Source organism: Hyla sarda, chromosome 9, assembly GCF_029499605.1.
Source record: "Hyla sarda isolate aHylSar1 chromosome 9, aHylSar1.hap1, whole genome shotgun sequence".
In the NCBI taxonomy this organism is placed as follows: domain Eukaryota; kingdom Metazoa; phylum Chordata; class Amphibia; order Anura; family Hylidae; genus Hyla; species Hyla sarda.
This window is the reverse complement of record NC_079197.1, coordinates 72,558,782-72,702,960: the sequence shown is the minus strand read 5'-3', so window position 1 is coordinate 72,702,960 and position 144,179 is coordinate 72,558,782. Positions and strand designations below refer to the sequence as shown.

General features: G+C 45.5%; 1 protein-coding gene across 1 annotated transcript; it reads right to left on the bottom strand.

Moving 5' to 3' along the window:
- Window positions 1–40,497: 40,497 nt before the first annotated feature.
- On the bottom strand, window positions 40,498–141,040 carry LOC130291274 (uncharacterized). The gene is made up of 12 exons (XM_056539855.1): window positions 140,997–141,040; window positions 136,627–137,083; window positions 121,985–122,046; window positions 111,385–111,487; window positions 111,210–111,295; window positions 87,514–87,614; window positions 68,215–68,285; window positions 66,729–66,836; window positions 62,624–62,694; window positions 48,092–48,215; window positions 44,808–44,972; window positions 40,498–44,043 (listed from the first exon to the last, which is right to left on the bottom strand). Exons 2-12 carry the CDS (start codon window positions 137,023–137,025, stop codon window positions 41,653–41,655), a joined length of 3,681 nt encoding a protein of 1,226 aa, XP_056395830.1. The 5' UTR covers window positions 137,026–137,083; window positions 140,997–141,040; the 3' UTR covers window positions 40,498–41,652.
- Window positions 141,041–144,179: the final 3,139 nt, after the last annotated feature.

Sequence of the window (144,179 nt, the reverse complement as noted above, 5' to 3'; positions counted from 1 at the left end):
TGAAAATAACATACAAAAATTTATATTGGCTCTAGTTTCAATGATATAAGCAACCAACTAATGAAGTAAGGTTTATAAAATGCATGATGTAACTTACAGAATAGATTTCATAGTCAGTATTGGTGACCAATAGAAAACTGCCAAGCGTACCAAGATGATGCAATATTAGCTAATATTACGTCACCAAATTCTACAAAAGTCATAGTATCTGTTGCTTGGCGAGTTTAGGGTGGGTTCACACTGCGTTTACTAACTACGGGAACTGGCCCTCTTTTCATTCATTTGAATGAGCCGACCAGAGTCACACAGTGACCCAGGTCGGCTCATTTCTGCCCTGTATCCAGTTTTTGAACCGGACTGAAAACAGCAGCATAACACGGTTTTCAGTCAGGTCAGAAAACTGGATACAGGGCAAAAATGAGCCGACCAGAATCACTGTGTGACTCCAGTCGGCTCATTCAAATGAATGAGAAGGGGGCTGGGTCCAGCTGGGATACGGGAGCGCCCTTGGTTTTCACATCCCCCCAGCCGGATCCGGTTCCCGTAGTTAGTAAACGCAGTGTGAACCCACCCTAAACTCGCCAATCAACAGATTCTGTGACTTTTATAGAATTTGGCGACATAATATTAGCTAATATTGCATCATCTTGGTATGCTTGGCGGTTTTCTATTGGTCACCAATACCGACTATGTAATCTATGGTGTCAGTTGCATCATGCATTTTATAAACCTTACTTCATTAGTTGGTTGCTTATATAATGGAAACTAGAGCCAATATACATTTTCTAATGTTATTTTCGTTTTTAGCACCACAAAATCAAGAACAGCTGTTTTCACACTCGCAACTTTTTACCTGTAGAATAGTGTAATTTGCCTATTACCTGTAGTTTAAAAATGGAGAATGTCTGTTGCATTAAAACTAGAGCCAACTAACACATTTCATTATTATATTTGAATTCAGCATTTGAAATTCATTAAGAAATGGCACATTTAATTTCTGAAACTAATTTTTTTTTTTAAATTGGTAGAACAGTGTTATTAGAAGTATTGGCCTTTGTTGTCATGACCAACTGGGGGGACAGGGAGCATTGAGCCCTAAGCAGTCCCTATACAACACTCTCCCTGCCTTCTTGCCCATCTGCCCTAAACGGCAGATCGACAACAACGGTACTGGTCCCTTCCTGAGCTAAAGTAGAGTGGGCGAAAAAACTAATAATAATATACATAGTCAGTCACAGGCCAGAAACATAATGGGAAAACCACCAAACAAGCAGATATACCAGACAGAATATTAATATACAAACAAGGCAGAATATAGTGTACTAACAAACAGTTCAGAAACTGGAATCCAGATAAACGGCAAATATGAATAAATGAATTAGACAAGGTATGGGATGAGTAAACAGCAGAAACCAGGAAATGCAGGGGATAAACAGACGAACTGAATGTTAAACCCTAATCTGATCAGAAACATAAAGCACACACTGTTCACACTGGACTAAGATAAGTAACATAAACAGATTAAGTTCAGAGGACACAGATCAATGAGTAAGCACAGAGGACACTATAGACCAATGGTAAAGCACAGAGGAAACACTAGATCAGTGATCATGTACTCTATGATCAGTGCATGTACTAAAAACTCTAAAGATCAGCAATCATGAACTCTATAAAAACGGATACAAGAAAACCAAACTCCACAACGTGAAGTAACATAGGTCAGGATGCTATACAGGATATTTTTCAAGATACAAGACAGGATATAATAAGATTCGAGGCTAAAGGATATTATAAGATACGAAGCTAAAGCAGAACGCTCATACAATAATCCTAAAAACCGACAAATGTACAACACACTAAAATCTATAATAAACAGGACCATTAACCATGGTTAAAACTCAGGACCATGGTTAAAACTCAGAAATATTACAAGATAAATACAAAGTGCATGATAAAGCAGGCATGGTCAGAATAGCACTAATCACCAGCAACCAGAGTGCAGCAGAACTAGGGGTTTAAAGCCACATCCGAGCTGCAATAGGATGAAAGGCTTAACTCTTCCAAGCCTAGGAAGAAATTACATAAAAACCAATGTCTGATAATGTGTTAGGAAGAGATAAGTGTCAGTTAAACGAAAAAGAAAAAGAAAGGGTAAGAGAAAAGAGCAGGAAAAAAATCACAAGGGGAGCAACACGGAGGGCTAGAAGAGAAGGAGAAAGAAACATTGGGACACGGGTATTCACTCGAATCACTACTCAAGGGTGCAGCCACCACCCCGACACTCCGTCCCCAGTCCTCGAGAGGGCCATCTCACCCTGCTCAGGCACTGTCATCCGCTGTGTGGCGAGTAAACAAAAGTGAGCCAGGGAAGCAAAATCGTAGTGTATTTCTCCTGTCTACCTGAGGAGTCTGCCATCAGCTCCTCCATACGGCACAGGAAGAGTACCTCCTTGTACCATTCAGAAATGGGGGATAGTAGTTTAAAGTTAGTCTACTGCGCCCTACATGATACTGACAGTCGGTGACACATCGTAAAAGCAGTCGTCCAGTCCGAGGGTGCAAAGGTCGTGTGCAGCTCCGACTCCCACGCCCCCACATACCTGGGAGACGATTGCTCAGCCTTATCCATAAGTAAGCGATAAATTTGTGAAACAGGCCTGAAGGGCGCGGAGTCAGAGGTGCACATCTGCTCCAAAGGCGAGAGCGGTCTCGCCAGGAACAGGGCCTGTCCCATTGTGCGAATAAAATGATCTAGTTGTAGGTATTGCATCTGAACTAGCGGTGTGCAGGAGCATTTTGGGACCAGTGCCTCATTGGGTTTCAGTCTCGTTTCGTCCAAGAAGGTGTTAATCAGGAGGAACCCTCGTCCTGTCATCCCTAAAAAGTCAGTACGGTGCAAACCAGGAGTAAAAAGGGGGTTGCCGGTGACCGGGGTCAGAGGTCCACCAGGCACAATCAGCTCCATTCTTGCTATATAGCGCCTATAGGTCGTGACCAGTTCCCTCAACACCCAGGGCAGAGCACGGATGTATTCCAAGGACAGGGCATCTGGGGGCAACCAGGGAAAGGCAGCTAGCTGTTTGCTAGTCCCCAACTCGGATCCCACCCACCTCTTGGACACGCGACCATGAAAGAGGTCCAGGAATCTCACCAGAGTAGCCGCAATATAGTAGGCCTGACTGTCCGGGACCGCCAGGCCCCCCGCTAGCTTACATCTCGTCAAGACTTGCCTGGTTATCCTCGACGGTCTGCCTGCCCAGATAAAGTCCCTAAACAGCTTGTCTATCTTTTTAAAGAATGCGGGAGGGAGAGTTACAGGCACAGTCTGGAATTGGTAGAGGAGTCTCGGGAGAACATTAATTTTAAGAATGTTCACTCTACCCAACCATGAGAAGGTACCCCTCGTCTCTATCTCCGCAAGTCCCCCTCAATCGTAGACAGCAAAGGCTGAAAGTTAAGGGCATAACAGTCCGATAAATTTGCGGGCACCTGGACACCCAGATAATTGATGGATGCGGAGGTCCATCGGAAAAGGTGGGCACTCTCAAGTCATGTCACCAACTCCTCAGGAAGGGATACATTGAGGGCAACACTTTTGGTCAGATTGATTTTATGGTTACTAAAGTTAGAGTATGTCTCTATGGTCTGTAATATAGCTGGCAGGGAGGTCTGAGGGTTTGTGATGTAAAGGAGCAAGTCATACGCGAACGCCGAGCAGGTGTGACTCTCCACCCCCTGTCGAAACCCAGTGATAGCAGGGTTCGATCTTAGGGCAATCAGCAGGTGTTCCATGCACAGAACATAAAGCAAGGGGGAGAGAGGGCACCCCTGCCTCGTACCGTTCCGGAAATGAAAGGGAGCTGTTAATTCGCACCCTCGCCTGGGGGTTAGCATATAGGGCCGAGACTCGTCCCAGCATTGCAGGGCCCAGTCCTATCTGTACGAGGACAGCATTCATGAACCCACAGTCCACCCTGTCAAATGCCTTTTCGGCGTCAAGTGACAACAACATTAATGACTGGCTAGATGTCTTGGTTTGGTGTATGATGGAGTATGCTCTGGCAGTATTGTCCCTGGTTTCTCTCGATTTAACAAAGCCAGACTGGTCAGGGTGGACTAGGGGACCAAGAACAGTGGCTAGGCCATAAGGAGATGGGACGGTAACTGGCACATAAATTGGGATCCTTGCCTTCCTTAGGTATCACTGTGATATGGGCATTCAGGGCGTCTCGTGAAAAAGTAGACTCGAGGGAGATAGTATTGTGCAGGAGGGGGAGCAGGTCATCCCTCAGGGACTTGTAAAATTTGGCAATGAATCCATCTGGACCGGGGCTTTTCCCCGACGGTTGGTTCTTAATTACCGTGGCCAGCTCCTCCTCCGCAAACGGGGCCTCCAAGAACCCAATGTCCTCCTCAGACAGTCTGGGGAGGGCCGTATCGGTAATATAGTCAGTCAGGCAGAGGGGGGGGGGTGAGGTCGATGTCAGGGGGTCGGCGGGCGATGGGAGATTATAGAGATTGGTATAATAAGACTCAAAGGCGGCAAGGATATGCGTCGTAAGGAAGGACCTCTCAGCTTGGGGCGTGACTGATGGGATATAGAGTGCCGCTCTCTTGTCTCTCAGTGCCCTAGCCAGGTATCTCCCAGGTTTGTTTCCCCTCTCATAGAAAGCCCTCGAGCAGTGTTTCCAGTAGCACTTGTAACTATCATTAAGGAGGGTACAGATGTCGTGGCGGGTTTTGATGAGGGCACGTAGAGAGGATTCCTGTAGAGACTGCTTGTGTTGTGCCTCTAGGGAAGACAATGTTTCGAGAAGACGACGCAGTCTATCCGATCTCTCCTTTTTGAGGCGTGAGCCATCTCTGATCAGCACTCCCCGTAACACACATTTAAGTGCTTCCCATTGGGTTGCGAGTGGCGTATCGTCAGAAACGTGATCAGCTCTGAAATGTGCTATGGTAGTTTTGAGATCGGACAGACAGAGCGTTTCAAGAAGTAGAGATTCGTTCAATCTCCAGTTAAATTGCGGTCTGCTAAGGGTGGGGAAGAAGATTGTGCAGTGGACCGGTGCGTGGTCAGACAAGAATAAGTTCTCAATTTGAGACAATGTCAACCTGGGTAAGTAAAAGTGAGGGAGGAATATGTAGTCCAGTCGGCTGTAATTATTGTGGGGGCTAGAGTAGGATGTATAGACTCGATTAGTGGCGTGCTGGAGCCTCCACACATCGCACAGCCGCAGGGAGTGCAAAAGTTTCCTGAGTGTACTAAGTTGTCTGTATGAGACAGCAGAACGCTGCGCGGAGGCGTCCTGCTGGGGTTGTAAAGTTAAATTCAAGTCGCCCCCCAATATAAACATGCCCTGTGTGAGGGGGGGGGGCGGGGGGGTGGATTGGGAGGGGGAAAGGAGGGAGGGTGGTGGAGAGGGCGGGGGGAAGGAAGAGGTGGTGGAGAGGGCGGGGGGGGGAAGGAAGTGGTGGTGGAGAGGGCGGGGGGGGGAAGGAAGTGGTGGTGGAGAGGGCGGGGGGGGGAAGGAAGTGGTGGTGGAGAGGGCGGGGGGGGGGAAGGAAGTGGTGGTGGAGAGGGCGGGGGGGAAGGAAGAGGTGGCGGAGAGGGCGGGGGGGAAGGAAGAGTGGGTGTTAACTAGAATACTACAGGTGTGTAGTCACTGACGGGGCCGGCAGCAGATCAGGCAGCACATTGGAGGGCGTACAAGCAGTCGACAGCAGGCTTGGGTACTGGAAACAGGATTAATCGTTGATGCGAAAGTCAATCACAGTTCCATTCCCCCCGACTCCGATCTGGTAGGCTGGCGTCTCTGTCTCTGAGGGAGCGGTTCCCCATTAGCCAGGCGCCGGCTCTGGTGGCGCTGTGAGGGTCTCAAGGTCGGGGGGCATAAGGGTCCCTCAGGTAGGCGATCCAATCAGGTAGTGCCAAAGGTGGGAGTCCCAGTGCAGTCAGGAAGGAAGAGAGGTCTCCCGGGTGACGTAGGGAGGCAGTCTGGTTGCCAGAGGTGGCATGCAAGGCAAACGGGAATCCCCATCTATACGGAATGTTGCGTTCCTGCAGTTGCCGCAACAGCGGGCGTAGCAGGGCCCTCTGTCTCAGTGTGCGGCGGGACAGGTCGGGATAAATTTGTAGAATAGCTCCATCAAAGTCCACGTCCCCTTGCAGTCGCACTTTCTGCATGAGTTGCTCTTTTACTGGGAGCCCTAAGTGCCCGATGGACTCTGTCAATTTCAATATGGGTAGTCGGTGGGCGTCCCAGGACCAGGTTGAAAATCCCAGTAACCGTAGCGTGCAGGTCAGACGTTCTGGTAGCCTCAGGAGGGCCCCGTATACGGACATTATTTCTGCGGTTTCGGTTCTCAGTGTCGTCCAAGTGATCCGCAAAAGCTTGGTGCGTGGAAGTTTGAGCATTCAGAGCAGATTGCATGTCCTTTAGTGAGACAGTAACAGAATCTTTAAAGTCCTCCAGGGCTCTAATCCTACCCTGTAGGTCAGCCACATCACGTTTAACGGGTTGTAAATCCTTGCGCCACGCAAATTTGAGATCTGAAGCCAACGCAGACATATCTGCTTTCGTGGGTAGCAGCGCCAGCAGCGCTTGTAATTCGGGGTGCCCCTTTAGGAGAGCCACCGCTTGGGCAGGTGGTGGGAGGGTGGAAGCAATGTTCATGTACTCCGGGGAGTCAGCAGGCCCCTGGCGAGACCCTTGGCCCTGCACACAGTGTCCCTTCTGTGGAGGCCCTCCAGAGGCCAGATCCCCAGTCATGGCAGTAAGGTTGTGGGCCAGGGAGGGTGACAACCAGGGTGGGGAGGCAGTGGGAGATCCCTGGACAACATGGGGGTCATCTTGGGCAAGCAGACCATGTGCCCCTTCCCCTCCTGGTGGGTAGAGAGGGGAGGTTGTTGAAGGGGGCCCCTCCTGGCTCCTGAATATGGAGGGGATGCTAGGGGATGGGGAGGGAGCCCTGCATCCCTCCATGGCAGCAGAGAGCATAGGAGCCAGGGTCTGGGGAGGTTGCGTGTTCAGGACCACCTCAGCACTCACCTCCGTCCAAGACATCTGGGGCTCAGCTCCAGCGTGGGTCCCCCGCTGCCTACAGGCATCCTCCATGAGGCAGTCTGTGGGGCGCGCGTGTGAGATGTCCTCTCGCGCGTCTTCCGGTGGCTGCCGTGCCGTCCGGGGCCCGGTCTCCACACTCCCCAGTGGCAGCGGAGGTTGCGCGGGTCCTCGGTGAGCTCTGGCGGGTAAGTCCAGTAGCGCTGTGAGCGGGGTCCCTTGCGATGCCGCTCCGGTCCCCGCTGTGCATTGCCGTGTGGTTGGAGGGGAGTGGGCGGGAGCAGCAGAGCCTCGCTGGTCCCGCGCCATCTTGGATTGGGCCGGCATCTTCTGCGGCGGCTCCTGCAGGTCTCTCAGTGGGCCAAAGAAATTCTGGATCGGGGTCCCTGCGTTCTTGGGTGTCTTGGCAGAGTGTCCCCTCTTTCCTGACCTCCTGCCGACCATTTATAGCAGCGATATCCCCCTAGTATGATGGCCTGGGTGACGGAGCTCTGCACCTCAGCGTCTTGCTCACACGCCCCCCCCATGAATAGATGATTTTATTGGATGCTGCAACCTACTGCCTTTCAAACCTTTAAATGGGTACTCCACCCCTAGAGATCTTATCCCCTATCCAATGGAACAAACTCCGGGTGCAGCAGGGAGATCACGGTGGTCCACAGCGGCGCGACCCCCGCGATCTCCCTGCTGCGCCCGGCGTTTGTTTAGAACGTCAGGTGCAGCGCTGGAGGCTCGTGACATCACGGCCACGCTCCACTTGTGACTTCAAGGCCACACCCCCTCAATGCAAGTCTCCGGGAGGGGGCGTGATGGCCGTCACACCCCATGCCGAAGACTTGCATTGAGGGGGCGTGGCCATGACATCACGAGCCTTTGGATAGGGAATAAGATGTCTAGGGGCGGAGTACCCCTTTAACTTATTTTTTGGGTTCATATGGTCTCTTCATTTGAGTATTGTACTTTTAATACAAGTTGTTCTCTGGTACCTAATGCACATGGCACTTTACTATGCTAGTAGCTGCTTCATGCACTTTACTATTTGATGATTGCTTTATAGGTTTGTATTGTCAATTGTGCTGCCATATGTTACATATAGTTATATAGTTCATAAGGTTAAAAAAAAGACCAGAGTCCATCTGTTCAACCTATAACCCTAATAAGTCCCAACTGAGTTGATCTATAAGAAGGCAAAAAAAAAAAAAAAACTCATACTAGAGGTAAAAATTCCTTCCCGACTCCAAATATGGCAGTCAGAATAAATCCCTGGATCAACATTCTGTCCCTAGAAATGTAGTATACATAACCAGCGATGTTATTACTCTCCAAAAATGCATCCAGACCCTTTTGAACTGTTTTTTTTATAGAGTTCACCATGACCTCAGGCAGAGAATTCCACAGTCTCACTGCTCTTACAGTGAAGAACCCCCATCTGTGCTGGTGTAGAAACATTCTTTCCTCAAGACATAGAGGATGCCCCTTGTTATAAATACAGTCCTGGGTATAAATAGATCATGGGAGAGATGTTTCTGTATATACATCAAATTAAATATCTTTATGTACTCTTGTGACTTTACTATGTATGTACCCTGATATTTTAATTTGACTATGATTATATGCAGGTTCCAATTATGTCACCTCAATGTTTAATAAAAGAATACCTCCTTTTTTTTTTTGCAATTTTATATTTTTCATCTTATGTGTAAATGTATATAAGTGATTTTTGTTTTTGTTTTCTGGTATATATCCTTTGTTAAGATGTATGTATTACATGTGTATATAAAATTTTGGGCCCATAGGGCTGTAGTTACTTCATTGACTTTATCATAGTGATATGCCATCAATGTGCTAAACAGGTTCTCCCACAAGTACAAGTTAGTCCTTATATGAGATACGGGACAATTGATAATCTGATCACAGTGGACCGCTGGGACCCTCCATGATCTCTGTCAAAATGGAGCAACAGGGCGCGTGTATGTGTCGCTGCTCCATTCATTCTCTATGGGAGCTGTTTGGCTATCTGTGGTAACTCCCATAGAGAATGAATGGAGCAGTGACATTCCACTCCATTCTGACAGGAGACTTGGGTTCCTGCTCTCAAGATCACAGGAGGTCTCAGCACCTGTTCTAGATTCATGGGGGTCCCAGCAATCTGACCCCCCCACCCCCATCACATATTCTCCCCTTGTGTGCTGCAACAGTACTATTGTCAAGACTCCACAATGTGATCTGAACACACTGAATTGTTTTAAGCATCTGTACATATATATGTAGCTCCAAAAAATAACAGGTGCTTTTCATATAATGACTGCACTCTGATAGTGTTTCACTGACCAGAGCTGGAGTAAAACAGTCCTTATCAATATAACCTTTTCTATGTCAGCAATGAGGTTGACTTTTTGGTTAGCTGCAAAACCTTTTTGAAAAGAATACAAATGCTTTTTGTTTTACTGCAGGTTTAAAGTGGCTTTAAAACAAATATTGGACATAACATAAGGATACTTATCTATAGGTAACACAAACACATTCCTTCCAGATGGAATTTTGGTGTTTCCAGTTGACATTCCCAAACCTCTCCTTCCAGCGTGAAAGCTATTTGTAGTCATATAAAGGATTAAGCTCTAGGTAGTGGAACAGGTTGGATGGATTTCTTGGATGGCAAAGAGGGAGATAAAGGAGTAATTGAGCCAGTAATGGAGAATTTGTAGGCATGAGGTTACTACAGATTGTTCTGTAGTCTCTTTGTGTGCACCTGGGCTATTTCACTTGTTTATTTCCCAACAAGAAGTATGTGCCCCGATGCAAAAGGAAACAATTGACCCTGGAACTTTGTTTAAATGGACAAAAAGACTTGGCAAATAATATAGAGGTGGATCTGTAATTTCCTACAAAAATTCCTAAACCCAAGTCAACAAACAAGGTGGGGTTTAAAGCGTCACTTTATACACAAGTTGTTAAAGCTTCTGAAATTGTAGAATAGAAACCTATCACCAAGACAAACTACACAGACTGATAACACTGAGATGTTTACATAAGCGGGAGATGTCACAGCAGTTTGTACAGTCATCTTTTCGTATAAAGGTGTAGGATTTTCCCCTACATTTCTTTATTTCTAGAATGTCTTTGTGTGAAACAGACACAAACAACCACACTTGGCTGCATACACACAATATCAACTATCACACCTTCATTTACAACCTCACCAGCATAAAGAGACACATTTGTCAGCGCTCAAATCTGCCACCGATAATGATGTTTCTTAGGAAATAAGAAATATAATATGCAGATCATAGGTATTCACAGACCTTTATTTCCTGCAATGAGCATTGTACAACACAAACACTACAGACTAAATGATCTGTGCACAACAACAAAAATGGGTGCAAAGAGGGCTAAATCATGCTTGTTATTCTTCTATATTTCTAGCTGAAAAACTGAGAAGAAACAAAACAGAAATGACTTTTATCCAGCTAATTCATTACTCATTTAATTTCATTCTAAAAATGGCACTTTTATTTGCTAAAGGTTTTTAGACATTGGGGAGATTTATTAAAACCTGTGCAGAAAAAACATTGACCAGTTGCCCATAGCAACCAATCAGATCGCTTCTTTAACTTTTAAAAAGGCCTAGTTAAAAATGAAAGACATAATCTGACTGGCTGCTATGGGCAACTGGTCAACTATTACTCAGCACAAGTCTTGATAAATCTCCTGGTATGATTGTAAGTTATCAAGCATGACCCTGGATTTCCTCTAGCAGTGCCATATCATGTACCTGGAGAGTTGAAACTAGTTCTATGATTTATCCTTTTTTTTTTTAACCAGCTTCATCAGGTCTGGACACTGTTGCTTTAAAAATGTTTTAGAGCCTATTTGGTCTAGAAAAAAGGCTCCTGGTAGTGCAAAAATTTGCAACTTTTCAGCAGCTCTGTATCTGAAGTGATTTGAAAAAGTGCCTTGTTTGAACACTTTTGTCTTTTTACTTTTCAGTGGCTGCTAATCTATGAAGTGCAACTTTTCTGGAAAAAAAAATTGTAGTTTTGTGTCCAGCTGATTAAAAAGTCATAGATTTTTGTGCATTGGGGAAACCATACAAAGTGGTGTACTCAAGTATAATTTCAATAAAAGTGTACTAGCACCATATTTATCAAATGCCATGCAATCATTTAATACCTTTGACACACGTACACTTGCAACTAAAAAAGGCTAAAAAAAAGGGCCCATCCATCAACATTGATAAATTCCCCAGAGAGCAGGGAGAAAAGTGCTTGTTCTACAGATTTTTTTTATAGCAAACTCTCTACACCATTCCAAAAGATTTTTTAATTGACAGGTACACTTTAAGGGCTCAAGCACTCAACCTTAATATAGATCTGTGTAGTACAGATCCTTAATATATTGCTTATAGTGTGTTCTGGGCCTCTATTGTAATGCTCACTGATTTACATTGTCACATTATGCACTCCGGCTGCACATGCTGGCTGTGAGCGCATGGTCCTGTTACCTGCTGCTGCCGGCGGGGCTGGGATTCGCATCGCGGGACGCGCCCGCATACGAGTCCCAGTCCATCACTCACCAGGTGCTTCTCCTGCCCCCACCTCTGCCTCTCTGCTCCAGCACGTGTGTCCCTGTCCCCTAAGGCGCACGCGTGACGGAGCTTTAAGATTTAAAGGGCCAGTGCGCCCATTAGTGTAGTACACCTGTGGCTCATTGATAAATTCCTCCTCCTCCCACACTTCCCTGATGGATCATTGTTGCCTTGTGCCTGAGAGAAAACATTCCTGAGAGTTGCCTTGCCGTGTATCTGATCCTTTGCTCTGTGACCTGACCTTGGTCTTCTGCCTCCTGCCTTTTGACCTCCTGACTACGCTACTGTGCCACCTGCCCTGACCTGTTGCTATCCTGACTATGAGCTGCCTTATCCCTCCTGTGCCTCGCATCTCCTCAGCCACCTGTGTGGTTGAGCCGTGCCAGGGGTAGCGACCTGGGTGCCGCCTGCCGCAGCAAGTCCATCCTGCTTTGCGGCGGGCTCTGGTGAAAACCAGCGGCACCTTAGACTCCGCTCCCTGGTACGGTCCGAGTCATCTGCCACACAGGTCCAGCGGATCCACATCCACGATGTTCCTGTCTTCTAAAACGTGAGTGTTACATACATGGAAGCTTTCTCTCATAAAAACTGTGTAGTGCGTCAACGGGTTTTGTAAATGAGGACTGGACCGATGTTGTACAAGACCATTAGTAGGAAACTACAGTTGTCTCTACATGCAACTCAGAGGACTTACTCATTTGTATCTTTTTCATAGGGTGTACAAAACGCCTACTGTGCTCATATATGCAGAAGCTGCATAGTATTTTCCTTTCATCTGCTCTGTCAGGGAAGAGAAGAACAAAAGAACGAAGCAGGCAGATGCATCATGAACACCAATGGAGCTTAATTGACATCTTGACTTTAACGAGGTGCACTGGGTTTTCATCATGGTTTGACTGGATTTAAACAGGCAACATAGTGCTTGCTATATTTTTTTGCCTCGTCTTTTAAATGGATTCTGTAACAAAGGCCCCCAAATGGAGCCGTTAATGCAGATGTGAGCATATTTGATATTGGGTTATGTGTCAATTCACTGTGCCCTTGATGTACGGGGGATCTTTTATTAGAAAAATAAAGACCTATTGGAAAATGATAACTAGAAATGAGCGAAGTTTAGAAAAATTGGATTCGTCCGATTCGCCAAAGTTTCTTCCAAAATTTGTGGTGAATCTCTATTAAAAACGGCTATTTCTGGCCTACAGAAAGCCTCAATAGGGGTATCGTAACACGCATAGGGAGTGTGCTGTGTTAGTGAAATAATACTGTTATTCAGTATGACATGCGTATTACAGGCATCACTATTAGAATCACTGGATGTGGCAGCAGGGTCGGGAGACCATATGGCGTCACAATTGAAGAGATTAAAGAGATTTTTATGTATTTTTTATTTAATTTAATTTGAATTTATTTTAATTTTTCAAAATCCTTTTTTGAGGACCCATTCTGGTGAGCATCAAGCTGGCGGTGGCCCAGCTAGGCGAGCTACCACCTGTTCCAGCCCCTGCCTCTCAGCGTTTCATTGGGTTCTTGTTGTAATTCCAGAGGTAATATATGATGATGACTAGAAAGGAATGAATTTTTAAAAAATTTGATTAGTCCGATTTGATTTGCTCATCTCTATTGAGGACCCATTGGAGGGCAAGTCTGGAGCCAGCAGCCACGGTAATTCCAGCTCCAATAGTGTAAAATTGCTGCAGTGTACACTATGGAAAAGCACCTAGTTGTATCTTAAAATCGAGATGGTGGTCCGCCGCGAGGCCAGCTACTACCTGTCCCAGCCCCTGCGTCTCAGCGCACCCCTATGCTCTGAGTGTCCACTTGAAAAGGGTGGGACTGCAGTACCAGCATCTTGGAGCGGAGCACATTCAGCTTCTGTGCCATTGGATAAGTGGGCACATAAAGCTAGAAGTGGCTGCAGTGAAAAATCTGCTACCACCTGTTCCAGCCCCTGCCTCTGAGCGCCTCCCGACAGTTATGGTTCATTGTTATCAATCCAACCTGTTTGATCGGATTATTGTGGTAATTCCACAGGTAATATATGATGTCGACGACCATAGGGCCTCAGTCTTGAAAAGATTACATTGATTTTTTTTTTATTTAAGATTTTGATTAGATAAACAAGTTTAACCTCGTCCCTCTTTGGCAATTTTTCATTTTTGCACTTTTGTTTTTTCCTTCTCACCTTCTAAACATCATAACACTTTAAATTTTCCACCTAAAAATCCATATGAGGGCTTGTTCTTTGCGCCAACCATTTTACTTTGTAATACCATTAATAATAATTTCACTACAAAATCTATGCCGAAATCAGGAAAAAATTATTTGTGGAGCAAAATTAAGGACCACGTCTAAGTACCCTGGTAGTTAAGGACCAAGGACGTACGCGTACGTCCGTGGCAATTTCGGTCCCGGCCGTGCGCCGGGCGGGGACCGAACCGGGGTGACTGCTGATATCGATCAGCAGTCACCCCGTGCAAATGCCAAGGGAGGGGGGGGGGGTCATCAGACCTCCCCATGTCGGCGATCGACACACTTGCGATTTACGGCTATTCCGGGTCATACGGGTCTATAGTGACCCGGAAAATAAGGGGGATCGGGGTTGTCCAAGACACCCACGATTCCCCTGAAGGGATAGGAGTGAGGTTGCAGGGGTGCCACCCCTCCTATCCCTGCTATTGGTCGTATAGACTCGACGACCAATAGCAGATCGGGGGCGGAGGGGTTAACTTTCGTTTTCCCCTTTCTGCCCACCCTCAATAGGCGGGGCAGAACGGGGAAACCGAGGCGGACCGGCGCCGAAGTCCACTTACCCTGTGGGCGAGGCTGCGGGCGACGATCGGTGACGATGTCGTGCAGCTGGCTCCCTGGATCCTACAGAAGCCGGTGAGTTGCCTAGCAACATCTGGAGGGCTACAGTTTCTCTATACTGTAGCACTCCAGATGTTGCAAAACTACAACTCCCAGCATGCCCAGACAGCTGTTTGGGCATGCTGGGATTTGTAGTTTTGCAACAGCTGGAGGGCTACAGTTTGAGACCACTATACAGTAGTCTCTAAACTATAGCCCTCCAAATCTTGCAAAACTACAACTCATAGCATGCCCACACAACTGTTTGCTGTCTGGGCATGCTGGGATTTGTAGTTTTGCAACATCTGGAGGGCCACAGTTTGGAGATCACTGTGCAGTGGTCTCTATACTGGAGCTCCCCAGATGTTGCAAAACTGCAAATCCCAGCATGCCCAAACAGCAAACAGCTGTCTCGGCATGCTGGGAGTTGTAGTTGCGTACCTCCAGCTGTTGCATAACTAAATCTCCCAGCATGCCCTTCAGCGATCAGTAAATGCTGGGAGTTGTAGTTTTGCAACAGCTGGAGGCACACTGGTTGGAAAATGCTGAGTCAGGTAACAGAACCTAACTGAAGGTTTTCCAACCAGTGTGCCTCCAGCTGTTGCAAAAGTACAACTCCCAGCATGCACGGTCTGTCAGTACATGCTGGGAGTTGTAATTTTGAAACAGCTGGAGGTTTGCCCCCCCATGTGAATGTACAGGGTACATTCACACGGGCAGGTTTACAGTAAGTTCCCGGCAGTATGGGCTGTGGCAAATTTTTTCGCCGCAGCGCAAACTCCTAGAGGGGAACTCACTGTAAACCTCCGCCAGTGCGAATGTACCCTAAAAACACTACACTACAAATAATAAAGGGTAAAACACTACACATACACCCCCTTACACTGTCCCCCCCAATAAAAATTAAAAACGTATTGTACGGCAGTGTTTCCAAAACGGAGCCGCCAGCTGTTGCAAAACAACAATTCCCAGCATTTCTGGACAGCCACTGACTGTCCAGGCATGCTGGGAGTTTAGTAACAGCTGGCACTCTGTTTGGGAATCACTGGCGTAGAATACCCCTATGTCCACCCCTATGCAATCCCTAATATAGTCCTCAAATGCGCATGGCGCTCTCTCACTTCAGAGCCCTGTCGTATTTCAAGGAAACAGTTTAGGGCCACATATGGGGTATTTCCGTACTTGGGAGAAATTACACTACAAATTTTGGGGGGCTTTTTCTCCTTTTACCCCTTATGAAAAGGAAAAGTTGGGGTCTACACCAGCGTGTTAGTGTAAAAAAAATTATTTTTACACTAGCATGCTGATGTTGCCCTTTACTTTTTATTTTCACAAGAGGTAAAAGGAAAAAAAAGCCCCCCAAAATTTGTAACGCAATTTCTCCTGAGTACGGAAATACCCCATGTGTGGGCATAAAATGCTCTGCGGGCGCACAACAAGGCTCATGAGTGAGAGCGCACTATGTACATTTGAGGCCTAAATTGGTGATTTGCACAGGGGTGGCTGATTTTACAGTGGTTCTGACATTAACGCAAAAAAAAAAATACTGACATGTCACCCCATCTTGGAAACTACACCCCTCACAGAATGTAACAAGGGGTATAGTGAGCCTTAACACCCCACAGGTGTTTGACAAATTTTCGTTAAAGTTGGACGGGAAAATGAAAAAAATAATTTTGTTTCACTAAAATGCTGGTGTTACCCTAAATTTTTCATTTTCACAAGGGAAAATAGGAAAAAAAGCCCCCCAAAATTTGTAACCCTGTTTCTTCTGAGTAAGAGCATACCCCATATGTGGATGTAAAGTGCTCTGCGGGTGAATTACAATGCTCAGAAGAGAAGGAATGCCATTGGGATTTTAAAGAGAAAATGTGTCCGGTATTGAAGGCCACTTGTGTTTACAAAGCCCCCATAGTGCCAGAACAATGGACCCCCCACATGTGATCCCATTTTGGAAACTACACCCCTCATGTAATGTAATAAGGGGTACAGTGAGCATTTACACCCCACAGGTGTCTGACAGATTTTTGGAACAGTGGTCCGTGAAAACGAAAATGTAATTTTTCATTTGATCAGCCCACTGTTACAAAGATCTGTCAAATGCCAGTGGGGTGTAAATACTCACTGCACCCCTTATTAAATTTTGAGAGGGGTGTAGTTTCCAAAATGGGGTCACATGTGGGGGGGGGGAGGTCCACCTGTGACCCCATTTTGGAAACTACACCCCTCTCAAAATTTGAAAGGTAAAAGCATCCCAGAGTTATTAATGCTTAAAGTGAAAGTGGTCAGATGTGCAAAAAAACGCTCTGGTCCTACAGTGAAAAATGGCCTGGTCCTTAAGGGGTTAAATTGAAGATTTCAAATAGATTAACATAACATTTTTAATTAATGTGCCATCAGCATGAGGAGACCCCATGGCCACGGTTTGTCTGGGTCCTCTGTTTAGTCTTCCTCATCACCCTGTAGCTCCACAGCCTGCTCCTGCTCCTCTCCTGTCAGATGACTATAAAAATCACCCATTTCGCAAAACCTTGCCTGTGCTCCACTGTCCCCCTCCCCCTCCTCCTCTTCAGCCTGCAAAGGGCTCATGTGGCCTCGAGATGTAGGCGCTACGTCTCCAGTGCCCTGCCCAGCCATTGTTGTAGGATATCAAGCAGTGGAATGCTGTCGTTCTTCCCGTGATGCTGCCGACTGACTAATAATGTGGCTTCCTCAAAGGGCCTGAGTAAATGCCAGGTGTCATGTATGAGCTGCCGCTGGTTGACATTGAAGTTATACATCGTGACAGAATGGCACAGCCTGGAGGTGGCAGCAGCCTGACGAGACCAAAGGGCCTCACAATTGAAAAATGTAAGATATTTTTTTAAATTGCATGTGGCCATGTTAACATCCTCCGGATACTTGATGAAAAACTGCCACATCGCAGAGTAGCTGATTTTCCCCCCAACAGTCCTCACTGACTGACTGCTACTGCTGCCGACTCCAGTGACCGCTGTTCCACTAGCTCCAGGACAGGTAGAGTGCCCGAAGCAGGTGGTCTACCCTGGGCACGTTTGGCTCCAGACTTCCCATTGCTGCCACCATGCTGACTCCCAACCATGCTACCACCTTGCTGGCTCAACTAATGCTTCATGGGAAACCTGCCATCCTCTTCTCCTGATGATGATGAAGCCCCTTCTGCGCCCGGCTCCCAAGTGTGATCGGCTTCATCATCATCATCGAGTTGTGTCTGCGCGTCACAGATGTACTCCTCAGGTTCCTCAACAGTGTGTGCTTCAGGAACCTGAACGCTCCCAACACCACCTACCATGCCACTCTACTCATCACTACTTGCCCACCTAGCGAAGGAAGCGGGGAATGTCTCCTCCACTTCTTGGCTGGGCAGTAGCTGCTGACTGTCTTCTAGTAGATCGTCCTGACTAAAAAGTGGAGCTGAACCCACAGCATAGGATACTTCTGTGGGGAGGGAACAGCATAGGACAGAGGCAATTGGAGGACAGGGACTGCTCCCGGCCATGCCAACTGATGGTTGTGTCTGAGGAACCCACTGACTGTTGACTGGGGGTGTCATATGTCACTTGTGATGAACTGAATGGCCGAGTTAACCAGTCAATGACAGCAGATGGGTTGCTGGTCGAGACACGACCGCTAGCTGATACCAGCTGTGACCTCTGCCTGCACCTGATGAATTTAGGCCTCTGCCACTCCTCTGTGCAGGTCCTAGCACTTCTCTGCCTGACATACTTAGTGTGTATGTGAGGAGAAGATTATTATACGCTCCACTACGCTTAAAACATTATTTGTCTACAATGCCAGCAGATGTGTACTTTTGGCTGGCCTTTTGCAGTAACTATGCCCTTTGGACTGTAACAGGAACAAAATGGTAGACCGTATAGATCTACGTACGTGGTGTGCACTTATTAGAGGAGTACAATGAGCTCCACTATGCTTAAAACAGTATTTGTCTAGAACAACAGCAGGTGTGTACTTTTGGCTGGCCTTTCACAGTAACTAGGCCCTTAAGACTTAAACAGGAACAAAATAGTACACCACTTAGATGTACGTACGTGGTATGCACTTATTATGGGAGTACAGATTCGATTCGCTCATCCATAATTATAACATTTGGGCACTGTGGATAGACAGTTTTAGGTTGGCTTTATTACTGAGATAACCAGAATGTGACGTGTACAAGCAAAATATGTTTGATGTTAATTTTACCTTCACAGGTAAAAGATGGAAGACTATTTTTGTCTATATAAATTTATGGGAGATTTGTTAAAATATGCTGGTGCAATTGCCCATAGCAATCAGATTGCTTTATATGCCATTTTTTTTACAATAACATTAGTATCTGATTCCTTGCTATGAGCATGTAAGACTCACGGCAGTAAGCTGTAACACACATGGTAGTAGTGGATCCGCTGGACCAGTGTGGTACTTGAGGTGGGCCGTGCCAGGGAGTGGAGTTTAAGGTGCCGCTGGTTTAAACCAGAGCTTGTCGCAAAGCGGGATGGTCTTGCTGCGGCAGACGGCACCCAGGTTGCTATCTCTGGCATGACTCGACCACACAGGCGGCTGAGGAGGTACGATGCACAGGAGGGCTACAGCAAGTCGTGGTCAGGATAGCAGTAGGTCAGGGCTGGTGGTACAGGTGCAAGGTTAGGGACATGGCATGAGGTCAAAATGCAGGTGGCACAGGAGCAAGGTCACGGAACAAAGGGGTCTGGAACACTGCAAGGCAAGGACAAAATGCTTTCTCTAAGGCACAAATGGCAAACAAAGATACGGCAGGGATTAGTGGGAGGTGCTGATACGGGCATGCCCTAGGAGGTGGGAGCACGCACACCGGTGCTGCGAGAGGATAGCAGACAAGGGAGGTGAGTGATGGCTGAGGTTCGCATGCGGGAGTGTCCCGCAATGTGAATCCCAGCCTCGCTGGCAGAGATGGAAAGAGGAGGGGAGCATTCACGCAGGGCCAGCGTTAGGGCGGGGCAAACCAGGCAATTGCATAGGGCCCCCATTCCCCAGGGGGCCCCCTGCCGGCTGCTCAGTAGGGGGGGGCAACTGTTTTAAAGTGGCCGCAGCGCCGGCTGCTTGTTAGAGATTAGCAGCCCGGCCGCGGCCACTTTAGAACAGTGACCAGCTGCGGGCCCGGACACATATTTCCTTACCTGGCCGCGCTCGGCAGGCTCAGGTAATGCGGCGGGTCTTGTGGGCTGTGTGGATAATATGACGAGTGACATCTCCTGTGGCATCAGGGACGTCACTCATTATTTCCTGCAGCTGCTGCTGCTTAAGTTTAGCAGTCCGGCCGCGGCTGCAGGAAATGATGAGTGACGTCCCTGACGCCGTGCAGAGGAGCCGCAGGAGATGTCACTCGTCATATTATCCAAACAGTCCACAAGACCCGCCGCATTACCTGAGCCTGCCGAGCAAGGGAACTATACTGCCAACCTAATTTGGGGGAACATACTACCAACCTAATCTGGGGGAACTATACTGCCAACCTAATGTGGGGAACTATACTGCCAACCTAATGTGGGGGGAACACACTGCCAACCTTTTGCCTTCCTCTGGATCAACTCAACTCAATAGGGACTTATTAGGGTTATAGGTTGAACTTGATGGACTGTGGTCTTTTTTCAACCTTATGAACTATGTTACTATGTAATGTGGGAACTATACTGCCAACCAAATGTGGGGTAACATACTGCCAACCTAATGTGGGGGAACTATACTGCCAACCTAATGTGGGGGACCATACTGCCAACCTAATGTGGGGGAACTACAACCTAATGTGGGGATCTAAACTGCCAACCTAATGTGGGGGATCTATACTGCCAACCTAATGTGGGGGAGGCTATACTGCCAACCTAATGTGGGGGGAGCTATACTGCCAACCCAATGTGGGGGAAACTATACTGCCAACCTAATGTGGGGAAGCTATACTGCCAACCTAATGTGGGGGAACTATACTGTCTACCTAATGTGGGGGAACATACTGCCAACTTAATGTGGTGGAACTATACTGTCTACCTAATGTGGGGGAATTACAACCTAATGTGAGGGAACTATACTGACAACCTAATGTGGGGGAAGCTATACTGCCAACCTAATGTGGGGGGAACTATGCTGCCAACCTAATGTGGGGAGGCTATACTGCCAACCTAATGTGGGGGTACTATACTGCCAACCTAATGTGGGGGAACATACTGCCAACCTAATGTGGGGAGAACTATACTGCCAACCTAATGTGGGGAAGCTATACTGTCAACCTAATGTGGGGAAGCTATACTGCCAACCTAATGTGGGGGTACTATACTGTCTACCTAATGTGGGGGAACATACTGCCAACTTAATGTGGGGGAACTATACTGTACTGCCTACCTAATGTGGGGGGAACTATCATGTCTACCTAATGTGGGGGAAACTATACTACCAACCTAATGTGGGGGAACTATACTGCCAACCTAATGTGGGGGAACATACTGCCAACCTAATGTGGGGGTGGGGGAACTATACTGCCAACCTAATGTGGGGAAGCTATACTGCCAACCTAATGTGGGAAAACTATACTGTCTACCTAATGTGGGGGAACATACTGCCAACTTAATGTGGGGGAACTATACTGTCTACCTAATGTGGGGGAACTACAAGCTAATGTGGGGGATCAATACTGCCAACCTAAAGTGGGGGAACTATACTGCCAACCTAATGTGGGGGAACATCCTGCCAACTTAATGTGGGGGAACTATACTGTCTAACTAATGTGGGGGAACTATACTGTCTTCCTAAGTGGGGGAACTATACTGTCTACCTAATGTGGGGGGAACTATACTATCTACCTAATGTGGGGGAACATACTGCCAACTTAATGTGGGGGAACTATACTGCCAACCTAATGTAGGGGAACTATACAGCCTACCTAATGTGGGGGTGAACTATACTGTCTACCTAATGTGGGGGAACTACAACCTTATGTCGGGGAACACACTGCCAACCTAGTGTGGGGGAACTATACTGCCAACCTAATGTCGGGGAGCATACTGCCAACCTAATGTGGGGGTAACTATACTATCTACCTAATGTGGAGGGAACTATACTGCCAATTTAATGTGGATAACATACTGCCAACTTAATGTGGGGGAACTATACTGCCAGCCTATTGTGGGGGAACTATACTGCCTAGCTAATGTGGGAGGAAGTATACTGTCTACCTAATGTGGGGGAACTACAACCTAATGTGGGGGAACATACTGCCAACCTAATGGGGGGGAACTATAAAAGATACAAAAAATGCAAAAATATAAAATTGTACTATTCTGATCCCTATAATTCTTTTATTCTGTATATGGGGATGTAAGAGGGTCATATTTTGCGCTGTGATTTGTGGTTTTAATCTGCACCATTTTTGTTTTGATGGGACTTTTCAATTGCTTTTTAGATATTTTTTATGGTATTTGAAGTGACCAAAAATTTGCAAATCTGGTTAGTGCACTATTACGACTTTTGGGGCTCCACTTTTGATTTTGCCTAGGGTCACGCTTAGCCTAAAACCGGCCCTGCGTTCATGGGCAGCATGTCTGGCCGGAGCGCTTGATGTAACAGGGAAACTGCACCACTTTTCCTCCACACAGGTTTTGATAGATTTTCGCCATTGACTTTTGTAAAGGAGTGTTTCAATTTTTACATGGGAATAATAAAAACATTGTATGGAGGTGTTGGTGATATATCTTTTGTACCATTTAAACAAACCCTAAAAAACATGCAAAAAAAAACCAAAACAGTGGGACTGGAGTCACTATGGCAGCACCAAGGGATTGTTTGTGCTTACCGTAATTTAAATAGTTATATGATGTTGTGGATTTTCATGCAAATCTACTGGTAATCAAAATTTTAAACACTTGGATGTGTTTGCAGATTTTGACGCCTCAATATAAGTCAGTTGTAAAATTCCTATCAAATCTTTGCTATTTCTACAACAAAAATTGGCATACCTTAGATTAAAGGGGTACTCATTTGGAAAACATTTATTTTTAAACCAAATGGTGCCAGAAAGTTAAACAGATTTGTAAATTACTTCTATTTAAAAATCTTAATCCTTCCAGTACTTATCAACTGTATGTTCCACGGGAAGTTCTTTTCTTTTTTGAGTTTCCTTTCTGTCTGACCACAATGCTCTCTGCTGACACCTCTGTCCATTTTAGGAACTGTCCGGAGCAGGAGAGGTTTTCTATAGGGATTTGCGCCTACTCTGGACAGTTCCTGACATGGACAGAGGTGTCAGCAGAGAGCACTGTGGTCAGACAGAAAGGAAATAAAAAAATAAATAAAAAAAACTTCCTCTGGAACATACAGCAACTGATAAGTACTGGAAGGGTTAAGAGTTTTAAATATAAGTCATTTACAAATCTGTTTAAACTTTCTGGCACCAGTTGATTTAAAAAAAAAAAAATTCCCAGGGGAGTACCCCTTTTTATAATCCACATTACTGGTCAATTGCTGCTCACAAAATTTTTACTGTATATAAAAGAGATTGAATAAAATCTCATCCACAAATGTTGTACTGTTATCCCTTGCATATTTGTTGGGCACCAATTTGCATAGAAAAGCTGCAGCATTTCTAGTTAGTGTGAACATATCATAAAGGTGATGATACATTATCTTACAATATCTCTCTACAGTTTGTGCCCTTTTGCACTAATAAGGCTATATTCATACTTGCATTGGGGCTTTTTGTTGGCACTTTATTCACTTTTGATGACAAAAATAAACCAGCCTGTAGCAAAATGATACAAACCTACATTGAGCTCTCATTAACCCTTATCATAAGTCACTGTGTCACATATGGGCAGGGAAGGAGTGCAGTACTGATCTCACCCACTCCCTTTATCCCTGCCTACTTGTCTATCCAACCTAAATAGCAGATCGACAACCACGGTTGACAGTCCCTCCCTAAATATGTGATGGAAGTCACTGTCAACAAAATAAACTTACAATACAGACTCTGGTCAGGATGCAGTAAGGGAGCACACAGACTAACAGAAATAACATCTAACACACAGATTATCATAGGATTTAGACTGGATTTTCCTGTCTAAATTTGTCGCACAGAAAGTCGCAATCTAAATATATGTGACTTTTTCGCGACTTTTGCTTTAGAGGATTTTTAGAACATGATGCATTCTAGTCTATTTTAGATGGGAAAAATGCATTGGTGCTGAATTTATCAATAGCGACTTTTCGGCGAATAGTCGCATTGGCCGAAAGTACGCTGAAATGTCAGACCAAGCTGAAGGAGGTTTAGATACAGTCTAAATCATAGATCCCAAAGTCTGTGCACAGAATTTTTCAAGAGCCTTGCGACTTTTGATAAATGAAGCGCACAATAGACCAGCCTAACCCTCTTTAGGTTGGTCTATATTGATGTGGGAAATAGACAATTTTGTGAAATCTCCCCCAATGAGCCAATGTCTACTAGCCAGGTCAATTCCAGGAGTTGTCAAAGGTGTCAAGTTGCAAATACATAGAAGAGTCAGAAAGCCAAGCCAGAAAGTCCTAAATACAGAAAGATCAGGTATACAGATAATAAACGCTAGTTACTTGAGCAAGCTCTTTCACAGGCAAGGCCTAAAAGCAGGTTTTTATAGGCAACACACTGGTGAACTAACAAGGTCAGCTGACCAGTAAAGAGCTAGGCGTAGCCACAGCAACCAGATAAACAAACACTCTCAGGGATGTTTAACCCTTCAGGTTCTTACACACTGTAGGAACTGTTACGCCGAGCGCTCCGGGTCCCTGCTCCTCCCCGGAGGGCTCACGGCGTCTCTCTCCCTGCAGCGCCCCGGTCAGTCCCGCTGACCGGGAGCGCTGCACTGACATGGCCGTCGGGGATGCGATTCGCACAGCAGGACGCGCCCGCTCGCGAATCGCATCCCAAGTCACTTACCCGTCCCGGTCCCCTGCTGTCATGTGCTGGCGCGCGCGGCTCCGCTCTCTAGGGCGCGCGCGCGCCAGCTCTCTGAGACTTAAAGGGCCAGTGCACCAATGATTGGTGCCTGGCCCAATTAGCTTAATTGGCTTCCACCTGCTCCCTGGCTATATCACATCACTTCCCCTGCACTCCCTTGCCGGATCTTGTTGCCTTGTGCCAGTGAAAGCGTTTAGTGTTGTCCAAAGCCTGTGTTACCTGAACTCCTGCTATTCATCTTGACTACGAACCTTGCCGCCTGCCCCGACCTTCTGCTACGTCTGACCTTGCCTCTGCCTAGTCCTTCTGTCCCACGCCTTCTCAGCAGTCAGCGAGGTTGAGCCGTTGCTAGTGGATACGACCTGGTTGCTACTGCCGCAGCAAGACCATCCCGCTTTGCGGCGGGCTCTGGTGAACACCAGTAGCCTCTTAGAACCGGTCCACTAGCACGGTCCACGCCAATCCCTCGCTGACACAGAGGATCCACTACCTGGAAGCCGAATCGTGACAGTAGATCCGGCCATGGATCCCGCTGAGGTGCCGCTGCCAAGTCTCGCTGACCTTCCCACGGTGGTCGCTCAGCAATCGCAGCAGATTGCCCAACAAGGACAGCAGCTGTCGCAGTTGACTGCCATGATACAGCAACTTCTGCCTCTGCTACAGCAGCAACCATCTCCTCCGCCAGCTCCTGCACCTCCTCCGCAGCGAGTGGCCGCTCCTAGCCTCCGCTTGTCCCTGCCGGACAAATTTGATGGGGACTCTAGACTCTGCCGTGGATTTCTGTCTCAGTGTTCCCTGCATATGGAGATGTTGTCGGACTTGTTTCCTACAGAACGGTCTAAGGTGGCGTTCGTAGTGAGCCTTCTTTCAGGAAAGGCCTTGTCTTGGGCCACACCGCTCTGGGACCACAATGATCCTGCCACAGTCCAGTCCTTCTTCGCTGAAGTCCGGAGTGTCTTCGAGGAACCAGCCCGAGCTTCTTCTGCCGAGACTGCCCTGCTGAACCTGGTCCAGGGTAATTCTTCAGTGGGCGAGTACGCCATCCAATTTCGTACTCTTGCTTCCGAATTATCATGGAATAACGAGGCTCTCTGCGCGACCTTTAAAAAAGGCCTATCCAGTAGCATCAAGGATGTGCTGGCCGCACGAGAGATTCCTGCCAACCTGCAAGAACTTATCCATTTGGCCACACGCATTGACATGCGTTTTTCTGAGAGACCTCAGGAGCTCCGCCAGGAAAAAGACTTAGATCTCTGGGCACCTCTCCCACAGTATCCTTTGCAATCTACGCCTGGGCCTCCAGCCGAGGAGGCCATGCAAGTGGATCGGTCTCGCCTGACCCAGGAAGAGAGGAATCGCCGTAGGGAAGAAAATCTTTGTCTGTACTGTGCCAGTACCGAGCATTTCTTGGTGGATTGCCCTATTCGTCCTCCACGTCTAGAAAACGCACGCACGCACCCAGCTCACGTGGGTGTGGCGTCTCTTGGTACGAAGTCTGCTTCTCCACGTCTCACGGTGCCCGTGCGGATCTCTCCTTCTGCTAACTCCTCCCTCTCAGCCGTGGCCTGCTTGGACTCTGGTGCCTCTGGGAATTTTATTTTGGAGTCTTTGGTGAATAAATTCTACATCCCGGTGACCCGTCTCGTCAAGCCGCTCTACATTTCCGCGGTCAACTGAGTCAGATTGGATTGCACCGTGCGTTACCGCACAAAACCCCTCTTAATGTGTATTGGACCCCATCACGAAATGATTGAATTCTTCGTCCTTCCCAACTGCACCTCTGAGGTCCTCCTCGGTCTGCCATGGCTCCGGCTTCATTCTCCCACCCTTGACTGGACCACCGGGGAGATCAAGAACTGGGACTCTGCTTGCCATAAGAAATGCCTCTCCCCCCCTCCCAGTCCCGTCAGGCAAGCCTCAGTGCCTCCTCATGGCCCCCGTCCTGGTGACACACTGCCCCGTGCCAAGCTTCACCCTCTGCCCTCCCTCCCCATTCCCACTCCTGCTGTACTGCCTGCCTTTGAGGAAACCCTCCATTCACTCCCGGTGTCCTCGTCCCAGGTAAAGCAGTTGTCGGACAAAAAAAGGGGGAGACCTAAGGGGGGGGGGTACTGTTACGCCGAGCGCTCCGGGTCCCTGCTCCTCCCCGGAGGGCTCACGGCGTCTCTCTCCCTGCAGCGCCCCGGTCAGTCCCGCTGACCGGGAGCGCTGCACTGACATGGCCGTCGGGGATGCGATTCGCACAGCGGGACGCGCCCGCTCGCGAATCGCATCCCAAGTCACTTACCCGTCCCGGTCCCCTGCTGTCATGTGCTGGTGCGCGCGGCTCCGCTCTCTAGGGCGCGCGCGTGCCAGCTCTCTGAGACTTAAAGGGCCAGTGCACCAATGATTGGTGCCTGGCCCAATTAGCTTAATTGGCTTCCACCTGCTCCCTGGCTATATCACATCACTTCCCCTGCACTCCCTTGCCGGATCTTGTTGCCTTGTGCCAGTGAAAGCGTTTAGTGTTGTCCAAAGCCTGTGTTACCTGAACTCCTGCTATCCATCTTGACTACGAACCTTGCCGCCTGCCCCGACCTTCTGCTACGTCTGACCTTGCCTCTGCCTAGTCCTTCTGTCCCACGCCTTCTCAGCAGTCAGCGAGGTTGAGCCGTTGCTAGTGGATACGACCTGGTTGCTACTGCCGCAGCAAGACCATCCCGCTTTGCGGCGGGCTCTGGTGAACACCAGTAGCCTCTTAGAACCGGTCCACTAGCACGGTCCACGCCAATCCCTCGCTGACACAGAGGATCCACTACCTGGAAGCCGAATCGTGACAGGAACATTGAGCAACATAGCTTCCATTTTGTAGAAATTAGTAAAAACATTCTCATAAATAGGGGCTTTTTGTGCTATAGCTGTACTTTAAATTAAAAAGTACAGCTCATCCTGAAAAAAATAAGCCCTTACTCAATGGCGTCAGACGAATAAGTTACGGCTGTTTGAAAATGCATGGCATAAAAATAATTTTGCTCAGAAAAAGAACATAGAAAGCTACCGTATTTATCAGGGTATACCACGCACCGGCCTATAACACGCACCCTCATTTTACCAAGGATATTTGGGTAAAAAAAGTTTTTTACCCAAATATCCATGGTAAAATGAGGATGCGTGTGTGTGCGTGTATACCCCGATGCACCCCCAGGAAAGGCAGGGGGAAAGAGGCCGTCGCTGCCCGCTTCTCTCCCCCTGCCTTTCCTGGGGTCTAGAGCCCTGCTGCCGCCGCTTCTCTCCCGCTGGCTATCTGCGCCGCTGCCCGTTCTCTCCCCCTGACTATCGGTGTCGGTTGCATAATAACCTGTTGCCGGGGTCGGGTCCGCGCTGCTTCAGGCCTCCGGTGTGCGTCCCCTGCGTCGTTGCTATGCACTGCACTGCACGGCGCGGCGCACTGCAGCGCATAGCAACGACGCAGGGGACGCACACCGGAGGCCTGAAGCAGCGTGGACCCGACCCCGGCAACAGGTAATTATGCAACCGGGGATGGGGGGAGGCAACGGGGCAGCGGCGCCGGCAATGGGTGCCGCTGCCCCTTATCTCCCCCTGTCTGTCGCCGCCGCTTCTCTCCCCCTGGCTATCGGCGCCAGCAATGGGGCGCCGGCACTGATAGTCAGGGGGAGAGAACGGGCAGCGGCGCCGATAGCCAGGGGGAGAGAAGGGCCGGCAGCAGGGCTCTAGACCCCAGGGCAGGCAGGGGCAGAGAAGCCAGCAGCGCTGGCTGTCTCTGCACCTGCAAAGCCGCTGCAGTTCATTGATTTAAAGCGCCCGCTTTAAATCATTGAACTGCAGCGGCTTATCGGCGTATAACACGCACATAGACTTTAGGTATATAAAATGAGTATTACCATAATCGTACTGACCCACAGAATAAATATAACATTGCTTTTACCGCACAGTGTACACCATAAAAAAAAAATTTACGCCAGAAATTTTCCAGTTTTTCACAAAATTTGGGAGTTTTTCACAAAAAATGCTGTCAACAAAAATGCACAACTTATATAAAGTACAATATGTTAAGAAAAAAACTATCTCAGAATCGCTCTGGTCAGAAAAAGTGTTCTGAAGTTATTACGATTTAAAGAGATACATGTGAAATAAAATAAAAAAAGAGCCTGGTCATTAAGATAAAAAAAATGGGTCCGTCCTTAAGGGATTATGCTTGTAAAGGGATTATGCTTGGATTAGGGGCTTTAAAGTTAGTGTAGTTCATAATATAGTGTCTGTACCTGTGTGTGACGGTTTTCTCACAATTCTTATGTGATTTTCACCCCAATATGTATTTTTAACAGCATACAAAATGACTGTTGTCTCAGATTTTTCCCAGGTTGCAATGTGGCCGAGACCTGACTCACTAGTCAGCTGATGAAAGGGAGCCTGTTTGCTTCAATGGGTGCAGGGATCGCTTGGTGGGAGAGAGATCAATCTGCAACTAATACAACAGCTGTAGGCATCCTTATTGAAAATCACAGGTCTTTTGAATGGATGCAGCTCATTTATGTTTCAATGGGTGGGGTGGCTGATGTGTGGGAGGGAGGAAAATGCAATTATGGGATTTGTAGGCAAAGATGAAAACTAAAACAGGAAATACCATTTCACAAAAAGCTAGCCATAGTATTATGGTAATCTCACAACATAGCCATTTAGCCCCAAGACAAGCGCAGATCCTTCCTAAGCGCAGATCCTTCCTAAGCATGTCCATTACTGTCTGCCAGGTATGTACTAAAATCCCATTATGGTGGATAACCCCCTTAAGGTGCTGATGCAAGACAGAAACTTCTTGGCTTCGCTTGTCAAAACATGATTTCCTAACCTGGATCTCAATGACTATGGGGAAATAATTTATTCTTTACACACTTAGACAATGTTCACACAATGCCAAGGGAACCATATTTTTTAAAATAAATATGGCCATAAATTGAGTTTAAAAAAGTCGTATTTTTTGTCAAATAATGTGTGTAAAAGGGAACCTGTCATGTCCCCTAACCCCATAAGCCTTCCCCGTTACCTTGAAGCTTCCTCTGATGCCGCACAATTTTTTATGTGGATTTTAGAGGTCTGTATGCTAGAAACTCCCATAAATCAACCCATTTAAAAAAGTGCATCCTTTAAAGAATTTCACAACAAGTTGTGAAATTCTTTAAATGGGCACTGTCACCAAACATTGTTTTTGATATGTTGTAGTACTCATGTACTACAACATGTCTCTATTATTATTTTTTCCATTAAATTAGTTTATTTTACATTTGAAAAATGCATGCTGGCGTGACGTCACGCATGAATTCGGACCGATGGCGGACGGGCAGCGGTCCTTATTCATTCAGCCTGCGCTCGCTCCCTGCCTGTCAATCAGACAGGCGGAAGCGATCGCTGAGAGCGCATTGGCTCCCTGGCTTCACCCGCCTCCCGGCATATACGCGGCACTGCTGCTGCTGGACGCAGCACGTTGGTATGTCAGGAGCGGGGAGGGGGAGGCTTGGGGGGTGGTTGTTGTTACCGCCGCGGCCATAGAAAATTTACTGATTTTGGCGGGGGTGGGGGTGGGGCAGGGGTGACCGCAGGGAGGGGGGGGCTGTGTATGATTAGCGCCCTGGCCATAATAAATTTATTGTTCTGGGGGGGGGGGGAGCTGCACAGAGTGCCTCCAGCTGTTTCACCACTACAACTCTCAGCATGCCCTGACAGCCAATAGATGTCAGGGAATGCTGGGAGTTGTAGTGGTAAAACAGCTGGAGGCACCCTGTGTAGATGAACAAAGGGTGGAAGTCGGCCCCCCCAGCAGGCATCAGTGACGTCTGCCTGCTGAGGAAGTCTGCCTGGTAGTGAGCACACTACCAGGCAGACATTAATTCATTTTTTATATAGGTTAGGGAGAGATGGGCAATAGGCAGGGACAGAAAAAAAAAAGGATGGTGGGAGCTACCCTTTAAAGGATGCACTTTTTTTTTCTTCGCCTGCCAGAGGGAGGGGGTGGGTTGGGGTAGTGTTAGTTTTATAATTTGCCCTTTTCTTGGGAACTATGATTATAAATAATGACCAAATTATATCATTTTATGTCTATAGATCTCCTGTAATACCGGATATGTATTGTGCTATTTATGCAATGTTATTTGGATCATAACATATGCACTGAGAATGTGAAGAATTTATGTGCAATGTCATTTTGTAATCATGTTTCCTATTTTTGTATATTTATGAGAAATTGTAATAAAGAGCTATTTAAAAAAATATATTTATTACCCTGATTCTGCTGTTTTTAGGGAAATCCCAAAGGAGGTCTGCATGGATTTTGGAGCTTGCTCCTTATAAGGCTATTTTTTGGCACCATATTGGGTTTGCAAAAGAGTTGAGGGCTAAAACATAACAAACACACCCAAAAAAAACATTTCGAAAACTCCACCCCTCAAGGAAGTTATCATGGGTTTTAGTGTGCGTTTGAGCCCACCAACATTTAATACATTTATTAGAATTAAGTCTGTAAAGATGAAGTAAAGAAATAAAATACTGTTGCTCCATTCACTAAGGGACACTCACCGCATTTATGTAATCACTCATGGCAACAGTCCCCGTCAATCCCTTATCGTCTATCCCAAGGCTATCCCATACATTATGTGGCATATCTTGGGATAACCCCGTAAAAAAATACTTATTGTTGTCTATACATTGTTAGCCATAACTTTTTAAGAGGGCTTGTTTTTTGCAGGATGAATTGTAGTTTTTTGATAAATGTAATAACATTTTTTTGCAGAGTTGAGATTAATACTTTTTGTCATTCTATTTTTTATGAATCTATTTATTTCCTTTTTATTTCTTTTTTTGGAGGCAAGGTGAGCAAAATCATGAATTATGGCATTGATTTTTTTTATGACAGCGCATACCATATGTGATATGTGAAAAATAACATACCCATTTTATAGTATGGGTCAATAGGAACGCAACGATATGTGTGTTTTTTTTAAATTTTTAATAAACAACTCAAGGACACTCGCCATATATGTACGGCGCTACAGACTTTGGGCCGTACATTTACGCCGCAGCTATGATGCGAGCACAGTTTCAGCGCTCACTACATATCGGTAAGTCCTCTATCTGTAGCCAAGGACTTACCAATAATAGTGGACATCAGCGATCATGCTGATACCCGCTGTCAACCCTTCAGATGCTGTGCTCAATGCTGAAGTATTTGTGGGTCTCGGGGAGGATTTATCAGACCATCCGTGGTGCAATTGCGAGGGTCTGATGAATCAAGATGGCCACCAGAGCCACTTACTTACTTACTTTCCTGCTCCTGGCAGTCTGCTGAGGCCTTCTAGCTGACCAGAGAAGTAGATTGTCGATAACATTGATTAGCACTATGCCTATGCATAGCACTGAACAGTAAAAGTAATTTAAAAAAATTGCCATAAATAGTCCCCTTTGGGGACTAAAAAAGTGTGAAAATGTAGAAATAAAATTAAGTGGATAAGCCTATCCCCCAATAAAAAATAAAATGTCCCTATTTTCTAATTTTACAAAAAAAAAAAAAGATAAATCAACATATTTGTGGAAATGTCTGATTAAAATATAATATTAATGATACCGTACTGTAAACAAGGTAAATGTAAAAAAAAAAATACCAAAGTCCAAAATTGCTGATATTCGGCCACATCATATCCCAGGGGAAAAAAAGAATAAAAATTTAACTACAGATCGCTGCACAAACAAATGAGCCTTCACACAGCCCTGTATATGGAAACATTTTAGTTATAGGTGGTCAGAATAGGGTCATTTTAAACATACTTATATTAAAAGAGTAATAAAAAAAAAAAAAAATTTGAACAGTAATAGAAAAGAATGTAAACATGGGTATTATTTTAATTGTATTGACCCACAGAATAAAGTTTTACCACAAAGTGCACTGCGTTAAAAATAAAACCCTCCAAAAGTAGCAAAATTGCTTTTTCTTTACACTGTCAGTACAGCAGACTGGAGACCATGATTTGCCACTGCAACCATTGTTGTCAGTGGGCTACAAGGGGACTCCCCCATCAGCCCTGTAGATGCAGTAGTTGCTACTGTCTGCTGCATCTACAGAGTTAACTGCAGGGAGTGGAGACAACTGTATATGATGGATGGCTTCTGCTGCCGAACACGTGGGCTCAGCTTCTCAGCCCACAAATGCTCTGTGATGAGAATGTCCAACTCAGAGCAGCTGCCTTCCAGCCATGATGTAGACATCCATCATAGAGGGAGAAGAGATTAATGGGGTTATCTGCTTATATAAAAATACACTGCTTTTGTCCCCTCTTGTGTAGTATATTACATTTACAATACACATGCATTACAGCCTCAGCGCTAGAGATGAGCGAACTTACAGTAAATTCGATTCGTCACGAACTTCTCGGCTTGGCAGTTGATGACTTATCCTGCATAAATTAGTTCAGCTTTCAGGTGCTCCCGTGGGCTAGAAAAGGTGGATACAGTCCTAGGAGACTCTTTCCTAGGGCTGTATCCACCTTTTCCAGCCCACCGGAGCACCTGAAAGCTGAACTAATTTATGCAGGATAAGTCATCAACTGCCGAGCCGAGAAGTTCGTGACGAATCGAATTTACTGTAAGTTCGCTCACCTCTACTCAGCGCCATTCTACCAGTTTGAAAGCACTCTTACTTGCAGGAAGTGCTGTAAATTGCCCAGTCTGGAGTTCACCACCACCTCACATGCCTAAGACAAAATCATGTAATTTTGTCCACTTTCTGTGGCCCTGGCTTTCTGCTGTGTCTACGATAAGCCAGGCCCCTCAGCCACATCATGGTTGCAGTCTCAGCTCCTCCCTTTGCTGGAGTGCCGGAGAGAGCGCTGCTGAGCCATTGATTCAGCAGCCAATAGGTGTATGTTGGCAGTCAGAACATAGCCGCTCAACCACAACTGTCATGAACCCTCCCATAGAGATGAATAGAGGGGGCGTGAGGAGGGGGCATGACGTCACAACAATGGCCACCACAAACAACATAACATAAATGTTCAGAATGCTGGAGTGCCAGGCTGAAGATTGCGGGGGGTCCCAGCGGCTGTACCCTCCGTAATCAGACATCTGATCCCTAATCCTTTAGATAGTAAATAAGATGTCTAGGGGTGGAGTACCCCTTTAATGGGTATGTGTTGATTTACTTTGAGGGGACAACAATATTAAACACTGTTATACAAGCTGTGCACTCACTACTTTACATTGTAGTGGTTAGAGTAGGTATTAGAGTAGGTATTTATATACTTTTGTTTATGGGGCAGATATATAAAGCCTTCTAAATATATGGAAAATTCCCCACTGAATAACTTTTATATAAATAAACCACCAAGTGTAGAATTTATAGAGTGATCAGTGTGCGGGAGAATGCATCAGACAATGAATACAGATTTTCGTATTATACTTTTCACCATCTATTTTGTATTACTGGTGAAATTTTATTAAAACAAACTATACAAACATCATAAGTGTAAGGCTAAGTTCACACTTTGTTAAATGAAAGCACAAAATATTGCAGTAAAATACATATAAAAGCATCAGTTTTTTTTTTTAATCTAATAATATGTTCCATTAAAATGTACAGACAAGTGGGCATCAGTGCACACATTGTTTAAAAAAGAAAAAAAGAAAGAAAAAAAAGAAAAACTACCGTATATACTCGAGTATAAGCCGAGTTTTTCAGCACGATTTTTCGTGCTGAAAACGCCCCCCTCGGCTTATACTCGAGTGAACTCTCCACCTTTCAATCCCTTCATCAGTGGTCTTCAACCTGCAGACCTCCAGATATTGCAAAACTACAACTCAAAGCATGCCCGGACAGCCAGCGGCTGTCCGAGGCCCGCAGGTTGAAGACCACTGCGGGGGCCTTCGTCATCATCCAGTCCCCCCTCTTTAGTGTTACGCCGAGCGCTCTGGGTCCCTGCTCCTCCCCGGAGCGCTGGCGGCGTTCGTCTCCGTGCAGCGCCCCAGTCAGACCTGCTGACCCGGAGCGCTGCACTAGTGTCACCGGCGAGGATGCGATCCGCGTAGCTGGACGTGCCCGCCCGCGGGTCGCATCCCAATCTCCTCACCTGCCCCGTCCTCTGTCTGCTCAGTCCCGGCGCGCGCGGCCCCGCTCCCTAGGGCGCGCGCGCGCCGGCTCTCTCACATTTAAAGGGCCAGTGCGCCATTGATTGCACCTGTGCCTTCCTTATATAAACCCACTTCCCCTTCCTGTCATCGCCGGATCTTGTTGCCTTGTGCCCTGTGAAAGCGTTTAGTGTGTTCCCAAGCCTGTGTTTCCAGACCTTCTGCTGTTGCCCCTGACTACGACACTTTCTGCTTGCCCTGACCTTCTGCTACGTCCGACCTTGCTCTTGCCTTGTCCCTTTGTACCGCGCCTGTCTCAGCTGTCAGCTGGGGTTGAGTCGCTATCGGGTGGAACGACCTGCGGGATACCTGCCGCTGCAAGTCCATCCCGCTTTGCGTCGGGCTCTGGTAAAAACCAGTAACCCCTTAAACCCCGTTCCCCTTGTACGGCCCACGTCATCACCCCACTGACACAGAGGATCCACCACCAGTGTCCACGCTGCTTACCTATCCGGATCCTGACAGTAGATACGGCCATGGATCCCACTGAGGTTCCGCTGCCTAGTGTCGCTGACCTAACCACGGTGGTCGCCCAGCAATCCCAACAGATCGCGCAACAAGGACAGCAGTTTACTCAACTGACCGTCATGCTGCAACAACTTTTGCCACAGCTTCAGCAATCATCTCCTCCGCCAGCTCCTGCATCTCCTCCGCAGCGAGTGGCCGCTCCCAGCCTCCGCCTGTCTCTACCGGACAAGTTTGATGGGGACTCTAAACAGTGCCGTGGATTCCTGTCCCAGTGTTCCCTACAATTGGAGATGATGTCGGACCAATTCCCCACTGAACGGTCTAAGGTGGCTTTCGTGGTCAGTCTCCTGTCGGGAAAGGCCTTGTCATGGGCCACACCGCTCTGGAACCGCAACGATCCTACCACTGCTACTATCCAGTCCTTCTTCGCTGAAGTTCGTAGTGTCTTTGAGGAGCCAGCCCGGGCCTCCTCTGCCGAGACTGCTTTGCTGAACCTTGTCCAAGGGAGTTCTTCCGTAGGCGATTACGCCATCCAGTTTCGTACCCTCGCCTCAGAGCTATCCTGGAACAATGAGGTCCTCTGCGCAACCTTCAAGAAAGGCTTATCCAGCAACATCAAAGATGTACTGGCCGCACGAGAAATTCCTGCTAACCTGTCTGAACTTATCCATTTGGCCATCCGCATCGACATGCGTTTCTCTGAAAGACGCCAGGAGCTCCGACAGGAAAAGGATCTTGTTCGCACCAGGCGATTTCTCTCCCCGACTCCTCTATTCCAAAGTCCTTTGCAATCTGTTCCTGTGCCTTCTGCCGAGGAGGCTATGCAAGTGGATCGGTCCCGCCTGCCGGCAGGCAGCAGGAGAGGACTCGCCGCCGTAACGAGAATCTGTGCCTGTACTGTGCTAGTACCGAACACTTCCTAAAAGACTGTCCTATCCGCCCTCCACGTCAGGAGAGACGCGCTCCGTTACCTCACAAAGGTGAGACGACTCTTGGCGTGAATTCTGCTTCGCCACGTCTCACTGTGCCTGTGCGGATTCTCCTTCCGCCAACTCCTCCTTCTCTGCTGTGGCCTTCTTGGACTCCGGTTCTGCAGGAAATTTTATTTTGGCCTCTTTTGTTAATAGGTTCAGCATCCCAGTGACCAGTCTCGTCAAGCCGCTCTACATTTCTTCTGTCAACGGAGAAAAATTGGACTGCAATGTGCGTTACCGCACAGAACCCCTGCTTATGAGCATTGGACTGCATCATGAAAAAATTTAATTTCTTGTTCTGCCCAACTGCATCTCTGAAGTCCTCCTCGGTCTGCCATGGCTCCAACGTCATTCTCCTACCCTTGACTGGACCACCGGGGAGATCAAAAGTTGGGGTCCATCTTGTCTCAAACGATGCCTCACTTCTGCTTCCACTTGTCAAACCCCTGTGGCTCCACCTATACCTGGTCTTCCCAAGGCCTACCAGGACTTTGCTGATGTTTTCTGCAAAAAGCAAGCAGAGATCTTACCACCTCATAGGCCTTATGACTGCCCCATTGACCTCCTTCCTGGTACCACTCCACCCCGGGGCAGGATCTACCCTCTGTCTGCCCCAGAGACTCAAGCCATGTCCGACTATATCCAGGAGAACCTAAAGGGAGGTTTTATTCGGACGTCCTCATCCCCTGCTGGAGCGGGGTTCTTCTTTGTCTCTAAAAAAGATGGATCCTTACAAACATGCATTGACTACCGCGGTTTAAATAAAATCACCATCAAAAACCGCTATCCCCTGCCTTTGATCTCTGAACTCTTTGACCGTCTTCGTGGCGCCAATATTTTCACTAAATTGGACTTAAGAGGCGCATATAATCTTATTCGCATCAGGATGGGTGATGAGTGGAAGACCGCATTCAATACTAGAGACGGACATTTCGAATATCTAGTTATGCCCTTTGGGCTCTGCAACGCCCCTGCAGTCTTCCAGGACTTCGTTAATGAGATATTTCGGGACTTATTATATACCTGTGTTGTGGTTTACCTGGACGACATCTTGATTTTCTCCTCTAACCTGGAGGAACACTGTCGTCATGTCCGTCTAGTGCTCCAGAGACTTTGTGAAAACCACCTGTATGCTAAAATGGAAAAATGTCTCTTTGAATGCAACTCTCTTCCTTTCCTAGGTTACCTAGTCTCTGGCCAAGGGCTTCAAATGGACCCAGATAAACTGTCAGCGGTTTTGGATTGGCCACGCCCTTCTGGACTCCGTGCTATCCAACGCTTTCTGGGATTTGCCAACTATTACCGACAGTTTATTCCCCATTTCTCCACCATTGTGGCCCCTATTGTGGCCCTGACCAAGAAGAATGCCATCCCTAAGTCATGGCCTCCTCAAGCTGATGAGGCCTTCATTCCTCTCAAAACTGCCTTCGCTTCTGCACCAGTGCTGTCCGGACCTGATCCATCGAAACCTTTCTTTCTGGAAGTTGACGCCTCCTCAGTCGGAGCCGGAGCCATACTTCTCAAAAAAAAACTGTACCGGACGTAACATTACTTGTGGTTTCTTCGCTAAAACTTTCTCTCCTGCATAAAAGAATTACTCCATTGGAGATCGTGAACTTCTAGCCATCAAGTTAGCACTTGAAGAGTGGAGGCATCTATTGGAGGGTTCCAAACACCCCATTGTCATTTACACTGACCACAAGAATCTCTCGTACCTCCAGTCTGCTCAGCATCTGAATCCTCGCCAGGCTAGATGGTCGTTGTTTTTTGCCCGCTTTAACTTCGAGATACACTTCCGTCCTGCAGACAAAAATGTCAGAGCTGACGCCCTTTCACGTTTCTCTGATGCCACCGAATCTGAAGTCCCTCTGCAGCATATCGTACCCCCTGAGTGCCTGGTCTCCTCTGCTCCAGCTTCACTGGGACAAACTCCCCCTGGAAAGACTTTTGTTCCTCCACGCCTTGGCCTCAAGATCCTCAAATGGGGACATTCCTCTCACCTTGCTGGCCACGCTGGCATTAAAAATTCCATCCAGCTTATTTCTCGTTTGTATTGGTGGCCTATGCTAGAGGGTGACGTGACTGATTTCATTCGGGCCTGTACTATTTGTGCCTGGGATAAAACCCCTCGACAGAAGCCTGCTGGACTCCTCCTTCCTCTACCCATCCCTGAGCAACCATGGTCCCAAATTGCCATGGATTTTATTACGGATCTGCCCGTATCCCATGGCAACACCGTCATCTGGGTGGTCGTTGATCGTTTCTCCAAAATGGCACACTTCATTCCACTTCCAGGTCTTCCTTCTGCGCCACAATTGGCGAAGCAATTTTTTCTGCATATTTTTCGCCTTCACGGGCTTCCTACGCATATTGTCTCGGATAGAGGCGTTCAATTTGTGTCGAAATTTTGGAGAGCTCTCTGTAACCAATTAAAAATCAAATTAAATTTCTGGTCCTCCTATCACCCCCAATCCAATGGACAAGTAGAGAGAGTAAACCAGATTCTTGGTGACTATTTGCGACATTTTGTCTCCTCCCGCCAAGATGATTGGGTCGACCTTCTACCCTGGGCTGAATTCTTGTATAATTTCAAAAATTTGAAATCCTCTGCCAAATCCCCGTTCTTTGTGGTGTACGGCCGTCACCCTCTGCCCCCCCTCCCCATTCCCACTTCTTCTGGACTGCCTGCTGTAGATGAAGTTACCCGGGACTTCTCTGTTATCTGGAAGGAGACTCAAAAGTTGCTCCTACTGGCCTTGTTTCGCATGAAGAGACATGCTGATAAGAAGAGAAGAACTCCTCCTGTCTTCACCCCTGGGGACAAAGTGTGGCTCTCTGCCAAATATATCCACTTTCGTGTTCCCAGCTACAAGCTGGGCCCACGTTACCTTGGACCATTTAAAATCAAGAGTAAAATCAATCCTTTCTCCTACAAACTTCTTCTCCCTCCTTCTCTTCGTATTCCTAACTCCTTTCATGTTTCCCTTTTCAAACCTCTCATTCTTAACCGCTTTTCCCCCAAGGTCACCGCTCCTGCTCCTGTCTCTGGCTCCTCTGATGTCTTCACCATAAAGGAAATCCTCGCCTCTAAGGTAGTCAGAGGTAAAAAGAAAATTCTCGTAGACTGGGAGAATTGTGGCCCCGAAGAGAGGTCTTGGGAACCCGAGGATAATATCCTCGACAAGGAGCTCATCCATAGGTTCCTGGGCTCCAAAAAGAGGGGGAGACCAAAGGGGGGGGGGGGGGTACTGTTACGCCGAGCGCTCCGGGTCCCTGCTCCTCCCCGGAGCGCTCACGGCGTTCGTCTCCGTGCAGTGCCCCGGTCAGACCCGCTGACCGGGAGCGCTGCACTAGTGTCACCGGAGGGGATGCGATCCACGTAGCGGGACGCGCCCGCCTGCGGGTCGCATCCTAATCTCCTCACCTGCCCCGTCCTCTGTCTGCTCAGTCCCGGCGCGCGTGGCCCCACTCCCTAGGGCGCGCGCGCCGGCTCTCTCAGATTTAAAGGGCCAGTGCGCCATTGATTGGCGTCTGGCCCAATCAGTACCTGCACCTGTGCCTTCCTGATATAAACCCACTTCCCCTTCCTGTCATCACCAGATCTTGTTGCCTTGTGCCCTGTGAAAGCGTTTAGTGTTCCCAAGCCTGTGTTTCCAGACCTTCTGCTGTTGCCCCTGACTACGACTCTTGCTGCCTGCCCTGACCTTCTGCTACGTCCGACCATGCTCTTGCCTTGTCCCTTTGTACCGCGCCTGTCTCAGCTGTCAGCTGGGGTTGAGTCGCTATCGGGAACGACCTGGGGGTTACCTGCCGCTGCAAGTCCATCCCGCTTTGCGGCGGGCTCTGGTGAAAACCAGTAACCCCTTAGACTCCGTTCCCCTGGTACGGCCCATGTCATCACCCCACTGACACAGAGGATCCACCACCAGTGTTCTCGCTGCTTACCTATCCGGATCCTGACATTTAGTTTTCTACTCACCTCCCCTTGGTGGGAAGGAAGGGTGAGCTGGTCCGGGCCATCTATGCTGCATGGACCGTCCGGTGGGGAGGGTTAGTCATTTCGAGCTGTACATTTTCACCGGGAGGCCCTCTTCTCCTCTCGCTCCGGGCCGGCCCCGGACTAGTGACGTTGCCTTGGGACGTTCATGCGCATGCGTCACTTCCCACTGAGGGGAGGTGAGTACTAAACTAAAGGGGGGGGGGGGGGGTCTGGATGATGATGAAGGCCCGCGCAGTGGTCTTCAACCTGCGGACCTCCAGATGTTTCAGAACTACAACTCCCAGCATGCCCGGGCATGCTGGGAGTTGTAGCTTTGCGACATCTGGAGGTCTGCAGGTTGAAGACCATTGAGGGGATTGACAGGCAGTGATGATGAAGGGGGGGTGATGATGACGGGGTGAAGATTAAGGGGGGGATGATGACGGGGGTGTTGATGACGGGGGGGATGATGACGGGGGTCTGGATGATGACATGGGGGGATGATGTATTTCCCACCCTAGGCTTATAGTCGAGTCAATAACTTTTCCTGGGTTTTTGGGTTGAAATTAGGGGCCTCGGCTTATATTCGGGTCGGCTTATACTTGAGTATATACGGGTACAGTAATTCCAGTGTTGGAATTATTGTTTTTTATACAATATGTGCGCTGACAGCAGCATTCCCATAGACTTTATTGGAACACATTATTAGATTTTAAAAACTGCCACACTTTACTGAAGAATTTTTCTTTCCATTTTACAATGCATGAACTCATCCTAATACATAAACTAAACCAATGGACTGCCCTTCATAAATAAATCCTCAAAAGCAGCACAATACAGAACAAATAGTGTGTCATAATATTATAGACAGTACAACAAAGCAGTCCTTCATGGCAATATCAATATAGACTAAATGGTCTGAATACTCTTGGAATGTCCATCATTATGAAAAAAGTTTGTAGATAAAGGAGAGCGAAGTAAACATAGACAACTGCATAGGTGACAGGTAAACACTGGTATCGCACTATAAAGAATGGTCATTTAAACCATGTTAGAAACACTATAGAAATATTGTACTACTTCATGCCCTGGCATGTTACTGAAAACATACTCCAATAATTACAGATGGAATGAACAGTAATTTCAATAATCTATGTATAAAAAAATAAATATCTTCATGTGGAAACATCATTGTGAATAAATAATATTCCAAGGCCTTCTTGGCATTTGTCATGCATTAAATAATCACACATTCTGGACACAATCAATTTAGAGAGTACCTTCTACCACAGTCTTCTTGTGAGACCTAGTGTTGCAGTGTTAGATTGGTAAATAACAATGTAAAATCAGTATCTCAGCAGTATTCTGCTGCAAAAGTATAAAGGAAACTGGTAGTGTCAAGGTGTCTTTATTACTAAATGCTGTCATTGACTGTATTCCTACATTTTAGACAGCATTTCCTAAACATTTAAGTTTTCCCTTTCTGTAGCTTTGTGCATACTATATATCCGGCACCTATCCATCATTGGAACCTTGTGCATTCATACCCGTAACCCATCACATCTGTCACAGTACTGCAGTACCCTGCATTTGATATTTCACCTCCATATTGGATGGGCGTCCATGTATGTATTTCTTGTGCCCCGTGTAAGAGTTGAGTTAACCTCACAGTGTTTAATGACATGAATGGCGACACGAGCAACAGAACTAGATTTCTTAGGTGAAATTTGTGATGTCCAGGCATCACCCTTCAGGGAAGTTGGGACATTATGCTTAGAAGATATAGAGGGGCTTCCATTGCTCTCAGATTTACCACAGTCATTATTATTTACATGTGAACCCTCTTTTTCTTTGAATGTGCCCATATTTTTACCAGGGGTTGTTTTACCTGCTCCAGCATTAGATAAACTTATTTTTTGTGGAATCTTGCTATCTTTGCTGTCTTTTTGATGTCTAGGAGTGACAACAGGTTGTTTAATGACAGATGGACTCACTGATCCTATGGCTAAGTCTTTGGTTAACGGGACTCTTCGAATCCCTAAGTCATTCATTTTTGATTTCTTTGGAATACTTTTTCCATTTTTCCCTAATAAAGAATTTTTGTTGCTGCTCTTGTGCTCCAAACTATTCCTGTTACTTCTTACACTGTTCTCTAACATTGGTTCTGCTTTAACACCGTTGGCCTTTTCTGAGGTATTCCTTAATTCCCTTTTCCATTTGGAGCAATGATTATGAGTATCTTTCTGTACCACACTTTGAACATCTTTAACACCCTTTGAAAATGAATTATATCCCATATACTGGGGCCCTCTTGAGGTCTCATTTGGTGGGTCCACATTCTTCTCATTTGGTGGTATGTAATCATTTGTTTCTTTTGTGAAAGATTGTTTCACTGAAAATGGCTCCACAAGTTTTATCTTGGACATAAAACAACCAGGCTGGGTTCTCCGAAGTTTGTGAGTCTCAGATTTGTTAGCTGTTTGACTTTGAGTAGATCCATCAAATCCTGTTGGACTTAAGGAGGGATTGGATACCTGAGTGCTGGGAAGATCTGTAGAGTGTTTAGTGCCCTGCACTGCAGACTTTACCAATGTTTGTTTCATTGTTTTAGAAATAACTTGGGTTAATGGTTTTAAAATCTTGGGAGCCCCTGATGATTCAGACACGATGGTAAGTTCATTCGTTTGCTTGGAAGATGTAAGTCCCTGAAGGTCTGATGATTGGTCAAAGTGATTATGGTCCAATACCTGTAAGGAGTTTTTATTTCTTAACTTGTTTCTTGAAATCTCTTTAAAGTTGCTTACTGTCAGTGAATCCCCTTCGGTTCCTGTCTGTGTGGAGGATTCAGATGTACTCTGTATAACTGATCTAGTATGTATTTCATCTACAGGAGAGTCAAGCCTTACAAGACCTTCTGGATATGTAAAAGTCTGAGGTGCAGAAAGGCAAAGCATTTGTCTTTGTAAATATGACTGATCTTCTGTTCCAGGGCCTCTGTCGTGTTGGTTCTTTTCTATTAACTGCTTGGAAACTTGAGTGTTCGATAGGTCTGGTACAGTTTCTGTAAAAAGACCGACATAGTTAAGTTGAGTTTGAGACTGGTCAGTCTTATGGTCAAAATCTGAATCTATAGGTATGGGCTTTTGCGTTATTTGACTATTACATGTGGGCTGGGATGATGATGATTCCTGCGCAGGTGCACTTGTACAGTGATGTGAAGATATATTAATTTCTTTTTCATCTAAGGATTTTGGTGCATCAAGTAGTAAATGGACCACTAAATGATGGTCAAGTAACTGTTCTGGAAACCCTTCTAGAGAGTCCAATGATTTACTAAACACCTGAGACTCTTTAGTTGATGGACAAATTGTATCAGTTTGTTGTAATGAATTACCAAATAACTCTGATATATTTTGTAGTCGAGGCCTGTTACACAGTCTGTGCTCCTGGGCTTCTGAATATCTAGACCTACTGTGACTTGGTGGTTGATCTAAAACACGATACTCATGTGTCTCAAGGGGCACCTGAAAAATTTCAGTTTTCTCCTTTGATAATAACAAACTGACTTTCTGTAAGCTGACTTGCCTTTCTGATTGGCAAGCAGCGTAATTATTTTCAATAGGTAATTGATAAAGTCTACTGTCAATATTGATACTCTTTTGACTTTTATACTCCATTTGCTGCCTTAGAACACGCTCAGATATCTTCCTCATCTGGTTAGCACTGTTCTGGTCACAGTGTTGTTCACCCTGGTTATTATAAGATATACAGGGCTTTGCATTATTCCATCCCAAAGACCGCATTCTACACAGGCGTCTACCCAAAGGTCTACATGTGTTACGTAGGTTCCTCTCCAGTGTAAGTTCAAGTTCATCTTTTGATTGACTAGCTTCTAGTGCACCACAAGTAGCCATTGAATGTCTTTTCTGTAGACGTTTTTTCTCCCACTCTTTCCGCCTTTGATCTTCCTGTTCCCGGTGTTTATTTTCCTACATGAAAATCAAGCAAAGTGAAATTACAATTATGTAGAACATGATTTTAAAGAAAATAAAAACTTTCAATCTTTAGGTGAAGTCACTATGGATTTGCACATGTAGTATGCAATTGGATGACATTTCGCAAAATCTAATTCACAGGCTACAGCAATTTTCCACATGAATTTGATCTGCAGTGCGGATCTTACCATCCGCAGCATATCAATTTTGTTGTGAACTGCACGTGTATTTGTTGCTGATTTTTCCCATTGACTCCAATGTTTAAGAAAAAAAATGCAATGCAATCTGCAAGCAATGTAGTGTTGTGGATTTTGTGGCAGATCACCTACAGATTACGAGCAAAATCTGGATTTTTTAGGTACTCAGCGCTCACACCCACAGCTGTCTGATTTTAGTCAGAACAGATTGTCCATCTCTGAATTTTAACAATAATTTTTCCATTCACTGACAGCTATAGATCTTGACAAATAAAAACTAATTGGAACAGAGTTTACATTATCAAGTTGCGCCGCTTTTTTAATACAATTATTGACATTCAGTTCCAAGAGTTGATATACCCTTTTAAACATGTGAATAATACTAGTGCTCCTCTGGGCCTTTAAAAAAATAGATGTGGTAGAGTAATACAGTGCTATTTAGAACTTGATGTAAAAAGGCCTGGCTCCCATTCAGAAGTCATTTTAATGTCATGTATGATGCTCCCCATTCCTGCCTGTCACAGCGTAGAGTATAAGCAGCTGTCTTTTCTATTAACTCACCTTGATGGCCAGCTGAAATTTTTGACAAAAGCAGCTGAATACTTTGCAGCATTCCTCCAAATGGAACATATCTTCATCCTCGCAAAGAAATTCACATAGATTCTGTCTGGAGACTTGCAAAGCATCTATTTCTTTCTGAACCTCTTGTAACTGGTGATCAGCATACTAGGGAACAATGCATTATTGTCATGACTCTTCCTCTTCTGACAAATTACATACAAATTTACCAACCAACTATGGGACTAAAAGGTGCCTATACAACTTCAAGAGCTGTAGGTCGTAAGGCACCCCATACATATTAACATTCGGCCCAGGCAGAGCATTCATGTGTTTAAATGGGCTGAGAAGAGGTAAGTTACTGCCAGACAGCTATGGCTTATCGCTTCACAAACAAAAGGGTCGGGCAGTAAAAGTCTATCAAAGTTGGGAGGCCCCCAGGATTTTCTATGACTGCTGTTCTCCCTGCTTGAACATCCTGAACGTTGTGTTGTTTTTTGCTTATGGATAATCCCTCACCATTTTAGGTTTGGGGTGCCAAACACAGGAGACACTATTCCAAACAAAGCATTTTGGAAAGGTGAGGGGAGAAGAGGTTACTAATGCACTAGGTTCTTACAAGGTGCTATATGAGCACACGTGAAAGACAGCAGGGCAAAAGGGAATGGGTTGTCCTAAGCACTGAACGGGCTGCACTGTGCTGTGGGATGATTTATCCAGTACACAATTATAGGTGGCAAGTGGTGGCAGAAGGGATCACTGATGCTCTGACTTTTCAAGGAAAAACATAGCAGCAGCAAAGAAAGGAAAGGGTTATTCTAAGCAATGCTACTGGACATTTTTGGTAAATGTAGTTATTTACAAGAATCACATAGGCTGAAGAAAAGTTTTTTTTTTAATTAGTTTTAAATGGGCACTGTCACCAACTTTATTTTTTGATATGCTGTAGTACTTATGTACTACAACATATCTCTAATATACTTTTATTATTTTTTTTTTCATTAAAAAGGTTTAATTTACATTTAAAAACCGGCCACTGAAAAAGGACTGATTTTGGATTTGCAATTAGTCCTTTTTAATTAGGCTGCACTCGCTCCCTGCCTGTCAATCAGACAGGCGGGAGCGAGCGCATTGGCTCCCCGGCCACTGGCTGGGAGGCCACTCCTCCCGCACATCGCCGCCGCCTCGTTGCCGCCGCCGTCCCTGCACGCCCGCTGCCGGACTCTGCAGTAACTGCAAGTGTAATGAGGGAACGGGGTATGCGGGGGGTATAGGATGGTGGGAGCTACCCTTTAAACAACAGTGACCATTTCAAGTTTTAACTTTTCCAGTGCATCTTTACCCTACGTGTCTGATTGAAGTTTTTAGCATTGGGTTATGAATAAAATAAATGTTTCCAATAATATGTAGTTTAGCTCAAAACTTTAAATTTTTACAAAAGAAAAAAAAAAAAAGGGTTGCATATATTATCCAAAGTCCAACAGTACCCCACATTTGGTTGGAATCTACTTTTCTACTTTTCGGGCACATGACAGGCTTCACAAAGAAATTAGCTCCATTTAGCTTGTTAGTTCAAGTTTTGTTGAAATGTTTTAGCACCATGTGGCATTTGGAGAACTCCAGTGGATCCCCTACCCCTGGAATGGACCTAATTTTAAAAACCTCAGAAACAACATGTTAATCAACTCACCCTCCACAAGCCCCGCCACTGCACGGACAGAAATGGACCTCAATTCCAAAGAGCACTTGGGTAAAAAAGGAAATATCCAGCGTGGCTTTCTCGAATTCAACTTTTCATTTTATTTTTCATTGAACAGACACACACGGACGTACAAGTAAGTGATGCATTTCCGCTACTTTACATAGCCTTAGTCATACAAAGATATGACTAAGGCTATGTAAAGTAGCTGAAAAACGTCACTTACCTTTACATCTGTGTGTGTCTGTTCAATGAAAAATTAAATGAGAAGTTGAATCCAAGAAAACCGAGCTGGATATTTCCTTTTTACCCAAATTTTAGGATTTACACCCTTTATATGGGTTATCCAGAATTAAAAAACAGAGCATATTTCTTTAAAAAAAACAGCACACTTGTTGTGTGGTATTACAACTCAGTTCCATTGAAGTTAATGGAGCCAATTTGTAACACCACACACAACCTGAGGTGCTGTTTTTGGAAGACATTTGCTGTTTTTCTAATTCTGAATTACCCCTTTAAGAAATTAAAGGAGTTATCCAGTATAAAAAAAACTTATCCCTTATCTGCAGGATAAGTGTCAGATCGCGGGGGTCTGACAACTGGGACCCCCATGATCTCCCGCCTGGCGTGCCGACTCTCTGCATGAATGAAGTGTGTCAACCACGGTACAAAGCTGTGGCTGACCCCCCCCCCCCCCCCCACCTCCATATAACTATGGGAGAGCAAGAGATACAGCATTTGTAGACAGGCATGGAGGGGTCACTTCGTGCTGTGGTCGACACACTTCATTTATGCAGAGAGCTGGGGCGCCGGGCAGGAGATGGTTCCAGTGGGTGGTTCCAGTGGTCGGATCCCTCGAAATCTTACACTTATACCCTATCTGCAGGATAGGGGATATGTTTTTTATTCTGGACTACTCCTTTAAGAATGTACTGACCATTGTAACCCCACAGGTAGGTGTTTTTTTAAGCATTCAGCTTTGAAAATGGGGTATTTTTCCAACAGCTAAGCTGTAAGAGAGCTTATTTGGGCATGATGAATTGACAGTTTCATTGGTAACATTTGGGGGACATGATATTTTGATCACTTTATATTTAGTTTTTTGGAAAGTGACGTTAACAAAAATTTCAGCAATTCTGTGTACTTTTTTTTTGTCTAGGGGGCTACAATATGTAATTGCATGATTGCAGATAGATTATTTTCCCATACAGTGCTCTACTTAAATGTCAGTATTATACTGACAGGCTAGCTGATCAGACCTTACCTACAGCAGGGCTTAATTGGCTTCTGTATAACGCAGACCAGAGGCACCCCATGACTGCATAGGTGGAGTGCCTCCCTCTGTGAACCCCTTAGATGCTGTGGTTGCTGTTGACCACAACATCTTGGGTGTTAAACAGCTGAGATCAGAGCTATCATAGTTATGGGTGGTGCAGACACAAGAGATGTGCGCCTGCCATCCATTCCACCTAATCTGCAGCAAATGCACTTATAAATCATACGTAAGTTACGATGATTTGTGAGAACAGTATAATGTTATGCGTGATCAGTATAAATTTTGCAGTCAAAAGCTTCATTATTAGTTTACCTCTAGGAACTCCTCCATTTGTTGTCTAAGCTCTCGTAGCTCTGGCACAGACAGTGTCTGATGAATTGAAGTTATCCGAGACTGTAGCCTGTAGAACTCCTCCAACAAGCCATCTTCAGACAACCTAAGAGCAAAAACCAGATCTGGTCAGACACATAAATAAACCAATGTGTCTGTATAATTACAGCTCAAAAGAAAAACAAAAATCAGAAGGAATGTTACTTCTCTGCTCAATGCACTAGAAATATTTATATTGCAGCTCAAGGATGAAAGACACAGAAAAGATACTGTCATTTGTCATAGTTTGTCATTAGACTTGCTGGAGAATGTCTGCTGCACCCACATTTCATAGACTGGAATCACACATGCTGTTTCTTATTTATAGTGGATTGAAAGAGAGGTATTTGTCTTTTCTTTATATTTGCCATTGCTTTCGGGATGGCTGTAAGTACTGCAGTCTCTTTAATGTACTTTTAGAAGTGGGGGTGCAAGGTACTTGCAGCGTTGTCGCATTCATGTGAAAAGGGTACGCTGCAGTACTTGGAAGTACTAAAGTACTAAAAGTATAGTAATGCAGGTCCAAGGAGCAGTAAACACCAAAAAGGCTGCAGCACTCGTGTGACCCCCACAGCCTCTTGTCGGAACAGCTGGTTGGATTGAATGATCAGATGGGTATCCCCTTTAACTTAAACCTCATTAACCACTTAAATGGGCACTGTCATGAAATCTAAAAATTGATATCTTGTAGTACTTAAGTACTACAACATATCTCTAATATACTTTAATAAAAAAAAGTGATTTTAAACAAGTTTAAAATCACTTTTAAATTCGGCCACTAGGGGTCGCCCTCCTAGTTGCCGAATGCATTCTGCAGTGACGTCACTACTTGATTCCGACTCATTTAAGCCTGGCAATGAGTCGAAATCCAGTCACTGCGGTGCTCACTCCCGCCTGTCAATCAAACAGGCGAAAGCGAGCACGCTGATAGCTGGGGCTGCACGCATTGGCCAGCTCCACTGGATTCGCGCGCGGCCCCGCCCACCCACGTTACCCTGTCCGGAGGCAGCTCGTTGATCCTCCGGTAAGTCTGCACCACTAGAGGAATGGGGTGGGGGAAGCGGGGTTCAGGGGAGCGCCGCCGCTCAGCACTAGAGGCATGGGGGGGGGTGAGCGGGGTTCGGGATTCGGGAGAGCACCGCCGCTGCTGCTCTCGAAGTAGCACTGCTGCACTGGTTAAACAAAGTTATTGTTTTCACCACAGGGTACCTCCAGCTGTTTCACCACTACAACTCCCAGAATGCCCTGACAGCCAGTAGATGTCAGGGCAAGCTGGGAGTTGTAGTGGTAAAACAGCTGGAGGCACCCTGTTTAGTGAGCTAACGGCAGAAGTGCCGGCCCCAGCAGGCATCAGTGACGTGGTGCCTGCTGGTGAAGTCTGCCTGGTAGTGAGCCCACTACCAGGCAGACAAAAGGGCATTTTAATATAGTAAACAAAAAATGTAAAGGCAGGGAGGGGGTTAGGGATAGATGGGCAATAGGCAGGGACAGAAAGTAAAAAAAATTGATGGTGGGAGCTACCCTTTAAGGACTTAGCCCTTTTTCACCTTAAGGACTCGGCCGTTTTTTGCAATTCTGACCACTGTCACTTTAAACATTCATAACTCTGGAATGCTTTTACTTATCATTCTGATTCTGAGATTGTTTTTTCGTGACATATTCTACTTTAACATAGTGGTAAAATTTTATGGTAACTTGCATCCTTTCTTGGTGAAAAATCCCAAAATTTGATGAAAAAAATGAAAATTTAGCATTTTTCTAAATTTGAAGGTCTCTGCTTGTAAGGAAAATGGATATTCAAAATAAAAAAAATTCTTGGTTCACATATACAATATGTCTACTTTATGTTTGCATCATAAAATTTATGAGTTTTTACTTTTGGAAGACACCAGAGGGCTTCAAAGTTCAGCAGCAATTTTCCAATTTTTCACAAAATTTTCAAACTCGATATTTTTCAGGGACCAGTTCAGTTTTGAAGTGGATTTGAAGGGTCTTCATATTAGAAATACCCCATAAATGACCTCATTATAAAAACTACACCCCCCAAAGTATTCAAAATGACATTCAGTCAGTGTTTTAACCCTTTAGGTGTTTCACAGGAATAGCAGCAAAGGGAAGGAGAAAATTCAAAATCTTCATTTTTTACACTCGCATGTTCTTGTAGACCCAATTTTTGAATTTTTGCAAGTGGTAAAAGGAGAAAATTTTTACTTGTTTTTGTAGCCCAATTCGAATGCTGGCGGTGCTTTCACTCTAGTGGTACCATGAGACGGAGTCTAAAACCCACACAAGTGGCTCAGGTAGTGCAGGCTCATCCAGGATGGCACATCAATACAAGCTGTGGCAAGAAGGTTTTCTGTGTCTGTCCGCGTGGTGTCCAGAGCATGGAGGCGCTACCAGGAGACAGGTCAGTACATCAGGAGACGTGGAGGAGGTCGTAGGAGGGCAACAACCCAGCAGCCAGACAGCTACCTCCGCCTTTGTTCAAGGAGTAGCAGGGGTAGCACTGCCAGAGCCCTGCAAAATGACTTCCAGCAGGTGACATATGTGCATGTATCCACTCAAATGGTCAGAAACAGACTCCATGAGGGTGGTGTGAGGGCCCAACATCCACAGGTGGGGGTTGTGCTTACAGCCCAACACTGTGCAGGACGTTTGGCATTTGCCAGAGAACACCAAGTTTGACAAATTCACCACTGGTGCCCTGTGCTCCTCACAGATGAAAGCAGGTTCACACTGAGCAAATATGACAGATATGACAGAATCTGGAGCCGCCGTGGAGAACATTCTGCTGCCTGCAACATCCTCCAGCATGACCGGTTTGGCAGTGGGTCAGTAATGGTGTGGGGTGGCATTTCTTTGGGGGGCCACACAGCCCTCCATGTACTTGCCAGAGGTAGCCTGATTGCCATTAGGTACCGAGGTGAGATCCTCAGACCCCTTGTGAGACCATATGCTGGTGAAGTTGGCCCTGGGTTCCTCCTAATGCAAGACAATGCTAGACCTCATGTGGCTGGAGTGTGTCAGCAGTTCCTGCAAGAGGAAGGCATTGATGCTATGGACTGGCTTGCCTTTTCCCCAGACCTGAATTCGATTGAGCACATCTAGGACATCATATCTTGCTCCATCCACCAATGCCACGTTGCACTAAAGACTGTCCAGGAGTTGGCAGATGCTTTAGTCCAGGTCTGGGAGGACATCCCTCAGGAGACCATTCGCCACCATCAGGAGCATGCCCAGGCATTGTAGGGAGGTCATACGGGCACGTGGAGGCCAAACACACTACTGAGCCTCATTTTGACTTATTTTAAAGGACATTACATCAAAGTTGGATCAGCCTTTAGTGTGGTTTTCCACTTTGATTTTGAGTGTAACTCCATATCCAGACCTCCATGGTTGATACATTTTATTTCCATTGATAATTTCTGAGTGATTTTGTTTTCAGCACATTCAACTATGTCAAGACGAAAGTATTTCATATGATTAGCTCATTCATTCATTCAGATATAGGATGTGTTTGCTTAGTGTTCCCTTTATTTTTTTTGAGCAGTGTATGATAAATCTGTATGGTGATCACTGGAGATGAGCGAATCGAAGCAGACGAATCCGAATTCGTTACAAATTTCAGGATTTATTAGATTTGCAACGCGTGCAAATATCGCCGCGATTCTATCACGCGAACCCCTTCATTTAACTCCATTTTACAGCGTTCGAGGCTCCAGGACACCTAAAATGGCGGATCCACATGTCAGTATATGGGGCAGGGGATGCTGGGAAGGCGGGAAGGCAAGGCGGGAAGGGAGGTAGGCGGGATGACCCTGAATGACATGCAGGATGCAGCCTATCAGCATTCATTGACCCCTGTGATGTCACAGCCATATATAATCGGCAGCCATTTTGCAGCTGCTCATTTCATGCCATACACTGCAGAGAGGTAGAACGGCCTTGCGTGTCTCTCGGTGTTACACAGACACGCTGACTTGATCATACCACGGTGTTCCACTTCCAATTGCTAGTCACATCAGTGTTGTGGACAGAGAGCAGTGCAGTGCAGTTTGATTGTTCTCACTGAGAAGGATTTTGACGCCAGCCATTAACCTCCCAGTCACTTTATTCAGCATTTTATCAGAGAGAGGCAGATAGCTTTTCGTTGCCTCATACATATCAACAAGCTGCCTGAACTTCATGAACAGTATCACAGGAGGCAGGAATGATTTTTCAGCGCAATTCTGTGTATTTTTTCCACAAGAAATCATCTGCTGCTTTTACTAGTTCATAGACGGTATAATAAACAGCAGTCCACACCATTCTTAATACTCTGTGACAGAGTGCAATTTTTTTTTGTGGTGCTGCACTGTTGTGTCCTGCTGCTGTGAAAAAATATGTTTTTTCAGCAGACTGTAGTGCATTTTTCTGCCCTCATACGTGTATACCACATACCTACATCAAAGCAGTCTACTATTTTGTATCTGTAAATCTGTAACAAGTCTAGATACTGGGAAAGTCCAGGCAAAAGTAATCACCGGCTGGTGTTTTACAAAAATACGTTTTGCAAGTGTACTGTAGCGCATTTTTTCCCCCTCATACATGCATACCGCATACCTACATCTAAATAGTTAGTTTTTTTGTACCTGTTAATCTGTAACAAGCCTACATACAATGAAAGGCCAGGAAAAACTAATTACTGTCTGTTGTTTCATGAAAATAAGTTTTCCAAGTGTACTGTAGCGCATTTGTTTTCCCTCATACTAGCAAACCACATACCTACATTTAAGTAGTGCACTTTTTTGTACCTGTTAATCTGTAACAAGCCTACATACAGGCAAAGGCCAGGGAAAACTAATCACTGGCTGTTGTTTTATGAAAATACGTTTTCCAAGTGTACTGTAGCACATTTTTTTGCCATCATACGTGCATACCACATACCTACATCTAAGTAGTGTACCATATTGTACCTGTTAATCTGTCAAGGGCCTACGTAATGTGAAAGTCCAAGCAAAAGTATTCACCGGCTGGTGTTTCACAAAAATTACAGAGTTTTTAGGCTCATTGTAGCACATTTTTCTGCCCTCATAAGTGCATACCACATACCTACATCAAAGCAGTCTACTATTTTGTATCTGTAACAAGTCTAGATACTGGGAAAGTCCAGGCAAAGTAATCACCGGCTGGTGTTTTACGATAATACGTTTTCCAAGTGTACTGTAGCACATTTTTTTGCCCTCATACGTGCATACCACATACCTAAATCTAAGTAGTGTACCATTTTGTACCTGTCAATCTGTCAAGGGCCTACATACTGTGAAAGTCCAAGCAATAGTACTCACTGGCTGGTGTTTTACAAAAATACAGAGTTTTTAGGCGTATTGTAGCGCATTTTTATGCCCTCATCAGTGCATACCGCATACGTACATCTAAGTAGTGTACTATTTTGTACCTGTTAATCTGTCAAGGGCCTACATTCTGTGAAAGGACAGACAAAAGTAATGACCTGCTGCTGTTCTATACAAATACTGTTTTAAGATTAGTGAAACGTATTGTACTCCCCTCATATATGCAGAGGCAGAGAAGTGCCAGGACGTGCACAGAAGAGTGGCAGAGGCCTAAATTCTTCAGGCAGAGGTCGCAGCAGATTAGGGGCGAGTGGCAGCAGGAGTCGCAGCGAGAGGCCTGAGCTCCCGTATCAGCTAGCGGTCGTGTCTCGACCAGCAACCCGTCTGTCATGGTCGATTGATCAACACGGTCATCCACTTCATCACAAGTGACATTTGACACCCCCAGTCAACAGTCGGTGGGTTCCTCAGACACAACCCTCAGTTGGCATGGCCCGGGAGCAGTCCCTGTCCTCCCATTGCCTCTGTCCTATGCTGTTCCCTCTCCTACAGAAGTATCTTATGCTGTGGCTTCAGCTCCACTATTCACTGAGAACGATATAATAGAGGACAGTCAGCAGCTACTGCCCAGCCAAGAAGGGGAGGAGACATGTGTCGGTTCCTCCGCTAGGCGGGCAAGTAGTGATGAGGAGAGGGACATGGGAGGCGGCATTGCCAGGGTTCAGGGTCCTGAAGCAGACACTGTTGAAGAACCTGAGGAGGACATCAGTGACGTGCAGACACTTGTTGATAATGATGAAGCTGATCGCAATTTGGAGCCAGGTGCAGAAGGGGCTTCATCATCATCAGGAAAAGAGAGTTGCAGGTTGCCCTTGAGGCAGCAGCTGAGCCAGCAAGGCGGTAGCATGGTTGGCAGTCAGCGTGGTGGCAGAAGTGGAAATTCTGGAGCCAAACGTGCCTGGGGGAGACCACCTGCTTCGCGGCGGCCTACCTTTCCGGGAGGTAGTGGAACAGGGGTTCCTGGAGACGGCGGCAGTCAATTAGCAGTCAATGTAGCAGTCAATTAGTGCGGACTGTTGGTGGGAAAATCAGCTACTCGGTTGTGTGGCAGTTTTTCATCAAGCATCCGGAGGAGGTTCACGTAGCCACATGCAAGATATGTCGGCAGAAGGTGAAGCATGGCCAGGGTCCCAATGTTGGCACCACGGCCCTGCGTCAACACATGCTTTGCCACCATAAAGCGGCCTGGGAGAACCATGGCTTCGATGTAGTGGTCCAGCCTGCTGCATCACCCAGTGGCCAGCTGCTCCCTCTTTTAGCCAGCCAAGGCTCCACCACCTCAGCCGAAGGGAGCTGTGTGTCATACCCTCCTACTGTCGCTCCAGATGCTCCTGCTTCTCCCACTTTTAGTCAGCCATTCTGCCAACAATCCATCCGCAAAGCCATGTCCACGAGACAACAGTATGCGCCCACTCATTCAACGGCATGCAGAAACTGAATGTGCTCCTGTCTAAGTTGTTGGTGCTGCAGTCACTCCCATTTCAAGTATTGGACTCTGCACCTTTCAGAAAACTGATGGTTTGTGCCGGGCCAAGGTGGAGAGTACCAAGCCATCATTTCTTTGCAAAGAAAGCAGTACCAGCCCTGCACAATTTTGTGGAAGAGAAGGGGCCAGTCCTTGAGCCTGTCGGTGTGTACCAAAGTGCACGGCAGCGCCGACATCTGGAGCTGTGACTACGGTCAGGGACAGTACATGTCCTTTACGGTTCACTGCGTGAATGTAGTTCCTGCACAGCCACAACCCCAACTTGGACAGGTCCCGCCTCTTCCTCCTCCACACTGTCAGCTCATTGGTCCAGTGACAGTGTGTGACTCCGCCTCCTCATCCTCCACCGTGTCCTCAGCCTCCACTGCCCGGACAAGTCTCAGTGCCCCTTCAGCATAACGTGCGTGCAGGGCAAGGCGGTGTCACGCTGTTCTTCACATAATTTGCCTTGGCGAAAAGAGTCACACAGGGGAGGAACTGCAAAAAATCATTCGTAAAGAAATCTGAGAATGGCTTACTCTACAAAATCTGGAAATGGGAACCATGGTGACTGACAACGGGAAGAACATCTTAGCCGGGCTGCAACAAGGAAGGGTGAAACATGCGCCTTGCATGGCACACGTGTTCAATCTGGTTGTCAAGCTGTTCCTGAGGTGTTTCCCCCATTTGCAAGACATCCTAAGAATGGGAAGGAAACTTTGCATGCACTTCAGCAACTCGTTTACGGCAAAGCACACCCTCCTTGAGCTGCAGTGTCAGAATGGTATCCCCCAACATAGTCTGATTTGTGACGTTGCCACACGTTGCAATTCCACCCTGCATATATTGGACTGTCTGTATGAACAGAGAAAAGCCATCACTAATTTCTTGATGATCCAAGGGGATAGGGGTAATCTCGTGTGTAACTTCAATGTGAACCAGTGGCAGCTCATACCTGACACCTGCCATTTGCTCAGGCCCTTTGAGGAAGCCACATTATACGTAAGTCGCCAGCATTATGGGATGAACGACATCATTCCACTGCTTGATATACTACAACAAGTGTTGGAAACGATGGCTGGTCAGGACAATGGAGACGTTGCGCCTACATCTCACGGCCAAATGAGCCCTGTGCGGGCTGAACTGGAGGAGGATGAGGAGGATGAGGGGCACAGTGGAGCACAGTTCAGGTTTGATGAGATGGGCGGTGTTTCTAGTCATCAGACAGGAGAGGAGGAGCATGATGAACTAGAGGAGCTACAGGGTTATGAGGAAGGCAAGACAGAGGACCCAGACACACCGTGGCAGTATGCAGTGGAGATGGAGGCAGGGAGTCCCTCCGAGTCACTTGCACAAATGGCACGATGCATGCTCACTTGCTTGCGTAGGGACATCCGGATTGTCACCATTCGGCAGCAGGATGACTTCTGAGTGTCCACCTTATTGGACTCTCGCTACGGCACAAAATGGGTGCCTTTTTTACACCAACAGAGAGAGAGATCCTACGTAGTCAGTTGGCTGATGCCTATCGGCACCATCATCCATCCACTAGCATGTCTTACTCGGGGGCCCCCTGCGCTCACCTTCCACTGCCATGGCTGCTGGGGAGGGGTGGGGTGGCAGGAGCAGTACCAGCTCCATCAGCAGCAGCCTGAGTCTACAGTCGCTGATGAGTAGCTTTCTTCACCCGCATAGTGAAGCAACTCATAAGCAGCAGGTAGACATGGAGCAGGATCTGAACTTCTGGGCAGCCAAACTTTATTTGTGGCCGCAACTTACAGAGTTTGCCCTGGAAAAGCTGTCCTGCCCGACCAGTAGTGTGGCATCAGAGCGGGTGTTTAGTGTGGCGGGGGCCATAGTCACCCCAAGGAGAACTTGCCTGTCCACAAAAAATGTGGAGAGACTGACCTTGGTGAAGATGAATCAGGATTTCCACCCACCCATGCCAGATCAGAGTAGATTCATCAGAGTAGATGCATCAGAGTAGATGCATCAGAGTAGATTGACCATGGTGCTACACCAACACTTCACAAATATGGATAGTGCCAAACAGATTTAAGGCACTGCTCCCCAGTTAAAAACATTCCAGCCACCTTCATCACCGGTTACTGGTTTTGCCACCCACCGCACCACTCTGTCACCGGGTCACTTTCAGGACTACTGATGCTGCTGCTGCCACCTCCAAGCTGTTTCATTCAGCCACTATTTTGTCTCCTTACGCTTCGGCCAACTCCAGGCTGTACCATTCAGACACTATATGGGCTACTTATGCTTTTGCCAACTCCAGGCTGTGTCATTCAGCCAATATATTGATTTCTGATGCTGTTGGGACTGCCTTGGATATTACAATTTTTTTATGTCAGCACTAGCAAACATACATGCTCAATCGAGATTTCAACATTGATCTTTTAATGTTAGGGGTTTTGAAGCCCTCTTATGTACACATCCTACTGCCTGCTCCAGGCTGTGTGTTTCAGCAACTATATGGTTTAGTGATCCTGCTTTTCGGCCTGTGCCTAAAACTTTTTGAGGTTAGCACTAGCTAACATACATCTTGTATACAGATTTCAACATTAACATTTTAATGTTAGGGTTTGTGAAACCCTCTTGTAAACTGATGCTGATGCCACCTCCAGGCTCTGTCATTGTGCATCCATGTGACATGTGACTCCTTGTTAGATTTGGCCCTTTTTACCCACACGCCGGGGCCCGGCACACTAAAACTTGAGAGTCAAAAGTTCAGTTTCAAAATCCTTAATTTTAATTTCAAAATCATACATTTCAATGGTCTCCTCATGCTTCTCCCAACTCCCAGCTGTGCCATTCAGACACCATATCGTCTCCTCATGCGTTAACCACATACAGGCTGTGCCATTCAGCCACTATATGGTCTCTTCTCATGCTTTAGCCAACTCCAGGCTGTGCCATTCAGCCACTATATCGTCTCCTCCTACTGATGCTAAAAATCATACATTTCAATGGTCTCCTCATGCTTATGCCAACTCCAGGCTGTGTGATTCAGGCAATATATGGTTTACTGATACTGCTGCTGGGCCTGGGTCTGGGAATACAAATTTTGTTATGGTAGGTAGCACTAGCTATCCAAAATCTTCATTTTTAAATTTCAAAAATTCTTCAGTTTTTTCTTTGGGATTGTGAAGGCCTGGTTTGTACTCATGCTTCAGACAACTCCAGGCTGTGTCCTTCAGGCAATATATGGTTTACCGATACTGCTGCTGGGCCTGGGTCTGAGAATAAAATTGTGTTATGGTAGGTAGCACTAGCTATATAAAATCTTCATTTTAAATTTCAAAAATTCTTCTGTTTCTTCTTTGGGATTGTGAAACTCTGGGGTCTCCTCATGCTTCAGCCAACTCCAGGCTGTTTCATTCAGGCAATATATACTCTCCCAGCATTATTGCCATGTTGATACCAGACCAGTAATAAAAGGAATATTGCCAAGGACTAGCAGAAACAGGGAACTGTGGATACTGACCACCGGCTGTTGGAATTGACTGACTATCCCAGGTGATAGATTTACCAATTTGAAGTTCCTCAGTTCCAGTAGGCTTTAAGTCGTTCATTCTTTGTTTGTGGTTCTTCAGTTGCAGAATTAAGTTGTATCATGTTTTCCTGTTCCTCCGATGAGCTAATGCTACTGCAACACACAATACTCATATTGTCATCTAATGAAGGATCCTTTTCTTCAGAGAACGTATCTATCATTTTATTATTTTGAATGTCAGGTGGTATTCTGACAATTTTTGTGAAGCCCTGGGGTCTCCTCATGCTTCAGCCAATTCCAGGCTGTGTCTTTCAGACACTCTATGGTCTCCTCCTACTGATGCCACCACCAGGCTCTGTCATTGGGCTGACATGTGACACGGGAATCCATGTTAGATTAGGTCCTTTGTATCCACACGCCGGGGCCAAGGACACTAAAACTTGGGAGTTAAAAGTTCCATTTTCTAAATCCTCAATTTCAATATCTTAGATTCTTATTTAAAATTCTTGTATTTCAATCGACTCCACATGCTTCAGCCACCTTCAGGCTGTACCATTCAGACACTACATTGGCTCCTTATGCTTTCCCCACCTCCAGGGGGTGTCATTAAGCCAATATATAGTTTTCTGATGCTACTGGGACTGAGATATTAACTCCAAATATGTTCTGATAGCACTAGCTAACATAAATGCTTAATTGAGATGTCAACATTGATCTTTCAGTGTAAGGGGTTATGAAATCCTCTGGTGTACTGCTAATGCCTGCTCCTGACTGTGTGTTTCAGGAACTACTTGACTTATTGATGCTTCTGGGCATGGGCATTACATTTTTGGATGTTTAGTACAAGCTAAAGACATGCTTAGTAAAAATTTCAACATTGATCTTTAAGTGTAATGGGTTATGAAACCCTCTGGTGTACTGCTGATGCCTGCTCCTGACTGCTCCTTTGTCTTTCAGGAATTGCCTGGCTTACTGATGCTACTGGGCTTGGGCCTTAAATTTTGGATGTTTAGCACTAGCTAAATACATGCTTAATAGAAATTTCAACATTGATCTTTCAATGTAAGTGGTTATGAAACCCTCTGGTGTACTGCTGATGCCTACTCCTGACTGTGTGTTTCAGGAACTACTTGGCTTATTGATGCTTCTATGCTTTGCCCTTAAATTTTTGGATGTTTAGCACGAGCTAAATACATGCTTAATAGAAACTTCAACATTGATCTTTCAGTGTAAGGGGTTATGAAACCCTCGGGTGTACTGCTGATGCCTGCTCCTGACTGTGTGTTTAAGGAACTACTTGGCTTACTGATGCTGCTGGGCTTGGGCCTTACATTTTTGGATAGTAGCACTAGCTAACATGCATCTTGAATAGAGATTTCAACATTCACCTTTTAATGTTAGGGGTTGTGAGTCCCGCTTGTGTACTCATGCTGCTGCCTGCTCCTGCATGTGTCATAGAGCAACTACATGGTTTAGTGATGCTGCTGAGCCTAGGACATTACCTATATATGTTTATGGTAGCACTAGGTACCATACATCTTCAATTGAAATGTCAAAATTCATCTTTTATTATTAGAGATTGTGAGGCCCTATTGTCTGCTGCCAACTCCAGGCTGTGCCATTCAGACACTACATGGTCTCCTCATGCTTCCGCCAACTCCAGGCTGTGCCATTCAGGCAATATATGGTTTACTGATGCTGCTGGGACTGGATCTGGAAATAAAAATGTTGCTATGGTAGTACTAGCTACCCAAAATCTTCAGTTTAAAATTCAAAATTCATCTTGCAATCTTAGGGATTGTGAAGGCCTAGTGTCTATTCATGCTGCTGCCAACTCCTGAATGTGCCATTCAGACACTATATGGTCTCCTGATGCTGCCAACACCTCCATACTTGGTCATTCAGCCACTATATGGTCTCCTCATGCTGCCAACACCTCCACGCTGTGTCATTCAGCCAATATATGGTCTCCTCATGGTGCCAACACCTCCATGCTGTGTCATTCAGCCACTATATGGTCTCCTCATGCTGCCAACACCTCCACGCTGTGTCATTCAGCCACTATATGGTCTCCTCATGCTTCAGCCTCATCCAAGCTGTGTCATTCAGCCAATATATGGTCTCCTCATGCTGCCAAAACCTCCACGCTGTGTCATTCAGCCACTATATTGTCTCCTCGTGCTGCCAACACCTCCACGCTGTGTCATTCAGCCACTATATGGTCTCCTCATACAGCCAACACCTCCATACTATGTCATTCAGCCACTAAGTGATCTCCTCATGCTGCCAACACCTCCACACTGTGTCATTCAGCTACTATATGGTCTTCTCATGCTGCCAACACCTCAAAGCTGTGTCATTCAGCCACTATGTGGTCTCCTCATGTAGCCAACACCTCCAAGCTGTGTCATTCAGCCACTATATGGTCTCCTCATGCTGCCAACTCCTCCATGCTGTGTCATTCAGCCACTATATGGTCTCCTCATGCTGCCAAAACCTCCACGCTGTGTCATTCAACCACTATATGGTCTCCTCATACTGATGCTACCTCCAGGCTTTGTCATTGTGCCGCTCTGCGGCAGTGATTCTAAAGGTGATGCCGTAATCTGCATGTTATTCTGAATAACAGTATTATTTTGCAAAATGAAAGAAGCAATCTGATTGTTTTTTATGGGCAAATGGACAACTTTTCCTTTACACCGGTTTTGATAAATGCCCCTCAATGTTTTTTTATGTTACTTTTTTATTTTTATTTTATTTTCTCTGAATATGTATATTGCTCCATCATCTATATGAAATTGAATTTAGAACTTATGTAAGTGCACAAAGTAAAACCATTCACTCGTGTCCAGTTCCATACACAGATATAAATGTATCATTATGGGTGACTTCAAACGGCCATAAATAATAGCTTCCTATGCATATCAATAAAGTCTTTGGCTCAGACTTACAGATAAATTCTTCCATAATTCATCAAACACTTGCAGACACATCTGTTAGATATGAAAGAGATATAGAATGTGAACCGTGGAAACATAGCAACATATGTGGAAAGAAAGTATTGGTGAAATCACTATAAGTATCCAGAAAGAATGCGCAAGAAGAAGCAGATGTAATGTATGAGCATTTCCTGACTCTCCAAGTAAATGAAGGAAATACAGATTTATGAAGAAATGGGCTGAGCTTCAATCCTAAAACTATTTTGTACCAGCAGGCTTGTTTTGGGAATAGTTCTTTGTATATCACGGAAGTGCATTATTAGATATAAGCTATCTTTCTATTAAAGTTTTTCTCTCTTACATTTGGCATGTCTCTGTAAGGAAGGGATTTTTTTTCTCCCAATATGGGGGATTAGCGCCTGCCTTATAAGCGTTCTCTGCCTTTCTAAGAATCAATTAATACAAGAAAAAAAAAAAAAGGAGAGCGCATATGTGTAGTATTCCTCAATACAAAGGAATTGACATTGGTGTGTTTATGCCGCTAACCTGGAAGGGTTGTACATGGGACTCAACACCTGTATGGACTACGCATGGTGGTAATCCACAGCTGCTGCCAAAGTTCCAATTTGGGGGTAGGACACTGACACAGTACCATTATAGAGATTATTTTTGTCAAGACTCCAACTTTTATAGCCTGTGTTTCTATGGATCACAATAATAGTAGGGCTTCGCTTAGGCTACACAGTAATTTTGGCCACAACACAAGTCGAATATAAAGATCACTGTGTCACATCACAGGGATTATGCTGTATTGCAGCTAATCTTAATAAATTGATGTTATAAAGATATTTTCATTTACATATTCCAGAATACCATCTCTTAGAATAACCTTCAAATATTCTCATTACTCATGTTAGAGTTTGACCTCACAGGCCTATAGCTTTCTGACTCATTCTTTGACAATTTTTTTTTTTTTTTTTAAGATAGACATTAGACAACCCCTTTAAAATCCAACACAGCACTAAAATATATGACTTTAGATATGATTTACAAGGGATGACAGAGCAAACAGGAGATGATAAAGCAAACAACTTTCATAAAGAAGAATATTTTTCATAGCAAATCCAATAAAAAGACACTTTACAGACTTCTTATTCCATGGTTTTCACTTACTTGCTGGCGCTGTGAACATGTTGTAGTTTGTCTAGAAATGAAAGAAATCTTGGATCCTTTTTCTGGACTTCCTTTAAAAACAAAGAGAAACTTAGAAAGAAAGCATAATTTAAAGCAAAAGCACAGCACAAGCAATGCTAGAGGCCTGTAATATATCTATGATGAACACAACAGTTCCTGTTTCTTTTTCATTTGTATTAGGCTGCTCAGGAGAAATAACAATTTCCCTGGGGAAAAAAAAAAAATGGCAGTAAATATAATGCTGTGTAACAATCTATATGGCTCAGCCTTTCCAAACCCATAAATGCAATAGTGACACTAACTTTACTACAATGTTAACACATAGCGAGAAAGAAAAATGTGGATTCCGGGTAGAGTGTGATGCTTGTAATAGTGGATATATTGGACATATTGAAGTGCAGGAATGTTTCCAAACCATAAAACATTAAAGTGTCCCCTCATTTAAAACACTTTTGACATTTTACAGAGACATGCCAAATGCTTTGATCTGTCCAGATCTGGGTGTTCAGACCCACACTGATTGCTGGAACCAGCGGATGAGCATTTCTTTCCCCATCTTGCTACTCTACCCATCTCTCTGTAGTATATGGCCCCATTAGCTTACTATAGAATTTATCTCCTGTAGCAAGTCGGGAAGAGAAGTGCTCAGCCGCATGCTTCTCCAACTCGTTTTAATGATCAGTGGGGGCCTAAGCACCCAGACATCAAATAATCAAAACTTTTGACACGTCTCGGGGACATTCTAAAATGTAATTGAAATGACAGTTACACAGTAAAAGTTTTTTTTTTCCCCACAGACACTCATCATCTATCTGAAGGATAACTTAAAGGGTACCTTTCATCAAATAAACTTTTGATATATTTTAGATTAATGAATGTTGAATAACTTTCCAATAGCATGTTAATGAAAAATATGCTTCTTTCTATTCTAATTTTCCCGATCAGTCCTGTCAGCAAGCATTTCTGACTCATGCTGGAGTCCTAAACACTCAGAGCTGCCAGCCTGCTTTGTTCACAGCCAAACAGGCTGTGAACAAAGCAGGCTGGCAGCTCTGAGTGTTCTCCTTTGTGAACAAAGTAGACTAGCAGCTCGTAGTGTTTAGGACTCCAGCATGAGTCTGAAATGCTTGCTGCCAGGACTGGTAGGGAGACCCCTAGTGGTCATTTCTTCAAAGTGGAAAATTAAATAGAAAGAAGCATATTTTTTAATAACATGCAATTGTAAAGTTATTCTGCATACATTAATCTATAATATATCAAAAGTTTTTTTGATGAGAGGTACCCTTTAATCAATGCAATCTGACCTCTGGGACCCCCACTGCTTGATAAAGGCCTATGCTGAGGCCAAAATGCAGCACATGCACTTTATTGGTGTAATGTCCCAGTACAGGATATGGTCCTGTACTACTTTTAGGCCCTGTCAGGTTGAGACCCTCAGTGACCTGGGGGCTCCCCTGCATGGTCTCCTCCTGTTGTTTCCAGAATGTTGTGTATACTGCTTTAACCCCTTAACGACGCAGGACATATATTTACGTCCTGCGCCGGCTCCCGCGATATGAAGCGGGATCGCGCCGCGATCCTGCATCATATCGCGTCGGTCCCGGCGCTCATCAACGGCCGGGACCCGCGGCTAATACCACACATCGCCGATCGCGGCGATGTGCGGTATTAACCCTTTAGAAGCGGCGGTCAGCTTCTAAAGTGAAACTGAAAGTGACCCGGCTGCTCAGTCGGGCTGTTCGGGACCGCCGCGGTGAAATTGCGGCATCCCGAACAGCTGACCGGAACACCGGGAGGGCCCTTACCTGCCTCCTCGGTGTCCGATCGACGAATGACTGCTCCGTGCCTGAGATCCAGGCAGGAGCAGTCAAGCGCCGATAATGCTGATCACAGGCGTGTTAATACACGCCAGTGATCACCATAGGAGATCAGTGTGTGCAGTGTTATAGGTCCCTATGGGGACCTATAAAAAAAATGTAAAAAAAAAGTGTTAATAAAGGTCATTTAACCCCTTCCCTAATAAAAGTTTGAATCACCTTTTCCCATAAAAAAAATAAAACAGTGTAAAAAAAAAAAAAAAAAAAAAATATGTGGTATCGCCGCATGCGTAAATGTCCGAACTATAAAAATATATCATTAATTAAACCGCACGGTCAATGGCGTACGCGCAAAAAAATTCCAAAGTCCAAAAAAGCGTATTTTGGTCACTTTTTATACCATTTAAAAAATGAATAAAAAGTGATCAAAAAGTCAGATCAAAACAAAAATCATACTGATAAAAATTTCAGATCACGGCGCAAAAAATGAGTCCTCATACCGCCATGTACATGGAAAAATAAAAAAAGTTATAGGGGTCAGAAGATGACATTTTTAAAAGTATAAATTTTCCTGCATGTAGTTATGATTTTTTCCAGAAGTGCGACAAAATCAAACCTATATAAGTAGGGTATCATTTTAACCGTATGGACCTACAGAATAATGATAAGGTGTAATTTTTACCGAAATATGCACTGCGTAGAAACGGAAGCCCCCAAAAGTTACAAAATGGAATTTTTTTTTCGATTTAGTCGCACAATGATTTTTTTTCCCGTTTCGCCGTGCATTTTTGGGTAAAATGACTAATGTCACTGCAAAGTAGAATTGGCGACACAAAAAATTAGCCATAATATGGATTTTTAGGTGGAAAATTAAAAGGGTTATGATTTTTAAAAGGTAAGGAGGAAAAACGAAAGTGCAAAAACGGAAAAACCCTGAGTCCTTAAGGGGTTAATGTATAGACAGGATCCTAATGTATAGATAGAGCAGAGGACCTGTGAGAGGTTGTCTCAAGGACCTGTAAGTCTGTCAAATGTTATGCAGTCACATGATTTGTTGTCACATGTTCTCCCAGAGAGCACCAGCTTAACCTATGACTTGCAAGCTTGACCAGTGGGCTTTAGTCCAGCCCCCCTCTATAAAAAGGGGTGGCCATAACAATTCACTCTCTTATCTTCCTTTACTGAGAACCAGCCAGTGCAGAGATCTCAGTGCTAGTGATCAGCTACCTGGAAGGCCACAAAGCTACAGTCATTCCAGTAAGTCAAAAGTCTATGTCTGCTGTCACTACAAGTAGTCAAGTCCTGCATATAGTCAAGCCTCAAGATAATGGTCTCAAGTCAATTACAAGTATTATTGGTCCCAGCAAGCTGCGAGGTCTTCTGAGTTCCTGGCCACCTCTCTGGGAATCTGGCCTAGCTGTAAAGATAATACCATCTGTCCTAAACTCAGTAAAGCCTCCATTAAGCCATAACTGGTTGTGGACTCTTTTTTCCCTAACTAGCCATTGGAATAGCGGAGATACCGTTAGTGTGATTCCGGTACCAAAAACCCCTCTGGCATCATAAATATTAGGGGTTAATTACATCTTGCCCCGGGGTTAATACCATCTGACCCCACCACCTACACCACTATACCCGTGGTCCCGCCATACACCGGTGGTCCACCACATTGGCATGTCCTTTTTTTTGCATTTGGAATAAATAAATGTGTACATTTATTCTGACCTGTCAAAAGTTTAGATCGCGCCTAGTCTCAGTGCGGAGACTTGCTGCAGTCGCATCATATATATCAGTGAAGTACTTGGCAATGAGCGCTTCATTCCCCAGTTGTCAGTCAAATCCGACTCATTCACTACATATGTCAATGGAGTGAATGAGCAGGACAGGGCGGCTGGCCAGGCAGGGAAGCATGCAACTGCACACTTATAACTCGTCCCTCTCAACTCTGACAGGTGGGGCCAATTCCTTTCGAACTGCACTGGCGGCGGATCAGTGGCAGGTTCAGTTTTTTATGATACATTGGCAACATGGGCACTTTTAGACTGAAAATGTATCCTCCATAAAAAAGTGTGGTTGTAGAATGTGAGTGTAGAATGTGAATGTGAGGCTCCTAAAGTGATTCCATCTTGATATGAAATGTATTTTGATAATTTCCAGTAACAATGAAATGAATGTTAGTCAGAGTAAGTTTTCCATCTACTCTATATGCCAAGTTGTATTTACATTTAGCTTTCCTTTGTTTTGCTCAGCACAATATATCCACATACCATCACTACGAAGTGCAAGAGATTCATCCCAGGTTTGTTGGCTTTTGTGTCAGCAAGTTTGAGTAGAGATGACACACGAAAACCAGCTGCATTCCCAGCATAGCCACCCTGCAAAAACACAATGGCCACCATAAAAAATAACACAAGGTGCAGTGGACTGTGATAAAACACCTTACAAGTGTACATATGTACATAAGACACACAACATCCTTGGTTATCTGCACTTTTATAGCACCCATTTTTTATACTGAATGCTTTTACCCCATTTTACCCTTGCCCTTTTTTTTTTTTTAAACTCGGCCCTGTCAGCCTTACCCAAGTGTCTGGTATTGATAATGGGACACAGAAAGCATTCTATCATGGGGGAGAACCACCCCAATGTGGATCCAGCAAATAATGTGAAACATTCAAGTTAAGGTGTCCAAAAAAATCACCAGAGCCTAAAACATGCTTTTAACTATATTATAATAGTAGAATGTATACAGTAAAACATTGGGCCTCATTTACTAACAGTAAAGTATAGTTTTCTTTGTGGGTTTTTGTTTCCGAGATGGTATTAACTATTGTAAATTAATATTGTATTCATTAATTTTCCTACATTCTGCTCCTTTTATACATGCTCTGAGCATTATATGTGGAAACATTAGTAAGTTTGTAGGTATCTTTAGAATTATTTTTTTTCGGAGACACACCCCTTTTCCCTGCTGGCCACACCCCTTTGACACGTGCGACACAAAAAACCTTACAAAATCTACAAGGAAAAGCGCTAGTAAATGAGGCCTATTGTGTCTTACTTTATACAATGAATTCAATCATTCAAAACATACAATAAAATAAAAACTGTGGCCAGACACAGACAAAAGATGGCTCCTGTAAAAGGACAATTTGCTGATTGCTGCCTGATGGCCCATCCTAGAACACCCCGTTATGTTTCTCTAGAAAAGGTCACCATTAAAATTGAGCTATGAAATGTATTAGTACAAGAAAGGTAATAACCAGTAGGAAGCTGCTTGATGCATTTTAAGGGGTACTCCGGTGGAAAATAATTTTCTTTAAATCAACTGGTGCCACAAAGTTAAACAGATTAGTAAATAACTTCTATTTAAAAATCTTAATTCTTACTGTACTTATCAGCTGCTGTATACTACAGAGTAATTTCTTTTCTTTTTGAATTTCGTTTCAGTCTGACCACACTGCTCTCTGCTGACACCTTTGTCCATGTTAGAACTGCCCAGAGTAGGAGCAAATCCCCATAGCAAACCTGTACTGCTCTGGACAGTTCCTGACATGCAGAGAGGTGTCAGCAGAGAACACTGTGGTCAGACAGAAAAAAATAAAAAAAGAAAAGAACTTCCTGTGGAGTATACGTCAGCTGATAAGTACTGGAACCAGTTGATTTTAAACAAAATGTTTCCACTGGAGTACTCCTTTAAGGTTGCAATGGGCCCACATTTACCCTATATATATATGGAGTGGTATAACTTACAGCGTTCATAAAGTTGCCAGCCTTAAGAATTAGCTTTAGGATAAAATGAAGTTCTGTGCATTGCACCAGCTCTAGAAGAAATGCAAACATAACAGAAAATATCATTTAGTGACTGCTTTCTATGCATTCTGAGCATTCTGTATGTTTCAGTTGTAAACTCATCAAGTTGCTTAGATATTTATTCCTGTGTCTGTAGAAAAGCTGAATTTAATCGGCATTTAGTTGGTGATCACATGGTTAAACTTACATTTGCAGCAAACATGACAAGATTATTGCACATAAAACAGAAATACAGATACTTCAAAAGGATTCTGCAGCAGCAGTGTCCATATTGTTAGCAAGGTATCCCTGTGGATGACCATAACTTGCATAGAATTGCTGACACCTGTGATGGACGGTTAGTACAAGATGTTTGGGCCAAGCTCTTTTAAATAAGAACAGCAGGTAATGTTCCTAGAAACATATAAACATAAGACTGAAGGCAGAAAAAGACCATCTGGTCCCTCTAGTCTTCCTTTATATTATTTGTGTATATTTATCCCAGACATGCCTAAATTCACTAAGGCTACATTCTCACTACATTTTAGCAATACGGCCGCCGCCGTATCCCCACTGGACCACACTGCATTCCATTCATTTAAATGAGCCGGCCGGAGTCAGGTAGTGACTCCAGTCGGCTCATTTATGCACTGAATGCGGTGTTTGTTGCTGGACTAAAAAACGGGGTCTGCTGCAGTTTTTAGTACAGCCATAAGACTGATAGGGTGCACAGATGAATGGGATGCTGCGCAGGTCAAGCAGACATAAAACAGCGAAGGGTTTTTTAAATTTCCCAGCCGGATTCGGTGACCGTATTGCTAAATCATAGGGCAAATGCACCCTAACTGTGGATTTACCACCCAGATACACTGTTTGTTTTCCCACGCATCTACTAAAAGTACAACTCTACTACAAGTAACTACTATAAGCTTCTGATATCCACCCTGCCCCATTTAAAGAGGTACTCCACTGGAATTTCTTTTTTAAATCAACTGGTGGCAGAAAGTTAAACAGATTTGTAAATTACTTTTATTTAAAAATCTTAATCCTTCCTGTACTTATCAGCTGCTTTCTCCCTGACCACAGTGCTCTCTGCTGACAACTCTGTCCATTTTAGGAACTGTCCAGAGTAGGAGCAAATTCCTATAGCAAACCTATCCTGCTCTGCAAAGAGCACTGTGGTCAGACAGAAAGGAAATTCAAAAAGAAAAGAACTTCCTGTGGAGATAGGAAGCTCCCGGCATCGTTCCCCAATGATGGTGAGTATACATCAGAACAGGGGGGGGCGGTGCCGACGCATCTCTATAGCAATGTATCGCCACAGTGTGTAATGCGCATCAATGGGGAGGCGGCGTCGGCACGTCACCATGGCAGCACGTCACCACGTAAAGCACATCAGTGGGAAAGCGGTGCCGATGCGTCACCATGGCAACGCGTCACCATGTTTCAAGGCCTCCCCAGGACACATGACTAATTAGGGGAGGTGCCGATGCAGCAAAAGTTGATAGGAGACTCAGCCCTTGCTGTTGGCAGGTATATCAGTTATGCATGGTAATAAAATGTCTTAAAAAGGGCAGCCCCACACAGGAATCTCTCCCCAATTCCACCTAAAACCCTGGGAAATGGCAGTTTTTGTAGGTGGAAATAGGGAGAGGTTCCTATGTGGGGCTGCCCTTTTTAGGGTGAGTAACACTTGCCAAGAAGGGAATTAATCGTAACACTCACGTTTCTGAAGACAGGAACCCGGGTGTATTTGGATCAGCTGGACCTGTGTGGCAGATGACTCGGACCATATCAAGGAGCGGAGTCTAAGGTGCTGCTGGTTTTCACCAGAGCCTGCCGCAAAGCGGGATGGACTTGCTGCGGCAGGCAGCACCCAGGTCGCTACACCTGGCACGGTTTGACCGTTTGACCACACAGGTGGCTGAGGAGATGCGAGGCACAGTAGTGTAATCAAAGCAAAGCAAGAGTTCAGTAGGCAGGTGGCAGAGGAGCAAGGTCAAGTCACAAGAGCAAGAGATCTGATACACGGCAAGGCAATACTGAGGAACGCTTTCTCAAAGGCACAAAGCAACAAAGATCCGGCAGGGAACAAAGGAGGGTGGAGGAATTTATAAATTAGCCACAGGTGGATTACACTAATGAGCGTACTGGCCCTTTAAATCTTAAAGCTCTGGCATGTGCGCGCCCTAGGGGATGGGGACACGCACGCAGAGCAGAGAAGCAGAGGCAGGAGAAACACCCGGAGAGTGAGGGACTGGGGCTCGCATGCGGGCGCGTTCCGCGATGCGAGTCCCAGCACCGTCGGAAGCAGAAGGTAAGGGGACCATGCACTCATGGCCAGCGTGTGTGGCCGAAGCGCATAACTCTCCCCCTCCTTTTTCGAGAGACAAAACTCCTGAAAAGGTCACGGTCCACGATATTCTCCTCAGGCTCCCAAGATCTCTCCTTAGGACCGTACCCATCCCAGTCGACCCCAAAAAAATTGTTTACCTCTCACAGTTTTTGCAGCAAGAATCTGTTTAACTTTGTAGATGTCAGATGAGCCGGAGACAGGTGTGGGGAAAAGATTCTTCTGAGAGAACCGGTTTATGACAAGAGGATTGAGGAGAGAGACGTGGAAGGAATTTGGAATACGTAACATAGCAGGTAGACGGAGTTTGTAGGAGACAGGATTGATCTTTTGTAGAATCTGTAAGGGACCAAGGTAGCGGGGACCGAACTTGTAACAGGGGATCTTGAAGCGGATGTACTTGGATGAAAGCCATACCATGTAACCAGAAGAGAAGGACGGAGGAGGTCTTCTACCTTTATCCACTTGCCCCTTCATGCATAAAGAAGCCTGGGACAATGACTGTCGGGTGTGTTGCCAGATGGTGGAGAAGTCACGGACCAGCTCATCAACAGCAGGCACACTGGAGGCGACTGGGAAAGAAAGTGGAGAACAGAGATGGATGAAAAAAAAGGGGGACGACCTCGTGGACTCGGAATCCTTAGGATTATATGAGAATTCAGCCCAGGGGAGAAGGTCAACCCAATCAATTTGGCGAGCTGAAACAAAATGCCGAAGATAAGTCTCAAGGATTTGATTAACCCTCTTCACCTGACCGTTGGACTGAGGGTGGTAGGCCGAGGAGAAGTCCAGATTGATGTCCAGACGGTTACAAAGGGCTCGCCAGAACTTAGAGACAGACTGCACACCTCGATCCGAAACGATATGCTGAGGAAGACCATGTAAACAAAAGACATGCAACAAGAAGTACTTTGCCAGATGCAGGGCAGAAGGAAGACCTGGTAGAGGAATGAAATGAGCCATCTTGGAAAACCGATCTACAATGACGCAGATGAGAGTGTTTCTTATGAGAAGGTGGCAAATCGGTGATGAAATCCATGGCGATATGGGACCAGGGAGTCTCTGGAATGGGTAAAGGTTGTAAGAGTCTTAGGTCTTTGTCGAGGAGTTTTGTTACGGGCCCATGTTTCACAGGACCGAACAAAATCAGAAACATCACGTTCAAGATGGGGCCACCAGTAGTGCCGGGAAATAAGAAGTAGAGTCTTGCGTATTCCAGGATGTCCTGCTGTCAAGGAAGAATTACCCCATTTCAGGACCTTGCGTCTCAATCTGGCGTGCACAAAGCATTTTCCCGGAGAAACTTGCTGAATCTCGGCAGGAGCGGCAGGAATCAAACGGTCAGTAGGAATAATATGCCTTGGCATGGAGTCCAAACCAGTGACGTCAGAGAACCCGGAGAGAGCATCAGTCCTTGTGTTCTTGTCTGCTGGACGGAAGTGAATGAAGAAGTTGAACCTAAAAAAGAACAGTGACCATCTTGCCTGGCCGGGGTTCAAACTCTGAGCAGACGGAAGGTATAGAAGAGTCTTATGATCAAAGTAGATGCTGACCGGATGAGAAAAACCTTCCAAAAATGTCGCCATTTCTCCAAAGCTAGCTTGATAGCGAGAAGTTCACGATCTCCAATGGATCTTGTAAGCAAGGGAGCAGAGGCAAACGCAGACTTTAAACGAGAGGCCTCTTCAGACTTAGGATTAGATGCCTTTTTAGTGAGAGCCACAATAGGAGCAACCAAGGATGAAAAATGTGGGATAAATTAACTATAATAGTTAGCGAATCCCAGAAAGCGTTGAATAGGCCCAATGGATGAGGTCAGTCCAATACTCCAGATCACTTATATGGATCCATCTGCAGGCCCTGATGAGAGACAATGTAGCCAAGAAAAGGAAGACTAGACTTCTCGAACAGACATTTCTCCAGTTTGGAGTAGAGATGATTCTTCTGTAGTCGCTGAAGAACCAGACAAACATGAGTATGATGCTCCTCTAGGTTGGAAGAGAATATCAGGAAGTCATCTAGGTATACGACAACACAGGTGTAGAGAAGATCACGGAAGATATAATTGACGAACTCTTGAAAATGGCTGGAGCATTGCAGAGATCAAAAGGCATGACAAGATACTCAAAATGTCCGTCACGAGTATTGAAGGCCGTTTTCTATCCATCTCCCTTGCAGATATGAATGAGGTTATACGCACTGCGTAAGTCCAACTTGGAGAAGAGCTTGGCACCACGTAGACGGTCAAAAAGTTCTGAGATAAGAGGTAGAGGGTAACGGTTCTTCACCTTGATTTTGTTAAGTCCCCTGTAGTCAATGCATGGACGGAGTGAGCCATCCTTCTTCCCTACAAAGAAGAAACCTGCTCCAGCAGGAGAAGAGGACTTACGGATAAATCCCTTCTGGAAATTCTCCTGGATATAATCAGCCTTGGCTTTGGTCTCAGGAACTGATAGAGGGTATATCCCACGAGGAGGAGTGGTACCAGGCAGAAGATCAATAGGGCAGTCGTAAGGACGATGTGGAGGCAGAGATTCAGACTGTTTCTTGCAGAAAACATCAGAGAAATCTTGGTAAGGTGGTGGCAGGCCAGGTAAAGGAGGAAGACGAGAAACAACTCGCAGAACAGGTTGGAGGCAAAAATTTTAAAAGGATTATCCCCAGCAAATTATTTCTCCCGTTCTCCAATCCAGTTGCGGGGAATGGCGTTGCAGCCAAGGAAGGCCAAGAAGAATCTCAGAAGTACAGCGTGGCAGAACATAGAATTCAATCTTTTCTTTATGGGATACTCCCAGTTGTATGACGAGAGATTCAGTATGGAAGTGAAACTTACAGTCCAGATTTTGTCCATAAACAGAGGAGACGAACAAGGGCTTGGCGAGCCGAGTAAGGGGAAGATGATACTTGTGGACTAAAGCCGCATCAATAAAGTCACCTGCTGATCCAGAATCCAAAAATGCTGTAGCGCTGAAGGAAGACTTGGCTGAAGTGAAGACATGTACAGGAATAGTTAAGCGTGGAGAGGTAGTATTCACACCCAGGGACGCCTCTTCCACGTACCCTAGGTGCGGGCAAACTGTACAGTCCTTGAGAAAGTGCTCCGGGCTAGCACAATACAAACACAAATTCTAATTGCGTCGTCGTGACCTCTCCTGTTGCGTAAGACAAGAACGATCTCCTTGTATATTCTCTTCGGCAAGTGGTGCAAGAAACTGAAGAGGTGGACGTTGGAACACGGGTGTCAGGGGGGCAGGTTCCCTCTCTAAGCACAATTCCTCCTGTTTCTTGGCAAAATGCACATTAATGCGTGTGGCCAAGTGGATAAGTTCTGTCAAAGAAGATCGAGGATCACGTGCTGCAAGGGCATCTTTAATCCTGCTTTACAGTCCTTTTTTGAATGTGGCACACAAGGCCTCATCATTCCAGACAAGTTCAGAGGCTAGAATGTGGAATTGAACCGCGTAGTCACCAACAGTAGAATTCCCTTGACTGAGGTTCAGCAACGCCGTCTCAGCTGAAGAGGCACGTGCGGGTTCCTCAAAGACACTGCGAAATTCTGGCAAGAATGCCAACAAATTGGAGGATACTGGATCACCATGGTCCCAAAGGGGTGTAGCCCAAGCCAGGGCTTTACCGGACAGTAGACTAATGACAAAAGCCACCTCAGTTCGTTCTGTCGGAAACAGTTCAGACATGAGCTCCAAGTGCATGGAGCACTGTGTAACAAAGCCTCTGCATGACTTGGAATCCCCATCATACTTGGAAGGCAAAGGCAGGCGCAGCTGGGAGCCAGAAGAGACTGCAGGAGCTGGAGGTGGGAGTGGGCCATATTGTGGTACCTGCTGCTGTTGCAAGGCCAAAAGCTGTTGTATCATGGCTGAAAGTTGAGAAAATTGCTGCGCCTGTCGGGCCAACTTCGTACCACAACAGAGGGAAGATCCGCGACTTCAGGCAGGGGTTCCTCAGCGGGATCCATGGCCGGATCTTACTGTAACACTCACGTTTCTGAAGACAGGAACCCCGGTGGATGTGGATCCGCCGGACCTGTGCGACAGAGGACTCAGACTGTACCGGGGAGCGGAGTCCAAGGTGCCGCTGGTTTTCACCAGAGCCCGCCACAAAGCAGGATGGACTTGCTGCGGCAGGCTGCACCCAGGTCGCTACCCCTGGCACGGCTCGACCACACAGGCGGCTAAGGAGATGCGAGGCACAGGAGGGATAAGGCAGCTCGTAGTCTGAATAGCAGAAGGTAAGGGCAAGCGGCACAGTTGCATAGTCAAAGTGAAGCAAGAGTTCAGTAGGCAGGCGGCAGAGGAGCAAGGTCAAGTCACAAGAGGAAGAGATCTGATACATGGCAAGGCAATACAGAGGAACGCTTTCTCAAAGGCACAAGGCAACAAAGATCCGGCAGGGAACTGAGGAGGGTGGAGGAATTTATAAATGAGCCACCAGTGGATTACACTAATGAGCGTACTGGCTCTTTAAATCTTAAAGATATGGCGCACGCATGCCCTAGGGGACAGGGACGCATTCACCGGAGCAGAGAGGCAGAGACAGAGGAAGGAGAAACACCCGGACAGGGGCTTGCATGCGAGCGCGTCCCGCGATGCGAGTCCCAGCCCCGTCGGCAGCAGAAGGTAAGGGGACAATAACGTAACTTTAATAATGCAAGAGTAGGGCCTTACAGGGGAAGTTCTTACCCTCACTGGTTACAATGGACCATAAGTTGTTCACATTGCATCACATCAATACTTGGTGGTGTACGTGGCACATGGTGTTTTTTGCACACCTTTCCTTTTGTTTGATTTCCAAAAAATGTTGGGTACATATATTTTATCCTAACAATATTATTAAAAGTTTAGTTTTACATAATGCATATCCTCACTACTTACTTTTGCCACTAACACTTTTACAAAAGAGACCATTTTCTTCTTCCTACCTACCTCAGCTACTATTCTGATCCTGCCACCCGCCTGATGCCACACATCTGATGCCAAACTCTCCTTTTTTTCACCCACCTTCGTCACCGGGTACTGCTATTGCCACCCACCTCCCCACTCTGTCACTTTCAGGACTCCTGATGCTGCTGATGCCACCTCCAGGCTGTCTCATACTGCCTCCATATGTTCTCCTCATGCTGATGCCAGCTCCTGGCTGTCTTATACTGCCACCATATATTCTCCTCATGCTGATGCCAGCTCCAGGCTGTCTCATACTGCCACCTTATGTTCTTCTCATGCTGATGCCAGCTCCAGGCTGTCTCATTCTGCCACCATATGATCTCCTCATGCTGATGCCAGCTCCAGGCTTTCCCATACTGCCACCATATGTTCTCCTAATGCTGATGCCAGCTCCAGGCTGTCTCATACTGCCACCATATGTTATCTTCATGCTGATGCCAGCTCCAGGCTTTCCCATACTGCCACCATATGTTCTCCTAATGCTGATGCCAGCTCCAGGCTGTCTCATTCTGCCACCATATGTTCTCATGCTGATGCCAGCTCAAGGCTGTCTCATACTGCCACCATATGTTCTCCTCATGCTGATGCCAGCTCCAGGCTGCCTCATACTGCCACCATATGTTCTTCTCATGCTAATGCCAGCTCCAGGCTGCCTCATACTGCCACCATATGTTCTCCTAATGCAGATACTAGCTCCAGGCTGTCTCATTCTGCCACCATATGTTCTCCTCATTCTGATGCCAGCTCCAGGCTGTGTCATTCAGCCACCATATAGTCTCCTCTTTCTGCCGCCAACTCCAGGCTGTGCCATTCAGCCATTATATGTTCTCCTCTTGCTGCCGCCAACTACAGGCTGTGCCATTCAGCCACTATATGGTCTCCTTATGCTTCCACCATCTCCAGACTGAGTCAAAAAGCCACTATATGATCTCCTCTTGCTGTCTCCCACTCCAGGCTTTGTCATTCAGCTGCTATATGGTCTGCTCATGCTTACGGCACTTCCATCCCGTGTCATTCAGCCACTATATGGTCTACTCTTGCTGCCGCCAATTTCAGGCTGTGTCATTCAGCCACTCTATGGTCTCCTCTTACTGCTGCTACCTCCAGGCTGTGTCACTGTACTGCTATGTGTTCTCCTCATGCTGCTGGCACATTTAATAAAACTTTTTAGGTTCATCTATTTGAAATCTTCAATTTAAATGTTAAAAAATATCTTTAATCTTTTCAATGGTGAGGCCCTATGGTCTCCTCAGGCTGTTGCCACCTCCAGGCTGGGTCATTCAGCCACTATATGGTCTACCCATGCTGCCGCCACCTCCACGCTGTGTCATTCAGCCACTATTTGGTCTCCTCATACTGATGCCACCTCCAGGCTCTGTCATTGTGACGCTCTGCGACAGTGATTCTAAAAGGGACTCCTATAATTTGCATGTCATACTGAATAACAGTATTATTTCACTAACCCAGCACACTCCCTATGCGTGTTATAGCAAGGCAAAGTGTTCTTCACCCCTATTGAGGCTCTCTATAGGCCAGAATTAGCTGTTTTTAACAGCGATTTGCAGCAAATAAATTAGTACCGAAACACATTTTTTTGGGATAGTTGGGAGAATCATAAAAAAATTCGCTCACCTCTACTGGTCACCAGTGCAAGTTAAGTGCAAGTTACCCTGGGTGGCACAATCCTTTTTAATGGGCACTATTATGTTTTGAGGGTCCCTTGAGTGTTGAACTATTATGTCCTGAGGGCACAGTGTGTGGAACTATTATGTCCTGGAAGCACAGTGTGTGGCACAATGATATCCAGGCAACACAAGTGTGTGCCACTATTATATTCTGGCACTATAGTGTGTGGCACTGTCATGTTTTGGCAGTACAGTATGTAGCACTATTATATTCTGATGGCACAGTGTATGGCACCATTATTTCCTGGTAGCACAGTGCGTGCCACTGTTATGTCCTAGCGGCAAAGTGTGTGCCACTATTATATTCTTGCAGCACAGTGTGTGCCACTATTATGTCCTGGCATCACAGTGTGTGGCACCATTATATCCTGGCGGCACAATGTGCGGCACTATTATATCCTGGCGGGATATACAGTATAAAGCATTTTATAATTGCCCCTTTCTTTTGTCCTGGCCTCCTAGTGTGCCCCTCACCCCAAAAAAAATATATTAAAGCTGGAGACGCCACTGAATGTAAATGGACCAAAAAAAGGCTCTGGTGCAGAATTCTGGTTTGAACTAAACCAACTATTAGTTGGACTAAATTTAACTGAAACAGTCCACAGATACACCAAATTTATCCATTCCCCCAACAGATGAAAACTTCTGACCTGTCACTGACGTCAGGCTAGTTGAATCTACCCAGATACATGGTTGCCTGTTTATCTCATGTAAAAGCTGAATCTGTATTTTTCCTTGCATTTTCCCCTATGTATTATACTGCTTGGAAACTCTTGATTTTAGATAAACCAAACTTAGTTCACCATAGAACACTGTAGTGATTGATATTTGATCTAGTAGGAGGTCTGGGTCTAGCATGCATCCACATTACAGCCTTCTATTACTGACCTATAGTGCAAAAATGGATACCTATAGATAAATATTAAGATTTTTGTTTACTCTGTTGGGAACAAGAAAACAAGTAAATACATGCTAAATTTAATGCAGATCTGTCAACGGCTAAACTGGGTAAAAATAAGACCATGGCTATATAGAACTTCTCATAAAAATTCCTGGGCATTCCTTCTGTTTAATCTCCATAGTCCTTATCAGTGCCGATGTATAATCCTTTTTGTCAATATGTAAATTAGGCTAAAGTGCCCAGGGACCTACCACCTCTTATTCTCAGCTTTCATGCCCACTGCAATTAATGGAGGTAGGCATATACAATTGGGAACAGGGGTGGTGAATAGATGGGAATTGGCCCCATGGCACTTTTGCCTCAATTACATATAAAATAAAAATACCTTGGTACTGGAAAGGACTCTGATGATATCCTGATGAGAAACCCTATCCATCCATGGGCTTATTTGAACCCCTGTTAAGTTGCTAAAAGGTCCGCTTTAAAATGTAGCTGTTAAAGGAAACTGTCATCAGTTTCACCTGCACTAACCTGTTGGTACAGACAGGAAGTGCAGGTGACCCTGATGACAACCATACTTACCTGATCCCCTTCCGTTCTCCAGTTTTCACGCTATCTTCTTCTGTATCTTCCATTGCGGGGCAACATGGAGCATGGGCGGAGCTTTGTGATGTAACCGCTGCTGTTTTCTAGCAGCAGGGCCCAGCTCCCACTGAAGTGGGAGCAGTGACGTCACAAAGCTCCGCCCATGCTCCAGGTTGGCCCCAGAACGAAAGATACAGAAGAAGATAGCAGGAGAACTGGATCAAGGAATGGGATCAGGTAAGTATGCACTACCTGTCTGTACCGACAGGTTAGTGCAGGTTAGACTGATGACAGATTTTCTTTAAACCATCTCTTTTCAGTAAAACAGGTAAGGCCCTAACTGGACAGAATAAGATGCTCTACAACATGCAACATGGACAGCAACATGGAAAGTAAGATACATATTGCTTTGGTGTAGACAGGTAAAAACCACATAATAGTTAATTAATATCAAAAAGCAAAAGAGTAAACTATTCATGAAGTAGCCAAGTCCTAAAGAATTCGAGGGACATATATATTCTCTGAAGGAAGTATAAAGTATATCCAAAATGTGATTCACAGTGACTTTTTTATCAAAAATTTATTTTGTGTTCTGACTCTGGAATGTAAAAAGATTTCCACTGTGAAAGACACAATCGCTATAGACCACTGTGTGCCAGACAATACACAGTATAAAAACAACTGCTGGTATACCCTGCCAGAAGGGATGTAACTTTTGGAATCCCAAAAAGAAATGGCTGGAATATCTTTGTCAAAAGTGATTTGGATCTTTTACACAAGTTTAAATGACAGAACCTAATAAACTGGAATCAATCTGATAATCTGTTAGAGCTATGTAGAGGGAGGAATGACCCACAAAGAGCCACATACGAGGGGTTGAAAAACAACATACTGCATAGGCTAATCAGCATATCAGGCAGACTTGCCTGTAGGTAATGCCTGTATGTACCTACTTGCCTGTACTTATTGTTGACCAGTCAGCTGTGGTGACAGATTACCTAGTAAGCTCTGTGGACCTGGTGTATTAGGACTGTTTCACATGGCTGTATTATAGCAGTCACAGAAGTCATAATGTTTCTCTATATGCCTATTACTTCATACAGAGGCATTTATATGTAATAAGATGTATTATGGAATTCATATGCTGCCATCCAGGTTTCATGCATGTGGTTGTGAAATGTGAATGACTCTGTATAATATCTATTCAAGGGAATAAACAATATTAGAATTGAGAGAAATTGACATCTAGTTGGCAATTTAGAATTGGTAAATCACATTATGCATTTTATCACAGGATCTTATGTGACCATATATTTTAAGATAACTTGTATCTGTGGAACCTTAAGCTGTATACTGCTGTCATATTATAAGGGACTACTCCTGATGCAGCCTGTGCTATTGTGTCTGCTAAAGCTTTGCCAGGTTTTGCCAAGGACTTCATTTTGTCTGAAACTGAATTCAAGGCAACTATGAAGCTGTGTATTCCATATATGTCTACTGATCAATGGCCAGGCACTTCTACTTAGCTTACTTTACTTGGTATTGTTTATCTTGTCAACAGCAAAAATATTACTGGGCTCCATGTGACAGCAAGAGAAACGTGCCAATTCGGTTCTCCTACAGCACATTTATGTAAATGATGTCCCAGCAGAAAATCTGGCTCATTGAGCTTCAGCACATGTACATAGCAGCATGTTTTTGTAAAGAGGGTTTAACACACAGTGTTTTGCTGTAGTTTTTGTAACAGTTTTTCACTCTGTTTTTTTGAGTCAATGTGGATCTAGTGGAAAGGAGAAGTCCTTCCTATATTTACTGGTCCTGTTGAATCAACTTTTGGCTTTGGCTCAAAAACTGAACAAAAAATACCTGTGTTGTAAAAATCCCTTACGTACATGAGACCCTACCTGAAACACAAAGGTATTAACTTAAATTCTCTACACAATGCTTAGTCTGAAAAACCAAACTGAAAGGCAAATTATTCGACCTGCACTGATCAGATTTGACTATAGAACAACATCATGGGAAATCTGGACTGCATTTGGCTCCAACTCTAAATTCATTCATTAAAATGTAAGTAAGCCGACACAAACATGGGAAAAACATACAAAACTCCATGTAGATGTTTAAACCCAGGACCCTAGTACTGAAGGCAAAAGTGTTAGCTACTGTGCACTTAGAGTTGCAGGACTTGGAGGTACTGGTGGACAGTAAGCTCAACAGTAAGGGATCAGTGCCAGGCAGCTGCTGCCAAGGCTAACAAAGTCATGGGATGTATCAAAGAGAGGCATGGAGGCTTATGACAGGGACACAGTTTTGCCTCTGTATAAATCATTAGTCAGACCATACATGTATTTTTTTCAATTCTGGGTATCGGCATATAATAAGGACATGGCTGAACTAGAGAGGGTGCAGAGGAGGGCAACAAAGACAACTGATGGTATGGAAGGATTACAGGACCGAGATAGGTTATCAAACTTGGGGTTATTTAGCTGGGAGAGAGGACATCTTAGGGGCGATTTGATCACAATGTACAAGTATATGAATGGACAGTACAGAGATCTTTCTAGTGATCGTTTTATACCTAGGCCGGTAACCATCCTCTACGTCTAGAGGAAAGAAGGATTCACCATCATCACAGACAGAGATTCTTTACTGTAAGAGCAGTGAGACTATGGAACTCTCTGCCATATGATGTTGTGATGTCTGACTCAATAAACAAGTTCAAGTTATGTTTTTATTATATATTTTTACTAGTAATAAGTTATGGACACTAGGTTTTTGAGGATAGAACGTTGTTTAAAGGGGTATTCCAGGCAAACCCTTTTTTTATATATATCAACTGGCTCCAGAAAGTTAAACAGATTTGTAAATTACTTCTATTAAAAAATCTTAATCCTTTCAATAGTTATTAGCTTCTGAAGTTTTCTGTCTAACTGCTCAATGATGATGTAATGTCCCGGGAGCTGTGCATGATGGGAAAATATCCCCATAGGAACTGCACAGCTCCCGGGACGTGAGTCATCAGAGAGCAGTTAGACAGAAAACAACAACTCAACTTCAGAAGCTAATAACTATTTTAAGGATTAAGATTTTTTAATAGAAGTAATTTACAAATCTGTTTAACTTTCCGGAGCCGGTTGATATATGAAAAAAAACGTTTTGGCCTGGAATACCCCTTTAAGGGATTTATTCTGATTGCCATATTGAGTCTGGAAGGAATTTTTCCTCACATAGGGCAATTGGCATCAGCCTCATATTTTTTATTTTTTTTTGCCTTCCTCTGGATCAACACAGTAGGGTTTTAGGTTGAACTTGATGGACTCTCGTTATTTTTTCATCCTTACAAACTATGTTACTATGTAAAACTTCAAATCTCCAGCTTCAAATCATGCGCATCAAATATGTGCAAAATACTGAATAAACCTTGAGGGTTCACACATATTTTCTGCTGCTGATTTGCTTCAGCAGATTTTGCTGCCCATTGACTTCTATGGGTATCATAATCTGCAGCAGCTAGTCTGCAGCAGATCTGCAGCAAAAATACCGCACCCTAAGGGTCTATTCACACGTACAGTATCCTGCGCAGATTTGATGCACAAGATTTGTAACTGCCGATTAGAAGCTGTGCTCAATCATTTAGTTTACATTGAAATCTGCAGCAGAAAATCCTGTGCATCAAATCTGCACATCAAATCTGTGTAGGATACTGTACCTGTTAACCTACCCTAAAGCAGAACTTCTGCATACTGCTAGAATAAAAGACAAAACAGCATAGTTTAATGGAATGTTGGGATATACAGCTATCCCACTCTCCTGAATGTTAAATGTATTAAGCTCTGTAGAAAAGATTGGCCATTCAATAGTCTGGGTAACCTATCGTCTATGTGGATGCTATATCCAATTTTTAAACTAATCATCAGCATAGGCGTGCGCAGCCTATTGCATTAGGGTGTGCACCCTAAAGCACAAACTCACGCTGTGCGCGTGCATATATATATGCTTGAGAAAGGCTGTAATTGGACGGCCGAAACGTCGCAAGACTTTGGGTGAATAAACTTCACATTTGTTTTTCACTACAACGGTGTGCTGCTGGAGCTTCTTTATTTTGGATATATATATGCATATATATACGCACACAGATAGTATAGTTCCCCCTCATTAGGTGCAGTATAGTTCCCCCACATTAGGTGCAGTATAAGTCCCGCCACATTAGGTGCAGTATAGTTCCCCCACATTAGGTGCAGTATAAGTCCCACCACATTAGGTGCAGTATAAGTCCCCGCACATTAGGTTGGCAGTACAGTTCCCCCACATTAGGTTTGCAATACAGTTCCCCCACATTAGGTTGGCAGTACAGTTCCCCCACATTAGGTGCAGTTCAGTTCCCCCACATTAGGTGCCACCTAATGTGGGGGAACTGTACTGCACCTAATGTGGGGGAACTGTACTGCACCTAATGAAGGGGAACTGTACTGCACCTAATGAGGGGGAACTGTACTGCACCTAATGTGGGGGAACTGTACTGCACCTAATGTGGGGGAACTGTACTGCAGTTAATGTGGGGGAACTGTACTGCACCAGTACAGTTCCCCTACATTAAGTGCAGTACAGTTCCCCTACATTATGTGCAGAACAGTTCCCCTACATTAGGTGCAGTATAGTTCCCCACATTAGGTGCAGTATAGTTCCCCCACATTAGGTGCAGTATAGTTCCCCCACATTAGGTTGGCAGTATAGTTCCCCACATTAGGTGCAGTATAGTTCCCCCACATTAGGTGCAGTATAAGTCCCCGCACATTAGGTTGGCAGTACAGTTCCCCCACATTAGGTTGGCAGTACAGTTCCCCCACATTAGGTTGGCAGTACAGTTCCCCCACATTAGGTGCCACCTAATGTGTGGGAACTGTACTGCACCTAATGTGGGGGAACTGTACTGCACCTAATGAAGGGGAACTGTACTGCATCTAATGAGGGGGAACTGTACTGCACCTAATGTGGGGGAACTGTACTGCACCTAATGTGGGGAAACTGTACTGCACCTAATGTGGGGGAACTGTACTGCACCTAATGTGGGGGAACTGTACTGCACCTAATGTGGGGGAACTGTACTGCACCAGTACAGTTCCCCTACATTAAGTGCAGTACAGTTCCCCCACATTAGGTGTAGTATAGTTCCCCTACATTAGGTGCAGTACAGTTTCCCCACATTAGGTTGGCAGTATAGTTCCCCACATTAGGTGCAGTATAGTTCCCCCCACATTAGGTGCAGTATAATTCCCCCCACATTAGGTGCAGTACAGTTCCCCCACATTAGGTGCAGTACAGTTCCCCCACATTAGGTGCAGTACAGTTCCCCCACATTAGGCTGGCAGTACAGTTCCCCCACATTAGGTGCAGTACAGTTCCCTACAAAAGCAAAATAGACATGGAGGCCACCAGCATCTGGGGGTGCTACCTTCCTACTGGCAGGAAGAGGGGGTTAATTTGAGGGTACTACCTTCTTACTGGGGGGGGGGTAATCTGGGGGTACTACCATCCTACTGTGGGGGAGGGGGTTAATCTGGGGGTACTACCTGCCTACTCGGGGCCCCAGATTAACCCTCTCCCCCCACGGTAGACCGGTAGTACTGAAGATTAACCCCCTCCCCCCAGCAGGCAGGTAGTACCCCCAGATTAACCCTCTCCCCTCAGCAGGCAGGTAGTAACCCCCAGATTAACCCCCTCCCTCCAGCAGGCAGGTAGTACCCCCAGATTAACCCCCCCCCAGTAGGATAGTAGTACCCCCCAGTTTAACCCCCTCTCCCCCCCTGTAGGAATGCAGTACCCCCCAGATTAACCCTATCCCCCCACCCTGTTAGAAGGTAGTACCCCCCTGATGACCCCCTCCCCCCCCCAGTAGGATGGTAGTACCCCCCAGTTTAACCCCCTCTCCCCCTGTAGGAATGCAGTACCCCCCAGATTAACCCTATCCCCCCACCCTGTTAGAAGGTAGTACCCCCCCTGATGACCCCCTCCCCCCCCAGTAGGTTGGTAGTACCCCCCAGTTTAACCCCCTCTTCCCCCCTGTAGGAATGCAGTACCCCCCAGATTAACCCTATCCCCCCACCCTGTTAGAAGGTAGTACCCCCCTGATGACCCCCTCCCCCCAGTAGGATGGTAGTACCCCCCAGTTTAACCCCCTCTCCCCCCTGTAGGAATGCAGTACCCCCCAGATTAACCCTATCCCCCCACCCTGTTAGAAGGTAGTACCCCCCTGATGACCCCCTCCCCCCCCCAGTAGGATGGTAGTACCCCCCAGTTTAACCCCCTCTCCCCTCCTGTAGGAATGCAGTACCCCCCAGATTAACCCTAACCCCCCACCCTGTTAGAAGGTAGTACCCCCCCTGATGACCCCCTCCCCCCCCAGTAGGATGGTAGTACCCCCCAGTTTAACCCCCTCTCCCCCCCTGTAGGAATGCAGTACCCCCCAGATTAACCCTATCCCCCACCCTGTTAGAAGGTAGTACCCCCTGATGACTCCCCCCCCCAGTAGGATGATAGTACCCTCCAGTTTAACCCCCTCTCCCCCCTGTAGGAATGCAGTAGCCCCCAGATTAACCCTATCCCCCCACCCTGTTAGAAGGTAGTACCCCCCTGATGACCCCCTCCCCCCCAGTAGGATGGGAGTACCCCCCAGTTTAACCCCCTTTCCCCCCCTGTAGGAATGCAGTACCCCCCAGATTAACCCTATCCCCCCACCCTGTTAGAAAGTAGTACCCCCCCTGATGACCCCCTCCCCCCCCAGTAGGATGGTAGTACCCCCTGGTTTAACCCCCTCTCCCCCCTTGTAGGAATCCAGTACCCCCCAGATTAACCCTATCCCCCCACCCTGTTAGAAGGTAGTAGCCCCCTGATGACCCCCTCCCCCCCCCCCAGTAGGATGTTAGTACCCCCCCGTTTAACCCCCTCTCCCCCCCTGTAGGAATGCAGTACCCCCTCAGATTAACCCTATCCCCCCCCTGTAGGAAGATAGTACGGTGCCTCAGATTAACCCCCTCCCGCCAGACCCAGTAGGCAGATTGAAATAACATTCACTCACTCAGCGCGGTAATCCTGCGAGCCGCGTACCGTCACGTCACGCTCTGGGGCCGGCGTCCTTGAATACAGCGTGACGTCCTGATGGTCATGTGACGGCAGTAACGCGCCGTCACATGACCGGACCAACTGAAGGTGAGCCAGAGCGGAGCGGGGCGGGGCACAAACAGGAGCAGGAGGCAGTGCTGTGCGGTGCGCCTGACGGACAGGCGCACCGCACACCGGGGATCTGGGCTGGTGAAGGACGGTCGGGCACAGATGGGGGGTGCTGCGGAGCGTCTTGGTGTCACCCGGTGCGGGCCGCATCGCCACTGGATTAGGGTGTGCCTGGGCACACCCGGCACACCCTGTGCGCACGCCTATGATCATCAGTAGTGTTGAGCGGCATAGGCCATATTCGAATTCGCAATATTTCGCGAATATATGGAGGAATATTTGTCATATATTCACTAAATTCGCATATTCGTAATATTCGCGTTTATTTTTGCATATGCGAAAATACGCTTATACGAAAATTCACACATACGAAAATTAGCATAAGTGAAAATTCACATATGCGAAAATTAATATATGCGAAAATTACAACATGCGAAAATTACCATATGCGAAAATTCGTACGCCAGTCTCACACAGTAGTATTAGAGCCTTGTTTACACCACACAAGCTGGAAGCAGAGAGGGATAATCACTGTGATGTGTACTGTGATAAAACAAAAAAAAAACGAATATTCGTAATTGCAAATATAAATATGGAAAAAATTCATATACTTTATTGAAAATACAATAAAAACTTATATTAAAAAATTACATAACAATAATAAATCGGTGGTCATACAACACACACTGCAAAAGAATGCTGAGAATGTCCCGTACGAATAAACAGAATGCACAAAATACAGAAAGTCTCATTCAAAATGGTGGTGTACCACATGGGATATGTCAATATGTAAACACATAATATGTATAGGAATGAGACTATGAGGAACAGGAATCGAATACAAAGAAAGGAAGGGCAGGGTAAACAAAGAATGGAAAAAGCAAACAAATTCTGGTCATGCACCCTATCCTGGGACAGCTCACCTACCCCGAACGCGTTTTTGCTTGCCGCTTCGTCAGACGCCCCCTGACGAAACGGCAAGCGAAAACGCGTTCGGGGTAGGTGAGTTGTCCCAGGATAGGGTGCATGACCAGAATTTGTTTGCTTTTTCCATTCTTTGTTTACCCTGCCCTTCCTTTCTTTGTATTCGATTCCTGTTCCTCATAGCCTCATTCCTATACATATTATGTGTTTACACATTGACATATCCCATGTGGTACGCCACCATTTTGAATGAGACTTTCTGTATTTTGTGCATTCTGTTTATTCGTACGGGACATTCTCATCATTCTTTTGCAGTGTGTGTTGTATGACCAACGATTTATTATTGTTATGTAATTTTTTAATATAAGTTTTTATTGTATTTTCAATAAAGTATATGAATTTTTTCCATATTTGGCCTCATTGTTTTTGGTGAGAGTATGTTATAGTGGCCTATGGTACTATTACTTAGTTAGTTTTTTGGCTAACGTAATTGCAAATATATAGTGCTATATTCGCGGATATTCGGGAATTCGCGAATATGCGCTAATCATGGATAAATTTTGCATTGCGAATATTCGCGAGCAACACTAATCATCAGCATGAGGAATGACAATGTCTCACCTTCTGCAGCTGTCGTCAGGTCTCTTGCTGCAGACAACAGAGACAGGACAGCTGGGTAGAAATCCTTCTTTAAAATAAGTGTTTCCAAGTGCAAGAAGTAGCTGCAAAGGAAATGTATTAACAATATAGCAATTATTATGGTGAATACAGTATATCACATATACAACAATCACTCATGTTACAATTAAATAAGTAAAAAATATGATATAATGACTCCTTGTAAACATGGTGGCCCTCATTTACTAAGAGTGGAGTGTCGGTTTGTGTTTCTTTTTTGTGTTTTCAACCTTTTTTTCACTTGGTATTTACTTATCTGTCGCACTTTTCCCGATATTTTTAGTCGCAGGGAAAAATTCGTTCGCACAGTAATTTCTGTCGCATGGTTCTGTCGCACGGTAATTTCTGTCGCAGGGTTTTCTGTCGCACTATAAATTCTGTTGCAGGCAGGTTTATTTCTGTCGCAGGGTTTCTTCTACAGAAGTACAGATGTGGGAGGTGGGAATCCCACCAGGGGTTTCCTTGACCTTCCAGTGAATATCCGACTTCGGAACTGGAGCGCTACACCGGCGTGGTAACACAGGAGTCGGGTATAGATTCGTAATTGCTTTTTATTGAAAATCATAAAAAGTGGCAATACATGGTAGGACTACGCGTTTCTGAGGGGCTCCATCCTTCCTCTGGTTTGAGTTACAGTGTGTGGATACAGGACTTAATATATACATATTTCCATGAATACATTAACCCATTAAACATTTGAAGTTTGCCGGGTCTGAATGCCATTGGAGGCTGAGTATGACGTCAGCCTCCAGGGTCTATAGGAATGAATGGGCTAGATCTATAACATTGTGATTTTTTGCCCATTGAAATCAATGGGCCCATTGTGGTCAATGGAGATTTTGCAGGCAGGGTCCTGGTAGTGGCATGGATTGGAGACCCTGGTGTAGGTTCAATTCCTGGGTTGATATACAGTGTTGGGATTATACTTTAATTAGGATAGACATGATTTTTTGAACCATTGGAACTACTTCAATTGGATACCACACATTACCTCCTGTTTCAATTAACATAGTTGCCCATTTATGGTATCCAAATGACCTAGGGGGAGATTTATTAAAACCTCTCCAGAGGAAAGTTGCCCAGTTGCCCATAGCAACCAATCCGCTTGCTTCTTTAATTCTTAACAAGGCCTCTGCAAAATGAAAGAAGTATTCATATACACCACCAATAGACCCTGGAGGCTGACTGGGCAAGTTTTCCTTTGCACAGGATTTGATAAATCTCCCCCCTAGTTCCCAGGTTCAAACACTTTCTTAACTATCCATTGACCCATATATGTCTATCCTAATTAAAGAATAATCCCAACACTGTATATCAACCTGGGAATTGAACCTACACCAGGGTCTCCCATCCACATTACTACCAAGAGCCTGCTGTTTAGCTTTCTACCCTGTTTGCTACAAGATCTCCATAGACCACAATGGGCCCATTGTTTTCAATGGGCTAAAAATCACAATGTTATAGATCTAGCCCATTCATTCCTATACACCACCAATAGACCCTGGAGGCTGACGTCATACTCAGTCTCCAATGGCATTCAGACCCGGCAAACTTTAAATGTTTAATGGGTTAATGTATTCATGGAAATATGTATATATATATATATATATATATATATATATATATATATATACTGTATATATATTTTTTATTAATTTTTTTTTAGGAATCACCATCATTACTGAAACGATAGGGGAAAAAAAGTGTTGAAAAGACTTGTGCAAAAATAATTATAAATTACAAGTAAGAATTGCTTGAAAAAGACGAGGCAGGCAAAGGAGCAAACAGCCAGAGAATTTACTCCGCTTTCTGAAACTTTATACATGCTTTAATGTGTCGGGTTTTCTTCCCAGATAATTCACATGAATTTCAGAGTGGTTTTAGGAAAAGACGAGCGATTTTTGCTGAAATGTAGGGAACACACCCCTTTTTCCGAAAACAACGCCCATTTTGTAGTTTTTTTTTTCACTCTGAGTGATTCAGATTCTGTCGTTTTTTTCTGTCACACATTCTGTCGCACGTTCTGTGCAACAGAATTTAGGCGCAAAAACACGACAAAAAGAGTTATAATCATGTTAGTAAATGAAGGTCGGTATGTTAAAAAATACACACAACATTCCTAGTTGTTTTCCGTCAAACTGGGTACTATGGCACACAAGTGTCAACAGGAATCCTCAGTTATGTCGCAGGACTTAAGGTGATCACATAGACGGCTGGCTATTTAAGATCTGCAGCACAGGCCACGGGCACTTTAAATTAGTGAGCATCGGCGGCTGCTGGAGCAGAGAAGTGATGCCCCTGATGTCATGCCATGAAGCAGAAGGATGTCACTCATCAGTGTAGTGCAGAGGACATCGACCTGTTGAGACGCCTTACCCCTGGACCTGACAGGTGAGAAGTGCACAGCAGGGTATCAGAGGAAGGAGAGGAGGGGAAATGATGTTGCACAGAGAGTGATCAAGAGGCCCTCTGTGAAATGACACAGGTGGGAGAAAGGGGGAAAAATGGCATAGGGGGTTGAGAGGGGGGAATGTTGTTGCACTGGGGATAAAGGGGGGAATTAAATGGCTGGAGCGGGGGTGGCACAGGGGGTTGAAATGGCACAGGAGGATTGAAATGGCACAGGGGAGGATAAAGGGGGGAATTTAAATAGCACAGGGGAGGATAAAGGCAGAATTGGAATGGCACAGGGGGAATTAGAGAGGGGAAAGGGGAATTATATGGCACAAATGGTGATAGAGGGGGCGTTGAAATGGTACAGGGGAGGATCAAGGGGGTAGTGTGGCACAGGGGGTGATAAAGGGGGAATGAAATGGCACATGAGAAGATCAAGGAGATAATATGGAGGAGATGAAATGGCACAGGGGAGTAGCAGCCACATTTCTAACACTGGATACTCGTATGACATCGTATGTGGTAGGACACGCAATGTGATAAGTGCAATTGACAGTATGGCAAGGAGTGTGTCACCTAACTATGCATGTCTAAAAAGTATGTCACACACATGAAGAGTTTAGAAAGCTCTGCTATAGAGAATGCCATGTATATAGTGCATCAGTGTTAAGAAAACTCCTCAATGGGCTTAGTTGGGAAATAGAAAAAATCATCATCATCCATAAAAAAAAAAAAAAAAAAAAAAACACTAATACCATATGTTCTACAGCAAATGTGGCTCTCAGAAGTGTTTTATTGTGATTGCGATTTTATGGACAAATTACTTACAATGAAATATGCCTGAAAATACACTGTGTGTTCATAGTATGGTGGCCCAGTGCGGGAGATGTTAGCCCATACCCTTGCTGCTCTGTCAGACAGCCTCCTGCAGTCTCCCCTGCCACAGTCACAGTCTTGTCAGTCACAAGTCAGTCAAGTCAAAGTCATCTGTCTAGTCAATGTGGCCTGCACTAAATTGTCCATCTCTACTACTGCAAGCCTGAAGTCTTTGGTCACCTCAGTGAGCCTGGCTGAACTGTATAGACTTTTCCACCTGTCTAACCTCAGTAAAGCTACCGTTGTCTGTAACTTGGCATCGGAGTCATTATTGCCCCCCCCCCCCCCCGTGCCTAGCCCAGAATCCAGCGGTATACCTTCGGGTGGTATTGAGGATAAACCACGCCCTGGTGTTACGAATACAAGGAGTAAATGCCATTTGCCCCTAGGGTAATTCCATCTGCCCTTTGCATCACACCCCATACCACAAATGGGGTGTGATGCATTGGCGTCCTATGCACAGGATACAGGTGTGCGCCCTGTGCGACAAGTCCTCCCCCAGTCTGAACTGTGTCCAGTATTGTCAGTGAAAATCGCATATAAAAAAAATTTGCGCCAGAAAGTGTACTGGACTTTACCAGTGAAAAGGGTTTTACCCGAGGCGCTTGTAAAATAGAGAGGGAGGTGAAGAAAAGACTGTTATTTGCTACTTTGAACTGTGTGAACTGTATAGAGGTGGTACCTGAAAGGTTTAGTTTGGTCCGGTATTTCCCCCGCGAGCAGTCTCAGCTCTGCCCTGTTAGTTCCCAGCAGTGATGCCTCTTCGGTGCTGCAAGGAGGAACCGAAGAGCCATCCTGTGTTGTTACCTGTCAAACACCGGCTGCAGCGCAGACTGTAAACACCAATGATTGTCAGTATGAAGTCTCCAGTGCCAGTAGCTATCAGTATTAATCCGTTAGTGCCCGCAAGTCTGGTCGCAAGACGAATTACAACCGGGTGCCTGCAAAATAGAGGGGGAGCTCCATTACAGTACCCCCATCAGTCAAGTCAAAGCTGCTACTGCGCTACAGTAAGCATCTTAAAGGAAAATGCACCTTATTTCCTTTAAAGCGACAGCACACGCAAAATTCAACAGGATGTCAGAACAGAGTTCTCCAGATCAACCAGGCGGCAGCGCCCCTTCATCTCATCTAAAATGGAGACCCCTTCACCTTGAGGGATATCAAAGAGAGGGTCCAGAGTTTGTTTGTCTTTTACTTTTACCCTCCTACAGGTGCAATTACTCACAGGACAACTTTAGGAACCAGCGTTAGAGGAAGTCTGCACCGGGCCAGCCTCTGAGAAGGCGACAGTGTAGCAGATCATTGAAGGACTGTACCAGGTATTTGAGTCACACTCTCCATCAGAGGTACGTCTCCAGCTGTATGAAAGGCAACAAAAGCCAGAATGCCCTAGAGACTGTCCAAAAATTAGATGTATAACTCACGAGCAGGGTAACAAGGTGTTAATGGACAGATTTATTGATGGGGCCCTTAATAAGTGGGACACAGCCCAGCTGAGAATGTTAGTGGTCCAAAACCCCAACATGTCATTCCCCGCTTTCAAGAGACTGGCTAGCCATGTGTTTGAGTCCGGGACTAAGTTAGAGGATGTTTGTGCACCCCTTACACCCGTTCAAGAGCCACTAGGGGCAGTAGCCATACCTATACCACCACCGTCACCTTTCCCCACCCCAGTATCATCTAATTTGCCAGTCGCTGCAGCCTCAGACTTACAGACTGTTAGGCAGGACATTGAACAACTGACCAAGGCTGTAAAGGAGCTGGCCACCCGGCCTGCTCCCTCTGACTTAAAAACCGCCCTTGCCTAGAAAACCTGCCCCTGCTCCTACCCCCCCTGCAATCCCAACTACTGCAATCCTCCTCCCAATAGACCCTCGGGGACTCAAAGGCCATTTTGCACTTATTTTAACAAGTCAGGACTTTGGAAAATGCAGTGCTGGGATTTAAACGGATTTCCCCTGAGGTCGAGGACCGGCCCTCAGGAAAACTATCATCAGGTCCAATCCCCGAATGACCTAAGCTAGGACTTTCACTTTATGTTGCCTCCTGCCCCTGTGTAAAAATTGTTGTAGAAGGTGTAACGTTGGAGCCATTGATAGATACAGGGTCACAAGTGTCTACTATAACTAAAAGTGTTTTCTATCAGCATTGGGATGCTAGTTTATTGTGTGAGCCTGATAATGTTAACTTCTAGTTGTGGGTAATGGGCTACCAGCCCCCAGACATGGATACTGGGAGCCAACTATTCAGTGTGGAAAGCATGTACTTACCAGGCAGGGAGTGATTGTAACTAATGTGACAGATAAGGGGTCTGCCAAGTTTATATTAGGGATGAACATCATGAAAAATTGTTTTGCTGAAATATTAGATGCCTTGCATGCTTCTCTACCCCATCTGTCCCCTTCAGGCTAGCGGGCTGTGCAGCACCACTTGAAAGTACTACAGGTGGAGCAGAAGTTTCCATCAAGCAAGGTGAAATCTGCAGAGTACGAGTTCAAGACATCAGGTCGGTGACCTTACAACCCAACACGCAGACCATCATCTGGTGTCGTGCACGTCCCGGATTCAAGAATAGGGATTATCAAGCACTGCTGGAACCTATGCAATTGGTAGATCATTCTCTTGTTCGAGCTGCGAGAAGCCTTGACACAGTCACAAACAGGAGAGTCCCGGTGCGGTTAGAAAACCTGTCTTATTCTGCTACTGTCTTGCCAAATTACACTCCTGTAGCCCAGCTGTACCTCCTAGAGTCGATGGACATTGTGACAGAATTTCTTGTGGCTTGACAATGTGCAGCTCAAGTGGCCGAAGGATCCGTGTGAGCCCTCCAGAGCCGTGATGGGTGCAACTCCAGGTTGGGGACGACACTACTCCAAGGGACCAAATCAATGGAATCATCAATGTCACCAAGAGGTACCATGAGGCTTTCAGCAAGCACCCCACAGACTTTGGGCATACTTCAATGATCCAGCACCGAATCCTCACAGGTGATAGCCCACCTATCAAGGAAAGACACCGTCCAGTCGTGCCAGGCATGTTTCAGACTATCAAGAAGATGCTGGCCGACATGAAGGAGGCAGAAGTGATTCAAGAAAGTCAGAGCCCCTGGGCAGCGTCACTTGTTCTGGTCAAGAAGAAAGGTGGAACCATCCGCTTCTGTGTTGATTAAAGGGAACTGAACAATCTCACACATAAAGACGCTTATCCTTTGCCAAGGATCGAGGAGTCACTCCCGGCTGTTGGGTCGACTGCTTACTTCTCCTCCCTGGACTTAACCAGCAGATATTGGCAAGTTCCACCGGGTGTGGAGGATCGGGAGAAGGCCGCCTTCGTTACACCCATGGGACTGTTCGAGTTTAAAAGTATGCCGTTTGGGCTATGCAATGCCTCTGCTACGTTCCAGCGTCTGATGGAAAGGTACCTGGGCCATCTGAATTTTCAAAGTGTCCTATTGTACCTGGGCGATGTCCCTTTGTATTCCAAGTCCTACCAGGAACACCTCAGTCATCTGTCAGATGTCTTCCAAGTCATAATCAAGCATGGATTAAACATTTAACCGTCAAGTGTCACCTGCTAAAGCCTCAGGTCCATTACTTGGGTCATGTTGTCAGTGCAGAAGGGGTCCAGCCCAATCCTGAAAAGGTGCAAGCTGTCAAGAACTGGCCTAATCCGTGCACGGTGAAAGATGTCAGGAGCTTCCTGGCATTTGCCAGCTACTACCACCACTTAATTCCCTTCATTCCCCACTTCACCCAGATTGCAGAACCCCTCACAGCTCTCTTACGGGGTAAGGCAAAGGAGAACTACAAAGGAAGACTACCTATTGAATGGGCCAAAGAGCAAGAGCTCTTAAACGCTGACAGAACTCCCCATCTTGGCATATCCAGACTACAGTCAGCCATTCTGGCTGTATACTGATGCCAGTTTTGAAGGTCTGGGAGTTTTCCTGTCCCAAGTCCAAGAGGGGCAAGAGCGAGTAATTGCCTATGCCTGTCGTAACCTGCGGGAGCAGAGAAAAACAACTCAAATTACAGTTAATTCAAGTTGGAACTTCTCGCCCTGGTATGGGCCGTGACCGAAAAGTTCAAAGACTATTTGGCTGCAACACCATTCACTGTCTACACGGACAATAACCCCTTGGCCCACCTTAACACTGCCAAGTTGGGTGCCATCGAACAGTGTTGGGCTTCAAGATTAGCCAATTACAGTTTCACAATCAAGAACAGAAGCGGAAAATCAAATGTCAATGCCAATGTACTGTCTCAGATGACCCCCGGCGAAAAACCCCCTGTCAAAGACAGGTGGGAGGATGTGGAGATGCCCCCATTCTATCAAAGGTTCGTGAACCAGAATGTTGTGACCCAGGTCCGAAAAGGTTAAAGAAGACCTATATACCTGGAAGACTCTTCAAGACGAAAGTCGAGTCATGGGGGATCTGTTGGACTACCTTCTGGCGAAAAAGGTACCAACCCCTCTATGCCGGGCCCAGTGTGCCTACGAGCTGAAACATCTGTGGCGACAGAGGAAGCGACTGTTTGTGCACAAAGGACTTTTGTACCAAAATTCTTTGGATCCGGTCTCTGCTGATCGACTTCATCGGATTCTGGTTCCCTGAAGAGACGTGGCGATGGTCCTCAACGCATACCATGACCAGTCAGGACATTTTGGAGTCCATAAGACCCAAGCTACTGTCAGGCAAAGATTCTATTGGATCAGAATGCAGTGAATGTGCAGTCTGTAACATCATCTGTAACGCATGAGCACCCCTCCATTCCATCCAGAGTGAAAGGCCTAACCAGTTGGTCATGCTAGACCATGTCAAATTGTCTCATACCTGGTCCCGGTACACTTATGCTCTCACCATGGTGGATCACTACTCCAAATGGGTTGTTGTTGTACCAGTTAAAGACCTCACAGCCAAGACAGTGGCCCAGATGTTCTACTCCAATTGGGTACAAATCCTTGAGTGTCCGGAGTCTGTCCTAACAGACCGTGGAATGGCCTTTGAGACCCAACTCTTCCAAGAGCTGTGTCAATTCCATGCCTGCAAGAAACTCTGGACTACTGCTTACCACCCCAGGGGAATGGGCTCTGTGAACGCATCAATCAAGTCTTTATCCACATGTTGCGAGCAGCCTCTGTGTCGAGACAAGAAGAGTGGCCCCGAATGCTGCCTGAACTATTGGAGAGCTATAATATAATATAATAACACGGTCAAATGTTCTACACCCCTTGTTCACCCCTTTCTACCTGATGATGGGGCGACATGGGCAGCTGCCTAAAGACGGAAAATTTGGGCTCCAAGCTCTGTTCAACGACTCTCCACAAGCCGCCTTGGAGTGGGTCTCTGACCACCAGAGAAGAGTCCTAGAGGCCAAGGAAATTGTCAGCAAGAAGATGGGAGAGGCCCAGCAGAGACAACAGTAGGACTATACCCGAAATGCCTCAGTCAGCCAGTCTAAGTATAACTAATTTAGTCTAGCCATATGTAAGGACTGTAGCAAAATGTATACTCCCTGTCCACTATCATCAAATGTATATATGTCTAACATTCACTCCTTTCCTCGTGTACAGGGTACTCTACTGGTGTTACGCCGAGCGCTCCGGGTCCCCGCTCCTCCCCGGAGCGCTCGCTACACTCTCGCTACTGCAGCGCTCCGGTCAGATCCACTGACCCGGTGCGCTGCGATACCGCCTCCAGCCGGGATGCGATTCGCGATGCGGGTGGCGCCAGCTCGCGATGCGCACCCCGGCTCCCGTACCTGACTCGCTCTCCGTCGGTCCTGTCCCGGCGCGCGCGGCCCCGCTCCCTAGGGCGCGCGCGCGCCGGGTCTCTGCGATTTAAAGGGCCACTGCGCCGCTGATTGGCGCAGTGGTTCTAATTAGTGTGTTCACCTGTGCACTCCCTATTTATACCTCACTTCCCCTGCACTCCCTCGCCGGATCTTGTTGCCATTGTGCCAGTGAAAGCGTTTCCTTGTGTGTTCCTAGCCTGTGTTCCAGACCTCCTGCCGTTGCCCCTGACTACGATCCTTGCTGCCTGCCCCGACCTTCTGCTACGTCCGACCTTGCTTCTGTCTACTCCCTTGTACCACGCCTATCTTCAGCAGTCAGAGAGGTTGAGCCGTTGCTAGTGGATACGACCTGGTCACTACCGCCGCAGCAAGACCATCCCGCTTTGCGGCGGGCTCTGGTGAAAACCAGTAGTGACTTAGAACCGGTCCACTAGCACGGTCCACGCCAATCCCTCTCTGGCACAGAGGATCCACCTCCTGCCAGCCGGCATCGTGACAGTAGATCCGGCCATGGATCCCGCTGAAGTTCCTCTGCCAGTTGTCGCCGACCTCACCACGGTGGTCGCCCAGCAGTCACAACAGATAGCGCAACAAGGCCAACAGCTGTCTCAACTGACCGTGATGCTACAGCAGCTACTACCACAGCTTCAGCAATCATCTCCTCCGCCAGCTCCTGCACCTCCTCCGCAGCGAGTGGCCGCTTCAGGCCTACGACTATCCTTGCCGGATAAATTTGATGGGGACTCTAAGTTTTGCCGTGGCTTTCTTTCCCAATGTTCCCTGCACTTGGAGATGATGTCGGACCAGTTTCCTACTGAAAGGTCTAAGGTGGCTTTCGTAGTCAGCCTTCTGTCTGGAAAAGCTCTGTCATGGGCCACACCGCTCTGGGACCGCAATGACCCCGTCACTGCCTCTGTACACTCCTTCTTCTCGGAAATTCGAAGTGTCTTTGAGGAACCTGCCCGAGCCTCTTCTGCTGAGACTGCCCTGTTGAACCTGGTCCAGGGTAATTCTTCCGTTGGCGAGTACGCCGTACAATTCCGTACTCTTGCTTCAGAACTATCCTGGAATAATGAGGCCCTCTGCGCGACCTTTAAAAAAGGCCTATCCAGCAACATTAAAGATGTTCTGGCCGCACGAGAAATCCCTGCTAACCTACATGAACTCATTCATCTAGCCACTCGCATTGACATGCGTTTTTCCGAAAGGCGTCAGGAGCTCCGCCAGGATATGGACTTTGTTCGCACGAGGCGTTTTTTCTCCCCGGCTCCTCTCTCCTCTGGTCCCCTGCAATCCGTTCCTGTGCCTCCCGCCGTGGAGGCTATGCAGGTCGACCGGTCTCGCCTGACACCTCAAGAGAGGACACGACGCCGCATGGAGAATCTCTGCCTGTACTGTGCCGGTACCGAACACTTCCTGAAGGATTGTCCTATCCGTCCTCCCCGCCTGGAAAGACGTACGCTGACTCCGCACAATGGTGAGACAGTCCTTGATGTCAACTCTGCTTCTCCACGTCTTACTGTGCCTGTGCGGATATCTGCCTCTACCTTCTCCTTCTCTACTATGGCCTTCTTGGATTCCGGATCTGCAGGAAATTTTATTTTGGCCTCTCTCGTCAACAGGTTCAACATCCCGGTGACCAGTCTCGCCAGACCCCTCTACATCAATTGTGTTAACAATGAAAGATTGGACTGTACCATACGTTTCCGCACGGAGCCCCTCCTAATGTGCATCGGACCTCATCACGAGAAAATTTAGTTTTTTGTCCTCCCCAATTGCACTTCCGAAATTCTCCTTGGACTACCCTGGCTTCAACACCATTCCCCAACCCTGGATTGGTCCACTGGGGAGATCAAGAGTTGGGGTCCCTCTTGTTTCAAGGACTGCCTTAAACCGGTTCCCAGTACTCCTTGCCGTGACTCTGTGGTTCCCCCTGTAACCGGTCTCCCTAAGGCCTATATGGACTTTGCGGATGTTTTTTGCAAAAAACAAGCTGAGACTCTACCTCCTCACAGGCCTTATGACTGTCCTATTGACCTCCTCCCGGGCACTACTCCACCCCGGGGCAGAATTTATCCTCTCTCTGCCCCAGAGACTCTTGCTATGTCTGAGTACATCCAGGAAAATTTAAAAAAGGGCTTTATCCGCAAATCCTCCTCTCCTGCCGGAGCCGGATTTTTCTTTGTGTCCAAAAAAGATGGCTCCCTACGTCCTTGCATTGACTACCGCGGTCTTAATAAAATCACGGTAAAGAACCGCTACCCCCTACCTCTCATCTCTGAACTCTTTGATCGCCTCCAAGGTGCCCACATCTTTACCAAACTGGACTTAAGAGGTGCTTATAATCTCATCCGCATCAGAGAGGGGGATGAATGGAAAACGGCATTTAACACTAGAGATGGACACTTTGAGTATCTGGTCATGCCCTTTGGCCTGTGCAACGCCCCTGCCGTCTTCCAAGACTTTGTTAATGAAATTTTTCGTGATCTCTTATACTCCTGTGTTGTTGTATATCTGGACGATATCCTGATTTTTTCTGCCAATCTAGAAGAACACCGCCAGCATGTCCGTATGGTTCTTCAGAGACTTCGTGACAATCAACTTTATGCCAAAATGGAGAAATGTCTGTTTGAATGCCAATCTCTTCCTTTCCTAGGATACTTGGTCTCAGGCCAGGGACTACAAATGGATCCAGACAAACTCTCTGCCGTCTTAGATTGGCCACGCCCCTCCGGACTCCGTGCTATCCAACGTTTTTTGGGGTTCGCCAATTATTACAGACAATTTATTCCACATTTTTCCACCATTGTGGCTCCTATCGTGGCTTTAACCAAAAAGAATGCCAATCCTAAGTCATGGCCTCCTCAAGCGGAAGACGCCTTTAAACAGCTCAAGTCTGCCTTTTCTTCGGCTCCCGTGCTCTCCAGACCTGACCCATCTAAACCCTTCCTATTGGAGGTTGATGCCTCCTCAGTAGGAGCTGGAGCGGTCCTTCTACAAAAAAATTCTTCCGGGCATGCTGTTACTTGTGGGTTTTTTTCTAGGACCTTCTCTCCGGCGGAGAGGAACTACTCCATCGGGGATCGAGAGCTTCTAGCCATTAAATTAGCACTTGAGGAATGGAGGCATCTGCTGGAGGGATCAAGATTTCCAGTTATTATTTACACCGATCACAAGAACCTCTCCTATCTCCAGTCTGCCCAACGGCTGAATCCTCGCCAGGCCAGGTGGTCTCTGTTCTTTGCCCGATTTAATTTTGAAATTCACTTTCGGCCTGCCGATAAGAACATTAGGGCCGATGCTCTCTCTCGTTCCTCGGATGCCTTGGAAGTAGAGCTCTCTTCGCAACACATCATTCCTCCTGACTGCCTGATCTCCACTTCTCCAGCCTCCATCAGGCAAACTCCTCCAGGGAAGACCTTCGTCTCTCCACGCCAACGCCTCGGAATCCTCAAATGGGGTCACTCCTCCCATCTCGCAGGTCATGCGGGCATCAAGAAATCCGTGCAACTCATCTCTCGTTTCTATTGGTGGCCGACTCTGGAGACGGATGTCGTGGATTTTGTGCGAGCCTGCACTGTCTGTGCCCGGGATAAGACTCCTCGCCAGAAGCCCGCTGGTCTTCTTCATCCTCTGCCTGTCCCCGAACAGCCTTGGTCTCTGATTGGTATGGACTTTATTACAGACTTACCCCCATCCCGTGGCAACACTGTTGTTTGGGTGGTCGTTGATCGATTCTCCAAAATGGCACATTTCATCCCTCTTCCTGGTCTTCCTTCAGCGCCTCAGTTGGCAAAACAATTTTTTGTACACATTTTTCGTCTTCACGGGTTGCCCACGCAGATCGTCTCGGATAGAGGCGTCCAATTCGTGTCAAAATTCTGGAGGGCTCTCTGTAAACAACTCAAGATTAAATTAAACTTTTCTTCTGCATATCATCCTCAATCCAATGGGCAAGTAGAAAGAATTAACCAGGTCTTGGGTGATTATTTACGGCATTTTGTTTCCTCCCGCCAGGATGACTGGGCAGATCTTCTACCATGGGCCGAATTCTCGTATAACTTCAGAGTCTCTGAATCTTCCTCCAAATCCCCATTTTTCGTGGTGTACGGCCGTCACCCTCTTCCCCCCTCCCTACTCCCTTGCCCTCTGGTTTGCCCGCTGTGGATGAAATATCTCGTGATCTTTCCACCATATGGAAAGAGACCCAAAATTCTCTCTTACAGGCTTCATCACGCATGAAGAAGTTTGCTGATAAAAAAAGAAGAGCTCCCCCCATTTTTTCTCCTGGAGACAAGGCATGGCTCTCCGCTAAATATGTCCGCTTCCGTGTCCCTAGCTACAAATTGGGACCACGCTATCTTGGTCCTTTCAAAATTTTGTGCCAGATTAATCCTGTCTCTTACAAACTTCTTCTTCCTCCTTCTCTTCGTATTCCTAATGCCTTTCACGTTTCTCTTCTTAAACCACTCATCATCAACCGTTTCTCTCCCAAACTTGTTTCTCCCACTCCTGTTTCCGGCTCCTCGGACATCTTCTCCGTAAAGGAGATACTGGCCTCCAAGAAGGTCAGAGGGAAAACTTTTTTTTTAGTCGATTGGGAGGGTTGTGGTCCTGAAGAGAGATCCTGGGAACCTGAGGACAATATCCTAGACAAAAGTCTGCTCCTCAGGTTCTCAGGCTCTAAGAAGAGGGGGAGACCCAAGGGGGGGGGTACTGTTACGCCGAGCGCTCCGGGTCCCCGCTCCTCCCCGGAGCGCTCGCTACACTCTCGCTACTGCAGCGCTCCGGTCAGATCCACTGACCCGGTGCGCTGCGATACCGCCTCCAGCCGGGATGCGATTCGCGATGCGGGTGGCGCCCGCTCGCGATGCGCACCCCGGCTCCCGTACCTGACTCGCTCTCCGTCGGTCCTGTCCCGGCGTGCGCGGCCCCGCTCCCTAGGGCGCGCGCGCGCCGGGTCTCTGCGATTTAAAGGGCCACTGCGCCGCTGATTGGCGCAGTGGTTCTAATTAGTGTGTTCACCTGTGCACTCCCTATTTATACCTCACTTCCCCTGCACTCCCTCGCCGGATCTTGTTGCCATTGTGCCAGTGAAAGCGTTTCCTTGTGTGTTCCTAGCCTGTGTTCCAGACCTCCTGCCGTTGCCCCTGACTACGATCCTTGCTGCCTGCCCCGACCTTCTGCTACGTCCGACCTTGCTTCTGTCTACTCCCTTGTACCGCGCCTATCTTCAGCAGTCAGAGAGGTTGAGCCGTTGCTAGTGGATACGACCTGGTCACTACCGCCGCAGCAAGACCATCCCGCTTTGCGGCGGGCTCTGGTGAAAACCAGTAGTGACTTAGAACCGGTCCACTAGCACGGTCCACGCCAATCCCTCTCTGGCACAGAGGATCCACCTCCTGCCAGCCGGCATCGTGACAACTGGCCAGAGTGTTCCCCTGAGGTATAAGTCAGACACAAATAGTGACAGAGTACAGTATAGAAATGTAACTTCATTGTATAGTATAAAATTACCTATCGAGTTCTGGGGAGAAGTGGTTAGCGCCAAAGAGTCCAGCAGCTAAGGCATTGAGTAGAGAGCCTCAGGCAGCCCAATCCGTACAAATGTGTTAAAGTGTCGTAATTGAGTTGAAGTGTCAGTTACAAGGGTGATGAGTCCCACATGTTTACCACAAAGAGCATGTATGGACATTTTTCGTCAAGTGCCACATGGACTCATTTTTGTTTTGTTTCCCACAATCAGACCTGTGAAGGACATTACACCAATATGCCACAGGAACTGTTCTCACTAGGCCCCAGCGGCCACTGTTAGTCATCTGCCCTCCAGAACTGGGTGCAAAGGACGGCTGTGTTTAAGAATGAGAGTTTGTGGTGGCCCAGTACGGGAGGTGTTACCCCCGTACCCTTGCTGCCCTGTCAGGCAACCTTCTGCAGTGTCCCCTTGTGTACAATCGCTATGTTATATATGTAAGAGTGTTATATCTTTAAGACTGTTTACCATGTGATTTGTAATGTGATTGTTACCCAGGAGGTATCAGTGACAAGGTGACCTAGGGGTGACCAATGGGACCCCACCAGAGCCTCCCCCATACAAGCCATTGGTGGAGCCTCTGCACTCTCTCTTAGTCTTTGCTGAGGTCCAGCCAAGTTGTGCCTAAGTGTGTATCCAGAGTCATAGGAGGCCTCAAGTCCAGTCTGCAGCAACAAGCTGCAAACCTACAAGTAAGTCACAGCAACAAGCTGCAAACCTACAAGTAAGTCACAGTCACAGTCTTGTAAGTCAGTCAAGTCAAAGTCATCTGTCTAGTCAAGGTGGCCTGCACTAAATTGTTCACATCTACTACAAGTCCCAGCAAGCATTTAAGGTCTCTGAAGTCACTGGTCACCTCCGTGGACCTGGCTGAGCTGTATAGACTTTTTCACCTGTCTAACCTTAGTAAAGCTACTGTTGTCCATAACTTGGCGTCGGAGTCATTAATGCCCCTGTGCCTAGCCCAGGATCCAGCGGGTGGTATAGAGGATAAACCATGCCCTGGCCTCCCAAATACAAGGGGTTAATGCCATCTTCCCCTAGGGTAATTCCATCTGCCCTTTGCATCACACCCCATACCACAATAGCCTTGTCTAAATGCTGAAGGCCCTTCTGGATGTCTCTGCTTTTACTCTGAGCAGGAAGGGAGAGCAATGTGTTTCTGTGTACATTTGCTGAAATTGGAGGAAAATCTCTCCTTATCTGCGCAGATGCAAGCAGGTATCAGCCAGAAATAATCTCTTGCTAGAAAAGTTATTACAAAATAATCATCTATTGCAGTTAAATAAACTCAAGGACTATCATTCTACAGCCCATATCACAACCTCCTGTGACCTTCCCCACCTACTGTATTCCCCTTCCTTCCTACAATTATTCTCAAGGGATTTTTGTGCAGCTAAAAGAGAAAGTAGATTTTTACTAATGTTTTTTTCTCTGTTAAGTTTTGCTGCTTTTTCTATCTTATTAATGTTCTACAGCATTATAATTTATTTTAACAGGTCAACATTTTAAAATGTCATCATTTTGCTGCCTGTTTTTAGTAATCCCACACTAATAAACATCTAGGCACTCATCTTTCCTTTTAATCTAAGTCTCCTAATGTACCCAAGGCTTCATGCCATAGTTGGGTAACTGCTGTCCATCAAACTGTGGAACACTAGCTTATTGCCTCACATGACGTTTCCTCCCTTCATATCAACTTTAATTTCCCGTTACTGCTCCTTTCCTGTGTTTAGTGCATGGATTGTAACTAGACTTTTTAAACTCAGCGACACCTTATGGAACAATAGATGAGAAAAGATGGATCTTCAGTGCTTAGGTTACTGTGTCTCTCATAATGCTGATCCTCACACATCCGATTCGCCGAATTTTCGGTCTGAATTTATTTGCGGTGAATCACTATTAAAAATGGCTATTTCTGGGCTACAGAGAGCCTCAATAGGGGTGTAGAAAACTTTGCCTTGCAGTAACACACATAGGGAGTGTGCTGTGTTAGTGGAATAAAACTGTTATTCAGTATGACATGCAGATTACAGGTGTTGCACAATGACAGAGCCTGGAGGTGGCATTGGTATGAGGAGACCATATGGCGGCTGAATGACACAGACTGGAGGTGGGGGCAGCATAAGGAGACTATATAGTGGCTGAATGACACAGCCTGGAGGTGGCAGAAGCATGAGGAGACCATATAGTGGCTGAATGACACAGACTGGAGGTGGGAAAGGCATGAGGAGACCATATAGTGGCTGAATGACACTGCCTGGAGTTAGCAGCAGCAAGAGGAGACCATATAGTTGCTGAATGACACAGCCTGGAACTGGCATCAGCATGAGGAGAACATATGGTGGCAGTATGAGACAGCCTGGAGCTGAAATCAGCATGAGGAGAACATATGGTGGCAGAATGAGACAGCCTGAAGCTGGCATCAGCAGCATCAGGAGTCCTGAAAGTGACCTGGTGACAGAGTGGGGCGGTAGGTGGCAATACCAGTACCCGGTGACGAAGGTGGGTGAAAAAAGGAGAACTTGGCATCAGATGTGTAACATCAGGTGGGTGGCAGGATCGGAATAGTAGCAGAGGCAGGTAGGCAGAAGAAAACAGTCTCTTTTGTAAAAGTGTTAGTGTGCACAAGTAAGTATTGAGGATATGCATTACGTAAAATTAAACTTTTAATAATATTTTTTGGATACATTTTTTTTTTATTTAACAAAAGGAAAGGTGTGCAAAAAACACTATGTGCCACTTACACTACCAAGTATTGATGTGATGCAAAGACCTCTTAAAAGGTGGAAGGGAACAACGTATGGTCCATTGTAACCGGTGGGGATAAAAACTTCCACTGTAAGGCCCTACTCTTAAACTACTACTTCCCATGTTGGCAAGTTTTGCTCGCTCTAAAAAGGGCAGCCCCACACAGGAACCTCTCCCTATTTCCACATACAAACACTGCCATTTGCCAGGGCTTTTAGCTGGAAATAGGGAAAGGTTCCTGTGTGGGGCAGCCCTTTTTAAGACGAGTAACACTTTCCTCAAAAAGGTGGAAGGGAACAACGTATTGACCATTGTAGCAGGTGGGGGTAAAAACTTCCCCTGTAAGACCCTACTCTCGTCCTATTGATTCCCTTCTTGGCAAGTGTTACTCTCCCTAAAAAGGGCGGACCCACACAGGAACCTCTCCCTATTTCCACCTGCAAACAGTGAGATTTCCCAGGTTTTTAGTTGGAAATAGGGAAAGGTTCCTGTGTGGGGCAGCCCTTTTTAAGAAGAGTAGCACTTTCCTCGAAAAGGTGGAAGAGAACAACGTATTGTCCATTGTAGCAGGTGGGGGGGTAAAAACTTCCCCTGTAAGGCCCTACTCTCGCCCTATTAATTCCCTTCTTGGCAAGGGTTACTCGCCCTAAAAGGGTGCCCCCACACAGGAAACTCTCTCTATTTCCACCTAAAGAACCTGGGAAATGGCAGTGTTTGTAGGTGAAAATAGTGAGAGGTCCGACCTTATTAGGGCGAGTAACAATTGCCAAGAAGGGAATTAATAATTGCGAGAGTAGGGCCTTACAGGGGAAGTTTTTACCCCCACCAGTTACAATGGACCATACGTTGTTCCCTTCCACCTTTTAGAGGTCTTTGCATAACGTCAATAATTGGTGGTGTAGGTGGCACGTAGTGTTTTTTGCATCAGGCATTGGTGGGTGGAAATTCTGGCTGATCAATGCCTGATTCATCTTCACAAAGGTCAGTCTCTCCACATTTTTCGTTTACAGACGAGTTCTCCTTGGGGTTACTATGGCCCCCACCACACTAAACACCCACTCTGATGACACACTACTGGCCGGGCAGGACAGCTCTTCCAGGGCAAACTCTGCTAGTTGCAGCCACAAATCAAGTATGGCTGCCCAGAAGTGCAGCGGATGTTCAAGGTGTGTTGGCAAGGTCATGTCAAGGTATGCCACCACCTGCTGGTTCAGGTCCTGCTCCAGGTCTACCTCCTGCTGAAGAGTTGCTTCACTATGCGGGTGAAGAAAGCTACAGAGACGGTAGACCCAGACTGCTGCTGAGGGTGCTGGTACTGCTCCTGCCACCTCACCCCTCCCCAGCAGCCATGGCAGTGGAAGGTGAGCATAGAGGGCTCCCCAAGTCAGACCTGCGAGAGGATGGACTATAACGCAGATAGGCATCGGTCAACTGACTACGTAGGATGTCTCTGTAGTAGGTCACAATATTATTTGCCTACTAATCGACGAGCTTTGTGTCTCTCTTCCTTTTTCTGTAGTAGGTCAGTTTGTCCTCCCTCTCAGTGGGTGTAAAAAAGGCCCCCATTTTGTGCCGGTAGAGAGGGTCCAATAAGGTGGAGAGCCAGAAGTCATCCCGCTGCTGACTGGTGACAATTCGGCAGTTACTACGAGAGGTGCATGCATTGTGCCATTTGTGCAAGTGACTCAGGGGGACTCCCTATCTCCATCTCCACTGCATACTGCCACAGTGTGTCTGGGTCCTCTGTCTCGCCTTCCTCATAACCCTCTAGCTCCTCTGGCTGCTCCTGCTTCTCCTCTCCTGTCAAATGACTATAAAAACCACCCATTTCATGAAACCTAAACTGTGCTCCACTGTCCCTCTCCGCCTCCTCTTCCAGTTCAGTCCCCATAGGGCTTATGTAGCTGTGAGAGGTAGGCACCTCGTCTCCAGTGCCCTGACCAGCCATCATTTCCAACACGTGTTGTAGTGAATGAAGCAGTAGAATGATGTTCATCCCGTAATCCTGGTGACTGACTAATAATGTGGCTTCCTCAAAGGGCCTGAGCAAACGGCAGGTGTCACGTATGAGCTGCTACTGGTTGACATTGAAGTTACACAGGGGAGTTCCCCTATCCGTTTGGATCACCAAGAAATCGGTGATGGCTTTTCTCTGTTCGTATAGTCGGTCCAACTTATGGAGGGTGGAATTCCAAAGTGTGGAAATGTCCCCAATCAGACTATGTTGGGGAATGCCGTTTTGACGCAGCAGCTGAAGGAGTGTGTGCTTTGCGGTGTACGAGTGGCTGAAGTGCATACAAAGTTTCCTTCCCATTGTTAGGATGTCTTGCAGATGGGGGGAACACTTCAGGAAATGCTTGACAACCAGATTAAACACGTGTGCCATGCAGGGCGCATGTCTCAGGCTTCCTTGACAAAGCGCAGGCAAGATGTTCCCGTTGTTGTTCACCATGGTTCCCATTTCCAGTTTTTGTAGAGCAAGCCATGATTTGATTTCTTGATGAATGACTTTTAGCAGTTCTCCCCTGTGTGACTCCTTTCGCCAAGGCAAACCATGTGAAGAACAGCATGACACCGCCGTGCCCTGCACACATGGTATGCTGGCAAGGCACTGAGACTTGTCCATGCAGTGGATGCTGAGGACATGGTGGGGGATGAGGAGGCGGAGTCGCACACTGTAACAGGACCAACAGCCTGAGAGCGTGGAGATGAAAGCGGCGTGACCTGTCCAAGTTGCTGTTGTGGCTGTGCAGGAACCACATTTACCCAGTGGGCCGTAAAGGACATGTATTGTCCCTGACCGTAGCTACAGCTCCACATTTCGGCGCTGTTGTGCACTTTGGTAAACACCGACAGGCTCAAGGACTGGCCCACCTTCTGTTCCACAAAATTGTGCAGGGCTGGTACTGGCTTTTTCACAAAGAAATGATGGCTTGGAACTCTCCACAAGCCATCAGTTCTCTGAAAGGTGCAGAGGCCTCCACTTGAAAAGGGAGGGACTGCAGCACCAGGAACTTGGACTGGAGCAGATTCAGCTTCTGTGCCGTTGGCTGAGTGTGCGCATACTCTTGTCTCTTGGACATGGCTTCGCTGATAGATTGCTTGTGGAATGACTGATTAGAAGTAGGAGAAGCGGGAGCATCTGGAGCAACAGAAGATGGGTATGACAGATAGCTCCCTTCAGCTGAGATCGTGGAGCCTTGGCTGGCTGAAACAGGGAGTGGCATGCCACTGGGTGATGCAGCAGGCTGGACCACCACATTGGAGCCACGGTGCCACTGCATATGTTGATGCAGGGCTGTGGTGCCAACAATTGGACCCTGCCCATGCTTCAACTTCTACTGACACATCTTGCATGTGGCCAGGATAACATCCTCCGGATGCTTGATGAAAAACTGCCACCCTGCCGAGTAGCAGATTTTCCCAACTGTCCGCACTGATTGACTGCTACTGCCGCCGATTCCAGGAACCCCTGTTCTACTACCGCCCAGGAAGGTAGGCTGCCGCAAAGCAGGTGGTCTAGCCCGGTCACGTTTGGCTCCAGACTTTGCACTTGCTAGCTCAGCTGCTGCCTCACGGGCAACCTGTAACCCTCTTCTCCTGATGATGATGAAGCCCCTTCTGCACCCGGCTCCCAAGTGCGATCAGCTTCATCATCATCGAGTTGTGTCTGCATGTCATTGATGTCTCCCTCAGGTTCCTCAACAGTGTGTGCTTCAGGAGCCTGAAAGCTCGCAACACCACTCTCCTCATCACTACTTCCCCGCCTAGTGGAGGAAGCGATGGATGTCTCTTCCACTTCTTTGCTGGGCAGTAGCTGCTGACGGTCCTCTAGTAGATCATCTTCACTAAATAGTGGAGCTGAACCCACAGTATATTATACTTCTGTAGGGGAGGGAACAACATCGGACAGAGGCAATGGGAGGACTGGGACTGCTACCGGGCCATGCCAACTGAGGGTTGTATCTAAGGAACCCAACGGCTGTTGACTGGGGGTGTCAGATGTAACTTGTGATAAAGTGGATGACCGAGTTAACCAATCGATGACGGCAGATGGGTTCCTGGTCGAGACACGACCACTAGCTGAAACCTGGAGCTCAGGCCTCTCGCTGCAACTCCTGCTGCCACTCACCCCTAGTCTACTGTGGCCTCTCCCTGATGAATTTAGGCCTCTGCCACTCCTCTGTGCACGTCCCGGCATTTCTCTGCCTGACATACTTATACACCAGCTGAGTGCGTATATGTTACACTTATGAGAGGAGAACAATGCGCTCCACTACCCTTAAAACTATTAGACTACAGAAACAAGTGTGTAGCTTTGGCTGGGCTTTCACAGTAACTGGGCCAAAATTAGTTTAACAGGAAAATATATAAAGGACACCACATAGGTGTACGTACAGTTTACATTCATGAGAGGTGGACAATACGCTCCACTACAATCTGTATAAGGCTACAAAAACAAGTGTGTAGCTTTGGCTGGCCTTTCACAATAAATAGGCCCAGATTAGTTTAACAGGAAAATATATAAAGGACACCATGTAGGTGTACGTACAGTTTACACTTATGAGAGGTGGACAATACACTCCACTACAAACTGTATAAGGCTACATAAACAAGGTTGTAGCTTTGGCTGGCCTTTCACAGTAACCAGGCCCAAATTAGTTTTTCAGGAAAAAAAATGTACACCACGTAGGTGTACCTACAGTTTACATTTATGAGAGCTGGACAATACTCTCTGCTTAAAACTGTATAAGGCTACAGAAACAAGGGCGTAGCTTTGGCTGGCCTTTTACGGTAACTAGGCCAAAATTAGTTTTTCAGGGGAAAAAAAAAGTACACCACCTGGGAGTACAATAAGCTCCGCTAAGCAACCTGTATTAGGCACTGTAATCAGGTGACTATGGTTTTTCGTGCTCACTCTAACTGGCCCCTGTTAGCTTGACAGTTTTTGTACAACCAATTGCAGCAGTACAGAATTGCTGTGTTGTAGAGCCCAGTACAGTACTATTAGGCACTAATAGCAGGTGACAATGGCTTTTACTGCTCTGCCTGACTGTCCACTTTAAGCTTTAGAGTTGCTGTACACCCCACTGCAGCAGTGGAGTCGCTGTGTATTACACCCAAAAGTGTACGCTTTACTGCTGTAAAGCTGTGTGTCTGTGCAACGCACACAATGCTTTATCTCTCCCTGCAGTGAAACGTTCTCTCTGAAATAAAATGCGGAAGTGACTGGCCGCAAGATGGCTGCCGATTATATAGGGCTGTGACATCCCAGGGGTGACTGGCTGCTGATAGACTGCATGATGCATGTGATTCAGGGTCATCCCGCCTACCCGCCTTTCCAGAGTTCCTTGCCCCAAGTCCTGACATGTGAATCCGCCATTTTAGATGCCCTGGAGCATGGACCGCACTAAATGGAGTTTAATGAAGCAATTTGTGCGATTGAATTGCGGCGATATTCGGATTCGTTATGAAGCAAATTTTTCCTGAAATTCATAATGAATTTGGATTCGTCAGATTCGATTCGCTCATCTCTAGTAGACACATAACAAGATGATTAAAGGAAATGTGTCAGTTCGGTTTAGTTTTCCAATGCAGGCACAAGCTCCATTGTTACATTGCGCTGTGATTTACTGTGAAATGCTGCTGGAGACAAACATTTTGAACCCAATTTAATTTGATTTGTGTATTTCTTCAGCCCATTTCTCTGGGACAGACAAAGGACTCTACCAAAAGGAATGACTAAGTATTGGACATTTTAATAAAGTATCAGTTGATGCTAGTGCATGTTTTATCCTATTGAGCAGAGTGTGTGCCTGTGAGGACTTGTTTATATGAATCCTTATCTGCTTTGGAGAGCCGAATTGTAGGAACATACCACAGTCACACGTGTAGCGAGGACAGTGAGGGTGTGACATGTTGCATCCACCCCCGTTTGTGTCAACAACCATCACATTAAGACAAGGTAATGTCAAATTATCATCAAGCCCTCATTCAAGACACCAATATTCTTTGTCCATCTCTAGAGAAAACATCATGTACTTTACTGATAAGAACAGACCAAAGACATAGGGGAAGATTTATCAAAACCTGTATAGAGGAAAAGTGGTGCAGTTGCCCATAGCAACCAATCAGATCACCTCTTTTATTTTTAAAGAGGCCTCTAAAAAATAAAAAAGCGATCTGATTGGTTGCTATGGGCAACTGGGGCTATGGGCACCACCCTTCCTCCGCACAGGTTTTGATAAATCTCCCCCGTGGCACCTTATAAAAGGGGAAAAGCTTACCATGGAAGATCCAAGAGGAGTAACATGAACAGATCTGCTTCACTCAGACGTTCTCTGTCTCCCTGAAAGGATTTCAGACGTTGTTCCTTGTATGGAAATAAGAATTAAATAAAACCATTAAAGCAGAATCCCTCCTCACAGTCCATACTACAGTACAGGCAGGATGCTTCCTTACCTCCTCTCTGTCTGGCAGCTGCTTCAGAAGCTCATTTAATTTTTCTGAGCTGTATATATCTCCTCTCCCCAGCTTTATATCTTCAACTATTTCTGCTGCTGATCTGCAAAGATATTAAGTCACTCATATGTAGCTGTATTCTTCTCTCCAAATATCAGCCTCAATTCAGTTTACTAATATAATTTATGAAGCCCAAGGGAAAAGGTTAAGAGGAGGTCTCCTAAACTAGGCAAATGGTTAAGAGGAGGTCTCCTAAACTAGGCAAATGGTTAAGAGGAGGTCTCCTAAACTAGGCAAATGGTTAAGAGGAGGTCTCCTAAACTAGGCAAATGGTTAAAGTTAAGCAACTGGTGCCAGAAAGTTAAACAGATTTGTAAATTACTTCTATTAAAAAATCTTTACCCTTACAGTTCTTTTTAGGGGCTATAAACCACAAAGGAAATGTTTATATTTTTGGATTTATCTTATGTCATGACCACAGTGCTCTCTGCTGACCTCTGCTGTCCATTTTTGGAACTGTCCAGAGCAGGAGAAAATCCGCATAGCAAACATATGCTCCTCTGGACAGTTCCTAAAATGGACAGCAGAGGTCAGCAGAGAGCACGGTGGTCATGACATCAGAGAAATCCAAAAAGAAAAGCATTTCCTCTGTAGTATACAGCCCATAAAATGTATTGGAAGGATTAAGATTTTTTAATAAAAGTAATTTACAAATCTGTTTAACTTTCCGGCACCAGTTGATTTAGAAAAAAAAAAAAAAAAAAGTTTTCCACGGGAGTACCCCTTTAAGAGGAGGTCTCTTAAACTAGGCAAATGGTTAAGAGGAGGTCTCCTAAACTCGGCAAATAGTTAAGAGGAGGTCTCCAAAGCTAGGCAAAAACCTTCCCACCAAGTATATGGGGATATATAGTGATTATGTTACAGTGCTCTATATGACAACACTCTCATTTCTGTCACCATCTGTAGGTTTTTTACAAATATATACAGATGGTGTTATCCATGTGGAAATATTATCTAGGCTGGACAAATACAACAGAATTGCAATAATATTTTCAGTCTACCAATGACATCAATATTGCTGAGATCACTGGATACTTTACAGTGGTTGAAAACTGAGAAGCTCTTGGTTAACCACTGGCACTTTTGTAGCAAACAAATATTTCAGTATGTCTTTTTATATTTTGCATGCACAGTTACTAAACTGATCAGTCTCTTTAATCCCTTAGGGACACAGGAATTCTACATTATTGCTTTTTCTTTTCTTCCTACTTGCCTTCTAGTAGCCATAACAGACCCATATGATGGCTTGGTTTCTTTTATCACATAATTTATGGCCAAACAAAAAATAAAACAATTTGTGGGGCACAATTGAAAAAAAAGCCCGCCATTTACCAAATTTTTTTTATTCTATTTTAAGTCTATTTTATTTATTTATTTTTCACAATTTGTTTTAGTTCCCATAGTAGACTTTAACTTGCAGTCTATCAACTGCAAACACTTAACAATGTTGTGCCATAGCACCGCATTGATCAGTGTTATCGGCGCTCTACTTGTACATGCTGCTGTGGCTGCCTGCACATTTGGAGCATTGATCGGATGGGACATAGCATGGTAAGGGACTCGTCCTCTTAGCTGATATGGACCCTGCTATTTTGCCACAGTGGTCCAAATCAGCTTCCCTGAGTTATAGGGGTTATCAAGCAGGAGTTTTTTTTTTCTGGAACCAGTTAACAGCAAAAGAAAAAACAGTTAAAAAAACAAACAAACATTTATTTACCCCCTATGCTCCAGTGGTGGCTCCGGTTACCCGCTCCTGTCCGTGGATGTGTTCCTCTTCCACTCAGAAATCGTGAAGCCAGGGCCTGAATTGAAGGCATCACAATTTTTGAGTGGAAGAGGAGCGCAACCAGTGACCCCTTTCTCCTGGATAAACCCTTAAACCGCCAAGCAATGTTAATACTTTAATACTAGTTGATTGTGGTATCTAAAAGGATGATGCCAGACATTACCCTGCAAGCTTTATAGACAGAGAACAGGTGCAGGGCACACATGCATGCCCTGCGTTCTCTAGAGATTAAATATTATTTTAAAATACAGTGGTGCTTAAAAGTTAGTTAACCTTTCAGATTTTACAATATTTTTGCATAAATTTGACCTAAAAGCACATCAGATTTTATTTTCTAAAAGTAGATTAAAAGAACCAGATCAAAATTTATTGAGGAAAATGATCTAATATTACACATCTGTGAGTACAAAAGTATGTAAACCTTTAGTAATATTAGATAATTTGCTGGTGAAATTAAAGTCAGGTGTTTCCAGTCAATAAGATGACAATCCGGTGTGAGTGGGCAACCTGTTTTATTTAAAGAACATTGATCTTTAAATAAAACACGAAGTGTATGATGGCAGGAACACAGGAGATTTCTGAGGACCCCAGAAGAAGAGTTGTTGATGCTCATCAGGCTGGAAAAGTTTACAAAACTTTTGCATACAAATGGAGAAAATTTAAGACCATTATTACCCTCCCTAGGAGTGGTCGGCCAATAAATATCATGTCAAGAGCAAGACTTATCAAAGTCTGCAAGGTTACAAAAGAACCCAAGGTAACCTCTAAGGCCTCATTTAAACTTCGGAATTGCAAGAACTCCTGACCAGGATTTAGATTCCGGCAAAAGATTGAACATGTTTATTCTTCTTTGATCTTCCGCCAAAGATTCTGTCAGGATGGTGCTTACCGTATATACTCGAGTATAAGACGAGTTTTTCAGCACCGAAAACGTCCCCCTCAGCTTATACTCGAGTCATGGGGGGGGAATAAATTAATTAATCGCAGGCATACCGGTGGGGGTCGTGAGGGGATGGGCCGGGTTGTCCATCGTCGCCCATCTATGCTGCAGGGACTTTCCGACTTCCAGTGGAGAGGGTGAGCCGGTCCGGGCCATCCATCTTGACCAGGTTGCCCTCTTCTCCGCTCCGGGCCGGCCCTGGACTAGTGATGCTGCATTGACGCAGGGACCGTCCGACTTCCAGTGGGGAGGGTGAGCCAGTCCGGGCGGTCCATCTTGACCGAGAGGCCCTCCTCTCCGCTCCGGGCCGGCCCTGGACTAGTGACGCTGCAGGGATGTCCGTGTGCAGCAGAAGTCCATGACATAAGGGGCGTCCCTACACGGCAGCGTCAATGCTACGTCACTAGTCCAGGGTCGGCCTGGAGCGGGGAGGAAGGCCCCTCGGTCAAGATGGACGGCCCGGACGACTCACCCTCCCCACTAGAAGTCGGACGGTCCCTGCAGCGACGTTGGACGGATAATGATATAGGCGGCAAGGGGGATCTGTATGATGGAAGGATGAGGGGGGTCTGGATGATGACAGGGGGGTATAAGGGGGATCTGGATAATGATATGGGGGGCAAGGGGGATCTGTGTGATGGGGGGATGAGGGGGGGTCTGGATGATGACAGGAGGGATTAGGGGGGTCTGGATGATGACAGTGGGAGTCGGGATGATGATTGGGGGGGGATGATGACGGGAGGGGGGGGGTCGGGGATGATGTACTTCCCACCCTAGGCTTATACTTTTTTCTTGGGTTTTTGGGGTGAAATAAGGGGCCTCGGCTTATATTCGGAACGGCTAATACTCGAGTATATACGGTATGTCTATGACGAACTGCTACAGATATAAGAAGCGACTCTAGATTATTTCTTCTCCATTTACCATAAACCAGAAAGATTGTGGATCCACAGAGAAATTCAGCTAGGAAATTTCCTCAGTGTGAACATACACTTTGCAACTAAAGGCGATTCTCACCATAGCTAATGTAAATGTTCATCCACCGTCAGGAGGACACTGAACAACAATGGTGTGCATGTCAGGATTGCAAAAAGAATGCTGCTGCTCACCAAAAAGAACATTTCTGTCTGTCTGCAGCTTGCTAAAGATTATTTGTAGGGATGTCCTAATACCGATACTAGTATCGGTAACGGGGCCGATACTCGGCATTTGCATGGTATCGGGGACTCGTTTAATGTCCCCGATACCATGTCCGATACCTGCTGCTGTGCGGCCGCTGTCCCATTCTCCAATGTCCCGTTCTCCTCATCGCATCATGGCGTTCCATGCATGAGCATGTGACATACATGTCACTCCTCCTCCCCTGCGCCCAGCGTAATGCTACGGAGGAAGCAGAGTGACGTGTATGTCACATGCTCCTCCATAGGACGCAATGATGCGATCGGGGGAACAGGACAGCAGAGCAGCAACACCCGAGGACAGCCGCAGGTGAGCACTGTCTATAAGGGGTATAAGGGGGGGGTGGCTGCTGTCTATAAGAGGGGGCTGCTGTCTATAAGGGGGGGGGCTGCTGTCTATAAGGGGGGGGCTGTTGTCTATAAGGGGTGGGGGCTGCTGTCTATAAGGGGGGGGCTTCTGTCTATAAGGGAGGGGCCTGCTGTCTATAAGGGGGGGCCTGCTGTCTATAAGGGGGGGGCTGCTGTCTATAAGGGGGGGGGGCTGCTGTCTATAAGGGGCTGGCCTGCTGCCTACAAGGGGGGACCCTGCTCCCTGTCTACATGGGGTGGGGGGCCTGCTGTCTGTAAGGGGGACAAGAGGGAGCATTGTCTACAAGGGGGGGGGGGCTGTTGTCTACAAGTGGGACACGGGAGGCGCTGTCTACAAGGGGGACAAGAGGGGGTGCTGTCTACAAGGGGGGATGCGGTCTATAGGGGGGCTGCTATTAATTTCTGCAGCTATCTATACTACCTACTATTAAAGGCAATCTTACAGCAGAGTCACCTGCACTAACTTCAATTTGTATGTAGATAGTGCAGGTGACCCGGTTTCTACCACTGCTCACCATGTGTACGTCAGCGCAATCGCTCCGGAGACATCGTTTTCGCCGCCAATGCAAATTCCCTGTTCTGTCCAATGGAGAAGAGAGAAATCTTGGCTTCTACTACAGCAGCCTCCTCCATTGTACACAACAAGGAACCCACCTATCAGCATGGAAAGCAGCGCCAGAAACCGGGTCACCCTGGTGTCAGATTCCCTTTAAAACAAAAGTACTCGTACTTGGTATCGGCGAGTACTAGAATTAAAGTATCGGTACTCGTATTCGGTCTTAAAAAAATGGTATCGGGACATCCCTAATTATTTCGACAAGCCAGAAGGCTATTGGAACAATGGTCCTCATTTTTTAAGAGCTAAGTGTAGTTTTATTTGTAGGTTTTTTGTTCCCGACAGATATTTTTCCATGGTATTTACTAATTTGACACTTTTTCCTGCATTTTTTTACACCTGCTCTGAATTGTCAGGTTTTCCAGAGCGCAAATTCAGCACATTTTATGTGAGAAAATTTGGGATTTTTCAAAACTGTCTAGGACACGATTCCTTTGCAGGGACACGCTCTCTTTCCAGAAAGCATTACGGTCAGGACAAATCAAAGTCCTGACTGTCATGCATTAAAACATTGTGACCTAGTCTAACAATTTAGACTCATTTGTTTGATATGGTTCTCTCTATCTACTTTTAGGAAATCTGATATACATTTAGGTCAATTTTAAGCAGAAATAAAGAAAATTCTGAAGGCTTTACAAACTTTCATGCACCACTGTATGGTTGCATCAAAATAGTTTGCAAAATGTTGCAGATTTAAATTCAGGGAGCGCTAAACGTCTCAAAACATAAAGAGTTTTGATTTTAGAAATGTTATAATGGAATGTAAGTACTAAGTTTTCTGTATACTTTGTGCATCATTTTCCCTTAGCTCCCAAGATCCCAAGAGGAAGAGCTTATGTCCTTCTCAAGTAAAGATCAAGCAGCTTATTACTGTTTAGGCCCTAGTACAGATTTGATATATGGGGGGGGGTTTCCTAACTTTCCCCCAACACATCATTTCAGGGCAGAGAAGGATGAGGCATGTTGGATTTCCATTGCCCAATCTCAGTCCTTTCCATTGTCCAATCTGGCAGTGGCCTACCTCTCTCCATTTAGAACACTTGAATCCTCAGCCGAGCTAAATTCTCATGTGTATGGAGTAGACAGGAGAGATAGCTGTCAACTGAACAAACATTTGGCCAACAGCTATTGATATATGGCCACCTTTACCATATAACTATTAGATTCTATTTTGTAACAAGCAATTTGTCTATATGATCACCACATGACCAAGATAGTTTTTCATCCTCTGTAAAGGAGCAGTAAAAAAAAGTTGGGGCGCTCTCTCGTGGATGATGGGGGCGTGGTGAAATTGTCAAGAACCACTGCACTCTGGGTGGTGTGATGACCCGCCGAGGTTATCAACAGGGACAGTACCTCACCTGGCGAGTGTAAAGTGTAAAGTAATAGCGGCAGTTGTGCTGCTCGAGACCTCCTGTCTGTGACCGCGAGGGGGTACGGAAATATTACAACCAGGAAAAGGAGAGTAGAAAATGGGGATACTAGACGAGCGCTTCTGCTAGAATAAAAGGATGTGGAACGCTAATAAAGCACAGGACAGTTTATTGTGGTTTAGAACAAACGGACAACGCGTTTCGGCACCAGCATGTTCCTTCTTCAGGTCCATAAAATAAATGATTTCGGCGTCCTGAAGCCTATGGTGTGCTGTGGTGGCCACGCCACCACAGCACACCATAGGCTTCAGGACGCCAAAATCATTTATTTTATGGACCTGAAGAGGGCACATGCTGGTGCCAAAACGCATTGTCCGTTTGTTCTAAACCACAATAAACTGTCCTGTGCTTTATTGGCGTTCCGCATCCTTTTATTCTAGCAGTAGCGCTCGTCTAGTATCCCCATTTTCTACTCTCCTTTTCCTGGTTGTCATCCTCTGTAAGCAAGCAGTAAAGGTTTCCTTTGAATCACTGCAAGCAGAGATCTAGCGAGACATGAGGAATAAATACACAAAGTATATTTTAAAACTGTATAACTTATTATACTGTAATTGTGTGTTCTTTTACAGTTAAAAGCAGAATCCCCTGCTTAAATACAGTGAGACCTTTCCAAAAGACCACCTCTTTGCAAAGACCATCTCTTATCAGGACCATATTTTGTGTCATTTTCAGTTTACCATTACCATGCATTATACATAGTGTTAATTTTAGGCCACTTTTTGATGCAAGTGTGGGTGGTCTTCTCAAAGAGATTTCACTGTATGTAAATTTTTCTGGGGAACATGAGACCTAGAGATGTAAGATAAATTAGTGATCAACAGGCAATCCTTTTTGTACATAACTACACTAATGAACATTTCAGACAACATTTCCCAATTCCAAAATAGGTATCCTGTGCTCAGTATCCAATGACAACATTGCGGCACCCTCAAGGGTGGAAGCCCTGAACCAGCAGGGAACAGAAGAGGTAATATAGTTGTTTATTTTTCTCCACTTTCTTACAAAAAAGATATATATATATATATAATGGCTATTTTCATTGCCTTAAATAACTATTAACAATTTTCCAAGCAATGTGGGAAAGCAGTGTAACATTGCCAGCATTGCTGCATCATGACATCACATGGCATTACTGCTCATCCTTATGCACACAGTGCCAAAACTCCAAAGCTTACTTGTTACTAATAAGAGTGATGTGCCAGCAGCAATATGCAGTCTGGCAGTAATCTTGATACATCTGAAACTGCAATTATTTGGTTGTCCTATTTATTTAAGGCCATCTGCAGCTGAAAACAATGTATCCCCTATCAGCAGGTGAGGGGATAAGTGTTTGATCACGGAGGGTCCGAATGCTTGTGATGTCCCTACGTGCGCTACCTCCCTGCGGCCCCTGCATTTTTTAAGTTAACGCGGGGCGCAGAAAGGTAACCGAGACATCCTTGTGTCCCGAAAAGATCTTTTGGGACACAAGGATTTCCCGAATGTGACGGGGCCCTCTGCAATTGCCCTGGGCCCCCATCCCCAGGGGGCCCCCTGCAGGCTGCTTAGTGGTGGACCCCCCCCTGGATTGCCCTGCAATTGCCCGGATTGCCCCGCCCTAATGCCGGCCCTGCCTACAGCTGTTGCATTAGTTGCAGTTTGATCTCTCTCCCACCAAGTGATCGCTCCACCCACTGAAGCAGACAGGCTCCCTGTCATCAGCTGACTAGTGAGTCAGGTTTCGGCTGCACTGCAACCTGGGAAAAATCTGAGTCAACAGTCATTTTGTATGCTGTTAAAAATAAATGTTAGGGTGAAAATCACAGAAGAATTGTGAGAAAACCGTCTCATACAGGTACCGACACTATAATAGGAACTACACTACCTTTACAGCCCCTGTAGCAGAGTCAAATAAAAAAAAAATCCTGGAATACCTCTTTAATGATTGTGTTTTGAAAAGTCATGGAACTAACGTATTTATCGGCATATAACACGAACTTTTTAGGCAAAATTTTTTAGCACAAAGTCTACCTGTGTGTTATACGCCGTTAAGCCGCTGCAGCTCAATGATTTAAAGCGGGCGCTTTAAATCAATGAACTGCAGCGGCTTTGCAGGTGCAGAGACGGCCAGCACTGCCGGCTTCTCTGCCCCTGCCTGTCCTGGGGTCTAGAGCCCTGCTGCCGACCCTTCTCTCCCCCTGGATATCGGTGCCGCTGCCCGTTCTCTCCCCCTGGGTATCGGTGCCGCTGCCCGTTCTCTCCCCCTGACTATCGGTGCCGGCACCCCATTGCCGGCGCCGATAGCCAGGGAGAGAGAAGCGGTGCCGGCAATGGGGCAGCAGCGCCGACAGACAGGGGGAGAGAAGGGGCAGCGGCACCCATTGCCGGCGCCGCTGCCCCGTTGCCTCCCCCATCCCTGGTTGTATAATTACCTGTTGCCGGGGTCGGGTCCGCGCTGCTTCAGGCCTCCAGTGTGGCGTCCCCTGCGTCATTGCTATGCGCTGCACGGTGCAATGACGTCACGCTGCCCTTTCTCTCCCCCTGTCTGTCGGCGCCGCTACCCCATTGCCGGCGCCGATTCTCTCCCCCTGACTATTGGCGCCAGCAATGGGGCGCCGGCACCGATAGTCAGGGGCAGAGAACGGGCAGCGGCACCGATAGTCAGGGGGAGAGAACGGTTAGCGGCGCAGATAGCCAGCGGGAGAGAAGCGGCGGCAGCAGGGATCTAGACCCCAGGAAAGGCAGGGGGAGAGAAGCGGGCAGTGACAGCCTCTCTCCCCCTGCCTTTTCTGAGGGTGTATCGGGGTATACACATGCATACACATGCATCCTCATTTTACCAAGGATATTTGGGTAGAAAACTTTTTTTTTACCCAAATATCCTTGGTAAAATGAGGGTGCGTGTTATAGGCTGGTGCGTGGTATACCCCGATAAATACGGCTATTAATCATTTAACATATTCAGGATATTGGCAAATATTAAAGATTATTCCATTCACTTACTGCAGGCAAAGAATTCGGCCAGGAAATACAGAACTATTTATTCCATTAAACTGGTGCCTTACCTGGTTTATGGCAAAATCTGGGGCAAGTTTCAGACTAGAGCCTTGCACAAGACTGGTTTCTTAATCCAGCTCCCGCCGGATTTCTGGCCATTACCGCTAGCTCCCACAAGATGTGTGTTCCACTCTTGGCATTTCAGAGGTTTGCAGGACTGCGCTAGATTTTGTGGGACCTTTGCAGCTTAAAAGCAATATGACTGGATTGCCCTCAGATAGCGGTGGATAAAGTATAGCAATCCTGTGTTGAAATACGTGACTCAATAATGTGACTTCTCCATATCAAATGAATTCTGGATGCGGGCCTTCTCTGGTTATTATCACGCCTTTATTGAACAATTCTCCCTATGGTTGTCAATCTAGAATTTTAGATTACTATGTATATTATATGATTCACGGAGTGTTATTATATCCAGTCTAAGCTTCTAATGACATTTGTCCGCTTCTGGAATTGTTCTTGCTTTTTTTGACTTTTATTTTCTTTTTGTTGCTTTTTTGTTCTAAAATGTTACTTTCTTACATTGGCTGACTTGCTTACTGCATGTTGATATTTTCAATACAAATTCATTGAAAAGAAATACTGCACTGCCATATGATCACAACTATCCGTGCTTATTTGAATTCCTCATTATTATTAACTCATACAAAGTTAATGGTCTAAATAGAAAAGAGCAAAGATAGCAAAACATAAAATGGGTCCTTTATTATGGTGCTGGGCAGAGGGGGCCTTAAAACTTTTAGCATCTGGTTTCCCCCTACCTGGGCCTATGAGAAGGAGGGGACAGCAAAGCAGTGGGGTGAATCATGGGAAATACTTGATATTTCCCTCTAACAATAGCAGTTTTAGGTTCAGGGTGGGGAGACTCCCTGGTTTGGCAGACCAGTTGTAATTTTAAAAAACGATTCACAGGAACCATGCAGAACCATCTGGATCCTACCTTTGGGACTGGTTGTCATTCTTCTACAGAGGGAATTATGCAAATGTTCTGCCTTCTCAATAGCAAAGGGAATGAGATCAATCAGGGCTGTGTTCCCTCTCTCCGAGGGCCCAAGAGTAGCCACATGGTCTGCCTCTATGGTAAGTACTCCTTTGATAAAAGACTCTTCAATGTGAATGAACATTTCAATTCTCACTATTTTTTTTGTAGACTCTAAATAGCATAATGGATGTTATTGTTACCTTTTAAACTGCTTGAGGAATATGCCAATATTCATGCTTCTCCTTGAATCAAGCAAAAAGACCTGCAGAGGAAATGATGAGACATGAAAGAGATATCCCACACCTGCACAAGCTGCCTACTGCTCATCTCCGCTTCATGTAGTAGCCTGCCCTCCGTATATTCATGTACCAGCCTGTTCTCTAAGAACTCCCATTTCATAACATCTTTTCATGCCAAGAACAGCATTGTGCAGTATTCTACCGCAAACCCAGGTTTCCTATGGGAACATCAAAAACTTTATTATTAAAAGAGAAGTTAACCTGTCCTGAACAATAGAAAGAATCTCTCTCCCTCTCCTGGGATAACACGCCACCCGCACATTTCACATGGTATCCCTATCACAATCGCATGAAGTCATTTGTCACCCTGTTCTAAGATAACTGAATTATACATAAACAAGAGCATCTCCCTCTAAAATAAAAAGAACTAAAGGGGTTGTAAGAAATAGAAAAACTTGGATGCTTACAGCAGGAGACATTACCACTGGACGAGGGCTGAGGTGCAAGAACATGAACAGCTTATATACAACAAGGGTGCTGTTCCTGAAATAGGCAGCCTTGTATTTTTGTGCTTACTGCCATGTTGGGGAGAGGTGCGGGTAGAAATGAGAGGGCAGCAAGCAAATGGGCAGCAGCCTGGAGTCCCCGCATTCTGCCACTTTCCTCCAGCTAGGAGCCCAGAACTGACATGTATTTTGAGCCTGGGGCCCTGCTCCCACCCACTGCAGCCACCGATACTGGATAGATATTATATGGTATACATCCCTCAGCCAGGAGATTTTTTTTGCTATGGAGCCCCAGGGATTGTATATATGCCCCATGTGACAGGACAACAGTATCAAACATACCTACCTTTCTTAGTGTTTATAGGTTTGCCAAAACTTTATGATTATGACTTTCTCCCGGGCCCCTCCTCTCTCTAGCATGGATAATTGATGTATAGGACATTGATGTATAGGACATATGAGCAGGTGATCTGTGTGGGTGTGCTTTTGTTTTTTTGGACCCCCCCCCCAGAAAATCGTGCAGGGGGGCAGATCATGGGGATCATGCAGACTTTGCTGTATTATATGCTCCCTGGGTCAATTTAACCCAGGGAGGCATCCATAGCCAGTCACTCACCTCCGGAGCCTCCACAGGGATGAGACCCTTTTATTGTGGACTTGAGCCATGTCCTCAAGTCCACAATAAAAGGGTCTCATCCCTGTTTAAATTGCTCATTTTGCAATTTCCTACCGAGGACGAAGGAATTTACAAACCCAATGGACAATAAAAAATATGTCATCAGAGATTTTATTAATTGCCAGACATCAGGAGTGATATATGTGGCCCAGTGCAGATGTAGCAAGCTCTATGTGGGTAAAACCACACAACAGTTGAGGAGAAGGATATCCCAACATCTCAGCACTATCCGCACTGGAGCAGACACCCCACTGGCAAGACATGTTCGAATGACCCATAAAGGGGACATTCAGACCCTGAAATTTTGACATTAGGCCCTAGACATGGAAATCTGGACAGAAAATTACTCCGTGAGGAAGCAAGATGGATTCAGCGGCTCAAAACATTGAGCCCAAATGGATTAAATGAAGGGTTTACCTTCTCTGCGTTTATTTAAGTACAGTCACTGCCATTAAGTAGAAAGAGAGAAATATGTATACACACTTATCGTAACACCCGCCAAGCTGTCACTGTTGACGGGAGATGGATATGAGGGGGATGAATTGGCAGGGTCCATTAGATCTCCAATTAATGTGGCTATGAATCAATCATATGGATTAGGAAGATATAATAATATCCATAGATAGTGAAGGTGATGCATATAGATATAGATTTGTCTATTAATGCACATACCAATGAATGTGGAAGATATATAATTATCATTACCACTAGAATGTGAGAGGGGGATGTTCTGATGTAGCTATCATTTATAATCATGTGATTAATAACTGGTATGTGATTGGGAGATGGATTGGAATAAATCCCAATTATAGAACATCACGATGTGGGCATAATGTCCAATGGCATAAACCCAACATATTACTATGATATATACTACAGAATATAATATGATATTACATGCATTAAATGCATGAAGTTGAATACATGAAGTCTAATAACTCCCCCGTCTCGATAAATAAACATAGAGTCGAATGAAGAATTAATGAATCTCTTATTCTTATACAATCATACCATAAGTGGTGTCTTGCCCTATGAAGATGATTAAATCTAGAACATTGGCATCATACAGACTCTATTGCACACCCCCACTGCATGTGGAGACACATGGATAGCCCGGAGTATCAGTGGAGACTAAGTCCCTGCGCATGTGAAATCGCGCATCTCTGATATAGGAAGCAGGATCGTCTGTTGATGTAAGCCCGGATCCCGTGGAGACTAAGTTCTTGCGCATGTGAAATCGCGCAGCCCCGCTGTAGGAGGACACAGCGGGAATAGCTGCGAGGCTAAGAATTGGCGCAGGGGTCACGGCGCAGTAATGAAGATAATTGAAGTTCTGGCGCAGGGGTCACCGCGCCGCACGTAAACGATCATGTGATACATCACTATAGTAACAACTAAACAATGATGTGGATTGGTGAAAACAAAAACACAGTTATAGGTGGAGAGACAGATCCATCAGAAATAGTGCGTCGTGATTGGATATAATTACGTCCTGCCAATCAGAGATGAGTACTCCCCCAACAGTGACATCACAATAGGAGGTTATTTAAACCCCTGAATTGGCGTTCCTCGCTCAGTGCCCTAAAACCTCTTGACAAAGCCGTATAGTACGGCGAAACATGTCGAGGGGGGCCGCGAGTAGGTTTTAAATACAGTGCACACTCTTCCCTTACAGTGCGCATACTGCAGACGCGCACAGATAGATGGAGATACAGTGATGCCAGAATGGCACTCTAACAACTAATACTATGGGAAGAGAAACACGCTGATACTTTTAACCCATTAGTTCTTTGGTGTTTTTGTGTTCAATAAAGATTATAGTATTTTAATATATGGGAAATACAGGGGATTAGTGGATCACCTCTTTGGTGATCTTTTGGTTAATTAGTAAGAGTAACCGATATCATTTGTAGTTTTTTTTTTTTACAATGCAAAAAATCATGAAATTTTTTAAAAATTAAGATTTGTTGCTATTTTAACACTAATAGGTTGCAAATATTTGTACTTCCTGACCAAATAGTTTATGAAACTTATACTTTCAGATGTCTACTTTATTTTGACAGCATTTTTTTGTTTTTAATTAACATTTTAAATTAATTAGAAGCCTAACAATTTAACTTGAAATTTGGAAAATTTGGAAAATTTGAAAAGTGCATCTTTATTTTATGTGCTGTGCAAGGTTTGCAGAAATTTGAAGGTGGTAGAACATAGGATGCCCCCCAAATGACCCCATTTTAAAAACTAGACCCCTCAAGGTATTCGCTCGAGGGTACAGTGAGTATTTTAACACCATCGTTTTTTGGCAGGAATTATTACAAAGTCAGTGTTAAAAATTAAAAATTAGCAATTTTTCACAAATGCATAATTTGTGGGGAATATTTTTTGTACATCACTTCTGATATTGCAAGAAATGTACCCTATATTTTATTAAGCTGCTCGGCCCGTGTGTGGAAATACCCCCGCTTAGGCCATATTTGGTTCCTTGGCCGCGTGGTAGGACCCCAAAGGAGATGAGCCCCCTTTGGCTTTCAGGGCATCATTATATGAATAGTCCCCATTCATACTGCGTTTCTGCAGTATAGGTGTCTGTTGTCATGTCAAAAAAGGGATGTCAATGAATGGAGCTGCTACAGTATACATCAGCATCACTCTTTTTGACATGATGCTGACGGATACCTCTAACACTGCGGAAACGCATTATGAATGGGACGCAGTGTAGGGTCACATAGAGAGCATCCGCAGCATATTTCACACCGCGGATGAGGATGAGATCACTGCTGTGGCTGGGTAGCTCAGTGTGTCCGCTCATGACTTCCGGCGGGAAATCCGACGCTATTAGTGGATAGTGTTGCTCGCGAATATTCGCAATTCGAATATTATTCGCGAATATCGCATATTCGCGAAATCGCGAATTTCGCGAATATAGCGCTATATATTCTTAATTACGAATATTCGTTTTTTTTTTTCTTCACAGTACACATCACAGTGATCACCCCTCTCTGCTTCCAGCTTGTGTGGTGTAAAGAAGGCTGTAATACTACTGTGTGAGACTGGCGTGCGGAAATTCGCATATGCGAAAATTAGCATATGCTACTATTCGCATATGCGAATTTTCGTATATGCTAATTTTGTATATGCAAATTTTCACATATGTTAATTTTCGCATACGCGGATTTGCGCATATGCGAAAATAAAACGAGGAGATAATGAATATGCGAATATTCGCGAATATATGACGAATATTCGTCCATATATTCGCGAATATTCGCGAATTCGAATATGGCCTATGCCGCTCAACACTATTAGTGGACACACAAAGCTACCCAGCTGCAGCAGGGAGCTCATTATTGTGACTGTTGGCGGGCATCCGTAGCGTAATATGCTGCAGATGTGCGCCGTGTGATCCTAAACATACATTTTTATTTTTCATTATATTTATTTAATAAATGTATTTTTATTATTTTTTTTACACTTTTTTTATACTTATTGAGGGACATTTATCAATGTTTGCTTATGTATTCTTTTTTTGTTTAGTAATTTTTTCCTTACTTTTTTTATTGCTTATGTGTGACTTATTTATCAACTGGTTTCAGCCTGTTGATAATATTCTTTCACGTAAGCAATTTTTCCTTTTTTACTTTGGTAGTAGCTTTTTCTGCTCCATGTTTGAGCTGGAGTAAATTTAGTCAATTTTTAACCCTGTTGCGACTTTTTTTTGCGCAGTTGCGACTGTCGCAGTTAATAAATACCTGACTACCCGTAGTCCATTTTAAAATTATTTCTACGTAGTTAATTTTTGGAAAACTTGCTTTTCTCGCTTTCCAGTCAAAATGTCGCACGAAAAAACAAGTAGTCGCAGTTGCGACAATTTTGCGACAATTATAGTAAAGAAAACCTGACTAAACCCGTTGATAAATGTCCATAATTGTTGTTACACTTATTTATTTTATATTTTTTTCACTTTTTTTTTAATGCTTTGGAATACTTAGTATTCCAAAGCATTGCAGATATATTTTGTTTTATACTAGCAGGCAGCATATGAGGACGTGCCTCTGGCAATAACCGTGGCAGACCTGGGGGTCCTAGTAAAGACCCCCGGCTGCCCAGGTAAGCAGCAGCACCCCGCGATAGTTGCGGGGTGCTACAGGAGAGAGACAGAGGGAGCCCCCTCCCTCTGTCAAAACTCCTTACAGCGCAGTCGCTTCCGACTGCGGCTGTAAGGGATAAACTGCCGGGACCGAAGTTTACTTCGTTCCCGGCAGTGCTGCAGGGTCCCGGCTGTGTGTTACAGCCGAGTCCCCGCCGCGATCTCGTGGCTGCACTGGGCAGCACCCACGAGAACCAAGGACGAGTATAGAAGTCCTGGTGCCTAAACGGCCGCCAAACAGGACGTCTATACTCATCCTTGGTTGTTGTTGGGTTAAATGGATGATCGGATCGCCCGCAGCGCTGCGATCCGATCATCCATCATGGCGGATTTTTACCGTGAAGTGTACAGTGTGAAAACAAAACCCTCCAAAATAAGCAAAATTGTGGTTTTGATTTAAATTTCCTCCCTCAAATTTTTTTTGGGGGTTCGCCGTACATTTTATGGTAAACTGAGAGGTTTCATTACAAAGTACAATTGGTCACGCAAAAAACAAGCCCTTATATGGATCTGTAGATGGAAATATAAAAGAGTTATGGATTTTAGAAGGCGAGGAGGAAAAAACAAAAACGCAAAAATAAAATTGACCTAGTCCTTAAGGTTAAAATGGGCTTGGTCCTTAAGGGGTTAAGGAGTTGGTTATCATGTTATTCAGGTTCAATGCCAGGTCCTGTCCCATCCTGAGCCACAAGTTGTTCATATGTTGAAAAGTGTGTTTGTTTACTTGGCCATCCAGGGTGTGACAACGGAACTTATAAAAGAGGCAAAATTAGCTTTTTTTATTTAATTATGCGTGACAGATATCGATTCCATATATTTTACATATATTTTACATTTTTGCCTTTTTCTATGAGAAAACTACTTTTCAATGCAATTTTAAGTGGTTTTCCTATAGGGGTTTTACTGTATACAAAGATAGTATTATTACTTCCAAGGCCCCAGGAAGATGCTCCTTTGTTACAGATTTATGGACAGATTTTGGACTGGCTATAACCTACAAGGCTGACAAGTAGCTATTTCTGCCCTACTGTGACTAAGAGACTGCCATGTTTGTCTACTGCTCCTACAGAAGAATCGGCTGATGCCTCGTGGGGTGCAAGTAAGGACTAGAGATATCACGAATTGTTCGCCGGCGAACAGTTCCCGGGGAATTTTGCATGTTCGCGTTCGCATCTGTGAAGTTTGATCCGCCCCCTATACTTTAACATTGCAGTAAACTTTGACCCTGTGAGTCAGAGTCAGCAGACACATTACAGCCAATCAGCATCAGTCCCTCCCTTCCAGACCCTCCTACCTCTTGCACGGACGCCATTTTACCCTGATTCAGCATGCTGCAGGCTTAGGAAGTGGAGGGTCAGAGAAGCTGCTCCTGCTGGGAAAGCGATAGCTAGGTTGCTGCTAGGTGGTGTATTCAGGGTCCAGTTTACTCCTAAAGCACTAGTGTAACATTTGCTTTAAGGACAGCACCCAAAAAAGCCCTTTTTAGGACTGAAAGATATCAGTCCTGGTTGGGAGGGAACCGCTGGTTAAAAGGGGTACCCCAGAATCAAACTTAAGTTCCTTCAAGCAACTAGCTACTACAGTATTCAAAGGGCTGAAAGATATCAGTCCGTGAGTCTTGCAACAGCTGGAGGCACCCTGGTTGGGAGGGAACCGCTGGTTAAAAGGGGTACTCCAGAATCAAACTTAATTTCCTTCAAGCAACTAACTACTACAGTATTCAAAGGGCTGAAATATATCAGTCCGTGTGTTTTGCAACAGCTTGAGGCACCCTGGTTGGGGACCACTGCATAAAAGGGGAACTCCGCTGGCAAGCTTTTTTCTTTAAAGCAACTAACTACTACAGTATTCAAAGGGCTGAAATATATCAGTCCGTGTGTTTTGCAACAGCTGGAGGCACCCTGGTTGGGGACCACTGCATAAAAGGGGAACTCCGCTGGCAAGTTTTTTTGCTCATTGTCACACTAGTGCAAATCACATTAGGTGTGACAGTTGTGCAAATTTAAAAAAAAAGACCTTTTTTGGCTGTTAAATAAAATCAGTCGTCACTGTTAGTTCACGTCACAGTTGCCATTTTTCTTGCCTGCAGGGCAAATTGTGTCAGCCTAGTGCAAATCACATTTGGTTTGACACTTGTGCAAATTTAACCAAAAAAATGACAGGCAGAGGAAGGCCACCCCGCAGGGGCCGTCGTGGTGCTGGGATTCCCTTTGGCCCTAGAATGGCCAGTGTTCAGAGGCCACGTACCCTGAACCCCCAAAGTTCTGAGGACTTAGTTGACTGGCTATCACAAGACACCCAATCTACTACAGCTTCCGCTCGGAACCTTGACACACCGTCCTTCTCCTCCTCTAGCTTAGCTTCGGGCACCTCTCATGCTACCACTTGCCTGCCTGCCGCCACCACCAACACTAGCACCACAGCAGCTTTACTTGATTCGTCAGAGGAGTTATTTACACATCAGTTTGAAGACATGAGTGATGCGCAACCATTATTGCCAGAGGATGTAGTTAACAGGGATATGTCTCAGTCAGGCAGCGTTACACACATGGAGGTACGGTGTGATGATGATGTTGTACCCGCTGCTGCTTCCTTTCTTGAGGTGTCAGATAGTGGTGAAGTTGTTGATGATGACGATGTGTCCGTGGATGCCACGTGGGTGCCCGCTAGAAGAGAAGAACAGGGGGAAAGTTCAGATGGGGAGACAGAGAGGAGGAGGAGACGAGTTGGAAGCAGGGGGAGGTCGTTGCAAGGAGCTAGTGGCACAGTCAGACAGCATGCATCGGCACCCGGGGTCAGCCAGACGGGACGCCAATCAACGCATGCTGTTGCCACCACCAGAATGCCGTCATCGCAGAGCTCAGCAGTGTGACATTTTTTTGTGTGTCTGCCTCTGACAACAGCGAGGCCATTTGCAACCTGTGCCAGAAGAAACTGAGTCGTGGGAAGTCCAACACCCACCTAGGCACAACTGCTTTGCGAAGGCACATGATGTCACATCACAAACGCCTATGGGATCAACACATCAGTACAAGCAGCACACAAAGTCAAAGATGCCATCCTCCTCCTGGTCCAGCATCTTCAGCCAGGTCCACTGTGCCCTCCTTGCCCCCTCTCAACCATCCGTCTCTCGCCTTGAGCAGTTACTGCTCATCTGCCCACAGTCAGGTGTCTGTCAAGGAGATGTTTAAGCGCAAGAAGACAATTTCTCAAAGTCACCCCCTAGCCCGGCGTCTGACAGCTGGCTTGTCGGAACTGCTAGTCCGCCAGCTTTTACCATACAAGCTGGTGGAGTCTGAGTCCTTTAAAAAAAATTGTAGCCACTGGGACACCACAGTGGAAGGTACCCGGCCGAAATTTTTTTGCACAAAAGGCAATCCCCAACCTTTACTCCATTGTGCAAAAGGAAATTATGGCATGTCTGGCACACAGTGTAGGGGCAAGGGTCCATCTGACCACTGATACCTGGTCTTCAAAGCATGGTCAGGGCAGGTATATCACCTACACTGCGCATTGGGTAAACCTGGTGACGGCTGCCAAGCATGGAATGCGTGGCTCTGCAGAGGAGTTGGTGACACCGCCACGACTTGCAGGCAGGCCTGCTGCCACCTCCTCTACTCCTCATACTCCATCCTCTTCCATAACCTCCTCAGCCGAGTCCTCTTCCACTGCTGCGTCTTGCTCCACATCACCGGCACCCCCCCCCCCCAGCTCCACAAGTGCTATTCCACATCCCTGATACGGCAGTGTCACGCCATCTTGGGGTTGACTTGCCTCAAAGCGGAGAGTCACACCGCACCAGCGCTCCTGCATTATAGAGTCTTGTGGACTTTATGATGACTTTATGATAATTTAAACTTGAATTTTCAAGAGTACTAACCATTACACAAAGGAACGCTTGTTGCGTGTGATTTTTTTACTTAAATTTTCAAAAGTAGAATACAGAGAGGGAAGAACTCTTTCTTTATTTGATGAAAAATTTTATTTAGAAAATAATTTCTTTGTCTGTTTCCCCATCCTGCATTATAGAGTCTTCTGGACACTTGGATATGCGCTTGTTCTTATATTTCAGCCATGTGTACATGCCTAATTTTTCTGGCCTCTGGTGCTGCACTTTTTCTGCTGCTGCAATTTTTCTGGCCGCTGCTTTCATCTTGATTTGATGAAAAATGTTATTTGGAAAAGGATTTCTCTGTGATTTTCACCGTCCTGCATCATAGAGTCTTCTGGACTTTCTGATAATTTAACTTGAATTTTCCAGAGTACTAACCATAACACCAAGGAACGCTTGTTGCGTGTGATTTTTAAACTTAAATTTTCAAAAATAAAATACAGAGAGGGATGAACTCTGTTTCTTTATTTGATGAAAAATGTTATTTAGAAAAGAATTTCTTTGTCTGTTTCTCCATCCTGCATTATGGAGTCTTCTGGACTCTTGGATATGCGCTTGTTCTTATTTTTCAGCCATGTGTACATGCCTAATTTTTCTGGCCTCTGGTGCTGCACTTTTTATGCTGCCGCAATTTTTCTGGGCGCTGCTACAGCTGCGGCTGCAACAATACCAAATTTTTGACCCATGTGTACATGCCTAATTTTTCTGGTACTCTCTGCTGACATCTCTGTCCATTTTAGCAACCGTGCATATTGGATGTATGGTAAGGGTAGCATGGTGGCTCAGAGGTTAGCTCTGCTGACTTGCAGCGCCGGGGCCTTGGTTTCAAATCCCACCATGTGCTGCCTAAAGGGGGGCTCTAACTATGTGCTGCCTAAAGGGGGGCTCTAACTATGTGCTGCCTAATATGGGGGAATCTATGTGCTGCCTAAAGGGGGGATCTAACTATGTGCTGCCTAATATGGGGGAATCTGTGTGCTGCCTAAAGGGGGGCTCCATGTGCTGCCTAAAGGGGGGCTCTAACTATGTGCTGCCTAACATGGTGGATTCTATGTGCTGCCTAAAGGGGGGATCTAACTATGTGATGCCTAAAGGGGGGATCTAACTATGTGATGCCTAAAGGGGGGATCTAACTATGTGATGCCTAAAGGGGGGCTCTAACTATGTGCTGCCTAACATGGGGGAATATATGTGCTGCCTAAAGGGGGGATCTAACTATGTGATGCCTAAAGGGAGGCTCTACCTATGTGCTGCCTAAAGGGGGGATCTAACTATGTGCTGCCTAATATGGGGGAATCTATGTGCTGTCTAAAGGGGGGAATCTAACTATGTGATGCCTAAAGGGGGGAATCTAACTATGTGATGCCTAAAGGGGGGGCTCTATGTGCTGCCTAAAGGGGGCTAAAGCACGTTATTCCAAACCATTTAGGAATAATAGGTGATTTATGCCCTTTATGGATTAAAACCAGACTCTGCATCAACTATGTAATTTGCCATGGATCCCACTCCGGCACGCCACAGTCCAGGTATTAGTCCCCTTGAAACAACTTTTAAATCACTATTGTGGCCAGCAAGAGTCCCTGTGGGTTTTAAAATTCACCTGCCCATTGAAGTCAATGGCGGTTCACCCGGTTCGCCGGTTCGCAAACTTTTGCGGAAGTTCGCGTTGGCGGTTCGCGAACCCAAAATTTTATGTTCGCAACATCACTAGTAAGGACATTATACATTAAGCAATGTTCAAGGTTGTGCCTCCTGCCTTGGAAGATCTGAAGTCCCCTTGTTGTCTAAGTTGTGATGTTCTACAGTAAAGTTAAAAAAATCTGCATCCTTTGTTTGGCAGAAACTTATTGCACTGCCGCCTAAAATGCCAGTCAGTGATCCACATGGTATATACTGCCCTGACTTCAGACTGTGCAAATCCTATCTTGATACTAATGATGTAATGACTATTTATACGATGTAATCATGCAAAAAAATGTGATTATAACAAAAATTGGCCGCCTGTATTTGAGATGTACATGTAGTCCCTAGATGGCTTTGTCTGTGTGGTGGCCCAGTACGGGAGGTGTTATCACAGGCTCCTGCTGTCCTATCAGGCAGCCTCCTTCAGTGTCTCCAAGGCCCTTCTGCACTTTTTTCCCCATTGTAAATATGTTTTACCATGTAAAGTGTTATAAAATGTAATGTTGCTTTAAGAATTATACCATGTGATATATCATGTGATTGTTACCCAGGAGGTACCAGTGACCAGGTGATCAAAGAAGTGACCTATGGGCTCCCTGCTAGTCTCCCCCACATATAAGCCTTGGGTGGAGCTAGCTCTCGCTCTTTGAGCTCTGCTCTTCTGCTAAGCTGAGGTCCAGTGCAGTCACCTAGTGTGTGTGTTCAGAGTGTTGGAGACCTCAAAGTCCAGTCTTGCAGCCACCATCAAGTCAAATAAGCTAAAGTTACAGCTTTATGAGTCAAGTCAGTCCCGGTCATCTGTCAAGTCTGTGTGGTCTGCATTCAATTGTCCAGTCCTACTACAAGTCCCAGCAAGCCCTTAAGGTCTCTGCATCACTGGTCACCTCCTTGGGCCCTGGCTGAACTGTATAGACTTTACCGACTGTCTACCCTCCGTAAAGTTACTGTTGTCCGTAACTTGGCGTCGTAGTCTTTATTGCCCCCATGCCTAGCCCAGGATCCAGCCACATATCTTCGGGTGGTTATAGGATAAAACAACACCCTGGCGTCATGAATACAAGGGGTTACTGCCATCTCCCCCTAGGGTAACAACATCTGCACTGCACCACACACTCCGCGACCACATCTGCATTGCATCATATTGTCTTAAAGGGTACTCCGGTGGAAAACAATTTTTTTTCAAATCAACTTTTGCGAGAAAGTTATACAGATTTGTAAATTACTTCTATAAAAAATAAATGAAAAAAAAAGCTTAATCCCTCCAGTACTTATCAGGTGCCTCAAGAGGAAGTTCTTTTCTTTTTGACATTTTTTTTAATGTGTCGCCACAGTTCTCTGCTGACACCTCTGTCCATATCAGGAACTGTCCAGAGCAGGATAGGTTTGCTATGGGAATTTGCTCCTGCTCTGGACAGTTCCTGACATTGACAGAGGTCTCAGCAGAGAGCACTGTGGTCAGACAGAAAAGAAATTCAAAAAGAAAAGAACTTCCTCTGTAGCATATAACAACTGATAAGTACTGGAAGGATTAAGGATTAACTCTCTGATTTGAAAAAAAAAATGTTTCCATCAGAGAACCCCTTAAAGTCTAAATGCTTATAACCCACTAAGTTTCTTAATGTATCTATATAAAGTTTAAAACAATAGCAAAATTGTTTATAGTCAGGTCATGCCTGGGTTCCTTTAAATAATAATGTGGTTAAAAGCAAGAATGATCTTACTTCAGCGCAAAAATATGTTCCAAAACTGTGCAGTGGATGTGCCACGTGTGCCACAATGAACCCTGTCATGAAATGTATCATTCAGTGTACAGCCAAATACATTAATAGGATTACAGTGGTTTATTTGCTAAGACCTCATGCAACATAATATAACTATAATTGAAGACCCCTAAACAAATGTACTGCAATTATTTTAGTCTGGATAATCCAGGAGGAGCATGCATAGACAGCTTGTGGCTTCCAGCGGATGCTTCTAATGAATGATGTGTGTGAACAAGCACGCAGAGTGTTTTACTTTCTATAACACACAGATATAAATTGTGTAGGTATTATATGTGGGATAGGCCAGCTCATTCAAAAGATAGCATTTAAAGGGGTACTCCGGCCCTAATACATCTTATCCCCTCCCATAGACTTGCATTGATAGGGTGGGGCGTGACGTCACGATACTCCGGCCCTGTGGTTGTCACGATGCACACTCGGAGCCTCCAGTGCTGTGAAGAGCTTGCAAAGGTGGGTGCTGAATGACAGATTGCGGGGGTCCCCAGTGGCGGGACCCCCGCGATCAGACATCTTATCTCCCATCCTTTGGATAGGGGATAAGATGTATTGGGGCTGGTGTTCCCCCTTTAAAAAATAAATGCTGGGCAGGAGAAACTTCTGAGGGAGAGATTTCTCTAATTTCCTCACACACCCGATGCCTTCCAGCAGTCCTGATCTCAGCAGAACATTCCCAGGACCCCAGACATCTATCATGCCGGGAGTGGTTACACTATGTTTTGGTTGGTCACGAAAAGTGAGCGTCTGTCGGCTGCTATCAGGAACTGATAAAAATGCTGAAAGTTTCATAAGAAAGACAGACATGATGCTACTAACATTTTAGGAAGAACTGTAGGAGTCATTGGGTGCAAAAGCATAGGGTTAAAAGGTGCCTATACACATTAAACTAACTTGCTGCCACCAGTGGGTTCGGCCGACTGTTTAAAGATTATAGGGGTAAAAGAACAAGCGCTCCATAGGGTAATAATGATGATACCCGGTGTGAGAGAAAGAATGGTAACTGGGTGGTTGTGTAGATTCATACACAACAATGATAAAGGCACAAAAGCTGGTAGGTCGTCTGCTGCCCTCCGGTGAATAATGGCAAGAAATTGGAACGGATGGACTTCAATGGAAATAACCAGCTCACACGGCGCTGATCGACCAGGACACGATGTGGAAGATAAAAGTGGACTTTAATAACCAAGATGCAACACGCTTCGCTGCGCATGCGCAGCGAAACGCGTTGCATCTTGGTTATTAAAGTTCACTTTTTTTATCCTCCACATCGTGTCCTGGTCGATCAGCGCCGTGTGAGCTGGTTATTTCCATTGAAGTCCATCCGTTCCAATTTCTAAAGAGTATAGGGGGCCTCCTGATTTTTTCTACCCAATCTCATGGTTATGGTACAGATAAAGCTGGTGCAGTCTGTGCCAAATGTTCATGTGTATGGGGAGATAGGGAAAGATAAAGGTCAGCCGAACATACATATGCCCACCTTAATGAGTGACAGCTGGATACAAGGGAGCGGATACACTCTCACAAGTTCATCAATGCATGGACACTATTACAAAAAGTATCACAAATAAAGTCAATACCATCACAGTGGGTGAGCGGAGGATTTCTTTTTATAAAGTTACAGTGTATGTGTGTTTTTGTATGTGGGAGCTATATAAAGCTACCTAATATTTTACGTTACAGTATTTTTTACTTCTTCAGTCCGAAAAGAAGGGGCAGGTGGGGCTATTGATATCATGACAGCTGTCAAAGCTTACATTCTTTGGTCACAAAAAGCTAGATACTTTCTACAGCATTGTCAGTTTTCACAAACAAAATAAAATTAGTATAGTTTTCATGTGTTATTTACGTGTATCTTTAATGCTCTGGATAACAAAAGATAGATAGATAGATATTAGCAAGTTCAGAGGGTTTTCGTTACCTTGTTCAAACAAGCATCTCCAATCGAAACAGATCTACGTCGATCACAGGGTTTTGGCAGGACTTCTTCTTCCTGCTTTCCAAATAACTCCTCCATTTTCCCTGTGTCAATCTGCAGATCTTCCTGGAATGTTTCTGAGCTCCACAAACTAGTACGGCCCTTAACTTTCTCCAATGGAATAGCCTCCCAGTTAAAGTTCCTCAATCGTGATCGACGCTTTGGGTCACATTTTTGAAACAGACTTCTTGAAGAATCCGAGAAAGTATTGATAGGAGGAGGTGGGGGAGGGGGTGCAGGGATTTCAGGTGTAGTGTACCTTTCCAAGTCACTGTACAGGGCAGTAGCACTTTCTTTCTCTATGTCTTTGTCTATGGATCCCATATTCATGTTGATAATCATTGCATGGAAGGTCCTGGCAATGCTTTGCTGTTTTTAAGGCTTGGATCAAGGCTGGAACCTGCAGAATGGGAATAATAACCAGCAGATTGTCAGAAGAGGCTTCACATGGCTCATTGAGCAAAGGCACGCGTGGGATCCCTGTGAAAAGCTGTCAGAACAAGAGATAAACCACAGGAATTCCAACATTGACAAAAGAAAATGCACTTACTTCAGATATAAATGATTTACCAAATGTCTACACCTGAGAGGTTTACTGGGTGTTGAGTGGTATAACTACAGTACAACCAACACTCTACATGTCAATACCTATAAAGATCTCCAGTAGACAGCTGATCTCACTGACTGGTAACAGCTGCCCACCTCCCTCATCCTCTACTAGTTACACTTTCTTAATGTTCTTTTTTTAACTGGAAATTTCTCCTAAATAGTTGTTACCCACATTACGTCAATTCTTCCCTGTTCAGCTGTCACCAAAAATCTACAGCATAGAATTATTCTACAAACTACTAAGTGCTTCAGGGGATGTCAATGCTTTTAAAATCCTAATATCCTCTATCTATTAAGTGCTTCTTAGGATTGGTGTTATATTTCAGTATTATACCTGCCTACTCATAACACCTTAAGGCTAGGTTTCCACATGGGTATTTTCAATAGTGATTTTTACACACATTGGAATGATGAGAGTTGTAGTTGAGCAACAGCTGGAGGCCCCCTGTTTAGGAACACAATACCAGAAAAAGTCTGCTATTTTTATTATGTCTATTTTAAAATAAAAAGGCATGTTAAAATGTGAACAGAGCCTCACTTACCATCCTGGCTTTAGGTCCACCTCTAGTGTGGCTTCACCAGACCAGAACAAGAGCAAGGAGGGTAAGTGGAGGTCTCTGCCTACAGTATACATAAAGAAACATCTATAGATGACTATATATGTATATCCCCGCCCCCCCCCCCCCCCCCGCTAAGAGGTTAACTAGTGCTGTTAAAGGGGTACTCCGGTGGAAAACTATTTTTTTTTCCTGCACCGACACATTGCCTTAGAAGCAGCTAAGTGGGTGAGCAGTGTGGGGAACAGAAGTTTTTATTTTTTATTAATAGTCTACCCCAGCAAAATATCAAACATTTTTTAATCCCAGAATACCCTTATAGACGGGCAAACACAACATTTTGTGCATATTATGCTCCAAAATAAAATAAATGTAAACTTATGCACTTGGGCCATAGAAATAAAATGTACAATTATGTGCTAAATAATAAGCAACCCGGTAAAACTGCTACTGCTGAAAAGGGCTTGGGGGTATTGGTGGACAGTAAACTCAGCTTTTGTGATCAATGCCAGGCAGCTGCTGCCAAGGCTAACAAAGTCATGGGATGTATCAAAATAGACACAATTTCTCATTACAAGTACATCGTTTTGCCTCTGTAAAAATATGGAATTGTGTGTACAATTTTGGGCACCTATATGTAAGATGGACATGGCTGAACTGGAGAGGGTGCAGGGGTGACCAAGGTAATTGAAGGAGTACTCCAATCTTATTTTGTTATCCCCTCTCCATAGGCCAGGGCATAATAAGCTGATTGGTGGGGGTCCGACCACAGGGACCCACATTGATCCCGATAATGTGGACATTATTGTCTGGAGCACACTTCTCACCTCTCTATTTATTTTTTACGGGGCCATTGAACATTTCCAACTGCTAAATTGTTCGGCAGCACTATAGAGAATGGATGAAGCAGGGATGAATAGGGGACAACAAGTTGAGATAGGAATACTCTTTTACTCTAATCACAATGTACAAATATATACATGGACTGTACAGAGATCTTTCTAGGCCTATAATTGTGACAAGTGGCATACACTAAATCAAGACGAAAGAAGGTTTTTACGATCATCACAGACAGGGATTCTTTACTGTAAGTGCAGTGGACTATAGAACTGTCTGTCATACAATGTTGTGTGACTCATTTGATCAAGTTCAAGAGAGGCCATAAAAAATAAATATAAGATTATAAGCTATGGTTAATAGATACTTATGGTTGTCTTATTTGGAGTCTGCCTCATAAGGTTTTGTTTGTTTTTGGTTTCTTTTGAATCAATATTGTAGAGTTATAGGTTTAACTTGATGGAGTCTTGTCTCTTTTCAACCTTATCACCTATATGACTATGAAACAGGAACATTTAGAAAGGTATTAGCAACCAAGTAGATATATGTAAAATAATTCACAACTACATACTGTATATATGATATGTGGAGAAGATAAATACAATATGAACCTTTACTAGTACAATAAACATAAAGTACATTTAAAGCGTCAATGTAATTGACCTCCAGGCATGTCAAAAGTTTAGATTGCACCAAGTCTCAGAAATAAGACCCACTGCGATCATGAGTTCTAGCCAGGTGAAGTGTGCAGCAGGTAACATTTCCCTCCATGACCGTCAATCACATTTAACTCTTTCACAGCATTCGTCTATGAAGTAAAAGATTTGGATCGGGCAGCTCAGGTCAGATCCACAGATCATTTGCTGCTCATGTGCATACAAATGCGCTAGGGAGCTCTATATTTTTGGGTTGTTATATATTGCCATTTATAAAAAAAAATAAAAAAAATAAAAAGGGAGCCTGTGTAATCCATTTTTGTACAATAGTACAATATGACCTCAAATAATGTTAGAATACAGATAACTTCAATCTATTAAATAAATATAAATACTTCATTAAATGAAACGTTCTGCAACTTTCTAACCTAATGTGTTTGTCAATTAACATTATTGTTTACATCCAAAGGTTAAGGTCAGTAGGGACTGTGGTGGATTTTCCGCAGCATAAATTCCGCCGCAGAAAATCAGCTGCGGACAGCCAAGAAGAGCCCGCCCACTTTCAAATACGCAGCGGAAAACAGGCTAAAAAATCAGTGCGTGTGAAGGTACCCTTAGACTGGGTTTACATCTGTGTTGGAGGCTCCTTCTGCAGATGCCATCATTTTTGCCAAAAAACAATAGGGTGGTATTCAACAGTCTTGATGGAATCCAAATAACAACATTTTAAGTCAATTGGATCAATCAGACAACATTACTACCATCGTGCCATGGATCTAGCACTGGCATAATATTTTTTTGTTCCTAAGATGATATAGAAAATGTCAACCTAGCCCAATATACCTCACAGCTGGGAGTCTACAACAATTCTATACACCAGTGGTCTCCAATCTGCGGAACTCCAGATGTTGCAAAACTACAACTCCTAGCATGCCCGGACAGCCAACGGCGGTCCGCAGGTTGAAGACCACTGCTATACACATAGGCAGTCCTGTGTGGGTCTTCAGACTAGTACTTTATTGCAGACTATTAGGTAAGTTTTGAGATCCTGATGGATTCAGCTCGCAGAAGATTTGGGTCATTTGGTTACAGCTGTAGAAAACGTATAGAATACAGCAGCGAGAATCATTACATTAGTGGAAAAAGAAAATATCCATTTGCTGACAGCAGTCAGATCTCTTCTAAGTCATACACAATTGTAACAGAAAAGACATTAGAAGTTACAGAACTTATTATTATCCAATACATTTTACATTTTGCCCCAGATAAGGATGATAGTCTATATCAGTGGTCTCCAAACTGCGGACCTCCAGATGTTGCAAAACTACAACTCCCAGCATGCCCGGACAGCCACTGGTCTATATGATGAGAAATGTCTATATGGTGAGAAACCAAAATCTCGAAATTCTAGAAAATAGTTGCATCCTGCCTGGACTACTACTCCCCTCATGTCTAGCGCTTCTTCTCTCCATACATACCTTTGCTGAGTTATATCAGGACTACTTTTAAGTCATTTTAAGATGTGTAACTTTACATACACTGTAGGAAGTTTTGACTAAATTCAGCTACAATAAAAATAAGGCATGCTGCGACTTGTTGTTCCCTTAGAGATGCTGATTCTTGGATGTCAGAACCCTTTTCCCAGTATTGTTACCTGTGTGGCGTCCTCCTGTGATGTGTGGCTCTCGGGGGGGGGGGGGGGGGTGACAGGCTATGTGGCCCCCGACTCTCATGAGCTCTTTTCCACCGATCACATCTCTCTGGTGCTGGCACTGCAATGTCTTTTTGTTCTGTCTCTTCCAATCCGTCTGCCTTATAAGTCTATGTTGCTGCTGAGGCTGCTGCGCACTCTTCTGCTGTCATTACCCCCAGGATCGCTTCTCTCTGGTCTCCTTCCCCGGCTCCTCTGTGTCCTCACTTCTTCTCATTGATAAACAGATAAAACCGTACTAAAGCTCAGCAGCGGTGTGTGATCAGGACTCTGTAGTATCAGACATGTGCAGAAGAACTTCTCCAATCTGGTTGCCGTGTAACTGAATCCAATGTAGTACATAGAAATGTCCAGCATTCACATTGGTGTCCTCACTAAAATATATATATATATATATATATATATATATATAAATAACTGCAGAGTAACATCTCATACATTCCCAGCTACAAGGAGTACATGCAGCCTGAAATGTTACACAGAAAAAAGTCACAGCTCACCTCCCGAAGGGGAGGAGTCCCTTCACCAATCCAAATAGCCATTTAACTCTTTGTCCCATGTGGGCATGCATATAGCTTAGAGGACATGGTAAGTATAGTTATAGATAGAAAGCAAATGCAAAAACTAGAAGATACAATCAGAAAAAACAAAGAAAACTGAGAAGAAACAAGACATGCAATACTGGCGTATAAAGGGAAAAGACACAACTATAACAATCTTACAATGCATTCGGAAAGCCTTTAGACTCTGTCACTTTTTTCACATCATGTTATGTTTGCACCCTTGTGCTAAAATAAAAATACGTTTTCCGCCTATCCATCTGCACTCAATACCGTAAGGGTATGTTCAGACTGAGGAATTTGAGCGGAATTTACTCAAGTAATTCCGCTCACTTATTCCTTTCCAAATTGTTCTACAATGAAACTACCATAGACTTGAATAGACTTTCCGCGCGCGGAATTCCGATGCTGAATTCCGTGCCGCCTGAAGAATCAACATGCTAAAAGCCCATTGAAGTCACTGGTATTTTTTTTTTCCTGACAAAATGGCTTTGGCGCAGAATTTGAAAAAACTAAAATAAAAAGACGTCCCATTGGTGGTTGTAGTACATGGAAATACACCCATTCTCCTCCCACTCTCCACCCACTTTTTCTTTGGCAGCCATTTTTAGATCCTCATTTCAGAATCTCTGGTTTTGCCTGAGCATCTTCCTCTGAAAAAGCTATATTTTCGGGAATAATGAGTATACCCGCGAAGAACACAATGTACCAGTGGAAGGGAGTGGAGAAGTGAGAGCTGATTGCAGCAGCAGAAACGCGAATTCGTCTGCATCCAGCGCAATTGTGCCTTCTGATGACCATTGTGCTTAATATCATCCGTCGCCACAGAAGCCGTATGGTAAGTATGTGTTTTATATTTCGTGCTATTATTTAGTGTAATTTTTATTTTGCCTTTTATTAATCAGCCTGCATGCTTGCCTTTTTTGTTGGATAGATGGAAGCCAGGTGTCGTTGATATTGGGTACATCCTATTTAGCATTTCATGGGAATCACACGGCCACATTGGGCATCTTTACCAGGTACTTCGAAGGTACGTTTATGTAACCATTGATCGCTATCTCCAACCGTGACCCACGAATAATCCCTGACATCCTTGACCAAGCTGATGTCCGACATTAACCCCTTAAGGACGGCAGGCGTATCCATATGCCCCCGTTGTAGAGTCCTTAAGGACTGTCTGGGCATGCTGGAAGTTGTAGTTTTGCAACATCTGGAGGGCCACAGTTTGGAGACCACTATACAGTGGTGCCCAAACTGTAGCCCTCCAGATGTTGCAAAACTACAACTCTAAGCATGCCAAGACTGCCCAGGCTTGCTGCGAGTCGTAGTTCTGTAACATCTGGCCCTTCAGATGGTGCCGAACTACAACTCCCAGCATGCCTGGACAGTCTCAGTATGCTGGGAGTTGTAGTTTTTCCACATCTGGAATAGCACACTTTGGAGACTACTATAAAGTGGTGCCCAAACTGTAGCGCTCCAGATGTTGCAAAACTACAACTCCAAGCAGGCCCAGACTGCCCAGGCATGCTGGGAGTTGTAGTTTGGCAACATCTGGCCCTTCAGATGTTGCCGAACTACAACTCCCAGCATGCCTGGGCAGTCTGAGCATGCTTGGAGTTGTAGATTTGCAACATCTGGAGGGCTACAGTTTGGACACTACTACACAATGGTCTCCAAACTGTTCTCCTCCAGTTGTTGCATTACTACAACTCCCAACATGCCCTTCGGCTGTCTGGGAATGCTGAGAGCTGTAGTTTTGCAACAACTGGAGGCACACTGGTTAGAAAACATTGTCTGTTTCCTAACTCAGTGTTTCCCAACCCGTGTTCCTCCAGCTATTGCAAAACTATAACTCCCAGCATGCACTGACAGACCATGCATGCTGGGAGTTGTCGTTTTACAACAGCTGGAGGAACACAAGTTGGGAAACACTGAGTTAAGTAATAAACTCTCAGTGTTTGGAACCAGTGTGCCTCCAGCTGTTGCATAACTACAAGTCCCAGCATGCCCTTCAGCTGTCAATGAATGCTGAGAGTTGTAGTTTTTTCAACAGCTGATGGCACCCTGGTTGCGAAACACAGTTTGTTACCTAACTTAGTGTTTCTCAACCATTGTGCCTCCAGCTGTTGCAAACTAAAAATCCCAGAATGCCCTTTTGCTGTCCATACATGCTGGGATTTGTACTTTTGCAACAGCTGGAAGAACACTTGAGTTAAGTAACAAACTCTCAGTGTTTTGCGACCAGTGTGCCTCCCGCTGTTGCATAACTACAACCTCCAGCATGCCCGGACAGCCAAAGGGCATGCTGGGAGTTGTAGTTTTGCAACAGCTGGAGGTTTGGGGGTTTACAGTGAGTTTCTCGCTGCAAGTTTGAGATGCAGCAAATTTTCCACTGTAGCTCAAACTTCCAGTGGGAAACTCGCTGTGAACCCTCGCCCGTGTGAATGTACCCTAAAAACACTACACTACACTACACTACACCTACATAAAATAAAAAGTAAAGCACTACATATACCCCTTCCCATTTTCACCTGCCCCCCCCCTCCCCCCAATAAAAATGAGAAAT

Coding starts and splice junctions, on each gene's coding strand:
- LOC130291274 (XM_056539855.1), bottom strand. CDS start 137,025: ATGATTATCAACATGAATATGGGATCCATAGACAAAGACATAGAGAAA. Junction 111,296..111,384: donor AGCTGCCAGACAGAGAGGAG/GTAAGGAAGCAT, acceptor TTTCCATACAAG/GAACAACGTCTGAAATCCTT. Junction 66,837..68,214: donor CTGGCAACTTTATGAACGCT/GTAAGTTATACC, acceptor GTGTTTTTGCAG/GGTGGCTATGCTGGGAATGC.